The sequence below is a fragment of the Rattus norvegicus genome, chromosome 18, assembly GCF_021556685.1.
Source record: "Rattus norvegicus strain SHRSP/BbbUtx chromosome 18, alternate assembly SHRSP_T2T, whole genome shotgun sequence".
NCBI classification, from domain to species: domain Eukaryota; kingdom Metazoa; phylum Chordata; class Mammalia; order Rodentia; family Muridae; genus Rattus; species Rattus norvegicus.
This window is the reverse complement of record NC_141551.1, coordinates 34342749-34486927: the sequence shown is the minus strand read 5'-3', so window position 1 is coordinate 34486927 and position 144179 is coordinate 34342749. Positions and strand designations below refer to the sequence as shown.

At 42.2% G+C, this 144179-nt stretch overlaps 2 protein-coding genes and 1 non-coding gene across 6 annotated transcripts; all 3 read right to left on the bottom strand.

The window, feature by feature from the left end:
• Window positions 1–21645: 21645 nt before the first annotated feature.
• On the bottom strand, window positions 21646–24238 carry Pou4f3 (POU class 4 homeobox 3). Its single transcript, NM_001108889.1, has 2 exons — window positions 24119–24238; window positions 21646–23797 (listed from the first exon to the last, which is right to left on the bottom strand). The coding sequence occupies exons 1-2, from the start codon at window positions 24236–24238 to the stop codon at window positions 22901–22903; spliced, it is 1017 nt and encodes a 338-aa protein (NP_001102359.1). The 3' UTR covers window positions 21646–22900.
• Window positions 24239–60741: 36503 nt separating this feature from the next.
• On the bottom strand, window positions 60742–60845 carry LOC120098437 (U6 spliceosomal RNA). The gene has a single exon (XR_015643217.1). It is a non-coding gene; the product is annotated as a U6 spliceosomal RNA (small nuclear RNA).
• A 17464-nt stretch (window positions 60846–78309) lies between these two features.
• On the bottom strand, window positions 78310–140901 carry Rbm27 (RNA binding motif protein 27). 4 transcript variants are annotated; one of them, XM_087593091.1, is made up of 21 exons: window positions 140637–140852; window positions 128741–128859; window positions 124733–124857; window positions 118211–118302; window positions 117398–117591; window positions 116290–116550; window positions 114758–115051; window positions 110842–110976; window positions 103210–103374; window positions 99490–99639; window positions 97562–97706; window positions 96720–96873; window positions 95414–95710; window positions 93541–93684; window positions 91804–91923; window positions 90584–90658; window positions 90300–90464; window positions 86529–86633; window positions 86233–86421; window positions 82642–82770; window positions 78310–81426 (listed from the first exon to the last, which is right to left on the bottom strand). In XM_087593091.1, the coding sequence occupies exons 1-21, from the start codon at window positions 140693–140695 to the stop codon at window positions 81343–81345; spliced, it is 3201 nt and encodes a 1066-aa protein (XP_087449217.1). In that variant the 5' UTR covers window positions 140696–140852; the 3' UTR covers window positions 78310–81342. The 4 variants fall into 4 exon arrangements, with proteins under 4 accessions (XP_087449217.1, XP_087449218.1, NP_001359273.1 ...); NM_001372344.1 differs by having other exon boundaries at window positions 80305–81426; window positions 82660–82770; window positions 140637–140901; XM_087593092.1 differs by lacking the exon at window positions 103210–103374.
• Window positions 140902–144179: the final 3278 nt, after the last annotated feature.

Here is a 144179-nt window from a genome sequence, read left to right as displayed (position 1 = left end):
GGTGGAAACAAGACGACGCTGGTAAACTGTAGCGGCCTTCCATGCCCAATACTGGGGGGTGATCTATAGACAGACTCTACCAGGAGGGTGCTGGGAAGTGTCCCATGCATGGTGGTGTTTGAGGATATATGGAATTCTGCCAGGCAGAAGAGGAAAAGTGAATTACAACAACAGGCAAGGTGGAGAATGCAGATGTGATAACGCTCACCAGTGTTTGGAGCAGAGGGCTCCTGCCAGGAGAGGCTGGCAAAAGTGCCTTCCTAAGTGTGCTTCAGGAATGGAGAATAGCAGACCCTCTCCCTTCTGACAGATGGGCGGGTGCATTTTTCTTTTTGAAACACAAACCGTCACTTTCATTTTACTGGACATGTATCAAATGCATCCCCTTTAACCTGGCAATTACACATGTAGGCACTTACTGTGTTGACATGCTGAAAAGTTACTGATAGCATGAGGCTCCTTAACATAGCATCCCCTTCAAAAGCAAACAACTAGAGAAAAGTTAAATGCCATCAACGGGGATTAGTTAAAAATTATGACATATTTTTAGAATGAAATAAAATGGGCAGCTATTAAAAAAATAAAACCAAAACCTCCAGGCAGTGGTGGCACACATCTTTATAAAATCCCAGCAGAGACAGGTGGATCTCTGTGAATTCCAGGCCAGCCTGATCTACAGAGTGAGTTCCAAGCCACCTACAGCTACACAAAGAAACCCTGTCTCAAAAGGAAAACAAAAAAACAAAAAACAGCAAAGAAAATTCACATGCCCATGGAATAAATACCAAGACATACTATGTATGATAAGAAAAGTATAGAATAGTACACCGATTGCTACCATATAGAAGACACATGAAGACATACATGTATAAATGTATGTATGCACACATGTACGTAAACAAACATACATTATTAACAAAATGTCTTCACGGAGGATGTTTGGGGCTAACGGGAAGAATAGGAGGGGCTTTGGCTGCAATATCCCTCGGTGTATAGGACATAATAGGCATATTTTCCAGTAAAGTGGGGACTCCAGAAAACAGTAAGCACGAAGAGAGAAGAATCACGTGAAGAACAAGGAGGAAGCTTCTCCATGTGTCCTGTCTCCGAGTAGAATCACCTTCACTCAACACCGACGTCAGACAGAAGTGTGGATTCTGATATCTTTTGCGGCTGATTTTACTTGCTTTATTTGGACTTTTTGCTATATTAAATGTCAAGAATTTTATACACACCAAGTCATCTAACTCTTCTCGGCAGACTAAGCGTTTGTACTACCCATTTTGACAGAAGAGGAAAATAGAAGAACTGAGAACCAGGACTCAGACTCCTGTCTCAGTGCCACCCCTGAAGGCGCCGGTAGTGAGTGTACAGCCTGCTGAGTTTCCGTGGAAAGAACCACAGAAAAGCCTGGAAGTTATTTTGGCAGCCCTGAAAAGCCAGGAGTTGCTCAGGTCACAGAAAGCCCAGAGAGGAGCATGGGCTGGAAATGAGGGCATCCCAGAAGGGTATGGTTGACCTAAAGCCGACCAAGAATACTGAAGACACAGGGGGGTGGTGCGCGCGCGGGGCGTGGGGGGGGAGGAGGGGAAGGAGAGAGAGAGAGAGAGAGAGAGAGAGAGAGAGAGAGAGAGAGAGAGAGAGAGAGAGAGAGAGAGAGAGAGAGAGAGAGAGAAGACAGAGAAAGACGCCCCCTCTCCTTCTCTAGGACTCTGGGAAGCCAAATGTCTGTGGGATTCAACTCTCTAACTCCTCCCCTCCAGGGATTTCCCACTCTGACCCCAGAGGTCCCCAGGGCCAGCCGGCCTCTCTCTCTCCCCAGAAAGAGGTACTGAAAGGGGTTCCCTGAGGTGCCGTTTGGCTGGAACAGGCTCCTTATTTTCCTCCCCCATCTCCCTGCAGTATCAAGTGTGTGACTATTGATTTTTTTCCCTGCATTTGTTTTTGTTATCCATTATTTATGCGATCATTTTTCCATCGTTCGTGCATGAAGGCAAATTTTGTGTAAAAATCAATCGAGAGAGAGCCGCCGATGGCTTGTTGCGTGTTCTGGGCTTTCATCTCTAAGGAACCGGTTCCTGGGAGAAGCGGGGCAGGATCCTGGGGAGCACGCCAGGAGGAGGAGTAGCGAAGGGGCCTGAAGGGTCAAACACCTGCCAAGGATACCTCACCGCTGGGATAGCTTTTTGCTCCCTGGTGAGCTCTCCTAGAAGTCCTGGAAGGATCTTAATCAAAGCCTTACTCTGACTGACCCCTGGTTCCACACCCACTTGCTGGCTGGGTGGAGGAAGGGGTGGGGTCACCGCTGAAGAGCTTCTCCCGAGCACACCTTTATTCAGTGTCCTACCCTCCAGAACTCTGCGGGAACACGCAGAATGCTCTCTAGAGCATTACTCAGGGGGCTTTAGGGGAGTCACCGCGGAAGGGCCAGTTACCCGGGAGCAGAACTGAGTGCAAGGCTGGCTGTCCCCTTTCTCTTACTAAATTCCTGTCCTCTGTGGGCTCCGCCAGCACAGGGATATTTATTTAAGGTTAAATACAGCTTGTGAGGTAATAAGCTGAGTGAAGAGGAAACCAGAGCCTGCTGCAAAGATGGCCCAGCCAGAAAGGTGGCCGTAAAGCACTTGGCCCAGATTTGAGCCATAAACACACAGAAAGATGGAAGGGGACCATTGGCTCCACAGTGCTGTCCTCTGACACCCTACACAGGACATCACCGCCTCCACAGTGCTGTCCTCTGACAGACATCCTACACAGGACATCACCAACTCCACAGTGCTGTCCTCTGACACCCTACACAGGACATCACCGACTCCACAGTGCTGTCCTCTGACACCCTACACAGGACATCACCGACTCCACAGTGCTGTCCTCTGACACCCTACACAGGACATCACCGACTCCACAGTGCTGTCCTCTGACCCCTACACAGGACATCACCGACTCCACAGTGCTGTCCTCTGACAGACACCCTACACAGGACATCACCGACTCCACAGTGCTGTCCTCTGACAGACACCCTACACAGGACATCACCGACTCCACAGTGCTGTCCTCTGGCACCCCTACACAGGACATCGCCGACTCCACAGTGCTGTCCTCTGACACCCTACACAGGACATCGCCGACTCCACAGTGCTGTCCTCTGACACCCTACACAGGACATCGCCGACTCCACAGTGCTGTCCTCTGACACCCTACACAGGACATCACCGACTCCACAGTGCTGTCCTCTGGCACCCCTACACAGGACATCGCCGACTCCACAGTGCTGTCCTCTGACACCCTACACAGGACATCGCCGACTCCACAGTGCTGTCCTCTGACACCCTACACAGGACATCGCCGACTCCACAGTGCTGTCCTCTGACACCCTACACAGGACATCGCCGACTCCACAGTGCTGTCCTCTGACACCCTACGCAGGACATCACCGACTCCACAGTGCTGTCCTCTGACACCTACGCAGGACATCACCGACTCCACAGTGCTGTCCTCTGACCCCTACACAGGACATCACCGACTCCACAGTGCTGTCCTCTGACTCCCTACACAGGACATCACCGACTCCACAGTGCTGTCCTCTGACACCCTACACAGGACATCACCGACTCCACAGTGCTGTCCTCTGACTCCCTACACAGGACATCACCGGCTCCACAGTGCTGTCCTCTGACCTCTACACAGGACATCACCGGCTCCACAGTGCTGTCCTCTGACCCCTACACAGGACATCACCGACACCACAGTGCTGTCCTCTGACACCCTACACAGGACATCACCGACTCCACAGTGCTGTCCTCTGACACCCTACACAGGACATCACCGACTCCACAGTGCTGTCCTCTGACACCCTACACAGGACATCACCGATTCCACAGTGCTGTCCTCTGACTCCCTACACAGGACATCACCGACTCCACAGTGCTGTCCTCTGACACCCTACACAGGACATCACCGACTCCACAGTGCTGTCCTCTGACAGACACCCTACACAGGACATCACCGACTCCACAGTGCTGTCCTCTGACCCCTACACAGGACATCACCGACTCCACAGTGCTGTCCTCTGACACCCTACACAGGACATCACCGACTCCCCACTGCTGTCCTCTGACACCCTACACAGGACATCACCGACTCCACACTGCTGTCCTCTGACAGACACCCTACACAGGACATCACCGACTCCACAGTGCTGTCCTCTGGCACCCCTACACAGGACATCGCCGACTCCACAGTGCTGTCCTCTGACACCCTACACAGGACATCGCCGACTCCACAGTGCTGTCCTCTGACACCCTACACAGGACATCGCCGACTCCACAGTGCTGTCCTCTGACACCCTACACAGGACATCACCGACTCCACAGTGCTGTCCTCTGACACCCTACGCAGGACATCACCGACTCCACAGTGCTGTCCTCTGACACCTACGCAGGACATCACCGACTCCACAGTGCTGTCCTCTGACCCCTACACAGGACATCACCGACTCGACAGTGCTGTCCTCTGACTCCCTACACATGACATCACCGACTCCACAGTGCTGTCCTCTGACTCCCTACACAGGACATCACCGACTCCACAGTGCTGTCCTCTGACACCCTACACAGGACATCACCGACTCCACAGTGCTGTCCTCTGACACCCTACACAGGACATCACCGACTCCACAGTGCTGTCCTCTGACCCCTACACAGGACATCACCGGCTCCACAGTGCTGTCCTCTGACCTCTACACAGGACATCACCGGCTCCACAGTGCTGTCCTCTGACCCCTACACAGGACATCACCGACACCACAGTGCTGTCCTCTGACACCCTACACAGGACATCACCGACTCCACAGTGCTGTCCTCTGACACCCTACACAGGACATCACCGACTCCACAGTGCTGTCCTCTGACACCCTACACAGGACATCACCGACTCCACAGTGCTGTCCTCTGACAGACACCCTACACAGGACATCACCAACTCCACAGTGCTGTCCTCTGACACCCTACACAGGACATCACCGACTCCACAGTGCTGTCCTCTGACACCCTACACAGGAAATCACCGACTCCACAGTGCTGTCCTCTGACCCCTACACAGGACATCACCGACTCCACAGTGCTGTCCTCTGACCCCTACACAGGACATCACCGACTCCACAGTGCTGTCCTCTGACAGACACCCTACACAGGACATCACCGACTCCACAGTGCTGTCCTCTGACAGACACCCTACACAGGACATCACCGACTCCACAGTGCTGTCCTCTGACCCCTACACAGGACATCACCGACTCCACAGTGCTGTCCTCTGACCCCTACACAGGACATCACCGACTCCACAGTGCTGTCCTCTGACAGACACCCTACACAGGACATCACCGACTCCACAGTGCTGTCCTCTGACACCCTACACAGGACATCACCGACTCCACAGTGCTGTCCTCTGACCCCTACACAGGACATCACCGACTCCCCACTGCTGTCCTCTGACACCTACACAGGACATCACCGACTCCACAGTGCTGTCCTCTGACTCCTACACAGGACATCACCGACTCCACAGTGCTGTCCTCTGACAGACACCCTACACAGGACATCACCGACTCCACAGTGCTGTCCTCTGACCCCTACACAGGACATCACCGACTCCACAGTGCTGTCCTCTGACACCCTACACAGGACATCGCCGACTCCACAGTGCTGTCCTCTGACACCCTACACAGGACATCGCCGACTCCACAGTGCTGTCCTCTGACACCCTACACAGGACATCGCCGACTCCACAGTGCTGTCCTCTGAAACCCTACACAGGACATCGCCGACTCCACAGTGCTGTCCTCTGACACCCTACACAGGACATCGCCGACTCCACAGTGCTGTCCTCTGACACCCTACACAGGACACCGCGGACTCCACAGTGCTGTCCTCTGACACCCTACACAGGACACCGCCGACTCCACAGTGCTGTCCTCTGACACCCTACACAGGACACCGCCGACTCCACAGTGCTGTCCTCTGGCACCCTACACAGGACACCGCCGACTCCACAGTGCTGTCCTCTGACACCCTACACAGGACACCGCCGACTCCACAGTGCTGTCCTCTGACACCCTACACAGGACACCGCCGACTCCACAGTGCTGTCCTCTGACACCCTACACAGGACACCGCCGACTCCACAGTGCTGTCCTCTGGCACCCTACACAGGACATCGCCGACTCCACAGTGCTGTCCTCTGGCACCCTACACAGGACATCGCCGACTCCACAGTGCTGTCCTCTGGCACCCTACACAGGACATCGCCGACTCCACAGTGCTGTCCTCTGGCACCCTACACAGGACATCGCCGACTCCACAGTGCTGTCCTCTGACTCCCTACACAGGACATCACCGACTCCACAGTGCTGTCCTCTGACACCCTCACAGGACATCACCGACTCCACAGTGCTGTCCTCTGACACCCTACACAGGACATCACCGACTCCACAGTGCTGTCCTCTGACACCCTACACAGGACATCACCGACTCCACAGTGCTGTCCTCTGACACCCTATACAGGACACAGACCTAAAATAAAAATCACACGTCAACACACAGCAATAAACTATAAAAAAATTAAAAGGAATAGAAATAATAGCAAATATATGTGTATATATACTTATATATTTATTTCATATGATTAAATACATTCATATTTACATATAGCTGTATTTTATATATGTTTATATAAATATATAACACATACATACATACACATACAGATATATTTGATGTTTTCTCCTGGCTAAAGTTCCCACTTGAACCCTCCCAACCTGTGTTTCTTTCGAAAATATACTTAACCTCTCTGTCACAGCCCTATAATATCGGTGCTGGTCTTAAATGAGGTCCTGCATTTAATGGTAGTGCTTGTCTTGCTCATAAGGATTCAGTAAAGACTGCACCTGTTCCTTTCTAATCTCACCAAAGTGCTCACTCCCAACCCCTACAGTCATTTTTCCTGTCCTACTGGTCCACTGTCTTTGTATGTTACACAGCTGAACTTCCTTCCACCCAGTCTCTGCCAGCCCCAGTTCAAACCCCCAGTTCCTGGGGATAGGAACCTTGGGTGTCTAAGTCAGATTGTCACAGGTACCAGATAGGAATGCCTATAAATTATTATTCCCAACTCCACCCCTATTTCCCAGACAGCAGTGGTGAGGCCCAAGGTCACATCACTGGCAAATACCCAACGGACATTCTTACCCAAATCTCCACTTCCCTCAGCTCCACTTTCAGGTGGCCATGAGAACACACTAGGCATGCCCTGTGTCTCTGCTTCCTCCTGTCCTTGTCTACCCTCCGTGGTAGCTTCAAGGTGGCTGCTGAGAGAACTTCCCCAGTTGCTTCTCTTCAAGTCAGTTCTCCAGACAAGGGTCACCTACCTCTACTTTCCAGGCTTCTGCAGCTACCTAGAGTCTCCCCACACTGGCTTCAGGCCAGGCTCCACTGAGGCACTGAGCTATCAGAAGATAACTCCTCCCAAACAAGGTGTCACAGGGACAGCCCTGCCCTCCCATAACTCCCACAGATGCCTTTAGGCTGACTGGCAGTGGTCAAGGGTGGGGGGTGTAAGTTTTGACAGTGATAAAGGGAGTAAGATTTTTGTAAAATTTTGACACAGTTTTTCAACTTTTCACACACCGAGTTGGCTTGGCTGTGAAGCAGATTTCTCCATCACCCAGAACTTGGCTAGATTCTGCCCCAGTCTTCTCTGTAAAAAGGAAATGTTTGTGTGTTGGGAGGGTTTCTGCAGTCAGAAGCAAGCTACTGGCAGAGGCAGGCTCTGTGAGCTGGAGCGTGGTTTTGTGGTTTGGAGGTTTTTCTTTTTGTCTCCTTTAATATGTCCCACGTGAGGAATGGGTGGGGGTGATGCCATTGTTATTCTTTAAAGTGAACATTCAGAAAAACAAGGAAAAATAATTAACATCACCATTGGTTAGGGCCAAGGTCCTGCCCCAAATCACTCATGTGTGGTACTGCTTCTAGAGCAACAGGCAAAAAAGCTCTCAAGGAAGCTTCTGGAGAGCCTGAGAAAAGCCACCAGCCATCTAAGATAGAGAGATCTGGGGTCAAAAAGTCCCAGAAAAAGATGTGGGTGATTCGTGAAGACGCCAACACTATGGGGTCAAACCTCCAGGTGCCCACTTCCACACAATTAGGATTACGGGCACACTGGGCACGCTGTCTGCCTGTGTTCATGCTCTGCCTGCTGCTGCCATAGACAGGAACCTGTCTTGCCACAGACAGATACGCGCTGAACTATGTGCCACTGGGATCTGAGCAGCTGGGCCCTGAGAAACACTAGATTCCTCAAAACAAGATGGCCACTAAGAGAAAGAAGAGAAAGGGTCACGTGGGTCTAAGGATTGTAGCATTTTATACTTATTTCTAATTTGTAAAAGACTGAAAAGCCCCAGGTTCTGGAATCAGAACAAACAACCAGGCTAAATACTGAACCACCACTGGTGTGGTGACCATAATTTGGTAACTAACTGTATAGCTGGTAGTTCCAGTCACTCTGTGATCCTTTTATGTGCTATATGCATAAAACCACACACTATTTGTTGAATGTATTTACTAAAAATGTTTACCGAGCATGTTTCTTTAAACTCAGCCCACTTGAAAATTTGTTTTCAGCCAGCTATGGTGGAACACAGCTACAATCCCACCGCTAGGGAGCTGCAGGCAGAAGGACCAAAGGTTCAGAGTAGCCTCAAGTACATAGTAACTTCAAGTCCAGACTAGGCTGACGCAGATTCACTCTCAACAACCAAACACACTTACTCACTCTCAAGACAACCTGAGAGAAATCATGGAAGTCAGAGAAAACATGCACATATACATGTATGAGTATAGCTCTCAAGATACAGCTACAGGTTGGATAATTTCCTATGTCTCCACTTCACTATTACGTACCTCCCAAGAACTGGGGTGAGGAGACATTGCCCAATATGGGAGTTACCTGCCACTTGGCTTTTAAACTTAAATGAAATGAAATGAAACCAAAAATTAGTGTCTTGGTTGCTCCAGCCACATTAGAAGCACTCCTCAGCCACATGTGGACATGGGTACCATCTCGGAACAATAACAACAACAGTGAGAACAGGAACACACCTGCATCCTGTAATCCCTCCCAACACATGGGATGCTGAGACAGGAGGATTGGAAGTTCTGGGCCAGCCTAGACTACATGGTGAGACCTTGCTAGGGAAGCAAGAGAATATTTCTATAATTTCAGAAAAGTTTATGTGACAACACTAGGCCTTTCTGAAATCCTTTAAATCTGTTTAATGTTGTTGCCCCTTCCTTTCCACTCTCACATTTTTTCATAGCTCTCCCAGAAAATTCTGAGTGTAGAGCCAAGGGGACTGAAGTCGGAACTCTTTCTTTATTTCAGGTCATTAGAACCTACTGTATAATAAAAACTACTCTTTCTCTCCCCTGCCCTTCTCATCTTCTCTCTTAGACACATACACACACAAACACACAACACACAAACACACATACGACAAATACAAGAGGAATCCAGCGACCCAAAAGCTAGCCTGGGACTTTCTGTACTGGGCAAGAATAGCATTTGTAACATCCTCATTCTAGAATGTGGGCTTCCAACACGGCAAAAGAAAAGATGGCTTACATAAGATATCACCTACTCGTGATCTATGAGCTCATGAGCTCTAGGATGCTGGGAAGCCCCTCCTCTTTAAGCCAGGCATGCACTGCTCTCTGGTTTAAGGTACAGCCCTGTCTTTTCTGGTTGGCATGACCTTTGGCAGCTGAGCTGGCTACTGTGCACCTGTTACAAGCTCTACCTGCTAATTTCCACCTCAAATTTCAACACATGTGTGCACTGTCCTTTAGGAAAATAAGTTTCCTTTGAAGCCAAATAAGAGCTACGGTATCTGGTGCTCTTGCTACAACTGACCTTGATCTCAAGGTCTGTTTAACCCTGTGGTCAGCACCGTCATCTATTAGCAGGTTGAAAGCAAGGTAGCCATACATACATAGGGCCTCTTGAGAAATGTCACTCAGATGTGGAGGCGGCTCACGAGTCTTCAGAGAATTCGATACAAGATGTAGACTTAGTGAGGGTGAGAATGCAGCAGACATGACTATCCACGTTGTTTCAAGGGATACATATGCACAGTGTGCCTCTCTGACCCTCTCAGGACTCCTCAGCCTCTCCTCAAATCCTCTCTCTGGAGCCTTGCAGCTGCAGCATCAGGCTGAATGCTTCAACTCCCCTGTCTCCCAAACCCCATGTAAAGCATGTGATGTGTGAGCATCCTGAAACGCACAGTAAATCCCTTATGAAGAAGGAGAGGCCCGTGTGCCGGGAAAGGGGGTTAGACACAGAGTCAGTGGGAATGGCTCTCTGTTTTTAAGAAGCAGTTGCTCATGTCCACTGTCCCCTCAGTGGATTCTTTCCACCTGACCCAGTGGACCACTGGCTTTCTCCAAACACCCAGAATGCTGGACATTTATTCATTGGAAAATGCTTTCTTTTTTTTTTTTTATTAACTTGAGTATTTCTTATTTACATTTCGAGTGTTATTCCCTTTCCCCGTTTCTGGGCAAACATCCCCCTAATCCCTCCCCCTCCCCTCCTTTATGGGTGTTCCCCTCCCCATCCTCCCCCCATTGCCGCCCTCCCCCCAACAATCTAGTTCACTGGGGGTTCAGTCTTAGCAGGACCCAGGGCTTCCCCTTCCACTGGTGCTCTTACTAGGATATTCATTGCTACCTATGAGGTCAGAGTCCAGGGTCAGTCCATGTATAGTCTTTAGGTAGTGGCTTAGTCCCTGGAAGCTCTGGTTGCTTGGCATTGTTGTTCATATGGGGTCTCGAGCCCCTTCAAGCTCTTTCAGTTCCTTCTCTGATTCCTTCAATGGGGGTCCCGTTCTCAGTTCAGTGGTTTGCTGCTGGCATTCACCTCTGTATTTGCTGTATTCTGGCTGTGTCTCTCAGGAGAGATATACATCCGGCTCCTGTCGGCCTGCACTTCTTTGCTTCATCCATCTTATCTAATTGGGTGGCTGTATATGTATGGGCCACATGTGGGGCAGGCTCTGAATGGGTGTTCCTTCTGTGTCTGTTTTAATCTTTGCCTCTCTATTCCCTGCCAAGGGTATTCTTGTTCCCCTTTTAAAGAAGGAGTGAAGCATTCACATTTTGATCATGGAAAATGCTTTCTAAAGACACTTTTAAAAAAGATTTTATTTTATTTATGAGTATACTGTAGCTGTCTTCAGACACACCAGAAGAGGGCATCAGACCCCAATACAGATGGTCATGCACCACCATGTGGTTGCTGGGAATTGAACTCAGGACCTCTGGAAGAGCAGTCAGTGCTCTTAACCACTGAGCCATCTCCCCTGCCCTCTAAAGACATTTCTGATTCAGATAGCAACTGTAGTTAAGGATCTTGTGACAGCGTGTGTTGACTGCTAACTTCACAGGGTCTAGAATCACCTCAGAGACAAATGCCTGTAAAGGAAGTTGCAGGTATGATCGATGGAGGAAGGAACGCCCACCATTTGAGGGGTGGAGGTCCTAGGCTGAATAAGAAGGAGAAAGTAAACTGGAGGCCAGCGCTCGCTTCTTGTCTCTCTCTCTGCTTTCTGACAGCAGCTAGCTGCCTCAAGCTCCAATCACCCAGCTGTGATGGACAGACCGTACACTCCCTCTGTAAAGAGAATCAACCTTCTGTTTCTCCGTGTAGCCCTGGCTGTCCTGGAACTCACTGTGTGAATCAGGTTAGCTTCAACCTCAGAGACCCACCTGCCTCTGTGTCCGGAGTTCGAGGACTAAAACCTTGCACCACCGGAGCTGGGCATCGCCGAAGCTGGGCTAACTTTTTTTTTTTAAAGATTTATTATTTATTATATATGAGTACACTGTAGCTGTCTTCAGATACACCAGAAGAGGGCATCGGATCTCTTTACAGATGGTTGTGAGCCACCATGTGGTTGCTGGGAATTGAACTCATGACCTCTGGAAGAGCAGTCGGGTGCTCTTAACCGCTGAGCCATCTCTCCAGCCCAACTTTTTTTTTTTTAAGTCGCTTTCATCAAGCGTCATCAAGTCTTATGTCGCAGCAATAATGAAAGTAACTTACACGGGTAACAAATCAGCTAAAAAACAGAGAAATTAATAAAACCGTAAACTTCAAATGCTGATAATTCCACTTTTTTTTTTAAAATTCATGCAGTACCTTGAATGTGAACAGTCAAACATTAATCCCCAGACCAGAAACCGTGTGTCTTCTCCGCGAATCTAGCCTGTCCAAAAACAAAAACTCACTATTTTAGGGAAGCAAGGAGACAGTAAAGTCAGCACACCCTAAATCAGTTGTTTTTCCCCTGTGGGTTGAGTCCCCTGCAGCAAAACCTCTACCTCCAAAGATATTTACATCATGATTCATAACAGTAGCAGAAATTGCAGTTATGAAGTAGCAGCAAAAATAATTTTATGGCTGGGGGTCACCACAACATGAGGAACTGTGTTAAAGCACTAGGAAGGCTGAGAACCTCTGCTCATAAAAAAACAAACAACAAAAAAGCACAACGTAAGATCTATTCTTTTAGACAGGGCTTTCCTCCATAGCCTAAGCTAACCTCAAATTCCCAATCCTTATTCCTCTGCCTCCCTCATTCTGGGATTACGGATGTTTGCCACTACACCTAGTAACAGCAAATTTTCCCTCAGTTAAGTCAACAGTTTTCAATACGGAGGACAGAGCTGAAGAAAGACATGTTTGAAAGATATTGTTGGTGATAATCTTACACACACCATTGAAAGAATAGCATCCATATAAATTTTTTTTTAAAAAGAGGCATTTTTGTTGTTGAGACCATGTACACTCCCTGTGTAGTCCTGGTTGTCCTGGAACTTGCTGTGTGGCTCTGTAAACCAGGCTGACCTAGAACTCAGGTAGAGATCCACCTTTCTCTGCTTTCTAAGTGCTTTGATTTAAAGAACTATGACATCCTTTATTTCTATCTTTTAACATTTTTAAAACATATTTTTAAAGGTTTATTTTATTTTGTGTGTATGAGTAGTTGGCCCTCCAGGATGTCTGTGAATCAACCATGGGTATACCTCATTCCTGAAGAGGCTGTGAGTCTCCCTGTGGGTGCTGGGAATCAAACCCAGGTTCTTTGCAAGAACAAGTGCTCTAACCACTGAGCCAACTCTCTGACCCCCTAGTCTCTTTCTTTTCCTTTCTGTTATTTTACTGTAACTTTCCCCCGCCCCAGGAAAAAGGTTTAATTATTTTTAGATTTATTTTATTTATTTTATTCTGCGCATGACTGTTTTTGCCTGCATGAAAGTCTGTGCACTACACATGTACCTGTGCCCATGGGGTCAGAAGAGATTATCATATGCCTAGAAGTTGTGTTATAAATTATTGTGAGCCACTATATAGGTACCGGGTCCTCTGGAAGAACAGCATTGTGTTCACTGTGAATGATGTAGTAGAACTCAGCACACTGTGGGAGGCACCATCCCTACACAGATGGATTTGGGCCTTATAAGAAAGCTGGCTGAACATGAGCCATGGAGAACAAGGCAGTAAGCAACATCCCTCCACGGTCTTTGCTTCAGTTCCTGCATCCGGGTTCCAGCCTTCAGTTCCTGCCCTGTCTTTCCTCAATGTGCTACTTGGAAGTGAAGGCAGGAATAAACCCTTTCTTCTCTAAGTCCCTAATTTCAGGGTAGGGTGTTTATTACAGCCACAGAAGGCAAACTAGAACAGCAACACAATTACTATTTGCATAGTATTTACATTGTACTGTGGATTATATGTAATCTAGAGATAATATAAGGTACAAGGGGTGATGTGTATAGAGTCATGTACATGAGTAAGCCCAGAGGTGCTCAAGGTGTTGCAGCTCCTTCTTCTTCGGCAGATCTTCAATGGCACCTTTGTGAAGCTCAACAGCTGGACATGCTGAGGACTGTGGAACCGTACTTGGCATGGCGGTACCCCAACCTGAAGGTAGTAAATGAGCTCATCTACAAGCAAGGCTATGGCAAAATCAATGAAAAGCAGATTGCCTCGACAGATAATTCCTTGATTGCTTGATCTCTTGGTAAATTTGGCATGAAGGATCTAATTCATGACATCTGTACAGTTTGAAAACGCTTCAAGGAAGTGAATAACTTCCTGTGGTCCTTCAAATTATCTTCCCCATGAGGAGGAATGAAGAAAAGACAGCTCTCCACTCTGTAGAAGGTGGAGATTCTGGCACCAGGGAACAGCACATAAACAGGCTTGTTAGACGGGTGAGCTAAGGTGTCGCTCATGCCATTTTTATAATGTGGTCAGTTCATAAACAGTCACAGCTTAGCAAATTGAAAAAAAAAGTGTGGTTGGGGGAGCGGGGCCAAAGAGATGACTCAGTTCATAAGAATACTTGTTGCTGCTCTAGAGGACATAAGTTCAGTTCCTAGCACCTAGATCAGGCAGCTCACAACTGCCTGTAACTGTAGCTCCAAGGAGATTCACTACCTCTGCACTCACATTCACACACACACACACACACACACACACACACACACACACACAGAGAGAGAGAGAGAGAGAGAGAGAGAGAGAGAGAGTCACGCATGAACTCACACGCAACAGGCAAACAAATAAATCTTTTTAAAAACATGTTTTAAAAAAGTTTTTTTAAAAGATGGGAACCAATAACTCTTGGGCTGAAACAGTCCTCCTGCCTCACCCACTCAAGGAGCAAATTAAAGGCTACCAGCCTGATTATAATTGTACTGGAGCAAGGCTGGAGTCTCTGCTGACTGCACAGATCAGGGCCCTTCCCTGTGCCCTGAAGGCTCATTTTGCATTTGAAACCTTTGCTGTCATTTACTCTGTCCAGCCAGGACCTTGTATTTGCTTCTATGAGCTGCTCTCCTGTTTGCTGAACTGATTACAATGTCATATAGATAGTCACATACAAGAAAGAGATATAACTCACCTAGTCTAAGGTTCTAACCTGGTGAGTGAAAAAGAACAGAACTTGACTACTTCAAGGTATAGAGGAGGAAAGGGTTTTTGAAGATAAAAGGTAGAGCACAGATAACCAGAGGCAGTAAGGTCTAGAAGAGTCCAGAGTGAACAGGACCCTGGGCTGGGCCATGTGAGATGGGGACAGGGATGGAGGGAGGGAGGAACAGCCAGACCAAGAAACCAGGAAGGTAAATAAAGGATAGATGAAGAAAAGACCAGGTGATCAAAATGGCTGGGTCATATACAGGGAAGGGCAGGAGAGGGAAGGGCAGCCCAACTCTGGGCTGGAGAAGTTTAGGATAGGAAGTGAGAGCCAGCCTAGCCCTGTAACCTGAAGGGACTGAGAGATTAGGAGAACTTGGAGGCCAGGTCCACCTTGATGTGTTAAATAGGCGTCACAGTCATTTGTTCAGATTTGAGCCCTAACACTGGGCCTGGGACCATGAGTCCTGGAGATTCCTGTTGAACTTAAGAAACTGGCAAATTGTTTGAGTTTGCAAAAGTGTCTTTTAAAAATCTGGACGGGAGAACATTTTCTTCACTATCTTAAGGGATCCCACGAAGCTTTATGAAATTTAAGGATTGTCTGGCTCAACTGTTTCAAGTTAAAGCCCCTAGGGAAACTGAGGCATTGGGACCTGTCTGGGCCAAACTGAAGAGATTAAGTCTGGAACTCAGATCTTTGTGAAAACCTCAGGCTCTTTTTACTCTGCCAATACCCATGCAGCATAGTGGGCTTACTACTGATGATTCTGTTTCTGTCATTTAACTTTCTGCGTGGAAGATACTCAGGGTGCCATTTGGGATTTTGACCAACCAAGGATGGATGGAAACCTTTGCAACCAAATGTTTTCTCCTTTAAGTCGGTTTCCTATAGTATTTGTCATTGCAATGAAAAACAATCCCTAGGGCACTCTGAATATCTCCCAGCAGAAAATCCAGGCCACCACCTTAGAGTTCTCTCCAGTTACCCCATGCCTGTGTACTCAGCAGTGTCTTCTCCAGTATGGTGCCTGTGTCTTTCCCAGACCCATAGCTGTGTGCCTCAAGGAAAAAAAGCATGTTACTGAAGAAACCGGCTCACTTAGAGGGGGTAGAACAATAAAGATTTAATAAAATTTAATTCTGTCATGTGTGGTGATCCACAACCATAGTCCCAGCATTTAGGAGGTGGAGGAGGTAGGAATATCAGAAATCCAAGGACAATGTCAACTACTTTCCAAATTGTTGGCCTGGGTTACATAGGTGTGGGGTGGGAGTGAGCTTTAAGGATGGGAATGGAAGAAGGGAGAGAGAGGAGAGGAAGGGAGCAGAGGAGAAGGGAAGGGAGGGGGAGGGTCACTTCGACCTGCCCTGTCTCATTTGACCATTCCTCCACAACGGTACACCAGAACACTAGTTGCTAGGTATGTGTAAAAGACAGGGCTTTTCCTTCAGTAGATGGGAATTCTTGGAGTGACTTCTGTCTAAATGTCTGCTAATTGTTACTGTTGCTGTTGTTAGATCCAGACATTTTTAGAGTATTTGAATAAAACTGACCTCTCCTCACTCTGATCTTCTGTGATAATAATCGTACCCTTTTTTATTCATTCAATTACAAGCAAATTGACAGGAGACATTTATATGAGGCAGCTTAAACCCCAGCTAATGGAGTACCTAATGACTAATTGATCAGATCCCAGCCCAGAGAGCAGCCCTGAGTGGCCTAAAGGAATTTATGCAATTAGTTTAGGTTTGGTAGAAATTGAGTGCATGTGAAAGTAAGCTTTTTATGGTCCTGATTTATGAGAGCTGGACACCAACTCGATCTGCCGTGAGCAGGACCGAGCAAAGCCTGGAGCAAGGGGAGCTGTAGGGAGTGGAGCCTGACTGACTGAAGTATGTCTTAGAGTGAGGAGCAAGGGAGAGAGAAGGTGAGATTCCGGGTGGGATTCCACCAGACCCTACTAATTCAAAATGAAATGACACTAAGGCCCAAAGAAAACCAACAGAAAATTGGGTTACCTCCGGGGTGAACGGTTGGTATTCTTGTGCTTGAAATCCCAGAGATTAAAAAAAAATCTTTGCAATATTAAGTGATAGTGGGGAGAAAAGAGACAAAACGAGAGCCAGCGAGATGGTTGTCTAATTTCACCTACACAGACCAGAAGGCAGCTAGCTGAGCTGAAGCTAAGGATTGCTTCTAGGACCGAGCGGTTGCGGGGGGGGGGGGGGGGGTCTAAGACCACACCAGGTCTGCAGCCCAGGGGCTCCGTGCAGCCTAGGGGAAGCCCCTCCGGAGGCGCCCATGACCCCCGACCCCAGGGGGAGCCCCGGGTGCCGGGCTGCCGGGGAAGCAGCGTCCAGGGCGGAGGGAAACCTGACCTGATCGGAAAGTAGCGATCGAACCGGAGGCTAATTCGCCCGCGGGGCCCTTGCGGGTTCTGACTGCCGCCCAGGCGGGTGCTCCGCGGCGCCCCAGGGATCTGGCCCTGGGCCGTCTCTGGCTGGTGCCTGCGGGGTTGGGGGGAGGAACAGCGAGGAGGCAGACGGACTGCACAGGGACCACCGACCGTCTCTCGGAGGTTGCGGCAGTATGGGTCGGGTGCAGCTGAGCCAAGACAACCGACCACTACAGTCTCACTCCTCATCACCTCTCTGTGCTGCCTTCATCCCTAGCGGCTCCCCTTCCCTGCTCCAGCACGTATTGCCCCCACCCCCACCCCCATTCCTAGCCCCTGCACAGGAGACAGAAAGATCAAAGAAATTTACCTAGATGTCTCATCCTAACTACTGTATTCACTTTGTCGTGAGCACCTTCTGTGCCTCTGTGTTCTTATCTGTAAAGTGGAATTTAAATTATACTGGGAACAACACTTATCTTCTGGTCTTTGGGGGCTGAAAGAGGAGGAGAGTTCGAAGCCAGTCTGGTCTACCCAGCCAGTTTCAGGTTACCCGAAGCTACGAGAACCAGCCTTCAATGGGGAGAAGAGCTTGTCTTACAAGGCACCCTGAACTCCATCCCCAGCGTCCCTCAGTCCATCCACCCATCATATATCGTTCTCCTCACTATATGTAGGAACTGCAAAATGAATGCTGGTAAGCTGCATAAACCGGTCAAGAGGAAACCCTCTATACACTTTAGATAAAATTATTGTTCAGTGAACTAAGAAGTCTCTATGTGAGAGACTCGCAGTTTGAGAGCCCCAGAGAAGCATTCTGGGACGCAGAGTAAAGCCGGACATTGGTGGGTAGACTTGGTCTCCCGGAGCTCACCTCGTTTACTGCTGTGTAAATAAATAAACAAGATGCTATCTGCGGGTATGGGTATCGAGAACACGGGCGGTGAGGTGGAGGTGCAGGCTAGCAAACGGAGTTCAAGAGCAGAGAGAGAGAGAGAGAGAGAGAGAGAGAGAGAGAGAGAGAGAGAGAGAGAGAGAGAGAGAGAGAGAGAGCCAAGGAAGACCTTCAAAAGTAAAAATAAGGAGGGGGTTCCAAGACCTGTAATCCGAGGCTCCTGCACCCTGCACTCTGGTTCAGTGCAAAATATGGAAGCAGTGGGAGGAGTCAACGCCTCTGAAATTCCATTCCTCGTCGTCCTCAAACATTTGATGGAAATCAAGGGACTGTGACCGGGTTCCGACATTGGGAACAAAATATATTCTCAGGAGATTCCCAGAGGGTAAAGTCATCCTCTCTGTGTAGCTTTGACCCAGTGGGTGCAAAGCTATTAAATTTACACTTTCCACGTTGCAACAGAGAGCCACAACACCCTCACTTTTACACAGAGCCAGACTGTGACTCTCAAAGGGGCAATGTTAGCCAGATCAGTCTAGTTCACAGTTAAGCCTTGAACTTACCCTGAGACATCCCACTTTCCTGCTTTGAAGGCAGAGAAGGAGGGGGTCCTCCTTGTCTTCCAAGAGTCATGAGTCATGACCCTGCTTTGTGTAATGTTATCTCATTTAATCATCAGAGCCATCCTGGGAGATAGTTTTTCTTTTCTTATGTTCTGTCTTTCAGTTTATCAGACAAAGGTGTAGGGAGTCTGATGTGAGAGTGAGTTAGTAAAAAGAGGAAGAGTTTCTCTACCCTTCATCTGAGCAGAGCAAGATTCTTTTCTGCAGGAAATCAGGAACCTCAGCTCAACCACAGCAAAACGGATGTCACTCTTTGCTCCTCTTCTGTGACTCTTCACCATTCCAGGGCTCTATGTCACAGGCACACCAGGTTAAGGTCATGATCACCATTAGGTAAGGCACAGCCTCACTCATTTTAGGAGGAAGGAACCTGGCCACTTTACAGCACAAACCACCCTTCCCTTGACCTGAGTGCATGAGTATTCTGTCTTCCTGTCGACTCTGTTTTAACCTGAGATGTTTTTACTTTACAAAGCTGACATTTCATTCATTCAACAGATGCCCATAGTTTACTCCAGGTCATAATCAGAGCTGAACATTGAATAAGAAACATTGAGGAAGCAGACACTCTCAGGCACACCAAGAGAAAGTCACTGACCAAAGACCACACAATAAGGAACACAGGGCTCCTGCCTTCCTATTCAACAGTCAGTCACTGTTTGCCTGACTCATGACACTTACGGACCCCTTGTCAAGACAGGCTCCTTTTGCCTGATCCCGTAGGAAACCCAAAGCGCCCCACCCCCCATATGCAGAGGTTCACAGCAGCCTTCTATACACACAACACAGCACATTGGCCTCACTTTCTCAAAGAACCTTAGCTGGAACTTGAATGGTGCATGTTGCACGGTGGTGGGAATTAAAACAGAAAAACCTGCTTCTGAAGCTCTTGAAATACACACTCAGATTACTTTTCAAATTAGTTAGATGCTGGTATAGGAAAAAGCTGAAGTGATGTGACTTGCCTGGGGCCACAGTGATAGGAAATGGCCCAGTGATGCAAACTATGCCAGTGAGAACCCCAATCTGCTGTCACCCTCTCCCCACAAGTTCTGTGCCTCCACCGGACAGTGTCAGAGGCCAATGTACTATATCCTGAGGAAACCACATCTCCTCTGGCTTCCTGGGCAAGCCAAAGGGGAGAGACAGCGGCGCCTGCCGGGAGCACTCAACGGGAGGGAAAGGGTGGGGCGTTTTGCAAACTGGGCCTCTGCTCCCGCCCGAAAGTAGAAATTGGTCAAGATACTTCAACCAAGCGGGGAAACGCAACGCCAAGAGGAGTAGAAGCGCGGTTCGAACTCTCAAGCCAGTACGTTCCAAGACAGGCAGCTTCTCTCTGCCTCTCCAAAAAAACTCTCACAAACTTTTGCGGTGGTTAATCTTTTAAAAGTCAATTAAGTAACAGCAGGGAACGTTCGAGAAAAGTTGATTCAGATGAATATCGTATCTTTCATGGGGGACAAAAAGCCTAGGAGCTCTTACCTGCAGGAAACCCAGCAGCCGGCAAAGGCGCGCCCTTCTGGAGCGCTTCGCTTCGGGCGCGGGACGTTCTCGGCCGCCTCCTCTGCAGCCCGGCTGGGCTCCGGGCCTGTGTTTTATACCACTATAGGCAATTAATATTGCATCAGCCGTATTTTAAATTTTCAAAACCCACAATATAATGTAATGGCATAAGGGCATTTATTATTAAAGGACACCGATGGAGAGGGAGGTGGAGGAATTGCTGGGGTGGTTGCGCAAGTCGGGTGCAAGGGGCTGAGGCCCAAGGAACTGGGGGCTATCCACAAGTTTGCTTTTACAGAGGTTCGGGGGGAGGGATGTGGTTGCACGGGAACAGGACTGTGGAACAGAAGCCTGCTTTACTCTGAATTTCGGGCCAGAGGCAGAGGAGCCAGAGCTCTTTGAAGATGACTCCTGGTTCTGTAGCATTAATTTTTAAACCACAAACGTGTTTGTAAGACTCACACGCATTCGAAAAGTTTCCGCTCATATAGACTGAAAGGAGAGAACGGTACTGACTGCATTTGCTAGCCTCTGCTGGGTGTAGAGCACTGATGAGTAATTTGTAACAGACATCTCAATCCCTCTGCCAAGATAGATTATTCTAGGATGATCTTCAGATGACAATTTCAAATGAAGAAATTTGGAAGAGGTTCCGGATATTCTGTCCGAGCAATTTTTCCCCACCCTTTGCTTCTATTGCCTCATCTCTGCAGCTGTTTGAATCCTTATAAATAATTATAAATAGTATTTTCTTATAAAGGGCCACGCAGCACCTACCAGACACCTTTAATAAATAGTCTTGAGCATAACAGTGTGAGTTGGGTAAAAGGTATCCCTTCTGTAGACCAACAATATTGACCAGGAGACATAGAAAAGTTAGGAAACTTGTCCCAAGATGATTTAGCTTTCGAGTGGCAGGATTGGAGTTTGAACTCCCAATCAGCCAGGCTTCCAAATTTCCAAGTTAAGAGAATAGTGTGATGGTTTGGCATCAGGAAGTAGAGGGAATTGCCTTTGAAGACATTTGAGATACAGAGAGCCAGGGACAGCCTTGAGTTTGAAGTAAGTGTGTGAGAGTGCATGAGAAGAGAGACTAGTTTTCAAGTCAAGCTATGTTTAGCACCAGGAAAGGAAAACGACTGCAATTCAGGTTGAAAAATAAAGCATTTATTTTTTAGAAGTATTATAAGGGATCAAGGAAAGAAACACGATGTTTTATTTGTTTCTATTCCAGAAGTGAAACCAAAAGTCACACAGCAACACACAAACTACATAAAGCAACAGAAAAATAAATAAATAAAATACGAGGGAACTGTGGCTGCAGCCAGAAGGGTCCGGTTCTGTGGTCCTGCTCTCCTGCTGCTCGAAACTATACTGAACGTCCACAAGAGACACACAAAGTCGGGCAGGGAAAGCAGAGTTAAATAAGTAACAAGAACTAGCTATGCCAGCAGCCACGGTAATAAAAGTGCAACAGTTAGGTTAGATGTGTTTGTTGGAAGGATTTGCTATGATTCCTGAAGTTACAGTCACTTGGGAACACTGGACTGTGGACTGACATTCTGCTTAGAGCGGTGAGCTGAGATGAGGGAATCTTCTTCAGTTGGTCTGATCTGAAACCACAAATCACGCCCCCTCCAAAAGGCAAATACTCCTCAAACTCCAGGAGGTCGACGAAGATAGCCAGACCTCGCGCTGGCCTCTGTTCACCAACGGGCGAAGAAGACATTGCAAGTATTTTCAGTCTGGGGTGGACCCACCTTGCCTTGAAATCCTACTGACCCACCAACAGCCCAGAACTCCCAACACCTCGGACACTGTCCCTGAACTTAACCCATGCTACTTATGAGAATGTACAGTAAACCAACCGATACAATGGTAAGAATTTAGGCGCAGAAGGGAATTATTATAAGGCTATCCTTTGGAAACATACGTGTTTATATACTCTAATAAATTAATCTCCATGTTTGTGTCCCGCTTAAATATCCTAGACTTTATATTATTATCTATCTCTCTTTTCCTTACCTTCGCCCTTGCCTAATGACGCCTAGCCAAGAAGTGGTGCTTTCTCGTTGAGGTCGGATGGTGGGGTCAATTCCCAAGCCGGTGTGCCTCAGGACTACAGGCCTGAGGTCCTGCTGTCTCAAAGAGCAAGGTCTACTTTCAGCACCGCGGACAGCACAACGTCCAGACGTGCTTTCCCTTGAAATTTTTTTCCTCCTAGCGCCAGAACATTTTTGGTGGGAAAAGAGAGAATAGGGAGGAAAAGGTGGCCAGGAGGCAATTAAGCGGAACAAAGGGGGAAAGTCTGTGACTCGGGGATGGGGGGAAAGAACCTGATCTGCCAGGAAACACCCTGGAGTGTCCCGTAACGTCCCCTCCCATCGGAAGGGGGCGATGCCACTAGGTTCTCCAGGCTCCTCCGAACACTGCACCCGTCGCAATCAGTGGACAGCAGAGTACTTCATTCGTTTCTGTTTCTGTCTCTGGTTACAGAACCAGACCCTCACCACATTCTTTTTAAGGTCCAGTTTCTCAGCGATGGCCGCGATCTTTTCAGATGAAGGACGTGGCTGGATGGCGAAATAGGCTTCGAGTGAGCGCTTCTCTGGCGCGGCGATGGACGTGCGTTTGCGCTTACGCTCACTGCCGTTGAAGAGCTCCGGCTTGCTGTTCTTCTCTCGGTAGGCGGCCTCGGCCTCCTCCAGCCAGGCCTGGAGGACTGGCTTGAGCGCGATCATGTTGTTGTGCGACAGGGTAAGAGACTCGAACCTGCAGATGGTGCTCTGGCTGAGAGAGCCCACGCCGGGGATCTTAAGATTGGCTAAAGCCGCGCCCACGTCCGCCTGGGTTACCCCCAACTTGATGCGCCTCTGCTTGAAGCGCTCGGCGAACGCCTCCAGCTCTCGAGGGTCTGACTCCACATCGCTGAGACACGCAGGCATGGCACTGTGAGGTGCTACGGCATGCGGGTGACTCATGCCCATGGCCTGATGCAAGTGGCCCATGGCGCCTAGATGATGCGGGTGGATCTGCGCCGGCATCACGGAGTGCTCCGGGGCCCCTAGGCCGCTCACGCTCAGCGTGGGCGAGATGTGCTCCAGTAAGTCGCCCTCGAGGCCCTGATGTACCGGGTGATGCGGGTGCGAGGTGAGTGCAGCCGGGTGGGAGATGGGCACCGTGGGCGAGGTGGACGTGCAGGGCACGCTGCTCATGGTATGGTAGGTGGCGTCGGGCTTGAACGGATGGTTCTTGCCGTGGGAGACGATATCCACCGCCGCCAGAGCTTCGGCGCGTGCCAGCAGGCTCTCATCAAAGCTTCCAAATATATTACCCTGCAGCTGCAAGCGAGAAGGCGCACAGCACGGTCAGTGGGGAATACTGTCAACTCAGGATTAAAACACATTTTCAAGCAACCGAGTTGCCTCTCCTCAAAGCCCAGGTCATAAAAATTAATACGGAGGCAGCCTCTCTGTTGGAACAGACGTGAGGATCAGAGACATGAATGAGAGAGAGAGAGAGAGCGCGCCGCGAGAGAGCGCGGGGGAGACAAGGCGAGGGGTTCAGACAGCGGCGATTGTTCTGGGCGACATGAAAAAAACATGAAGCTAGTGCCTGTCAAAAAATGTGCCTTAGAGCGGTAATTATGCTCCGCTACGTACCTGCGGGGCTGGGAGACAAACTCGGCGCATGGCCTCAGAGCCGGAGTGCAGGCTGGAGAATTTGGGTTCTTGCAGTACGGGGTGCATGCCGAAAGGCTGCTTGGCGTTCATGGCCATCATCTTCGGGAGTCTGGCAGGGAGGCAGCGGGGGACATGGAATCAAGCTCGTCTTGCTTGCTCTCCGCGCTCCAAGTGAGCACCGCTCAGCGCCAGCGCTCCCCTCGCCCTCTCGCTTGCTGCCTCCCCTCTCCCCCACCTGCTTCTTCACTCATCTTACAAGCAGTCTGCCAGGAAGGGCCCGGGCACGCGCAGGCGTGCACACGCGCCCGGGACTCGCAGGGGCGGCCCGGGAGGCAAGGCGGGACCGCAGGTCTCGGAGCGCCACTCTGAGCCTGATGCGGCCGCCCCCTCCACAGCATTTATACCCCGGCCTGGCAGGGCCTCTTCCTGTCCGCCCCGCCCCACCTGGCTCCAGCCTGCCAGACTTTACAGATTCTTTCTTCTTCCTCCTGGACTTCTTTGCACGAAGTCCTAAACCTCTGTCCTGTCCCAGCTGCCTGGATGAAAGGGCACACTCGAGCTGCCAACACACACACACACACACACACACACACACACACACACACACACACACACACACACACACTAGCCATTTCCGAGGTGCTCTGTGTCTGAAGCTGAAAGCCTGCATCCTAATGCGTAGCGAAGAGGTGCCTCCAAACTCAGAAACCAGCCTGGGCAAGGACCAGAGGTTACCAGAAGGAGCATCAGGTGACATTCCCCTTCTCTGTGGGTGAAAGGAAGGACATTAGCTGGCTTCCTGATCCACAATCTTGTGGCTTCTTCCCAACCCTTGCCATTTCTGCTTTTATTTGAAAAACAGAACTTAGCCCACTCCCTTTCCCCATAGCCCTCTAGCCCAAGAAAGCTTGCTAAGGAACAGTTGAGGACAGCCGGCCTAGCCTGGGACAATCCTTCTGCACACTTCTGTAGAACCACCACTTAGCAGCCCCAATACCTGTAACAAACAGCTATCATTTAGAGCTACTAATTTGTAGGAGGCAATTCAGGCAATTATTATTATTATTATTATTATTATTATTATTATTATTAATTAAAGTAATAAGGAAAGCATTGAGCACCCAATATTGAGAAAAAATGAATTAGCTTATAGGACCAAAGTTCTGCCAACACTACAGAGTAGCCACTGCTATCCCATTACACAGGCAAAGGAAACAAGAGCCAAATAAGTTAGCCCAAGATCTCCTAGCTGTGAGCAGAGTCATTCACTCACTGGTTTGAAGCCAACACCACGTCTGACTTTGGGCTCTCCACCTCTTAGCCTCCTCACCTTCCTTTAGGAAGTTCCCACGTAAGGGTACTAAATTTGGCTCTACCCAACCCCCTGTGTCCCCTATTTCCCTAACCTCCTCCCCTTCTTTCCTCTCCCTTCCTGGGAGCTAATAAACATCATGAATAATGGATGAGGAATCCTGGGACTGTGGCCGCTGGAGAGCTGCCTTGGGGTGGAAGAGAAATTCTTCCTGCCCAGCTGTGTTCTGCAGCACTGCCTCCGTGTCCAAGAGTGCTGGACTTCCCAGAATCTTAACACTGAGGGGCAGAGTGTGGAAAGTCTAGGCCCTTGGGATGAATTTGGTCTAAGAGGACACCCTACACAGACCCGGCTCCTCTCTTTCCTCAGGACCACCGGCCAGTCCTTTCTCTATTTACCCAAAAGCACTTTCTAGGTCCTTCCTTGCTGTGACAAAACAAAACAAAACAAAACAAAGCCAATCAATCTGTGAGAGAGGCCAACCAAAATGGCAATCACATTTCTTGGATCTTGGTGGAGGATGATGATGATGATAATGGTGGTGGTAGTGGTAGTGGTGGTGATGATGATGATTTAAAGTCATAAAGCATTGAGTATTCAGGACATTTTTTCACAATCTAATGTATGCTGCCATCAGACTCAAAGCACATTTCTGCCTCTGCTTCTACTGACTAAGGGACTAGGAGACAGTCATCTTGAAGCCTCTGTACTACAGTGCCCATCTGTACCCAGGAGGCAATAGTTCCCCGCAATGTAGGATTACTTGGCATTGAGGATTACTTGGCAGTAAGCACTTGAAATGGTGTCTCATGGTGTCTGATGTGTGAAAGGATGGAGCAAATATTAGCACCTCTCCTTTGACCTAAAGAGCAGCCTGCAGTCTCTCCAGGAGTGTGGTCCTTCTGCAGATGTGAACTATTCCTCCCCTTCAGTACTGGCTTTATGCCATAAAGTCCCTCAAGTCCCCAGAAGTCAACCTGTATTATTTTATCTCCCATTAGTTTTGAAGTCTTCTCAGTCTTGTTTCCTGCCCAGTGTGGAGTCCAAAGGGAAGAGGGGATAAACATGGAGGTACTGGACCAGTATTTTGCCTGGCCCCATGGAGCCTCTTAAGGGTCACTTTCATGACCCAGTTGTCTGGAGAGATGAATTCTTGGAAAAGACACATTCACATCCATCCTCTTCCACTGCTCGGTCACTCATGAACTTGGAAAATACTGAGTAGGTGGGACTGGAGAGATGGCTCATTGGTTAAGAGTACTGACTAATCTTCCAAAGGACCTGGGTTCAATTCCCAACACCCACATGGCAACCTGTAACTGCAGTTTCAGGGGATCCAATACTGTCAAACAGATATATATATATATATATATATATATATATATATATATATACACATATATATATGTATATATATGCAAAACATCAATGCACATAAAATAAAATAAATAAGTCATTAAAAAAATACTGTCCAGGACAATACCACCACTTCCCTCAGGCCCCTAGAAAACACCTTTCAGGCTAATTGGTGGTTGAGTTCCAACCCTGTTGACTATAGCATTGTATAAAAGATTACTTTAAAAATGTGACACAAAAATAGATACTCAAAATGCGCGCGCGCGCACACACACACACACACACACACACACACACACACACATAAGGTCTACTAGCAATGTCAGTAGTAAGCAGTGGTCGGTAGTAAGCTGACCCTTAGCAGTAAAACCAGTCTCTCCTCTGTGTGTGTGTGTGTGTGTGTGTGTGTGTGTGTGTGCGCACGCGCGCGCATGCATGCATTTATCTTTCAACTAGCCTGAAAGATAAGAAATGAAAAACAAATTTCAAGGGAATCATTTTAGTCTTCTTTTACTGGCAGAAATACATTTTCTTAATTCCATAGCATCAGAAAAGGCCATGAAACCACTGAAAATCTGTAAGATACATGTGGTTGTCCGTACCTGTAACCTCAGCCCTTGGAATGTGGGTGGAGGAAACTGGGAGTTCTATACTCACACTGATGACAGACAGAGTTCAAGGCCAGCTTGGCTCATGTGATATCTCAAACAAAACAAATGATAACATAAAAAGCTAATAATTAATAATTATTAATCAATTGATTAAATATTAAATAATAACAATAAAGCCTGAATAATTATCGATGGAGAGAAAAACCTTACCTGAATGTAAACCTATTGATGGAGACAGTGAAACTACAAGCAAAGACACCGAGTTACAGAAAGGAGCTGAAATGTGTAAAAATGAATTACGTGTGGTCGTACACGTACTTGGCTTTTTAAAGGACCTTTCGAAAGGCAGTGTGGGCCTCCTTTATTTATTGCTTTCAGTCACAGCCTTATCAAGGTCTTTAGATAAGACTGGGGAAAATCGGTGGGGAGTGGGGGGGCAGGGGGACATGACACACGATGACAAGGGAACAACAAATCATTTTTAAAAAATGTAAGTACTGGGGTTGTAGCAGTGACCCTGAGGCTAGGAACACTGACTGCAGTTCTAGAAAACCCAAGTTCAGTTCCCAGCACCCACATGCTGGCTTAGAACTATTTGTTAATTCTAGTCCCAGGGAATCTGATGCCTTTTTCTGGCCTCCAGGGGCACTTCACATAGGTGGTACACAAACATATATACATACAAAACACCCATACACATAAAATAATAGATCATTTTTCTTAGAAAGGATGGAAAGTACAAGATAAGCCTTGGAACACACTTTTCAGAACTTACCAACTTGAATTCAATTAGATGAAAAATCTAATGAAACCCAGTCAACCAGTATCTATAGTGGGTGCATGCAAGAGAAATATATGCTTATACCGTGACATCATATTGTAATTAAAATACACATAGAGAGGCAGGTGGAAGGTTATTCTGGTCTACATCATGAGTTCAAGGTCAGCTAAAACTACATAATGGGGACCCCTCCTAGAACAGCAAAGAAAGAATGCCCTATACCCACAGAGTCCAAAATAATCTCAGGGTTCACCCAAGGGCACCAAAGGAGTCACATTTTCATTCTCTAAGGTCTTTGAAAAACCCACTACTAGCTGGATTTTGTGAAGGGTTCTGTAGATACAGAGAGTACTGTTTCAAGATCTTAGGGTCTAAGACGGGTGTAGTGGCACTTGAAGGGGAGGGAAAGGCAGGTGGATCTCTGTGAGTTCGAGGCCAGCCTGGTCTTGAATTCCAGGACAGCCAGGGCTACATAAGTGAGACCCTATCTCAAAACAAACAAACAAACAAACAAACAAAAACCAAGATCTTAAAGACAAGGACATGAGGTTGCCACATAAGTCAGGACTCAGAGCACTATGTTCTCCAGAGAGATACAAGGCAGTGACAAGGACATTTTCCTGTGGGCTAATGGCTTCAACATTAGTATGAGTAAGAAGCAACTCCAGTTTCGTAAAATAGAGCATGCAAACTCAGACTCAGAGATTTTTGACAAGGGCTGTGGTAGTTAATCCTCCTTGTCCACTTGACTATATTTAGAATTACCTGAAAGACTGGTGAGATCAACCTGTGAGTGTGAGGATTAAGTAAGGGAGAAAATGACTCCTCTTGATTGTAGGTGGTGCCATCCCCATGGCTTGTGGACTCTGCTGGAATAAATGGGTTAGAGAGGGAAAGTCAACAGAGGTTAGCATTCTCATATCTCCCCCTCTGGACCCAGCACAGCAGTAAGTGTGGTATTCTGAGTCTCCCTCACTGACAGAAATCTCTGATAGTGGATACAAAATAAATCTTTTCTCTTACATTGTTTCTATCAGGTATTTGATCAGTGACAAGAAAAGTATCTAATACAGAAAGTTAGCACCTAGAAATTACATTCTTGCTATGGTTAAATTTAACCAGATAGTTCTCAATCCTTTGGAAATTGTTTGCTTGAAGGGGTTTGATGAGTTTGGAGAGGTAGACTAGAGAAGCTCAGGTCATATGGTGAGCAGAGCTTAACAGGGAATTCTGTTGGGAATTCAGTAGACTAGATGCATAGAAGGAAAGATTGGTCTCCTGAGGTTTTTGATACAAACGAGGTCTCTATTGGAAACTTGACTAAAGATCATTTGAATTCTATTCTGGCAAAGTGTTTTGTCTGTGCCCATAAACTTTGTGTGTGTAGGGGTACACAAATGACAGACTCATTTGGTGGCGAACATCTCAAGACAGCATAGTATTTAGTTAGGCTGTGTCATGGTTATTGTGTTTTGTCAGATTTGTAATGACAGAAAAAGATTTTGAAAACCATATAGTACGGCCAGAAAAAGATTGAGTTTAATGCTGTGGTATTAGTGTTAATTAGTATTAATTAACTCAATTTAATTAATTAAAGAAGGTAGTTGTTATTAAAGTGATTAGCACCTTTAGAAAGAAACCAAGGTCAGTAAGATTGCTCAGCTAGTAAAGGTGCCTGGCACGAAGCCTGGGGACCTAGATTCCTGAGTTGGTTCCCTAGATCTAACACACAGGAGGCAAGTGATTTCTACAGTTGCCCTCTGACCTCCGCATTCATATCCTGCCTCATCCAGAAGATAAGTAAATTAATTCATTCAAAAAATTTTCAAGTAGACAATGTTCATTCAGGACTCACACAGCAGCTAACAACTGTGATGTTCACCTGGTGTCATTGTATATTGGATATAGAATATTTCTGGATTGTTACCAGAGCTCACAGCTAAGGATTTACTTTGAGACTCCCCCAGAGATTTTGCTTGACTTGGACTTTTCAACCATGTTGGGACTTTTAAGACCAAGGGAACCCTTGAAGTTGGATAAAATGTTTTGCATTGTGAGATATGATATATCAGCATGCTTGGGGGACAGAATGGAAAGTTGTGCCTTAAAGTGGTATATTTCAGTGTTTAAGCAAGGAGTAGATTGTGGTTGTCAATCCTAATTGATGATCACCTAAGGAAGCCAAGTGGTGGAGCACACCTTTAGTCCCAGCACTCAGAAGGCAGAAGGAGATGGATCTCTTTGAGTTACAGGCCAGTCAGGGCTACAGAGAAATCCTATCTTAAAAAAAAAGAACAAAAACTTCTAAGAAGCACATCTGTGATCCATCTTGAATCCAATTGTCGCCCTCTCAAGGGCTGGTATACACAAAGGAATAAAATGATGGAAAGGAGGGGTTGGAGAGATGGCTCAGTGGTTAAGAGCACTGACCTTCCAGAGGTCCTGAGTTCAATTCCAAGCAACCGCATGGTAGCTCACAAATGTTGATGATGGGATCTGTTGCCCTCTTCTGGTGTGTCTGAAGACACCTACAGTGTACTCATATACATAAAAATAAGTAATTTTTAACAATGGAGGAAAGGAGATAGTCAGCATCCCCCCTTTTCTCTGCTTCTTGTGTAACCCAATGTGAACAACTCCATACAATTTTCCCATACAATGAGCTGAACCTAGAGCCTTGTGCACTCAAGGCGAGTGGTCTGCCACTGAGTTATATCCCCCTCCAATCCTTCATTAATTTTTCAGGTTATTTTATCGTTTTTTAAAAGTATGTGTGCCTGCATGTATGTATGTCTACCATATGAATATCTGGTGCCCTCAGAGGTCAGAAAAGGATCTTGGATCCCTCCTTGTGAGCCTCCATGTGGATCCTGGGAACTGAACTCAGGTCCTCTGTAAGAACAACAGTGCTCTTACCATCTCTCCAGACCCTTCCCTCTTATCTTGAGACCGTTCACTCTATGTAACTATGCCTAGCCTTGGCCTTGAGACCTTCCTGCCTCAACCTCCCCTGCAGCCTGGGCAAAAACATTACTCTTTTTTAGAAAAATGTATATGAGGAGCAGAGAGCTCAAGGCTTAAGAGCACTTGTTGACCTTTCCAGAGGGCCCTGGTACAATTTCCAGCACCTATGTGGCAGCTCACAACTGTCTCTAAGAGATCCAGGGGCTCCAACATCGTCTTCTGGCCTTATCAGGCACCTAGTATACACATAGTGCGCGTACACACACACACACACACACTTTTTTAAAAGTATGTGTGTAGTCGTTTTGCTTACACTGTATGTCTGTGTACCACATTTGTGTCTGGTGTGAGTGCTGGCCAGAAAAAGACATCAGATCCCCTGGAACTGGAATTACAGGGGAGGGGGAATCAAACCAGGTCCTCCTGAAGTGTTCTTAACTGCTGAGCCATTTCTCCTGTCCTGCTCTGCTATCTCTTCAAAAGCACATGACGTGACAATGAATCTCTGCTCCTTGAAAGACTCTGAGACGTTTTAGAGAGTGAGTCTTATCTGTTCTTAATGTCCCCCAAACAGACTGTAAGAAGTTTATGTGACTTTAGTTCAAAGAATGAACGTATGAATAAACCCTCTTCCGGACTCTGGCCAGAGGGATGCACAAATGTGAAGGTGAGGACAATGATCCGTTACAGAGTGTTTGGTTTGCTAGGTTCTGAACGAAACTAGCTTCTGGCACAAGGGCAGTTAGTTAGAACCACAGCTAAGCCCAGCCTCTCCTAGGCATGCTGGAGAGGGGACAGGGAGGATGCCAGGCAAGATAGCTTCCATAGGAGCAGCCCGAATTCAAGATGCCATCGCAGGAGGGCAGCTGGTGAGGCCACCCGGGCCAGGTGTCTGCAGCCTGCCTTGCCTTCCTCTCTTTTTCTCTCAGTTTCTTTCACAAACTTCTCACATGTAACCGCCGCCTGCGCAGCTGCTACTGGACTCGCCTGTCGGCCGCTGCTTCTCATTGTCTCTCCAACCCTGGGAGGATCCGAGATGCCCAGAGGGACCCGGGAGCCAGAGGCCAAGCATCCTAACTGTGAGACACGCGCCCGCGAGGAGGTCCCTCCCCTGTGCTGAGAGCCGGCTTGGTGCAGATCCTAGCTGTGTATCAGCCTCAGTTTCTTCATTTGGAAAGTCAGTCGAGGCTCGATGGTAGAATTTACCTGACAGGTGGGAGGCCCCTATTTCCAGCCCTGCATCATATGAAAGTTCATGATCTCAGCTGCTTGTAATCCCCCTCCCCTCCCAAATCTCTCTCCTCTTTCTCCCTCCCTCCCCCCGCCCCCCACAAACACACACACCTCTTAAGAAGCAACAGAATTAAGAGTTTGAAGCTAGCTTGGGCTTTGCAGATATATGTCTCAAGAAAATAGAGGGAGAAAAGAGTGTAAGTGGACTTAGCCAAAGGGTCTTTAGGAGCCCTTCTCCGTTAAATTAACAACAACAAAAACCCCACTGTTGAATATGCACTGCTAGCGTCTTTACAAATGTAGGTAACACCTAAGACAGCCCTTCTCCTGCATAAACCTTCAAGCCCTGTAGAGCAGGAACTTCCACCAAAGGGTCTCTGTGTGTGTGTGTGTGTGTGTGTGTGTGTGTGAGAGAGAGAGAGAGAGAGAGAGAGAGAGAGAGAGAGAGAGAGAGAGAGAAAGGGTTTCTCTGTGTAGCCCTGGCTGTCCTGGATTACTTAGTAGACCAGACTGGCCTTGAACTCAGAGATCTGCCGATCTGCCTACCTCTGCCTCCCAAGTGCTGGGATTATATGATTGCACCACCACTGGCCAGTGCAGAACATAAGGTTTTAAAAAGGTAAATGACTGCAGCAGAGAAATAAACCAGAGTGATGGTGCAGAGCATACGCAGGCAGAAAAGAAAGGATTGGCCTAGGGAAAGTAAGTACTTCACAAAGGACCAGAAGGGACACCAAGCTTGGGGCTTGGGTGGCTGGAGGGTAAGTGAACTGAACATGGTGAGAGCTTAGGCTGGCTAGAAGCTAGGTTCTGGAAGGATAGGTATTTTGAAAAGAGTGGGAAGCCTGGGGAGTGTTTCAAGCAGGATAGGGAGGTCTGCTACCCTGCCCATGCAGCCCTGGATACAGGAGGACGAGAAGAGTCCCCGGATATTCTGCAGAGAATCAGAGTCAACAGTTGGATCTGCCTATATTGCCTAACAGGCTTTCTAGTCACTGCCTTCAGTGACAGTTTTGGGTTTTGTTTTTTGTTTTTTAATTCTGTTCTCTCTGGGCTTTGAGAACAACTGTGAGCAACATGGCCACCCCTGGCCTATTGGGTGTAGGTTTGTTTTCCTCCCCTCCAGTTCACATGCCTCTTAGGAATTCAATTTCTAGCTGGCAATTGGTGGTAAATGCCTTTAATCCCAGCACTCAGGAGGCAGAGGCGGGTGGATCTCTCAGTTACAGGCCAGCCTGGTCTACAAAGCAAGTTCCAGGACAGCCAAGGCTACACAGAGAAACCCTGTCTTGAAGGAAAACAAACAAAAACAAAAAACCAGGGCTGAAGGTACGGTTCAGCGGTTAAGAGCACGGACTGCTCTTGCAGTTCTGAGTTCAATTCCCAGCAACCACATGGTGGTTCACAACCATCTGTAATGGGATCTGATGCCCTCTTCTGATGTGTCCGAAGACAGCAACAGTGTACTCATATACAATGAATAGACATTAAAAAAAGAGAGAGAGAAGGAGGGAGAGAGAAAGAGAGAGAGAGAGAGAGAGAGAGAGAGAGAGAGAGAGAGAGGGAGAGGGAGAGGGAGAGGGAGAGGGAGAGGGAGAAAGCATCCTAAGGTTCTCCTTATAACCTACTTGGTCTTTTTTTCTATAGCCAAAGACTTTAGCCATTTCTTGTATCCAGAAAGCTAGGACATGCAGAGGAAGTCAGTGGTAGATGACAGGGCCCTGAAAATGTGGGTTCTAATATACACAACGACTAACCAACTACACGACCCTGAACTAGTAACATGTGGCAGCAGGACCTGTTTCCTAATCACTGTTAGGGGGCTGGGGAGACAGGCTGCACAGGGCCTTCCAGGAAGTCAAGGTTCAAAGTGTGAGCTCAGAAAGAAAGGGAACTGAGACCTACCTGTTCTTCAGATAGGTGGTTCTTCCTGGTCCTCTGCTATAGTCACAAATGCATACTGACACCATACCACCTCTGTGCCCAGCACATGTTGGGCTGATGATCCCCAGTCACCCACAGTTATAAAGCTTAGAGTCAGGCAGCTGTCCATTCAGCTTTCAGGGTGCACACCTCCCCCTTTCTGTATGGATGCCTTTATGGATGAACTCAGACAGATAAAGCAATGACCTGGGCAAAGGGTTCACTGGGAGCTCAGCTTTGCACGTCAGTTAAACTTCACTAGGAAATGGAGACTGAGGGTATCTCTTCTTTTACGGAGGCAGGATTGGGGATCAGAGAAGTTAAATGTGTTCCAAAAGGTCACACAGAAATAAGTGGCAGGGGTGGGATTTGAACTCAGATTAGGGTGAACCCAACACCTCAGCTACTTCCACCACACCTGTCCCCACCATGGCAGCTTGGTGGGGAGAGGAGGATGGGTAGAATTGAATCCTTTCTTCTTAAGTCCTGGATTCAGCAATGCGAGCTATTAAGCACTCTTCCTAAATTAAAAGAAAAAAATAAAGGAAAAAGAATTTAGAAACTGTAGAAAAGGGAGAGAAAGAGAAAACAAGAGAAGGCTTTGCTCCCATCAGGGGGGGAAAATCGGCGTCTCGTCGCCTAGCTCCATGCCCTGATTTATGATAAAAAATTTAGAGGAAATCATTTATATTTTAAAGGATCTAAATAGCTGCATGAAAGTTTTATCTAAAGTGCCACTGTATTTATAGGCAGTTCCTCCATGCTGGAGGTAATTAATAGATGTATAAACGCAGGGCTCCCGCCTCGCCTGCCCACCAGGCTGCCTGGTGCCTTGGTACTTGGGAACTGTGCACAAGAAGGGGCGTCAGGAGAGAGAGGGGGGGCACAGTGCAGCTCACAGTGCACTCCTGACACCCAGCCCCAACAAAGGGAAGCCTTGGTTAAGCCCCTATGCTCATTTGTGGTTAGATGTCAGAGGAGTAGATGCAGCCAGTCTGTAGCTCCCTCCGCCTAATTTCTAACCCTTTGAAGGATTCTCCAAGAGAGGGTCCAAGAAGCCGGACCTGGTCATGAACACACACCAGAGGACCCCAGGAGCTTTCCAACTCTCTGGGGCCCTGTTAAATAAAGTTCTAGGCCGTCACGCCTTACCTAACTTTCAAGGAAGGCCCATTACCTGCCCCACGCCCACTCCCCACCGTTACTCCAGTCCAAGGTGCCTGGTGTTTGTTTTGGAAATGTGAGCCAGTTGCAAGAGGCCCACAGCTCAGCCCTTTCTGCTTGCTTTAATTACGGCTGTGAAATATTGATGGTTTTGGCGCTGTTCTTGGCTGCCACACCTTAAGAGCTCGGAGAGAAGGCCAGGATGAACAGGTGAGGGGGGCCAGGTGGTTTCCCTTCAGACGGCCACACAGACGTACAGAGGTGTCACTGCCTGAGAGCAGCTCTCAGTCCTCAATAATTGATGGATCTCCTGAGTTTGAAAATGAAAAGAGGCACCAAATTTGAAACACCAATGGTGATTCTTTCGTGGTTACACCTCAAAGGCAGGAAGACAAGTTCACAAACAGGGTTGGGGACTTTGCCCTCTTTGGCCATTGTGTCCCTCGAGGTAGTCCGATTGAGCAGCCTGGCCTGCCAGGATATAAGGCCCAGAGAATTCCGTCCAGCCAATCACAATCCTTTCTCTTGTTGGGGTGCCATGCACAGGCAGGCTTCCCAGAAAAGAAACTCCAGAGTCTCTGCAACTTTTCCTTCTGTGAGAATGGCGGTTCACCTGTTCTCTATCTCTTGGATCTCACTTTCTGGACAGCATGGAAACCTCTGTATGTCTTTTAAAACTGTTTTTAACTGACCCACACTGGATAGATGGATTTATGAGAAGCAGGATTTTTTCAATACATATATATGATGACCTGTCCTGATTAGCTGATGGTAATTGGCATATTTGCTGTCATTTCTTTATACTGGGGATATTCAGAATCCTCTTCAACTTTGACATGAGAATGGAATGGTTCAAAATTCAAACCCAGATCCAGAGACAAAAAGAAGGGCCTGGAAAGGAATACCACATTCTAAAGGGCAGTAAGTTCCCCCCAATACATTACATTTCCCATTTATAACCTCCTTTTCTCCAAAGAGCACATTATACATAGCCAGCCAGTTTCATTGCAGAAGGAAATGACTGCATCATTTGTAAGTGGTAAGTGGTCCTAATCGGAGGGGCTTTCATGACAACTACGGGGGAGGGGGCAGTAGCTCTGTGGTGGAGAGTAGCCAAGGAGTTTCTCAGTGAGTCTGAGAAACCGGCTCTCAGTTGCCAGACCTTTATGGGAAGAAGGCGTTAGCATATGCTACTCTCTAGGCAGAGACTGGTGAGTGCTGAGCCCCAGACAGGAATGGCTTGACATCTCCAAGGATCAGTGAGAAAGCTACTACAGGCACAGCTGACGGAACAGGGGGTTTCAGAAAGACTTGTAGAGTGACAGAGCGATTAAATACGACTTGCAAGCCAGAGCAAGCAACGCATGCTTTTTTCTGAGCATTATGGAGATAAGCAGTTTATTAAAAGTCTGTCAAAGGGGCATAAAATGTAAAGCCAAGCAGGTGACAGGGGGAAATCTCTCTTGCTGCCCCCTCCATCCAAGATGTCCTCTCCAGCTAGCCACAGCACTCACATCCACATTTTCTTCCAATCCACTTAACTACCGCTCACTGATGGCTCCTGGTGACTACCCTGTTTTAATTGATTCTATCTTTCCTTTAGATCTCCTCTGAAACCCCTTTTCTGGTTGATTTCTCCACATTCTTACAATTTTATATGCCCTATAGCTCTATTTTGCTCTCATACTATTTTCTATCGTCCTAATATGATGTAAATGTGGTGAGGGCAGGAGCCAACTTTAGTGAGTTCTTCATGCCTTCTGCTACTAACACTAGAGCCCAATAAATACATACTGGGTAAGTGGATAAGGCTGTGTTACAGTGCTTTGTCTGAGACAGGATCTCATGTAGCCAAGGCTGGCCTCAAACTTTCTAGCTGAGGGTGATATTGAAATTTGGATTCTCCCGTCTCTACCTACATGCTGAAATTACCAGTATTTACCACCACACCACGTTACACGGTGCTGGAGATTAAACCAAAGGTTTGGGCATCCCGGGCAAGTGCTTTCGAAATGTGCTACATCCTCAGCCCCTCCTTGATTTTGACAACACCCAACCCTCATGTACTCAGAGGGTCCTGGACTGTACTGCTGAAACATGTTTTGAAAACTTTAGTCCCATCCATAGTTCATAATCCATAGCTCCCTATGACTGACAGATTCTCTTGTTGACAGAAGGTATCAAAGGTGGGTATCCAATGTGGACATTAAAATCAGCTCATCACGGGGTTGGGGATTTAGCTCAGTGGTAGAGCGCTTGCCTGGGAAGCGCAAGGCCCTGGGTTCGGTCCCCAGCTCCGAAAAAAAGAACCAAAAAAAAAAAAAAAAATCAGCTCATCACGAGTTCCTGGCTTCCTGCTCAGGTACCTGACCCTTCCATAGAAACCCTGTAGTAGGCATGGAGGAACACTCCTGCAATCTTGGTGCTTGGTAGGTACTAACAGGAGAATCACAAGTTCAAGACCAGCATGTAGCCGTAATGATCCTGTCTCCTCGTCATTCATGTCTATCCCACAACCCCATGAGTATTTTTCACTACCTGAAGAAAAAGTAATTTACTTTATTTAAGCTAACTTAATGCCCTTACTGGTTTACTTATATACCTTTATATAGCATATAAACTCCATAAAGCCAGACAGATTAGGCAATACTATTGGTTCTGGAATCTTCCGTGCCTGATGACTCAGCACATGGAGGCACTTACAGCACAAGTCTGAGGCCCCGAGTTCAACTCCTGGAACCTGTGTCTTTGTTTTTACTTAATGTTTTTACTTAAAACAATACAATGACAACGACAAAAAAGAACAGTGATAATGAGCCATGGTGGCCCACACCTGCAATCCCGGCATTCAAGGCAGGGACAGGGGCATCTCTGACTTTGAAGCCAACCTGCTGGTCTATAGAGCAAGTTTTAGGACAGCCTGGACTATACAGAGCAACTTTGTCTCAAAAACAAAAACACCCCCCCCCAAAAAAACCCCAAAACAGAAACAAAACAAACAAACAAAAAAGAACCCAACCAAACACCAATAAATAAATAAAGATAACAAATATCTATGGCGTCACACATCTGCAATCACAGCACTCTTACAATGAGATGAGGTGGGCAGGGATAGCCTGGGATAAGGACCACAACAGAAACAACAAGCGATAGCCAGCTCAGAAAGAGAAAGTGAGTTCATAAAGCTGTCCTCTGATTCCCGCTCGGACACGTAGTTTTGTAGCTCACGATATGCCCCGCACACAGCTAGTTACATCATTTACATAGGCATAGTATTAAAATTAGATTAAAACTGGCTTAAAGACAAATTAAGGGCTAAGTGAGTCAGATAAACTAGGATGGGTCTGGATCTGCGGAGTGCGTGACTGGCCTTGCCCAGGAAACCCAATCCCAGGCCCTCCTCCCCTGTAGACCACATTGCGTTCCCGATGTATACGGGAACGATAACACGGAAGGGCTGCAGGTTTTCTAAACCCAAATGAAAGGGGAAAGGCTGAGCTCTTGTGGAGGAAAGAGGAAACGTGTCTGGGCTCCGGGCTCCGGGACATCGCTGTTCTCATTGTTCGCCTGAGTCGCGGGGTCAAGAAAGCCTATTTCTGACATCATAAAACTGATTAAGATAAAAAGGGGGAAAAATTAAAAACTCGACACTGGCTATGACATGACTGTTCCATTGTCCAATCTGATGGAGGAAATGTATCTAGGATTACCCAGACAGTCAATTATTCATGAGCTAAACGTCCAGGCATCAATTACCTGGCTTGAAGCTCTTATTCATTAAGGGGATTGAACAGTCCAACTTAACAAAGCTGCAGGAAGTTGCTAAGTAACAGAAGTTACCTGACCAGCCTCAACACTGAGGCCTCCACAATGTGAGTCTTTTCATGGCAACAGAGGGCTTGGGGATCACCAGCACGGGGCGATCAAATGGTAAACAGCACGGGCTAATTTCAGCCCTAGCAAAGAAAAGGAAGCGGGTGTGAGTGGGTTGGGTTTGTGGAGAACAGACCCACCTTTGCAGTTTTTACAGTAACGTCAGGGATCGAGTGTGGAACCTTACAGATGCTAGGAACGTGCTTCACCCACCGACCTACATCCCTAGTCCCAACCAAGCCACTTCTCAAAAAACATGACTAATCACAAGATACTAATTTTTTTAAAGATTTATTTATTTATTATATATAAGTACACTGTAGCTGTCTTCAGATACACCAGAAGAGGGCATCGGATCTCTTTATAGATGGTTGTGAGCCACCATGCGGTTGCTGGGAATTGAACTCATGACCTCTAGAAGAGCAGTCGGGTGCTCTTAACCGCTGAGCCATCTCTCCAGCCCGATACTAATATTTTTAATAAATGCCAAGGACGCTTAGGCAGTGTATTTGAACAAAAGCCGAGCACAAGTATTATGCTTTCCCTGGGAAATACAGATTCGTGGATTTTCTTTTTGGGTATCTATCCGAGACTGAATCTTAAAAAATTACTCTAAAGGAAATTTGTAAATAGGATCCAGGAATTTATCTAGAAAACAAAGTATGTTATGTCCCAGCCTAGTTTTCTCCTCAAAAATAAATAAATAAATAAATAAATAAATAAACAAATAAACAAATAAATAAAAAACAAAACAAAAAACCAACCAAACAAAAAAAATCTTGCTCTGCTGTATCTAAACTGTGTTAGTCTGTATGTATAGTCCTATTGATACCATCTTTAATGTTCTCCTGTATTTGTGTTGTGTATTTGATTTGATTTTGTATTGTGTTGCGTTGCGGTGCGTTGTGTTGTGTTGTTTTGAGACAGGATCTCACTCTGTAGCCTTGACTGGCCTAGAGCTATGTCAACCAGGCTGGCTCACGCTCCCGGAGATCACCTGCCTCAGCCTCCCAAGTGTTTGGATTACAGACCTGGTACACCAACTCTGCCGTCCGTGCTCCTTTTAACATCATGGGAAAAAGAACTGTGTGTGAAGTCCTGAGAAAGGGAGTTCGTGTTTTGAGCATTGGTGAACATAGCAGGTAACACAATATTTTGCCCAAAATTCAGGATGCTCACCACCGAGTTGGCAAACAGACGGAGTGGAGTTGGAAGAAGTGGCTTTCAAAATGGGAATCATCTTGTCGAAATGTAGAAGACTCTCCAGACAGTGAAATCAGAACACTGACCCAGTCTGGAGCCCTCTAAGCCATGTGCGCATGTGCGGCCTCATGACCTCAGTTGGCCCTGGCCCTGGGTCTCGAGGAGCACAGGCTTTCAAAGGAGACAGACCTAGGTTTAAGCCCTAGCTCCACCCTTCCTTGCTATCTGGTCTCCAGGCGTCTTCCAGCTCCCATTTGTCATAGAGTGTTATAAAGTCCCAGTGAGACCATGGCCACTCATGCCACATGCTGTGTGTCAGTGACAAGCACATCAAACCAGTAGCTGAGCATCTGTAATGGCAATCTGTAGTGGAGGCATGCAAACTCTGGTGTGAGGCGAACTCCCTTCCCTCCACACCTCCATATCACAGTCTCAGTGGTCAGAGGGATTCCTTTCTTCCCATATCTATTGGCACCCAGGAATGCCTGATTTGGGGTGATGTGGCAATTTCATGTGAGGTGAGGCTGTTGCAAGTTTGATTCCTTGGGTCTGTTCTGAGGCCGACACAATTTGACTCATCTGTTTATTTACTCACGAAACAATTTTGGTAAGCACTTAAATCCTGGGCACACACTAGGGGCTATGCAGCATGTCAGGCACTGAGAATCAAATAAATTACATCCAGTTCCTGTCTTCAGGGTGAGAAAGTGGGCACGGGATGTACATTGTTAGAAATACTGCCACCATCCCTTCATGGAACTGACTTATTTGTATTATTCAGTTACCCATCTCAAACAGCCCTTTAGATCTTCCTCAATGACCTTCCTAAAGAACCCTGACCATTGACTGTCACGTAACCCACATTGCCTTCCTAGATCTTCTTGTCCTGTTTGCACATGATGTGACCATATCTTGCTCATCTCTGTAAACCTGGAATAAAGAACAAGGCCCAGTTTGCTGAAGCAGCACACTAAAGCTCCTTCAATAAATTATTGAATAAAATACCAGAGGTACTACATACTCCATATCTCACCTGACTTGGTTAGAGATGGCGGTGCATTCTTGGAGGAGATGACACTTCAAACAATCCTCAAGGGATGAGAGGGAGCTTGAGAGGCAACCAAGATGGGGATATTGCACACGGAGGGGACAGAGTGCACACGTGTGGGAGGAAGTACAAAGGTGGCAGAACCAGTGAGCAGGAGACAGCAAGAGTGGGAACTAGGAGAGGAACAGAAACAGGACTCACATCACAAATACCTTGTTTAATCCCACACTGCAGGCAAGAAAGTATACTCCATTACTAGCTTGCCACTAGCCAAGCTAAGAGTAAGATGTACACAGCCCTAGTCTCTGCCCTCAGGGAGCTTCTATTCTTTTTAACAGAGAGGGAAGACATGACACAAGCACATAATTATGTAGTATTTAACCATTAAACAGAAGTAACCAAAGGCATTAGGATTAAGCGTCACAGAACAAGATGTGATGAGAAGCCAGGGCAGGAAGACCTAACTAAATCCACTGTTACAGAGCACAGCATACATCGTGCTCACAAACCTGAGGCTGGATAAACCCATTCCCTAGTGTTGAAAGTTAACTTAAACCAAAAATACCAGCCCCCATCCCCTCCACCACCAAATCCTCACATATAGGTCAATGAGTTTATTGAGCCATTCTGAGAAAAATATATTTAGCTTAATACTTTTTATATAACATTTAAAAACCTACCAAATGCTATTGTTGCATGTGTCCAACATAAGGACAAGCAGAGGAACGATGTCTAGAAACAACAGCTCCCTTGGTTGAAGAGATTGAAGAAAAGTTTTTCACCAGAGGAGAACCTATTTTGGTTCTTTTGTTTTGGGTTTGTGTGTGTGTGTGTGTGTGTGTGTGTGTGTGTGTGTGTGTGTGTGTGCTCATGTACACACATGTTTTCATTTTTCAAGACATGGTTTCTTTGTGTAGCCCATGCTGTCCTTCAATTCACTATGTAGACCAAACTCATAGAAATCCATCCGCTTCTACCTCCTGAGTGCTGGGATTAAAGGCATGCCTGACACTTTTATTTCTAACTTGGGTATAGATAAGTGGGATTTAGTCTTGGGGTATTTTGTTTTGTTTTGTTTTGTTTTGTTTTTCGGTTTGGTTTGGTTTGGTTGGTTGGTTTTGGTCTTTTTGAGACAGGGTCTCTATGTGTAGCACTGGCTGTCCTGGAACTCGTACTATAGATAAGGCTAGCCTCGAACTCACAGAGATCCACCTACCTCTGCCTCCCAAGTGCTGGATTAAAGGCGTGCACCACCGCCGCCCATCTTAGTCTTTGTATTTTTAAATATTGAAAGTATTTTGGGGCTGGAGAAATGGCTCAGTGGTTAAGAGCACCGACTGCTCTTCCAGAGGTCCTGAATTCAATTCCCAGCAACCACATGGTGACTCACAACCATCTAATGGGATCTAGTGCCCTCTTCTGGTGTGTCTGAAGACAGGAACACTGTACTTATATATAATAAATAAATAAATCTTAAAAAAAAAAGAAAGTATTTTGCTTTCCAAAAATCTTTAGTGCCAAGCATGGTGGTGCACAGTTTAATCTCAGCACTCAGGTGGCAGAAGCAGGTGAGTTCGAGGACAGTCTGGTCTACATGGTGAGTGCTAGGACAGCAAGGTATATAGAGAGACCCTGTCTCAAACAACAATGAAATCTATAATGACTATTTTTATTAATTATTATTACCATAAAAGACAAGCTAAACTCTTCTCAAGGGGGTACAGGAAATGGGACTGTACAAGTCTACCTCATGGAAGATTTTTAAAAAAAAAAACCAAGGGCTTAAAAGATTAGGGATTAAAAGCATTCCTTAGTCCTGTAGACTCTTTTTATATTTACTTAGAAAAAAAGGCAACTCAAAGGATGATCTAGGCAAGGCAGAGGAGACTGGACCCTCACATTCGATGTCAAAGTCAAGGTGCTAGTAAGAGAGCCCTCTAATAGACAGTGAAGCTCAGGGAGGCTGATCTTTGCCCCTCATAAGTGACTTGTTAATCTCCCTCCAGGGGAACTCTGGATTTACCTGTATATCCAAGCTCACAACCAAAGCTAAAGCCATACCCTGTTTCAGAGGAGAATCAATGGACTCCATTGCTTCAAACTGCTTTCTCTTGAGTCCGTGGTAGGTCTCTGTGGAGGTCCTTAAAATAGCCAGTGAGGAGTGACCGGACTGGCAGGCAGATACTGATCACTCAGCAGAGTGCGATCGACTGTCGTCAGCCTGGAGAAATAGAGAGACCATGTAACTCCCTCCCCAGCAGAGCACATTTCCCTAAATCCTTATCACAGACCCAGAACTTAAAGCCCTAACTGATTTGCTACCTCAGCATCATGATGTCTAATAATATTCTCTGATAAATGGAGATAAATGGCATTTGGAAGGCAGACAATGAGCTCTAGATTGACAGCTCAGTCCTAGGAGACAGAAAGGCGTCAAGCTATCAGCTGAAGGGGAGGCTTTTTCTATGGATCAATTCAACTGCTAACTCCATCCATCCATCTGTCCATCTACCTACCCACCTATCCATCAATCAAGACATGGCTCAGTATCTGTCTGTGTCAGGGTCCACCCTAGGTTGTAGGAGATGAAAATGACCAGGATTTTCCCCTAGAGAAGCATACAATTAATGTTGGCCATGTAGCCAACTTGAAATGGCACCTGACATAATATTTCTAAGGAAAAGAGTCTTCCTCTAGTTTTAGGACGTCAAGTTAACTGACTGGCAAGTCGCATGGAAGGCTAGACAGCATTGTCTCAGAATGGCCAGTAAGTTCTGTAACTCCCGTGTAACTTGTGTCCAAGTGGTAAAGACCATCTGGAGCACTGTAAAAGGACATGACCCTGAACATGGATTTAAGTAGTACCAAAAAAAGAATGCCATTGATTACTGATTACTAGGATGCTGTAAGAATCAGTGAGCAGTTTCATGCATTTGCGTTCTCTGGGGTGGTTAAAAATCTTGTAGTCTAGAAACATATGGTCACAGTGACTGTGCTTCTCTTAAAAGTAATCATGGGGGCTGATGAGATTGCTCGGCAGGCAAAAGCCACCACGCCTGATGACCTGATGTTTTGGAACTTGTTGTTGTAAAATATAAAAAATAAAAAAAGTATGGTTGCCTTTTATCCCCCACTGGGTCCAGCACTTCAGTGTCCCAAGATATCTGCTGGATATCGTAATTCTCAGTCAGCAAAGCGTCTCACCTGATCTGCTCCACACACTGCCGACGGCCTCTCTCTGAGCCTGGCAGCAATCTCTCTACCTCTCTAGTTCCCAAGTCAGGTTTCCATGCCACAAACACATCCCAACTCTGTGGTGACCCAGACCAGCCGCCACACACTTTCTTACACTTAAATCGCTATATGAAAGAACACACAACACAATATTTTGGCTCAATTGATAAGATATAATTGCCCACCTAAACATACAAAGCCCAATACACATCCATCCCTTAAGAACATTTGTAATAACCTGTAAAGGTGCAGCGTGGAATCTTAACGTCACCCGCCATATTGTCCTGCCACAGCTTCTCTCTCTGTCCCTCCTGTATCTTCTTCCTTTTCGTTCTAGTCTCCTCCTCTTCCTTCCCATCCTTCCTTCTTGTCCAATGACAGGCTTCCTTCTATCTTGTACCTGCCTCACCTGTGACATCATCCCACAAGAACTCACATGGTAGAAGGTAAAAACTGATTTCTGAGAGCTGACCTCTGACCTCCACATGGGATGTGGTACTAGTACATCTTACCCTTCTAAATAAATGCTTTAACAATATATTTTTAAAAGATTTATATATTTTATGTCTATGAGTACACTGTAGCTGTCTTTAGACACAACACAAGAAGGCATCCAGACCCCATTACAGATGGTTGTGAGCCACCATGTGGTTGCTGGGAATTGAACTCAGGACCTCTGGAAGAGCAGTCAGTGCTCTTAACCGCTGAGCCATCTCTCCAGCCCCAATATTTTTTTAAAGTAACTGCTGTCAGGCAAGTTAGCCACTCTCTCTCTCCCTTGCCTCTTTCTTCACTAGAGAACAACAATGATATGTGTTCTGAACTGCTCTCTCCCCAGCCTGGCCAGGATTCAGTGTGGCAACAATAGGAAACAGTATTTGCAAGATGGAAATCAAACTGCTTAAAAGAGAATTTTTCCCCAGCAAAATATTTTTATTAATTATTTGGGAATTTCATACAATGCAGCTCAATCATACTTGTTTCCCCTTTCTCCCAGGTCCACCTCTCACCTTTGTGCTCCCCCACACCCCACAAACAATACCAAGTTCAATCTATGGGCATGGACAAACTCCCACTTAGTCCTTTCCCCACCCCACTGCCACCCTCATTGGAAGCCATCCCCTGTGAAGAGCTGCACTCCAGCATCTTTAGCACAACTTTTCAGGTCTCTCTTCAATAGCTTTCTTTCTCAGTTCTTCTTCCTTCCTTCCTTCCTTCCTTCCTTCCTTCCTTCCTTCTTTCTTTTCTTTTAAAAAGAATTTTATCATTATATTGTAGGTCAGTATTGGGCTGTCTAATCTGAAGAAGGTGAGGGGATCAGTCAGGTTTTTTGCCTTTATTGAGACTTTTTTCCGTGTTTTGTCCATATCCGTGAGGGTGCTTACATAAGATAGGCCTTAAAAATTGTTTTATTTGCTTTTATTCATTTTGTGTGTGGGGGAGAAAGTGGGCATCGAGGTCAGAGGTGTGGGCCCCAGATGTGATTGATCTCAAATCATCAGAACTGATGGTAAGTGCCTACTGAGTCACTTTGCTGACCTAATGTAGGCTTTAGAAAAAAATGCCAGTGGACATTCAGAATAGCTGCTATCGTAAGTTCCTCAAAGTAAGAGGAACAGAATTCTCCTAAGAATCCAGTTCCATATACAATGAGGTTGGGCGTGATGGAACATGCCAGTAACCACAGTTCTCGAGAGACTGACATGAAAATTGCTGAGAGTTCAGGACCAGCCTGGGGTACATAGTGAAACTATAAAATTCAAGACCAGCCTGGGCTATACAGTAAATACCAGGCCAGTCAGAACTACATAGAAAAAAAAAGTATAAAAGCAAAACCATGAAACAAAACAAATAAGCAAAGACCTAAGGGAGTCTTGGAGTGGATGAATCTTGTCTCGTCTTTGGCATCAGGACCCCTTTTGTCCCTTACTCGGTGACATTTCTCCCATGGCTATGCTTGTCTGTGATGCTAATGAAGGAACTGTAGATGTCACCAATAGGACTGTGTCCTTCTCTCACACAGTCCTGTGGGGGTAGCAACTACTGCTGCCTTCATAGAATGAATTGAACCACATCTTAAGAGGCCACGGTTGCGGTGCTGGTGAGGACTGTCCAAGAGCTAGGCCTGTTGAGGTCTCCACAAGCTCCCCAGTGAGGTGAACCATCCGCCTGAGAAAGATTGCTTCACACCCCTTCTGGAAAGGAATTGACAGCTTCCTGTATCTCTGTGGTTGGAATTCGATGACTAATTCCTCGATTCCAACAGGAAGGGCCAATGCATTAGTAGACCCTGGGAAGATTGAGCAAAATTTACCTTGAAATGTTATATGCCTGTTATTCATGGTTTAAACAAAACAAAACAAAACAAAACAAAAAAACCAAAACAAAACAAAAAAATAACAAACAAGGGGCTGGAGAGATGGCTCACCAGTTAAGAGTACTGACTGCTCTTCCAGAGGTTCTGAGTTCAATTCCCAGCAACCACATGGGATACGATGTCCTCTTCTGGTATGTCTGAAAGCTACAGTGTACTCAGATAAAAATAAATAAATCTTTTTTTTAAAAAAAACTAATCTGATTAGAATTCTAATTAGAATTACTAAATTCTAACAAAGCAGGGAAAATAAAAATTTTTCCCATTTCACTCTCATCACCTATTTCTCTTCCCAGAACTCGTAAAATTTCCATTTTCTAATATCGCATTTTACAGAGCCCTCGTCCATAATGCAGACCACATCCTTTAAGCATTTATATCCTAGCAGGTAAATAACATTAATTTAAAGAAGTTCCCATCATATGCTTCTTAAGAACCAGCTGAAGTCTATAAATAGAGCCAATGCTTGGCTTGTCTAGACCACCGAAAGGAACTGATCTGCCACAGAGCACTGGGGCAGGGGCAGAAGGGATTGTTGAATCGACATCACATCCATGGTTTCAAAGTATCCTATTGTAACTTGACCTTCTGGGGGAAGTGCGAGGACTCTGGTAGCCTAGACTGGTTTTGAATTTGCTGAGTAGCTGAAAGTGACCTTGAACTCCTGATGCCCTGCTCTGCTTCCTGGGTGGAAGTGTTCGCCTGCACACCTGGTTTGGCAACTTCCTATCTTCAACTGTGCACCTTGCCCACCAAGTGATCACGGAGGCTTACCGAAGGACAGTAGAGCCTGGCAGAGCACAGGTGTCCACTGTCCAATCCAGACCAAGCTAAGTGGGGAAGTTAGAGACTGGTTTGCCTGCATTCACAGGAAAACAACTAGTGGCAAATCATAAGGTTGCTTAGGAGGGGAAATGGATGGATATCTGCAAAGTGTTGGTGACAGAGGCAACCATGGGCATGCCACCTCTGTCCACAGGGCCCCTCCTTACTCTTTTAGTAGCCTCCCGCATTCCACTGTAAAACTATGTCTCTTTGTTTAGGTTTATTTTATTTTATTTCTGTGCATGTAATCTGTATGGGTGCCTGGAGAGGAAAAAAAAAAAAAGGTGTGTGGGGGGGGTGACTAGGGTAGGTTACTCTAGGACAAGTGTCAGTCAATGACATCAAACATAAGAATAAGGAAAAATGGATATTGCTTCTAGACATAGCAAGCTGTCCAGACCAGAAATCATCCTCTAGATACCCAAGGGCAGTAAAGCACCGTGTGTCAGAGCCTGCTGGGTTACAGCACCTACCCTGCCCCTTTCTTGCTGCCTTGTTTGAGAGATTTCTTAGGGTACCAGAGAGAGGATGGCTGCTTGTACTTGTTCTCCCAAATTATGAGTGTGCAGTATGCCAGGGCTGGGAGAAAAGGAGAGGGAAGTCTGACTTTGCCAAATCCCACTTTGTGCTTTTAAATTAAACAGAATTATAAACACATTCAGAAATCTACAGAATGCAACACATCCTCTTTGCCCAGTACCAGGGAACCCCATTACGTGCAGACAACAGTAGCAGTTCTGGCCACTGAGACCCAAAAGGTCTTTCGTGTTGTTTTGTTTGTTTGCTTCTTTGTTATTTTATGTGCATGGGTGTTTTGCCTGTGCACCATGTGCTTGCAGTGCCTGGACAGGCCACAAGGGGGCAGAAGATCCCGTGGAGCTGGAGTTGAAGACAGTGGTTAGCATCCGTGTAGATAAAGCAAGCACACTGAGTGCTCTCCACTGCTGGGCCTCTTCTCCATCCCTCCTGTGCTATGTCAAAGCAAATATCCATTAGACCACTTCCGTAATTATATCAGAATGCATATCTCCAGAAATAAAAGCTCTTCAAGACAGTCACAAAACATACCATGTGCAAATGCTTGTCAATAATTTCAGAGTTATCTAACTTCTATTAATTTTTAACCAAAAGGGTGTTTATAAAACTTGAAAACAGAGCCAACAGTTTACCAGGGTGACAGTTTACTACATGATCGTGCCCATCATGCTTGGGACTTTGATAACAGTTTATAAAAATTCTCAGAACAGAGAAAGGATCTAAACCTTATTGAACAGGCAAGGAAAGCACTGCAGAGGAGGAATGTGAGGGCTGATATCTGAAGGTTGTGTAAGGAAGATAGTTGAGGTAAACAGAACTTCCATGACTTGACAGAGCAGCCATGGGGGGGGCGGGGTTCAGAACAACAGAGATTAAGACACCAGGGAAGACTAGGATTCTGTGTGTACACTATTTTCACAGTGCAGGCATCAAAACCAAAGTGTTGAGTGGCTTTTAAAAACTTAACATTACATCATAGATATCTTCGGGTCACATGCTCTAGCAAACAGTTTTAGTGGACCTGTGTGTCACCATTATGTCGTGCAGTGTATCTCATGCAGGCCACCTCCTGTCTTCTCCCTGTGCTTGTCTTTGTCATAGTGAGACTACAGAAGAGAAAATGTTTGTCATTCAGCCCCTGAGCTCCTCAGAGTCATTTGGTTTTCATAAACTACTCAGTCATAACTTCTTGGCCAATGCATACGGACATTTTAAAAGCTTTCTTATTCTTTCTTATGAATTGAAAAATCATTATTGAAAAGCTATTGATGGACCCAATATAGAGGTGGCCATCTGTAATCACAGCAGTTGGGAGGCAGGGCAAGAGGACTGATGAAAATGGGAGGCCAGCCTGGCTACATAGAGAATCCCAGACTGCACAGTGAATGAGATTTCATCTCAGGAAACAGAGGAGAGGTGAGAGGAGCGGAGATCCTAGACTCTCAGTGTGTGTGTGTGTGTGTGTGTGTGTGTGTGTGTGTGTGTGCACGTGCGCGCGTGTGTATGTGTGTGTGTGCGTGTGTTCATATATTATTTTATGTGCAGTGGTATGAGGGTGTCAGATCCCTTGAAACTAAAGTTACAGACAGTTGTGAGTGACCATGTGGTTGCTGGGAATGGAACCCAGGTTCTTTGGAAGAGCAGACAGTGCTCTTAACTGAGCCATCTCTCCAGCCCCAGGAGAGTATTTTCAAGAGTAGGGCATAAGAAAGTCATTTGATTTCACTATTTTCTGGTGGTTGGGAGAAGACAGTCTCCAAATGCACAGGGATAGTTCACTGAGACCAAATGGCAGAAGTCATTTATCAAGGAAGGTTCCAGGAAGTACTCAGCCGTGCGTCCACGGTATAGATCTCTCTCGCAGCAAACATTTAGGGGCCAAATAACTCAGCAGTCAGTGCTGAAGCCGATCAATGGGCTGAGCAAAAGAAGCTTCACCCACAATTGAGAGCTGGGGAGTCAGCTCTCCTGACTGAGCAACCAGGATTGTGAATGGCAAATCACCATTCAGGCCGCAGTCAGAGACAGTGCTTCCCTCCTAAGCCCAGCCCCAAGGCGGCGGAAAGGGAAGCCTTGTGGTTTTGTGGTTTCATCAGAGGACTGGTCCATTAGAACTTCCATTTCTCTTTTGGGCTCCACCACTGACTTCTCTGATGGCCTCGGTACTGTCTCCTTTCCTTAGCAGTAAGATGCAGACCAGCGTTAGCTCTTCCTTGTGAAGAATACTCCCAAGTATTTGGGGACCTTTGGAAAGCCTAGGTATTTATAAATGGAAGCTCGTTGCCCCCAAGCAGTTCGGACTTTTGAAAAACACTACTGGTGGGTTTGGAGAAGCAGTCCTTTGTGAACACAGTGGGTTTTGGGTCACTGCTTTGGTTAGGTCCCTTACTATCAAAATGCAAACAAACTGGGCTGGGGATTTAGCTCAGTGGTAGAGCGCTTACCTAGGAAGCACAAGGCCCTGGGTTCGGTCCCCAGCTCCGAAAAAAAAGAACCAAAAAAAAAAAAATGCAAACAAACAAACAAACAAACAAACAAAAAACTACACTTACCGAATCTGTAAAGAGAGAAATCAAAGGAAGTTTCCAAAGGAGAAAAGAGAGAAGCAGCACATGGCATTTGCCTTGTCCCCAGAATGAACAACTAAGCAGACACTAGATATTAAGATCTGAAGCCCAGTCAGGTGCGGTGGTTCATAACTGAAATTCTAGCATGTGGGAAGCCAGCTTGGAGTAAGTTCCAGGGTAGCCTGATCTACAGAGTGAGACTGCCCAAAACAAAACAAAATCCTGACGCTCACTGGATGAGAGTAAACAATACAGGAGAGATGTTTTTGAAACTGTAAGCATGTATATTTAATCCCCTATACACGGAAAAGAAGCAAGCGGTATACAAAATGTTGGCATAGTCTGTGGACTTTTTCTTCTCTCTTTCATCCGTTCTGGTTTTCTAAGTTGTCTTTTAGATTTATTTATATTATTTATGTGTATGGGTGTTTTGCCTGCATGTCCTTCTGTGCACCACATGCTCTCTTGGTCCGCATTGAGGTGGTGAGCCTCTGTGTGGGTGCTGGGACTTGAACTCAGATCTTTCTAAACAAGTGCACTTAACCACTGAGCCAACTTTCCAGCCTTCACTTCTTGTTTCTTTTTTCCTTTCCTTCTAGTCTATCTCTGTTTTCTGACTTTTCTACAATAAACATAAATTACTTGAGTGCTAAAAATTATTTTAAAGTAAGTGATGAATATTTCAGAAGACAATGATCTTCGCGAATCTAAATAGTCAACCGGGAAGCTATTATATCTCTATGGACAGCATCCAAAATTGAGTAATATGAAATATTTGTTTTCACTGGAAAGACGTTGGTAAATCAAAAGGAGCTGACATTTCCTGACAAGCAGGAGATGTATTTGGGGACTTGACAGGGACTGGTTATTGACTTTGAAAGTTAGAAGCTTTGTCTGTAACTGTGTCAAAGGTCAGAGTCTCTCTTTTGAAAGATGGTGCAAATCCAAGTTCCAATCAAAGAGCTGATTACAAAAAGGGGTGGTGTCTGTACACCTTCATTCCTTCCTTCCTTTCTTTCTTTCTTTCTTTCTTTCTTTCTTTCTCTCTTTCTTTTGTTTTTTGTTTTGTGAAATAGGGTTTCTCTGTATAATCCTGGCTGTCCTTGAACTCTCTCTGTAGACCAGGCTGACCTCAATGTCAAGGAGATCCACCGCCTCCACCTTCTGAAATCTGGGATTAAATGTGTGCACACTATCACCGACTGTTTGTTTCTTTATTTTTCAAACCATCTAACAACTGAACGTTTAGTACCAGGGAATCCTATAGAAGCCAGGAGACTCAGGCCACAACACACGTGCCTGGACATGTGTAAGGACAAGCCTGTTGTAACCAATGAGCATGTACCTGATGGATTTCTTTAGATGGGACCTCACTTGTGTTGGCCACAACCTCTCAGTCCTCCTGACTGCCTCTGCTGACTGAGAGCTGGGGTTACCCATGTTGCCATCACCCCTGGTTTGTCTCTTAGAGCTTTCTTGTGCAGTCAAATGCAGTTCTAAGAGAACAGAATGAACGCTTGGTTTTCTGGTGATCATCATCCAATTCCTCTTCTACTGACTCATGTCCCAACTGTGCTTCGGAGAAGCAGCTCTCTGTGAGTACAGATGATGTTGGTGGGTGTGGTCGTTTCAATAAGAAATGTTCCTCATAGACTTAGGTATTTGAACACATGGCTCCTTCCTGTAGATCATTGGTTCTCAACCTTCCTAATGCTACAACCCTTTAATACAGTTTCTCCTGCATTGGTGACCCCCCAACCATAAAGTCATTGTTGTTGCTACTTCATAACTTTTTGCTAAAATTTTGCTACTGTTGTGAATCGTAATAAATAATCTGTGTTTTCTGATGATCTCAGGTGACCCTTGTGAAAGGTCACTCACTGCCCCGAAGTTGAGAACCATTGCTGTAGGCTCTGTTTGGGAAGCTGATGGAAGGAGGTGAGGCCTTGTTGGAAGAAGTTGATCCCTGCGGGTAAGCTTTGAGGACTTGTAGTCTTACCTCACTTCCTGTTCTTTCTCTTACTCTCACTCTGCTTCCTGTGTGTGAATAAAAATGTTATCACCTTGCTTGCTTCCTGATCCTACTCCCTGTTGCCATGCCCTCCCCATCCCCCAGGAACCATAAGCTAACATAAATTTCTTTTTCCTTAAGTTACTTTTAGCCACAGTATTTTATCACAGCAACAGAGAAGGAACTAATACAGCGGGATCCTCACACAGAAGTCTTGTTTCTCTCGGGGATAGATTGATAAAGGCCGACCTGTGTTCTCTACCTGGCATCAAATCCTGAAGAGCCTACCAGAGCTGAGGACTTCATTCTCCACAAATGAAGGCAGTGACACACTTTGTTTCTAGGTCCTCTGATCTCCCTGCTGCCATTGCATGAGCTTCTCAGCCTGTCTACTCTGTGAGCGACTCCTCCTTGCCCCTAAGTTCTTGCTGTTAGGTTTGGTCTCTGTCGCTCACAACCAACGCAGCAAAGGTCCCAACACCAAATGAACCACTCCATATTGTGAGAAGAAAATAAATGCAAATCAACAAATATATTGTGTGCTGTTCAGTGAAGGGAGCACTAACCTCCTCCTGAAAAGAGAAAGGCCGTCTGAAGCATCCAATCAAATAATTGATTCTTTCAGCATCAAGAGGTTGAGGCAGGAAGATCTGGAGTTCAAGGTCACTGTCATCTGCAGAGAGAGTTCTAGGCCAATCTGTACTACAGAAGCTTCTATCTCAAAGCAAAACCAACCTCAAACAAACACACAAACAAACGCTGACCACCTAGAAGACACGACATGTCTGGATGATCCTGCTCACACAGAACTGCTTTTTCTCAAGGGCAGACGTCCCCATGGGTCAGTCACCTGAGGCTGCAGATGAATGGATGAGTGTTATAAAAAGGCCCTGCTCTGAGAAAGTAGGGGACAGTTATAAGAGAAAGTTCAAAGAGATGTATGCTGCAGCAAGGTAAGTTAAGAAGGGAAGGTGTTAGGGCAGAGGCCCTAGTTTCAGGCTAAGGCTCCAATATTAGACTGTCTTATCACTTAGAATATAATCTTTGTGACAGAGAGGGACAGAACAGTAATCCCCAAGGCCTTGCTGGCAATAGAACATGGTTTAAAGTTTAAACCTGGGAATAACATGGCTAGTAGATATAGCATTTATTCACAGCATGCCACGCAGGGTCATGTTACAGAGGACAGGATCTAGCATAGATTCTGGTGTCAGGGCTCCTGAGTTCAATCTTGGCTAAGAGTGTACCTCTCTCATAGGCCTACCTTATATAAATTCACTAACACAAAGCACTCGAGAGAAATACTGGGCTATCACTGAAATACAACATCCTTCTCCTCCATGGTATCTGCAGGGAGAAAAAAATATTAACACATCAATTTCTCTCTCTGCCTGATCTGTTTTTAATCTTCTATTTTGTTTTTCAACTGTTTAAATAAAGGTTGTTTATTTATTTATTTAATGTATAGGAGTACACTGTAACTGCCTTTAGACACACCAGAAGAGGACATACAGATGGTTGTGAACCACCATGTGGTTGCGGGGAATTGAACTCAGGACCTCTGGAAGAGCAGTCAGTGCTCTTAGCCTCTGAGCCATCTCTCCAGTCCCAACTTTTTTTTTTTAACTAGAGTTTCACTATGTAGACTTGACTGTCTGGAGCTCAGAGATCCACCTACCTCCCACCTTCAAAGTATTGAGATTAAGTGTATGCTACCATGCCTAGTCCCAGTTTTTAATCTTAGCATAATGCACAATCTTATTTTTTTTAAAGATTCATTCTTGCTTTTATTTTTATATTTATTGCCTTTGTGTGTATGTGCCTCGTGTGTGTGAGTACCTGCAGAAGCCAGAGGAGGGTGATGGATCTCTTGGAGCTGGAGTTACAAGCCATTGCTAATTGCCTGCTGTGGGCCCTAAGAATCAAACTTGAGTTCTCCAGAGGAGTAGCAAGTGTTCTTAACCACTAAGCCATCTCTCCAGCCCTAGAACATGATCTTATATCAACCTTTATGGCAAAAGTTCATCTACTCTCAGGAAAAATTCTTTATTACAATGACCTCTTAGGACAAAGTGTAACGACAAAACAGAGTCCCCATTCCATCATGCAAGCATTGATAATTGGTTTTCTTTCTTTTTTTTTAAGATTTATTTATTTATTATATAGAAGTACACTGTCGCTGTCTTCAGACACACCAGAAGAGGGCACCAGATCTCATTACAGATGGTTGTGAGCCACCATGTGGTTGCTGGGACTTGAACTCAGGACCTCTGGAAGAGCAGCCAGTGCTCTTAGCTGCTGAACCGTCTCTCCAGCCCCTGATTTTCTTTCTTTAAGTGAGTGAGAGAGGCCATTTCTCATTAAACCCTGGCTCACACGGTGGTTGCTATCTAACACTGCCCTCCCACGATCCCTGCTTGCCCACTCCTGCTCACGCCTCCTTCTCCCCTCCCTGTTCTTCTTGTTCCTATCCCCGTAGCATTGCCCCAGCTCCTGTGATGCCCCTCCCAGGACTACCTTCAAGAGAGGGAAACGCACTTGCTGTTGATGTCATCTCATGGACATTTATGCTGTTGCTGGTGCTTTTACGCTACATCCAGCCTTCAGAATCCAGGCTGAATGTGTCATGTCATCAGGTGTAGGAGACATCACTGAATCAGAGAGAGTGAAGCCTGCAGAGAGCGCCCCTGGACTAACAGGAGATGAATATATTCCAAGGAAGAATTTTGCTTTCAGTGTATTTAATGTCGCTTGCCTGGAGTTCTGTCTCTGGAGGGGCTAACATCTGTGTAAAGACAACCATGAGGGGAACTCTTAGCCTGGGCCCTGCTGAGAACAAAGCCAGGACACTGAGAACGAAAGGGGCCCTAGTCCTTTGAAGCATTCTTGAACTCTCCTGGACATCTTTGACACTTTACTACCTATGCCTATGTCCCTTAGACAGTCACATGTGGCATCCTCCTGAAAGTTGATGAATTTGATATGAATGGCCTTATATTGTTCCCGTCCTAGCACCACTTACCTGTTTTGAATACTCTGTTTTTGAGGTTTATCCAAACAGGACTCTACCTGACTCTTTCTAATGGCTATATAGAACTTCATTGTGTGTGGTATTGTGTTTCTTAACTTGAATGGCGAGTATTCTGGTGACTGTCATATTCTTTTCTAAATGCTCCAGGAAGTATAAATATCTTACAGTTTTCAAAACCAAGGCAGTCACTGTGTTTCTCTGGATGACATGATGCTTCTTGCAACCACACTCGCTGTCCTGGGAGACAGTGGAGTGAAGCATTCTACATTTGCACCTTCCTGGTCTCCTGGCTCTGAAGCTTAGCAGGCAATAGTTTTATAATAATAGCTAGTTGTATTTATTGAACATTATACTATGCCAGGCACTGTGCCCAATGCCTGAGAGGGCTCATTTAATCCCAATAACAGCCCTCCAGTAGGAGAGTGCCATTATTATCCTGCACTCATACTTAGCAAACAGCCTCAAAATTGGAAGAGGCATCCCAAGACCAGATGATAAAGAAGCAGGATTGGCAAGCATGTCTCCAGGATGTGTGTCCTTGACACCTGCCGTTGCCTCATCCTAGGGAGCAGGAATGATGCCTCCAGCTTGCTGTGGGTACCCAGTTTGCCTCTCTCAGCCAACAACAGTAGGATCACTAGCTAGGGTCATAGTCTCCAGTATAGTTCGAGTGAAGAAAACAGTTTAAGATGATTTTGTCTGAAATAATTCAGATGATCAGGCATATCCTGTATCCACCCTCACCTCACTGGAGGAAGTATTCACAAATTGTGTGTCCCTTTAGCTAAGGCTGACCAGGGTTCACGACCTATGTCAGAGTTTGGCCCAAGTGGTTTGGAACAGGACGTGGAGGTCTTCAAGACTTTCTCTCTCCAGATGCGATTACACTGAAAATCCTTGCCACCCTCTCCTTTTCCCTCGCACCTCCTTTCTTCCTCTTTGTCTTGTTAAAAAGATTCATTTTAATTTTATGTGCATGGCTGCCAGCACATGTGTGCACCATGACTGAGCAGTGCCCGCAGAAGCCGGGAGCCAACATAAGATCCCTGAAGCAAGTTGTGGGGGGCTTGTTACCAGGGTTAAGAATTGAACCCCAGGCCTCTGGATGAGCAGCCAGTGCTCTTAATTGCTGAGCCACCTCTCCAGACTTCTTTCTGTCTTTAAATACTGAGAAGCATTTGTGTGAGTCAATGTAAGGATTAAAATACAACAATGTCCTAATTACATTTTAATGTTTTATTTTACAATATTTTGGGAGTCGCCTGAACTTGTAAAAAGCCTTGTGTGAACTCGAGTGTGTGTTTGTGTGTGAGTGTGTCTCCAAGTGTCTGTGTCTGTATATGTTTCTGTGTGTGTGTGTGTGTGTTATGTGTGTCTGTGTATGTTTCTCTCTCTCTCTCTCTCTCTCTCTTTCTCTCTCTGTGTGTATATGTTTCTCTCTCTCTCTGTGCGTGTGTGTGTCTGTCTGTCTGTGTATGTCTCTTTCTGTGTGTCTGTGTCTGTTTCTCTGTGTGTGTGTTATGTGTGTCTGTGTATGTTTCTCTCTCTTTCTCTCTCTTTCTCTCTGTGTATGTATATGTTTCTCTCTGTGTGTGCGTGTGCGTGTCTGTCTGTCTGTGTATGTCTCTTTCTGTGTGTCTGTGTCTGTTTCTCTGTGTGTGTGTTATGTGTGTCTGTGTATGTTTCTCTCTCTTTCTCTCTCTCTTTCTCTCTCTGTGTATGTATATGTTTCTCTCTCTGTGCGTGTGTCTGTCTGTCTGTGTATGTCTCTTTCTGTGTGTCTGTGTCTGTTTCTCTGTGTGTGTGCTATGTGTGTCTGTGTATGTTTCTCTCTCTCTCTCTGTGTCTGTCTGTCTGTGTATGTCTCTTTCTGTGTGTCTGTGTCTGTTTCTCTGTGTGTGTTATGTGTGTCTGTTTCTCTCTCTCTTTCTCTCTCTCTCTCTCTGTGTCTGTCTGTCTGTCTGTGTATGTCTCTTTCTCTGTGTGTGTGTGTGTGTGTGTGTGTGTGTGCGTGCACGCGTACGCACCCCTCCTAGGTTCTTGAAGTCTTCCCTAGATACTAGGAATCCCTATAATACCATGTAGAATGTAACAGCCAAACAAAATGAAGACTCCTGGGTGCCCCAAAATACACTACCTGCAGAAGACCTAATAAATGTCACATAAAAGGTATGTTTTTATCGTCCTACTGTGTGTCCAAATTGAATTAACAATGACTGAAAACTGTTCTTCTAGAACCGAGTTCATGGGGGTCACCTTTATCCCCCCACTAAGCCCACACCAACGCCATACATTTATTAATCCTCTTCCGTGGCTATGCTGCCAAAATCTAAGCCTGGGGTGAGAACAGAAATGCAACTTTATACCGCTGAGGAGTGAGCCTAACCATCAGTCAGAGATGACTGCTTCCCAGCCGGGACTCTGATGTGCCATTTAATAATTCCTAGTCGCTCCTCTGACTTCAGGCCCTTGTGACAAAACCTGGGTGAATTATGAGACAATTTCATGCTGTTTTGCAGAGTGATTAAAACAAGTGGCCATGAATGATAGGGTATGTTATAAAGAGATGGAGCCTTTCAGTTATAAAAGATGTATCAATCGGGGGAAAGCAAATACAAATTAAAGTTTGATGAGCAATTGGGTATTAATTGTTACTAGTTCTGCTCTTTATGTCCCTTTGATATGGAGCTGATCATAAACATGGTAAGGATACTAATAATGTATGCTCACTTCAATACAGCTTTATGGCTTCATTTATTAAAGAGGCCAATATTGAGATCGAGTTGTGAGTGTTCTAGCGAATTCCAGTCTGCTGTACACTTCATCTAGCTCTCGGGTGCAGAGCTCAGCCACGGCCCAGCAGGGCAGGTTGCAGTCGCTTAGATGTGTAAGTTATCCCCTAGCTTCAGTCATATATCAATTCTAAATTATGGTGAAAACAAACTTAACAGAAAACTTATACTTTTATAAAACAGTTTCTCCGCAAGCTGCTGCTGTTAGGCAGTGATGTCAGAGGGACTGCAGCAGGACGACATTGAATTAGACAAGGAAAAGACACTGTAGAGGCAAAGGTTCTATAAATAACTAATAGATCTTATTTTAAATGTAACAAACTCATTTTATCTCAAATATAAAAGTGGGCTTTTTTCCCTAGTCACGAAAATACAAACATGCTATTGATACAGGTACAAGAAGGAAAAACATTTTTTTTTTCTTTAAAAGCCAGGCACTTGAGAGTCAGAGGCTGAATGATCAGAAATTTAAGGTCATCCTCAGCTACATAAAATCAAGGACACAAGCAAAACCATAAATAAATAATAAATAAAATTTACGTTAAAGAGAGAGTTTTCTGGAAATAAACTTTATAAAGTCATCTTTCTTTAAAAGTCCACTGGTGCAGTGAGGTGACTGAATGGAGAGTGGATAGCACTGCTTCCTTTCAGACCTGAGAACCCGACTTTGTTCTCTGAGACTCAGACAGTAGAAGGTGTCCGACTTCCCTGCACCTGCTGTGACACACACAACGGCACCTGAACTTGTGTGTGTGCGCAGGTGTACACATTCCTAAATAAATACAATGTGATAAAATTGTAAATCAATCTGTATAACTTTCAAATACTTCTATTTATCTGCATTCCCTGGTTCCCTGAGTCAATCTCTGTGCTCTTCATCAGAATGTGTTTTCTATAAAATGGACATAATCATATGTAGCTTAAGGATTATTATAAACTAAATGGAGCATCTTTCTTTTTTTTTTTTTTTTTTTTTTTTTTGGTTCTTTTTTTCGGAGCTGGGGACCGAACCCAGGGCCTTGCGCTTCCTAGGTAAGCACTCTACCACTGAGCTAAATCCCCAGCCCCATGGAGCATCTTTCTAAAAAGCATTCTTGGCAGCCATCATTTAACGTGTTCTAGACCGCTGTTTGGTGGTGACAGTAACAGTCTTGACAAGTGGGGTCTGTTCGGTTGTGTCATCCTGTAGGGGTTGAATGTGCTCCGACACTGAGGTACACCCAGCCTGTTCTAGAATCTGTTAAACTGACCTGCTATTGCTGGCCTGGTCTTTCTGACACTAATATTTCACAGTAATACTTGGCATTGTTAACTGGGAAGAAAACTCCAGAAGCCAGCATAATAGCATGCCCCACCCATAACCCCAGGTAGCCTCTCTCTGCTGCAAAGTTTCCATTACCCAGAATTTCAGCACAGGCTGCTGGGGCTCATTCTTAAGCTAAATCAAAGGACCAACTTCTGCAGAACAAACCCACTAGTTTTGGGGGTTGTTTTTCAACACCCCACAGTTTACTTTCAGTGGGCAAAGCATAGCCCAGCTTAGAAGTGAGGTTGAAGTTCTTGAAAGACCAAAAATACCATGTTGTTCCTACCAGGGGATGGGGTAGAAGGGTGAAGTCTGTCAGTTGAGAGCACCAGAAGCAAACAAACACCGATGTGCACTTCGTTTTCCTTTTCTTTCTTTCTTTCTCTCTCTCTTTCTTTCTTTCTTCCTTTCTTTCTTTCTTTCTTTCTTTCTTTCTTTCCTTTCTTCTTCTTTTTTTTTTAATATGGAACGCTTCAGGAATTTGTGTGTCATCCTTGCGCAGGGGCCATGCTAATCTCTGTGTCGTTCCAATTTTAGTTTATGTGCTGCCGAAGCGAGCACCTATGTGTACTTCTTATCCCTGGAGGACGCTTTTCACTGGGCTAGTGCCTCCGGAAGCACGCTGTTCACTGGGCTGTGTGCCTCGGGAAGAACCTGTGCTTTTATTAGCTGGAACAGCTCAGTTACATGAGACATCCTTAAACTAATGGAAGGACTCACAACTGGCAAGGACAGAGGCCTGCAGTAGGAGGACCACCTCAGAGGAGGTCCTTTGCAGGCAAGGAGGAGGGTGGGACTTAGTGAGTCAGGAGGACGTCCGGGGCTGGGAGTGAGTCTTGGGTTTGGGATCTGTTTGATTAATAGGAAGGCTCACAAGATGAGTGTGGTGACTGTGACCCCATCTCTCAGAAAACTGGGGCAGGAAGATCACTGGCCTATGTAGCAAAACCCTGTCTCAAAATTCAAATAAAAAAAAAAAAATAGCCAGGCAGTGGTGGCCCATGCCTTTAGTCCCAGCACTCAGTGGGCAGAGGGAGGAGGATCTCAGAGTTGGAGTACAGCCTGGTCTACAGAGTGTGGTCCAGGATAGTCTAGGCTATACAGAGAAAGCTTGTCTCAAAGAAAGAAAAAAGAAAAAAAGAAAATAAAAAATAAATTAAACTTAAAAAAAAAAGGGAAACATATTGCAAAGAGATGCCGTGTGATAAAAGGACCTTAGAAAACCAAAGTCATAAGGCCCTGGGTTCGGTCCCCAGCTCCGAAAAAAAGAACCAAAAAAAAAAAAAAAAAAAAAAGACCAAAAACAAAACAAAAAAAAAACAACCAAAGTCATGTGTTGCCAGGCAGTGACATGGGTTTGTTCTTCCCGTCACTAATGGACTCAGACACCACAAATTTTCCTCAAAAGTAAATGGCCTATTTTCAAAATAGGCGGAGTCCCCATCTTTATATCTCCCTTTAATTCAAGAAATATATCTAATTCTATTCTAACAAGAGTCAGCCTCAGAAGAAATTAATCAAGAGCAGGCATTAATTATTTACACTCTAAAACAGAAGGTCTGCTAATGTTTCCACTAATCACCCAAGCTAAGCAGATGTGTCTTCATAAAGAATACAATGTGGATAAAAGAGGCCCAAACAGGAAAAATGCACGCATGTGGCAATGACAGGAAACACAGCGAAGGTGTCGCTGTACCCAGGACACTGTTTAAACTATAAGGCACAATCAAATAGTTCTTATGTTTTTCACTATAATATTATTATATTAAGGCAATATTGATAAGATACTCCTACAATATCACTTAGGAGGCTGAAGTAGGAGGATTTCAGGTTCAAGGCTAACCTGAGCTATATATGGAAACACCACGTCAAAGGCTCATCAGCTAAAGGGGCTGAGCCTGAGGGCCTGAGTTTGATCCCTCAGACTCTTGAGTTATCCGCTTGTCTCTGATGCACTCAAACACACACAAAGTTGATTAAACAAACAAACAAATAGCCTGCTTCAATAATTTGTACATGTATAAATATCAAAACTAGGGGGAGAATTTATGAAGGCTAAAACTAACGGTAAGAGATGAAAACAATTAGATTCCTCTTTTTGACGGCATTTAGAAAGCATCCAGTTTGAGAACCATCAGAAAGCGGCCTTCTATTTTCCACAGGTGTTAAATGTACGGTGACGTTGAAGATTTTAAAATTATTTCATGCAAATCCAAAATGATCTAAACCTTCATTTTTGCCCTCCCAAATTTTGACTTTTTATTTATTTATTTATTTATTTATTTATTTATTTATTTTAGTTATAGAAATGACATGAGCCAGTTCATGTAATAGGCAGGAGTAGAGGCTGTCACTTTTTAGAACTCAGCTCTCTGGGTCTGTCCCCAACTCTGCTGCTTGCTAACTATGGGATGTCACCACTCCTCAATTTCATTGGCAATATGGGCTTATAGGAGTAGCTACCTCGAAGCATCACAAAATGAGTTCTTAGGGTATCCCAATTGGGGGGACTTGTTGTAGGGAGTGAGTAAAGTCCTCAGTGAATGTGTGTTGGTGGCCACATCAAAGACACCAGTGCTGCAACCCCATGAGAGTGGCAAAGCCTTCTCCAGGTAAAGATCACAGGCCTGTGTGCAGAAAACATCCACAGTAACTTTCCTCATGTTTATAGCCTGAAGATTGCTCTCCTTCCTACAAGACTGCCCTCCCAACGTAGCCAAACGTGATCCTCCATCAGCTGTCTATAATAGTCCCGCCTCCTTGTTTACCTGTATGTAATAGCCCCACCTTCTTATTCTACTGTATGTAATAAACACGCTGAACTTTCAGAGTGCTGCACCTTCTCTGTAAGACAGCCCAGGCCACTCGATGCCAGCTTTTCTGTATGAGTGTCTCTGTGTTAGCCATTTCTTTATTACCTCATTACTCTTGAGTCTGAGTTCTGGGACCCAAGCAGTGCAGAGTCAGTGTACTACGAAGCCAGTACTTCTGTGGTTAGCTAGTAGAATAGCACTGAGCATTTGACACAGGCTCACTGTGTAGCTTTCTTGGTGGATGACAGTGACAGCCCCCCCCCCTCTTCCTCTTCACTCTTGGTCCCAGTCATGATGCTTGTCCCAGTCCTGGGTGGAGCACAGTGTCCTTCCGTGTCCCAGGAAGGTTTGTAGGTTGGTTGTCGTCAGCATGGAGACCAGACCGGGGCTCTGCAGGGTCTAACTTTTCCCTTTTTTTTTTTTTTTGCTCTCGCCCCTCATTAGAGACTAGGATTAGATCCCTCTCACTGGCTGACACTTAGGTCTTAAGATGCCCCATCAAAGTCCTAATCAGGTCTGCCCCTGCTTAGCTGCCTAGATCAGGCATGTTCAGGGGATATGACTTTATTTGGGGTCATTGATTTTACATCTGCACATAGAACAGTGATCCAAAACTATCTAGTAGCTGATTGCGTGTACAGAGAAACATGGGCAGTCCTGTCTGTCATCTTCCTCACTCCCCTTGGTTGACTGGTATCTGGGGTGCATTGGTGTTATGTGGAACTATTGGAACAAATGAGAGGAGGTTTATCCCTATGCAAACAATGCACCATTTTTTTTTCCAGAGCTGGGGACCGAACCCAGGGCCTTGTGCTTCCTAGGCAAGCGCTCTACCACTGAGCTAAATCACCAACCCCCACAATGCACCATTTTTAACAGGCGCCTCAGAGCATCCAGAAGTTTGGTGGCTCCAGAAATTAGTTTCCATGGATTCTATAGGTTGGCTAAACATTTGCTCTCCAACCTAAGCTCTTACCATCTTTGCAACTGTGTTTATGATATCAATATTTTTATTTCCTTACAGAAATCAAGTGTCACATTTAACCCTGGCCTGTTCTTCTACACACAGTTATGTCAAGACTTACAGGCATGAGCACCTGCCTGCAGTACATGAGTGGTTACTCACAAATTTTTTTCCCATATAACTTCTCTCCATTTTATATCCCCATCAAGAAATACAGAAAGAAGCCCTGTGCTGTAGGATCAGAGGAGAAATGTTTCTCTTCCATCACAGTTACGCTGACTGAGAAACTGGTCTTCAAACTGACTTGGTTGGAGACCTCACACTGATACGTTCCAGCATCCTCCCTCCCCACTGAGTTGGCACTTAGTTGGGGACAGTGTCATCCTCTGTGAGCTGCAGGATCTGCTTATTGAAGGGGGAACAGATTCCAGTGTTGCCTGAGAAGCAGGTAAGGACTCTGGAGCTCTGTGCTCCGATTGAAGTGTCACTGATTTGCATGAAGGGCCTTATCACAGGCTTGTACACGTAGAGGTACATGGCTGTTGATACAATTTCTGCATGCCTATTTAAGGTCCGTAGGTTATAGAATCCTCTGTCCTCCTGGGTAATATTGTGTATCTACAAGGACCCGTTGATGTGCAATATCTCTCTCCTCTGTGTATAGCCCCCTGTACAGGCCCTGTCACATTTACACTAGCGTTCAGCACATACAGTGCAAGTCTGGGACTCCTATTCCTCACTCCTCTGAACCAGGCAAAGGCTACAAGAGTCTCTGGCCGATTGTGGACAAAGAGGACATTCTCTCCTTCAGCCACTTGGGGTGGACCTGGCTCAGTGCAGATCTCATCTCGGCAGTGATGGGCAGGAGCCAGCAGATTAAAACAGGCTGGGGCTTCCTTTGAGAATCCAAGACTAAGTGCAGTTAGGTGAGAGGCTGCATGGCAGGAGAAGCTGAGGTTTGACCTTGGATAAGAATGACTGTCTGAGCGGACTATCTGCAAGACAGCTGAGCCATGGTCTGTTGTCCAACTCCCCGACAATGGTCAGCAGCAGCTGTGAATGGAAGTCCGAGGATCTAGCAGTTGCTCAGTCCCACAAGGCAAGCGTGATATGATTCATATACAAAATGTCACAATAATGTGTGCTTTCCCTTGATGGGAACGCTACCTGTATCCTGCCTGCTAAATGACACATCATTGGTATGTCCTAGTGTCTTTCATAATATGGACACTTAGGGGAGGTCCAATGTGTATGTATGTATAGATGCATAGAGAGGGGCGGGAAAGAGGGAGAAGGAGGAGAGGAGAGGAGTAGGGGAGGTGGAAGAGGGAGGAAGGGATTGAGAAATGGGTATGGGAGGGGGCTTATCCAGGACAACTGCTTGAGAATCCTCAGTGCTGGGCTCCAGGAGCTCAAAGGTAGTAAGTTTGCATCCTGTGTCACGGAATATTCGATCTAAAGAATGCCATTAATGAACAACCCACTGCCATACATGAGGGTAGCTCTGAGGTCCCCTCCAGAGAACTCACTCTCTGCTTGGACTTTCTAATGCTTTCTTGCAGGGGGTGACAGGAAGCCGTGACTCTGGTGCATAAACCTGTGTGCTGGCTCAGGACTCTTGTGGTGGGTGCCATCCATGGGCTGTTTTAAAGAGTTGTTAAACTATTCCTGGCTTACCTGAGGGAAAAGAGGTGGGGGAGTGGTAGGCTCAGGAGCTGGTCATGGTGATGTGTTCTTCCCATGATTATGCCAGCCACACCGAGTGGGGCAGGCACAGACTTCCAGCATGTTCTTCCATGGACAGTAATGACTGTCTTCTTTCCATTGAGGACGGCTCCCAGCAGGAGCCCACCCTCTCTCTGCAATCAGCTTCAGTCAAGGGCCCAAAGCACTCTTAAAGCTGGTAAACGAAACGGAGCACACACCACACAATAGATTCCTTCAGGATCCAGCTGCCCTCTGCTTTCTGTCTACCCCGTGTACAAACCCTTCCACATCAATGGACCCCGGAGCAGCTGCCAGGCTGCAAAATTAAAATAGGGATGCCCTGAAGAAAAGAGAGTCTGTTACCTAAAACCAGGTAGCCTATGAGCTCAGGTGTCCAAAATCTGGAGAAATCACCCGAGGTCTGAGGAAAGCCTTACCTGTGCTGACAGCAGCCAGCTGGGGCAGCAGAGCTTTGGGTCGCTATGGTGTCGCATTAGACCCCTTAGCCAGGAAAGCCATGCAACGGTACCATTTTCTGTGCACAGAGCGACTAAGTTCAGAGATGCTCCGCTATATAGAAGGCGAAACTGTGTCCAGTTCCCTCCACCCGTGAGGGTTTCGCTCCTATTTCCAGGAAATGCTTAGTACCCCCACACACTACCTGTAAAAGCATGCACTTTCACTCTTTATAAGTCATTAAAACAAATGACACCAATAAAGAGTTGTTTTGATTGCCACCCAAGATGGTGACATCATCTATGGATGGGGTGGCACAGCAGTAGTTCTGGAGTTTGCCTGAGCAACATATTCGGAATCATGACCTCCAGACTACTTCTCTCGTCCTTGATCCTCATACACTTCTGCTCTGGTATTTTGACTCTGAGGCAGACTTCATCACCTCTAAAAGCACTATCTAGAATGGCATCTGTTACTGAAACATTGACAGGCAGTCTTAAGGTATTCCACCAGAGAGTGGAAGAAGGGAGAAAATTAAACAACTATCCCAGAATTCCTCTGTGTTTTTCAGCCTTGCCAAACTTCTGGTTGCTTGGAAGGAGATAATTCTCATTTAAAAGAAATGTGAGCTGCAGATTATTTAAAATCAACACGTATGGGGTGGGGGTGGGGGTGACAAGGATATGTCTGTCCTCTCTGCTCATCATGGGATTTACTGCAGTTCTGAAACATGTGGCGGGGACACTTGTTCCTGATGCAGGGCAGTGGTGGTAAGAGCTTATAACTGTCCAGTGAACTCTCACCCAGTCTGTGACCCCACAGCAGAAAATGCTGTAGCAACTTGAAAGTCATGAGGTTTGCAGCCTGCAGAAGTACTACATCTGTCACAAAGTGGTTCACCTTTTTCTTCAGGGGTGAACACTTTGGGCTGCACACAGTGAGTGCCCTGTGGAGGCCACAGGTTACTGCTCATTACTAGTGGGATAAGGCCTTTCCTGTACTCCAGACCTAGTCCCGATGTTCATCTTCCAAAATGTCACACCTGCTATTTATTCTGTTTTGATTTTACATCCGAGGCACGGCCTCTGCCCCAGCTGCATGCTGGGTAGTTTATTCAGTTAATCACTCCAACAGACAGAAAGATAACATGGAAAACAGGATTTCCCAGTGAATGAAGCACGCACCTGAGGGAGTTATGCTGTCACAACCTCCTTATCTTCCTAAAGGAAATCCTTTGCTACAGGAAATGAATTTAAAAAAAAAAAAGACTTAGAGTCGCATATAGAAGTAACGTCTTAAGGACACGCAGGGATAGAAGCCAGATCATGGAAGCAAACGTCTCTTTAGTCACTGCAGCTGTGTGGTATATCGATAGTGACGAGAAAGGGAAGCAGGCAGGGTGAAGCTTCAATTCAGGACACAATATGTAGTTTATTTTCCACCGGTGGGCATCAGAGGACATCTGGTGTGGTTCCTTAGGCCCGATTTTGTTTTTTTGTGATACCTGCGTCTCACCGATTAGGCTAAGCTAGCTGATCACAGAGGCCCGGGGATCCACCTTTCTGTGTTCCCAGAGAGATTATATGCACGCACCACCACTCCCAGCTCACTTTTACCTAGGTTTTGGGGATCAAAATCAGGTCCCCATGCTCATAAGGCAAGCACCTTCTCAACTGAACTGAATCATCCATACTTTTCTTAGCTTGATTACTTTCCACAGATTCATGAATAATTTTACTAAAGTTGTGAAATAACCAAAGCACCGATTTGCTTTGTAAATTCTACTCATTTATTTTATGTGTGTTTTGCCTGCATATGTATCTGCATTGTGTGTGTCCGTACACAAGGAGTGCGGCATGAAAGAGGACATTAGATACCCTCAGAGGAGTCATAGACAGTTGTGAACCTAGGAAGTGAACTCAAAGAGAAGCCAGTGTTAGCTACTGATCTTCCCAATATATCTGAGTGTGTGGTGTATATGTCGTGCATGTGAATTCGCCTGTACATGCACATGCAGAGGCCATAGGTTAAGACTCGGTGTCTTCCTCTATGTTTTCTCTACCTTATTTGAGATAGGTTTCTCACTGAACCTGGAGCCCTCTGTTTAGGTTAGACTGGCCGCTAAGCCTCTGGCATCCAAGATCTGCCTCTCTCTTGACTCCTCTCTCCCTGGAATGTTGGGGATACAGGCTGATACCTCCCTTAGCCAGTTTTTTATGTGGGTGCTGAGGATCTGAGCTCCAGGTCCTCCTGCTTCCACTGCAAGTGCTTTACCCACTGAGACATCTCCCCAGTAGTTCCTCCCGGCTAGCTTGCTCTTGTACGCTTTCCTGCATTGTATTCAGAAACAGTCCATGGGTGACTTGTGTGTCTATTTCGTAAACTTTGTACTACCTGTTCAGCAGCTATTCTAGTATTCCCCCAAACAGATCTACTTCCTATGAAAACAGGCTAATGAACTTTTTCATTTCAGTTGTCTTCCTCTGGTCACACCCCAAAACACAATTCACTGGCTTTTTGCACACAAATATATACACCTTTAAGAATAGCTTAGGCAAGAACCTGGGAATAGAGCTATGAGGTAGAGCCCTAGCCTAGATTCAGTCTCCCCACAGCAAAACAAAGAACTGCTTTTAAGACCAGGGAAAAACATAACCTACATGACTGAGAGGTTGACAGATGGATTTATCAGGAGCAGGTCCTGGGGACACAAAGTGGAGCAGAGTAGGGGTCTCTGATCAGGGCTCTGGGGTGGGAAATATCAGGCTGATAGAAAGGATGAGGAAAACTAGCAAAAGGGGACCCTGGTAAGGGGAGGAAAGACCCTACAGCTCGGAAGACTGCCCAAACATGCTGGATTTGCCTTACTTTGTGGCTACAGGTAATGTGTACTTCTAGTGGATGAGATCTAAGTGGAAATTCAACAACCGATAAGGAGCTCATCCCTGGATGTCTATTAATTCCCATGACACCTTGAGAAAGAGTCATATGGGGGTTGGGGATTTGGCTCAGTGGTAGAGCGCTTGCCTAGGAAGCGCAAGGTCCTGGGTTCAATTCCCCAGCCCCGGAAAAAAAAAAAAAAAAAAGAAAGAGTCATATGTAGTGACAGTTTTGGCACTTTGATATCTTTCAAAAACACAGAAATATTCTAAGAATATGGTTTTATTTTATTCCTACATGTGGTATGGGGCTGCTTTGAACTGTCGGTAGCCGACTATGGTTTGCCTTGTGATCCAGCAGGGGAGGCAGGTAGTTTCTACACTTGTGTGACATTCGCGTTCTGGGGACTTTTCAGGGGGTGTATAGATGCGAGGGGCCCTAGGAGGCAGGACAGGTTGTTGGTTGGTTGTGTTGGTCAAGGTTTGTTAAGTAGTTGTGAGAAAAGAAGAAATTAGATCTCCTGATGGTGAAGATCAAACTAGCTCCGAGGAGCTTGACTGAGCAGGAAGTAGTCTAATGATCATGTCACCACCTCTCTCCTCCACCCCTTTTTCTCTCCTGTCTAGTGCTAGGGGGTTGAAAGGGAAGGAAAAGGGCAAAGAAGGGTGGAAGAAAGAACACACAAAGTAGCAAAAGATAGCTACAGTCACAAGTTTAGGCACAAAGTCTTGTCTTTCTCCAAGGTCACTAACACTCTCTAGCTGGTTTAACGACGGTGGTAGGAAATTCGATTACAGTTGAAAATAACTTCATTTGGATAATATGATGAAGCTTGGATCTGCTCACAGCAATGCCGTTTCCCCGAGTATTTTCAGTGATATCAGTTTACTCAATGCTCACTACAATCTGGTGAATGATTAACAGCTACTAATATTAAAATGCTCATCATAACACATTAGAGTACAGGGATCAGATCAGATTTGAGCTGGATCTGACCTCAAAGCGTCTTTCCTTCTGTCTAATTTCCGTGGTCCCAGGAAATACTGTCGAGAGGGGAGCAATGAAGCAGTCCTGCCCAGCTGCAACACCTATGAACATTAGCAATTACAGCATGCAAGAGATGCATAAAGTGGCACTAGTGTGTCGGGGGCAACCGACAGCTGTTTGACTGGATTTAAGGTCCGTCCATTCAACAGGAGGGGAATCATGCTTTGAACTGGAAACCTCGGCCAGCTTCCTGGGGGCTGCTACAGTCATGGACCCTAGAAAAGAATCTACTGCCTCTTTGCTGTCCCAGCAGAAATCCTTACTACATACTAAATCTTAGCCATAGGCAATAAGTGTAACCACCCCTTCCCCCACATGCCCCATCAAAGAAGCCTCTCTTTATAGAAAACAGAGACAATCACAGGAACTCATAACTAGATAAAATGCAGAGATCCACAATAGGGAACCCAGTCTCAATGGCTATATCTACATCTATGACCCAGGACATCATGGCAGAGAGGGCAGAACAATTCAGTCAGAATACCAGGATGTCCCCAGTGAGACGGCTTCTCCTAGGAATGGTTGCATAAACAAGACTGGAATAATGGTGGTATCAAGTAGACACGATAACATGGAAGGGGGAATTTTATGACTCCCACCCCTACACAGAGAACTATAGGCAATTAATGATTTTTGGGCAAATCACCCTCTCCCAGGGATGAGCCCCCTTATTAGCATCTTGAAAGCAAAAACAAACTCAGCAGGCTGTATTCATATATATTTGTGTATATACATACATACGAATGGACATATGTATGCTACATACATACGAACAGACATATGTATGTGTATATGTAACAAATAATAAAACGGAAGCTAGCACCTTGAGAGAGGAGGGACATCAGAATAGATTTGATGGAGGGTAGCTGGAAGGGACCAGAGGAAGGGAAGGGGAATGGTAAAATTCCATTTTAATTTTTAAAAAGTAAAAAACGTAAATATTCTAATAAAAATTAACTTAAAAACTACCCATCTTGCCCGAGTAAACAGAGGCACTAGCCACAGCCCTCATTTGACAGTAGGCAGAAAGTGGTTTCCACTGTTTGTTCCGCTGTGAGGCTCTGAGCTATACAACCTCTCTATTCTGTTGTTTTCCCTTATAGCAAAAAAAGAAAAAAAAGAAAAGAAAAAAAGAAAAAAGAAAAAATACACTAGTGTGTCTCATAGAGTTGCTGAAAGCATTACAGGTGTTTGAGAAGTGTCTGGCCGAGTGAGTCACGTAAGTTATGTAATAATAAAATAACTTTGACCACCAGGCTGGGGAGCTATTGACAATTCAACAGCCAGGAAGTGCCTTAAGTTGTGGGTGACAAGCTGCCTGGCCTTGGTCTGTGGACTCTCAGAGTGCTGCTTACCACTACTCTGAGAGAGAGAATACTGACATTAAAAATACTATGACTACGACTACTACTACTACTACTACTACTACTACTACTACTACTACTACACACACACACACACACACACACACACACACACACACACACACAAATGGTGCATACTTCAAGAAGCAAAAATCACAATAACTGCAGCAAAGTCTCCTGATAAAATAATATAGCTTTTACAACAATCTACTCTTAGAGTCATTAACATTGACTGTTGGAATGAGCTTGCGCTGAGTAAATGGGAGAGATGGATGGGTTGCTCTTTATTAGCTCCTGGGTCTTCATTGAGTTACTCAACAATTACCAAAGGGATTGTTCAAAAATGCTCCAAGTTGGGGCTGGGGATTTAGCTCAGTGGTAGAGCGCTTACCTAGGAAGCGCAAGGCCCTGGGTTCAGTCCCCAGCTCCGAAAAAAAAAAAAAAATGCTCCAAGTTCTCATCTGTTTCCTTAATGTTACTTTTGCCACATGTTTGCCCGGCCCTGCCCCACCCCATCCCTCCCAGTCCCAACCCCTCCTCTCTATGCTGCTGGGCATCAATGGTATTAGGTAATAATGAACACATGCCAAGCTCATTATGCTTTCTTCTTATTTCAAATACGCAGATTTCCTCTGGATTCTCAGGAGTGTGTGTAAGTGAGGAGAAGAACCACCAGAACTTACCATAACCATTTCTGCCACTTCTGATGCTAGAGAGGACGGTGAGACCTCAAAGGTGAAGACATTCCTCTGGTCATAAAACACAAGACTATGCAATGGTTTCTACACTGCTGTTTTCCATGCACGCATGCCCAAATATTCCAGGTAGATCCCCCCCTTATTGATGCAGTCACTTCTGAGTTTGACTCCTAAAAAGCCTTCCAAAAACATCAACACAAAAGTTTTTCATAAAAAATGTCCCTATATTAACCTTCTTAAGTAAACTTTAATAACTTACTTCGATGTTTAAGATGTTTCCTTCATTTTGCCTGATTTAGCAGTAGTATTTACTTCAAAGCATAAAGCAGAGTGAATTAAACTTCTTTGACACGCATGGGGCTTTAAGAGACCACACACTATTCTGAGTGATTCCAAATAATTTTCACATGAATGGCTAAACTGGGGGAATGTGTAATTTATGAGGACTTGAGTAAATCAAAGAGACAAAGTGTTTTAAAGTCATTGGTAGAAAAAAATTAAATAGAAATATTACAATTAAGAAATTAAAATTTAAATCAAAATATTACAACTAAGAAATTAAGTCTTATGTGTGAAGTCCTCCCCAAATTTCACGTCTGAGCAAAGCTGCTGACAGCTCTGTAGTAAGACTTGTGCTTTTAGCACTTACTTAACCACAGAAATATTTTCTAAAACACGACATAATTGATTTTACTTTTAGGAAAAATTCCTCTTGTGAATTGTGTACTGTTAGAAGTGCCATGTTAGTCTCCTTTGTCTCAGCGACTTCTCCAGCAGTGTCCCTGTGCCCACAAAATTTACCAAGCTTAGGGCCTGGGAGATGGCTCAAATGATGACGTGCTTGAGCATGGGGACCCAAGTCTAGGTCCCTGACACACTCCTTAAAGGCACTACCTGTAATTCCAGCACAAGGGAATTAAAGGAAGGGCAGTCCCTGGGGCTTACAGGTAGCTGGTCTTGCCCAGTGAGTGACCTCCAGTTTCAATGGAAGATCCTGTCTTGAAAAATGATGGGACAGAATACAGGAAGACACCTGTCATCCAAAATGGGCTGGGATGGGTACAGGGCAATGTCTGCCATCTACTTCTGGCAGCCACATGCACATACACGTGTGTGTACTCACAAACAATAATATACACAAACATGACACACACACAAACAACACACATACACAAACACACACACACACACACACACACACACACACACACACACACACACACACACACACCCCTGAAGAAAAATACTTCCACTGGACTGATTAGGTCATGCCTAGTTTCCTTAAGCACTGTCAAAAACTAAAAGTCTTCTCTCCCTCAAGGTTGACTCCACCTTTTCTTCTTTCTTTCAGTAGATAATTATACCATGAAATTACAACTCAGTAAACATTTTTTTTAGGGGACAGACTAGGGAAAAGTAGAACTCCTCAAGAATTTAAAACAGTACCACTAAAATAAAGAAGCCAAGCATGTAAAAGGTGAGTAATTATAAATTAGAAACAGAACCATGGTGTGACTATTGGTTTCATTCAATAAGATTGTTCTTTTAAAAAATATTGGTATAAGCATAATTATAAATGAACACTGCTATTCTCAGCACTTTCTGTCCAGAAAACTCAGTATAACATATGAAGGCGACATTAAATCATGACAACTAGTTTATGTACAACCTGATTTTCTAAATGCCAAGGTTAAAAGAAGGCACCAGGAATATTGAAAAACACCAAGAAGCAATGCAGAAACACTGTGAGATTATCATAACTCAGTTTGCTACAGGAAAAATATTAAGATAAGAATGAAAATAAAATAAGCAGGTTATGATATAGCCAAATTATTGCAAAATGTATCACATTGCCTGGCTGTACACTGCGGAGGTCACAGAAAGCGATTACTTTAAACTGTTTCTCCACGAATTAGCATGAATAACACTGCTTTCCCTGGTTTCAAATATGCTATCTAAAAGTGTGGTGGCGTTCCCTGGGGAAACTCGGCTCCAGTCTGAGGCAGATGAGACAGGAGCCGGGATGACAGTATTTGACAGACACTAATAATAAAGACCAGCGACATCCCGCAGACTTGCAGCTTCCCACTCTGTTGGAAGCAACAGAGAACAAAGGTGAAGGCCATGGGCTCTGGAGACAAACCTGTGTTCAAATCCCCGTCCCAGCACTACAGGCCATGTGACCTGGGGGAAGTCTCTTGTTCCTTTCCCAAGTGGAATTTCCAAAGCTAAACAAGGATTTAAGTGCTCTGCACCTCCCTCAACAGTTGTGAGCACAGAAAGTAGACGACTACAATGCCCTGAGTCAATCTGCATCCAAAACTTGTCATCCGTAAAGTTTTAAAATAACTGAAAATATTGGCATGGTATCATGACAACATAAGGAAGTGAGGTCTGATTGCCTGTGGAAGTTGACTGGCTCATGGATAAGAAGTTTAAAAACAAGAGTTAAAAAACCATTAGTGCCACACAGACCAACGAGCCTGTCTTAGTCAGGGTTTTACTGCTGTGAACAGACACCATGACCAAGGCAACTCTTATAAAGAACAACATTTAATTGGGCTGGCTTGCAGATTCAGAGGTTCAGTCTATTATCATCAAGGTCGGGAACAGGACAGCATCCAGGGAGGCATGGTGCAGGAGGAGCTGAGAGTTCTACATCTTAATCTGAAGACAGCTAGTAGAAGACAGACTTCCAGGTAATTAGGATAGGGTGTTATAACCCACATCTACAGTGACACACCTACTCCAACAAGGCCACACCTCTAAATAGTGTCACTCCCTTGGCCTGGCATACTTTAACCATGACAGAGCCCAATTAAACCTGAGCATAATCTGTGCATGAACTGAAATGTCACCTCCTCTCAATAATCCTGAACCATTAGTACCTAATAATCAAAGGGAAAATTTTTAAGTTTTAACGGGCAAAAAGAACTTAAGTGAGAAACAAAGGGAAGACTTAAGATGTTAAAAATGAGAAAAAAAGTAGTTGTTTTTAATATATCAGTTTATAACTCTCAGGCATAAAAGCATCTGTTTGAAGAAAAATCCCAGGTGACAGCAGTGGGAAGCTTATGTAACTCCTTTCACCTTTTAGGCTAAAGGTCAGCTTTGGACCCCAGAATTTTTTCCAAGCAAAATAAGAATGTCATTTAGTATTCAAAATAGCATCAATGATGTCACAGAGAGAAAACTACAGTTCTGGTGTAACTTCTCAAACTACAACTGGAGAGCTGAACTGCCCACACACACATTCGTGTAAACATGTGTGCAGCACAGTAAGTACCCTCTTGTGAACTCATCAGACGTGTGGTGTGGCTTACATGGGAGAACAGGCCGGGCCGCTGTGAAGGCTGCCACTGTTTCAAGCTTAAATTTTACTCTTTGGAGCCCCCTGCAGGCTCTAACTTAGCCACCGAATCCCATGGCAAGTAACTCTAGTTGGGAAGATAGGTAGAGCAGGGACTGCAACTTTCTTTATTCAGGACAGCAAGTAGTCTACAAACTCAAACAGCCTATGAGCATTCTCATTCTTCCCCTTCAAGGAACAAAACCAACATAGCAAAGTTATTTTAATGAAAACCTGAATGTATCAACATCTCCTAGCATTCTGGGCGCAAATGAAGAAGTGACAGTATGCTTTATGAGACTTAAGCAAAGTTAAAATGGATTTTTAAAAAACTGACTGAAAAGCGGGAACAGACAAAAACATAGAAGCAATGTTTTACATGCTTATCTTAGACTACCAAAGCAGTTCCATGACCAAAATTTTAAAAATAACCATCAGACACTATTCTGACCTTAACTGCATCTATATCAGGTCACCTGTCTCAGGATGCTGGAATGTTCTGGTTAGTTCAAGGCTGTTTAACAGGTAAGAGGTCACAAGGTAGATCATTCTCTGAAACACCATCTTTTGGCCATAACTTCAACTTAGCAGAGGGAAGAGTGATTTGTAGCATATAATAGCACTGTTAGTCTGAGCCAATGATGGTCAGCTCCTAAAGTTACAAAGAGTGTAGGTCTGTCCTCGCAGTCAATGTGGTACAAATGTGCCCTATTCTGAACCATCTTGGACACACACACGGCCATGTCTACTATTGCTAGTTCTGACAGGTCATATCTGGGGCTCAAAACCTAAAAGAAAAAATTTTTGGCCTTAGTATAATTTACATAAGAATCAGGAAAAACAAAACAAACCAAGAATCTCTGCTACCCAGACTCCATCTTAGCAAGTGTTACTCTTGACACATACAGCAATGTTCAGAATGTCTGCCGCAAGTCCCATATCATGGAATCATCTATGACCTCCTCCAAACACAAGTCTACATCCAACTCCTTTGCCAGTCACACCAGACACTTCTCTAACTTTCTGAAAAGAATGAAAATACGATTGACATTTTTCAGTATTTTTTTTGAAGTAAAAAATATAAAATGACCATTCTTAAAGAAGGCGTAGCCACTTGGACTTATAATAGTGACTTAAAGATTAACAGGGGTCCGAGTAACCGACTTCCTGTCCTATCTCACCATGGAATCCTGTTACTGCCTTTTCCTGCAAACCTGAATTCAGATTTAGCACTAGCATGTCTATAAGCCATCTCTTTTGAAGGGTCCTTTTCTTTTTCTCCTATTCTAACTATCCTTCTTACTGCTGGTAGGCATATTATCTTTAGCACTAAAACAAATATAAAATATCATCCTGAGTGACGTAACCCAATCACAAAGCAAAAACAAAACAAAACAAACAAACAAACAAAAAACCACATGGTGTGCACTCACTGATAAGTGGATATTAGTCCAAAAGCTTGAATTACCCAAGATATAATCCACAGACCACATGAAGCTCAAGAAGGACAACCAAAGTGCAGATGCTTCAGTCCTTAAAAGGGCGAACAAAAATATTCATAGGAAGAGATACGGAATCAAAGTTTGGAGCAGAGACTGAAGGAACAGCCATTCAGAGCCTGCCCCACCTGGGGATCCAGCCCATAGACATACAGCCACCAAACCCAGACAATACTGCTGATGCTGAGAAGTGCATGCTGACAGGAGCCTGATATAGTGGTCTCCTGAGAGGCTCTACCAAAGTATGACAGATACAGAGGCCAATGCTCGCAGCAAACCATTGAACCAAGAACGGGGTCCCCATTGGAGGAGTTAAAGGACTGAAGGAGCTGAAGGGGCTTGCAACCCCATAAGAACAACAATACCAACCAACCAGAGCTCCCAGGGACAAAACCACTACCCAAAGAGTACACATGGACAGACCCATGGCTCCAGCTGCATATGTAGCAGAGGATGGCCTTGCTGGGCACCAATAGGAGGAGAAATCCTTGATCCTGCCAAGGTTGGACCCCTAGTGTAGGGGAATGTCAGGGTGGGGAGGGGAACACTGTCACAGAAGAAGGGAGAGAGGGGATTGGATAGGGCGGTTATGAATGGGAAAGGGAACAACATTTGAAATGTAAATGAAAAAATATCCAATAAAAAATAACATTGTCAAATTGCTTGTGATTTCTGAGATACAAACATATTCATGACCTTTCAAAAACATGGCTATGAAATAATGTTCACTGGGGGGCTCTTACAAAGGACCCCTGGCACCCACATGGCAGCTAACCTCCAGTTGCTCCAAGGGCTCCGATGCCCTCTCTGACCTCTGTTGGCAATAAACACATGTGGTGCACAGACATACACACAGGAAGAACACCCATACATACAAAATGAAAACAATCAACTTTTTAAAGGTTTGCTTACCAGATGCACTTTCATTCTTTTCTCAAGTCCCCCTCCTCCCTCCCTCTCTCCCTCTTTCCCTGAGCTGGGATCTCGGATCTCTTGCAAGTTACAGTTTCAGCCTCTCAGCAGCAGGGGTTACAGGCATGTGCTGCCCATGTTCCTCCAGACTACCCTGCTCACGGAGGGAAGGGATTCCACTCAATACTTACAGCAGTGGCTCTGACGGACGCAGCTTCACACCGAGCAAGTTCTCGTGTACACAAAGCACTCACACACATGCACTACTCACTCGGGCTCACATGCAAGCTCACACTCATGTTTCTTTCTTTCCAGAACAAGCCAGAATTACAGCTCTTTTAGTGATTGTTATAATTTTTGGAATGGTTCATAACTTTTCCAGATTCTTTTAAATTTGTAATATTTTCATCTTTTTTTTTCTCTTTCCCCCCAATTGTGAACCATTCCATATTGCATCTTTATTGCAAAAGTCAACATGCTTCTTAGAAATTCAGATTGTAATCGATAAAACAAACATTACATATATGAATTTAAATGTATAAACAGTTAGAAATCCAACAATATCTCCTATATACTATTACACAAGTTCACAATCTTGTAAAAACTATAATACAGGCATACTATACATCAAGAGGAAACATCCTTCCTTTTCACATGATTTTTTTTTCTTTGTGAAGTAATGAGCCATCACCACGGATCTTTTTCACCGTAAAAGGACTGTTTTCCACTATCTCAGCTGGTGATGACATTTTCCCAATGCTCCAAGAAGAAATTGAGAAAAACTCCGCATTCCTTGGGGTAACCTTTTTAGGCTTGGGCAGAAATCTAGAAACTCTTACTGACTGGTCACACTGGCAGCTCTTACTGCTGATCTGCTACACAGAGTTTACACACTAGGATAGCAGAATTTGTCTCAAATGCTAAATGTTATCTCTATAAATAAAAATGCCAAGAAAACAAGTCATGGTGTGGAATTTACTTTTAAGAAAAATTCTAACAGTTGGGGATTGGTGGATGGGGAGAAAGGGAGAGAGATATATACACACATACACATGTTCAGCTATTTTATGCTAACCTTAAGCTTTATAACAGTACAATTAATCCCTATTTTCAAATCATGTTTTGAGTTAAACACATTGGAAAAGAATTTTAGTTATTTTTAAGGAATACGGAGGGACCCAAAACCTTAATAAAAAAAAAATGATCTATTTCTTGTATTAGCACCGTTCTCGTTCATCCTCTGCCCCAATAACTAAAAAGCCAAATAAATCCTCAACTCTCTCTATAGTGAGTGCATAAAGATGTCATTCTTAAGGTTAAAAAAAAAATCATATGAAAAGGAATCTCATTCTGCTCAACTGTCAGTCTACTGAGACTTTTCTTACGGCTTCACTAATTTACTGTCATTTTCAGTCTCCAAATACAAAAATACAACAATTCTTATTGAAATCTATACGCTGGTAGTTTTAGTACACAAAAGAAAAAAACCCAAACAAATTATTTACAAAATTATACAGTTTAAGAAAAAACTTTGTACAAAAAATATATAAATCCTTTGTTCCCTCTATCACGTTTAAATGGTCAGGACTCAAAATATTCACCACAATGAATCTTTCCAAATATATACTGACTGAGCCACAAACATCAAGAAAATTTCATTAGAGACGATGGAGAAGTGAGGAGCAAGATGCTTATTGAAGGTCCCGTTCTGACGTGTTCCTTCTGTGTGGGCTTAGCAGCCTCGGTGTCATGAGGAGCACACGATAACCTGGAGAGGAAGGCCCACCACAGGGCAACGCTACACGAATTCTAAAGTGCCTGGTGTTTGACACGTCAGGACAGTGTGAAGAGGGAAGAGATGATCAGAAGGCGGGATCTAGCTCTTTGTCACTGCGTGACTCTAGAGTCCTGACGGTTTTAGGTTCTAAGTGAACTGTTTCTATTTTAAGAAACAGTATTTACCTCAGGGAACAAACCCTGACACAGTTAGTGATCACCCAGAACCTTCTGAAGCCAACAGGAAATTTCAAATTTTCACACCACACATATTATAAAACATAGCTGTGTATCCCTTGAACAAGTGACGTCCTCTGTACAGTAATCATTTCATTTCCCCAGAGGTCAGTACAGTGTAGTGTTGCTCCTGTGCTTTTCCATCTAACATTCAGAACACAAGGACATAAATTTACACACATATTTTACTTAACAGACACTCTGTACAGTGTACAGTAAAAATGCACACGGTAAATGAAACTGCCTACTAAAGTGTGTGTATGTTCACGGACAGCAAAATCTATAAAATTATGAAAATATAAGGTCATCTAATCAATGTCAAGTTAGAATCTCATTTATTACTAGCATATCCAGACTCCTAATCCCCACCTCAGCACCTCACCATCATCATTACAATGCAGAAGAGACCGTCAGCCTTTGGGGTAACTGTAACTACGCTGAAGCTTTAAAGGGGAGGGAAGCCAGTATCTCTGTGCCCTAAAATTCCGCCTTTATTTTCATCAAAGCATCACTTCTTTACAAAGGTGCTGGTTTAAACCTTTTACTGATGACTGATTCTTGATTGCCCAACTGAATCACTCATTTCAAAAAGTCAGGCTTATTAATCAAAAGGAGTGAAAAAGATACAAGGGAATAAGTAAAAGGGCAAAAGGCAAAATGAGGTTTATTTAAAAGGGGTAGGAGGACAACTGAGGCAATGCCCAGCACATTTCAAAACAGAAGCCCCAGGGCAGGTGTGAGCGAGGAGAGGACGCAGCAGAGCCAGCTTTGTGCTCTGCAGCTTCTGGGAACAGAGACGGTGGTTTTGCTGCAGCTTTGCCACACATAAACTCTGAAAAAGACTGACTTATAAAGTGGGTTCTTCCATTGTTTAAAAAAAAAAAATTAAATTTACTTTTCTTCCAAGATCATTCTTGAAAGGAAAAGGTATTTAAATTACAAGCATCTCCAACTGTCTGACGACCCATCCATAATAGCTAAGAGTTAAGAGATTCCAGGCGATTTTGACATTTAATGAAATTTTTATCAGCAGATTTATAATCCAAAATAAAATTTCTGAACACCCTGTCTTTACACTGAATCCAGCACCAAGAGCAGAAGCAGATGGTGTGGAGGGTAAGGTTCTAGAGAATCCGGTCACTCCTGTGGGTCTTCACAACTGTGTAAAGTCACGGCCTCTGGTGATTTGATATCACAGACAATTATGAGATGTGTTTGAATAGCAACTTGCTGTCCTTAAACCTACTGTGTTGAAGAGAAAAAAAATTTTTTTTGGCTCATTGACTTCTTTAAATAATTCTAAAAAGTTGTTCTTCTAAACAATATTTCTAAAAATTACACAACTCGCATCAAATTTCATCTTCGCCACGAACGAGACTCATATTCATCTTCATCTTCATCATCATCATCATGCAAAAACAAATCTGAGGTTTCTGTTTCCTAAAGAGAGGAGAATACGCATCTGCTTAGCTGTGCACGAATGCAGAGTAAAACAGTCACATGATAAACAGACTAGCAAAAAACCTAGGTCAGATTTACCTGTAGTTTATTTTCAGGGCAAAACAAACAACAAAGGAACAAAACTACCAACCAACCAACAACCCTAATTTTCACATTTAAACACTTAACTGTGCACTGATCAACCCAGAAACAAAATGTTTGTTTCTTTGTAATGGGAACACTCAGCACTCTCAATAGTGATCCTGAATCATACAACTCAACACTGCAAACTGTCAGTACAGTGTGGCTAACTCTCACAGAGACTAGAAAATATGCTTCCTGTCTGGCTGTGATTCTGCACTTTTTAACACATTTCTCCTACCCACATCCCAGAATACATCTTACAGACGGCTATTACTATTTATCCTGTTTAAAGTAAAAGTCATTATTGGAGGTTTCCATTCCAATATCACCAAGAAAATAAAATGCTAAGTGGAAGTCAGCCATCGTAGTACACGCCTATAATCTTAGCAGTTGGGAAGCAGAGGCAGGAATTTTGTGAATTTGAAAGCTGCCTGGGCCACAGAGTTAAACCCCATCTCAAAAAGCAAAGGAACAAAACAAAATATTAAGTGAATGTTTAAAAGGAATTAGTCAGTGTGTATGTAAACATGTACACATATATATGTACACTGTAAATTATAAAAAAATAATTAAAACTGACTTTATTCCATTATCAAAAGTGAGGAAAATCAGTAATTTCCCCAACTTTTCCTGGGATATCTATCATTGATTGTGAGGAGTGAATATGCTTGAACATGCTAACTTCTCCCATGATACCAACATTCCACATCTTATACAAAAATCTAAAATTTGACACAAAAAAGAAATATCTACAAATATCGTCAACTTACTTATTGTGACTTACTTTCTTCCTAATTTGGGGACATTTCTGCTTTTGTTATTTAAACTCATCCATATAGTCAGAACATATGCATTAACTAGAAAAACTTGATTCTTTTAAAAGCAAGATTATAGAGTGAGAACTAATTTACATCGTGGGGCTGAATCTTATCTTATTTCTCCTATTTTAAGAGACTAATTATTGCTTCTAGGCTGGTTTTAGCTAAGTGACTAAAAGAAAAGTGAGACTATTCTACACGCATAGTACTTGACACACAGAAACAGAAGGCAGCGCTGTGCCTCGGATCTTACTCTAATAGCTGACTTTACCTCTTCTTTGACTTCTTCTTCCTCAGTCTCAGTAGATATAGACGGTACCTTGGGCTTGTGCCACGATATCTGTAGCCGACGGTCTTTGAATTTAGACGATTGGTTTGTAGCCTAAAGTGCATTTTAGAAGAACACGTAAGTATGCACTCATCTTTACTAAGGGTTTCCTCAAACAGTGCTACTCAAAAAGTGAAATGGGCTGGAGGAAAAACAATCAGCTGAGGCACACCTATGTTTGGTCCATATGTTTTATGGATAGGACTGTTGTGTTACCAGTCACTCTACTGAGCCAAGCGACACGAGGATAGCAAATACTCTCCTCATTCAATGACTGATCCCTGACGTGGTATTTACTTATTAAACCTTAAAACCATATAACTTCAGAGATGAACCATCTCAGTCATTGCATTGCACTTCTCAGTTTATCTGATAACTCTTCCTATTTCCTCCCCATAACTTTCTTTTCTAGACAAAGGGTCTTGATAGATCGATCCTAGGTTGACTTGGAACTCTCAACCCTCCTGCCTCAGCCCCCATGTTTACTTTTTTTTTCTCAAATGCTAACAATTCCCTAGCTCATCAACACACACAACAAATGCTAATGAGAGCTGGGCCTGACATCTCACACCTATAATCCCAGCATCCAAGACTGAGACAGAGGATTATTCCAAGTTCACCCTGGCTACACTGTGAGTCCCCAAATACATCTGGACTATGGAATGAAACCTAGTCTTTAAAAGAAAAAGCCACTGTCCCAATCATGGTAAAACCTGTTTCTTTCCCTAACCCCAAACACCCAGTAGTACTATGGGTTGAATCCAGAGCCTTGTACATACTATCCAAGTGTTTACCACAGAGTTACATCCCTAACCACTAAGTGTTTTCCTCAGTACCATTTTCTAAATACTTTTCAGCAAATGTCAATGAGAAGACATCTCATTTACTTATTTATTTTGAAAAAGGAATGAACCTAGAGTCTAATGTGTGTTAGGCAAGCAGTGTATAATACACTACATTTCTAGATCTTAAATGATGCATATGCAGAAACTTTTTGGAAAACAAGTTACATTTAGAACAAAAGGTCTAAGCTGAGCCATCGAGATGGCTCAGAGAGTTAAAGCTCTCACCACCCAAAACTTCATGGCCTGTTGATCACTGAAACTTACAACATCATAAAAGAACCAACTCCCACAGGTTGTCTGCTGACATCCAAACACATGGGTGTCATGGCGTAAGCAGTCCCCCCTCCCACCAAAGGCCAGTCTTGGTGATGTAGTGGGTCTGAAGTCAGCTTGACTTATAAAGGACTCCATCTCAAAAGAAAAACAAAGAACAGGAGAAACGCACTCAGAGGTTAAAAGCACTTGCTGCTTTTCCAAATGACTCATGTTCAGTCCCCAGGCCATTCACAACCACTTGTAACTAATTTGTTACAATTAAAATTTGTACTTTATTAAAATGATTATTAAAAGGAATAAAAAATAAAGAACAGGCAGAGGCTTATAGGTCAGTAATTAGGATGCTGAGGAAGGGATTTTGCGAATCTGAAATACATATACTGTGAGTTATAGGGTACCTGAGGTATAGAGTGAAACCAATCTCAAAAACCAAAGGCTGTGTGGTAGCGAAGCACACCCATAGCTTAGTGCTAGGAGGCAGATGATTAAGAGATCTAAGTAATTCTGTGACCTGCACTCGGGTCCTCTTCAAGAACATGCCTTTAAGCTGGGTGAAGTGGTATATACTTTTAATAGCAGCACTCAGGAGACTCAAGAAGACAGACCTCTGTGAGTACAAAACCAGTTTGGTCTACAAAGTGAGTTCCAGGACAGCCAACACTTTTATAAAGAAAGACTTTATATCAAAAGAACACACATAAAAAAGAATCCCAGCACTGAGGAAGCAAAGGCTCTCTGTTAGTTTGAGGCCACCCTGGTCTACATACTGAGTTCTAGAAGAACCAGTGCTATGTAGAGAGACCCCATCTCAAACCTCATCCCATCCACACACCCTAAAAAACAGGAAATGCTGTTAATTGCTGAGACATTTCTCTAAGCCCAAAATTTGCCAATTTTTGCTATATACTATTAAGATATATGCAGCTATATTATAACAGACTGTATATTATTTATATTACATATTATATGTCTAGTTTTTATACTGTGCATGTATTCAGATGTGTATTTGCTTGTGGAGGACTCAGGCTGACACTGGTGTCTTTCTAGATGTATTTTCTTATTGTCTTGAGACAAGAGTTCTCAACTGAACCCTGAGTTCAACAACTGCCTAGCTCAGTTGCCAGACGCCTCAGGTCTGTCTCTGTGGCCTGAGCACTGACATTAGAGATGCATGCTGCCGACCTAGCTTTTATATGGCTACTGGGGATCTAAATTCAACTCTTTATGTTTTCACCAACAGAGCCATCTCCCCAGCCCCATCTATATAATTGTGAAGCCTGTGTTCATCATGATTTGCCTCACCACCTTAAACATAAAACAGAGTTAAAATATTTTTCTCAAGATGTCAGGGGTGGGGTGAGGGTAGCATTGGGATGGCTCAATAGATAAAAGTATCTGATACCAGGTCGGATGGCCTGAGTTTGGTCCCTGGAACACACAGATACAAGAGAGATCCACCTACCCAAAAGTTGTTCTTTGATCTGTACGTGCATATTGTGGAACATGCACATCTCCTGCCCCCACATAAATAATACAATTTGTAAAAAGTTGCCTAGGTCTGGGTAAGCCTGGTTATCATTGCTGCGGTACTTGTTAGCTGTGTAATTATCATCATCAGTTTGGTTTTGAATTTGAAGAAAAGACTTTCACTGGAAGACTAGGGAGCCTCAACCTATACAGTGCTTGCCTAGGACAAACAAGCCCCTTAGTTAAATCCCTACCATAATCTAAAATCAGGTACAGATACATGCCTATGATACAAGCGTTTGAAAGATAAAAGCAGGAGGATTAGAAATGCAAGGTTGTCCTTGTTGACCTGGGAATCTGGAGCCAACCTTGGATACTTGAAATTCTGCCTAAAATTTTAAAGAGTTCACTGTATACAATTTGACATGTTTTTCATACTTATAGTCATTTACTATTACACAAACCCACTTATGAAACTCTCATTGAAGACGATTACCAATGAGTTAGTGAACAGTTAGTGAATGTACTGCATACGCTGGTCTGTCTGCAGCTGACCTCTATTACACCTGTTAACTCTATATACAGAACACACATGCTTACTACCTAAGGATTTGAGTTTTGCCTCTTCCAGATTACTTTTAATTAATTTTTTTCCTAGAAACACCTGATAAACTGTGAAATAATCCTAAGATCCTATGGCTTTGGAACACTGTGCCACTACAAACATGTTTATGTAAATTATTATGAAATGTCATAGCAAAACCTACTTCCTGACCTTGAAAAGTATATTAATAAGAAGTTGATAAGGCCTGTGTTTTAACCACTAACGTTTCTAACCTAGAAATAATTTGATATTTATAGACTGTAGTGAACAAAGTGCTGAGTGCATTGTTTTTAAGAGCTCGTATGAGTTACATTAAAAGCTTACTGAGAAATGCTGGAGCAACTCCTCCTTTTCCTCCTCAATGAACCCTCCAGCTGGGAGTGCTTTGGGGCGGTGGTCCACCACCATGTGATTCAGTGAGCCCCTCCCTCTTCCTCGACCCCGGCCTCTTCCTCGGCCTTGAGAGGACATGGTCTTTCCTCGCCCCACAGGTAAAATACCCAATCTGGCAGCCTAAATAACAACAAAAATAAAAGGTAATGCACATTGTTGGATTAAACCTTCACAGGTACATAGAGAGAAAATCTATTTTCTGAGATGTTAAGCGAGTTAAATCTCACCTCGACTTGTAACTGACTGAGCTTTTTGCGTAACTCTGTTGTATCTTCTCCTGAGGAGAGCCTCTTGTGGAGGTCCAGTTCTGTGTCCAACAATTCCTTCTGGGCCTGGAAAAAGCAAAAAGGAAAAGGAAGAGATTAGGTAACTCCTAAGATCTTATTCAGATCATTATAGCTACAGAGTGACACACTTCTCCTTCCAATAAAGGAAATTAACCCTCACAGGGATACTGTAAACACAGCCAGCATTAACGATTCTGCTGGAAAGGTAAGATACCTTTCATGTAATAAAGCATCATAAATGAAATGTAACTAATCAAATCAAAATTACATAGAAAATACTTATTAACTTTACAAAAGACCAGTGATGTGGCTTACACCTATAATCCCAGTAATCATGGGTTAAAGCAGGCCTGCCTCAAAACAGAGCCACTCCAGGTTATAAAGTGAAATCTTGTCTTTAAAACAATTAAATGAACTAGTTAAATAAGTGCATCAGTATAAATAAAGAACAGTAGAGAATTAATTTCAGATTGGTACTCTATTATTGCCATTTTTTTTGTATGAGACAGATTATTGATTTTAAGTAGTTTTTTTTTTTTTTTTTTTTTTTTTGGTTCTTTTTTTCGGAGCTGGGGACCGAACCCAGGGCCTTGCGCTTCCTAGGCAAGCGCTCTACCACTGAGCTAAATCCCCAACCCCTGATTTTAAGTAGTTTTAAGTAGCTGTGGAAGACTTTTTCCCTCACATGCTTTGTTTTTCATAGTATACATGTGCACATCTGTGTTGGGGTTTGCATAGTCTTTAAGGAGGTCAGAGATGGTGTTGGATCCCGTTGAAAAGGCAGTTGGGAGCCACCTGATGTGGGTGCAGGGAAGAGAACTTTGGTCCTCTAGAACAGTATTCATTTTAAACCACTAAGGTGTTTCCTAGCCCCCTGTAATTTGCAAAAGGCACACGTGGCTGGGTATGGCAACACATGCCTATAGTCCAATTTAAAATAAAGAGAAGGCGGAGTTGCAAGGATCTCTAAAGCCTACAAATTTGTGGCCAACCTGAGTAATATCCAAAAACCTTCTTTTATTAAGAAAGAAAGAAAGAAAGAAAGAAAGAAAGAAAGAAAGAAAGAAAGAAAGAAAGAAAGAAAGAAAGAGGAGAAGGAGGAGGAGGAAGGAAGGAAGGAAGGAAGGAAGGAAGGAAGGAAGGAAGGAAGGGGAAGGAAGAGAGAAAGAAAAAAAAGAAAGAAAAAAGGAAAGGACGGACGGAAAGAAGGAAGGAAGGATGGATGGATGGATGGATTGATTCAAAAACCCTTCCACATGTTCCTGCTAGAACCTTAAAAAAAAAAAAAATCAATAATATATCTGAATTGCATTTTTAAAGATTTTTTTAAGCTTTATTTGTGTGTTTTGTATGCCCATATATGTGTGCCTGATGCTCAGAGAGGTAAGAAGGGTGCGCAGGATTCCTTATAACTGGAATTACAGATGGCTGTGAGCCATCATGTAGGTGCTGAGAACAAAACCTGGGTCTTCCTCAATAGTAGCAACTGCTCTTTTTTTTTAAACAAATGTTTTTTTTTTTTTAAAGATTTTTTTTATTTATTTATTATATGTGAGTACACTGTAGCTGTCTTCAGACACACCAGAAGAGGACATCAGATCTCTTTACAGATGGTTGTGAGCCACCATGTGGTTGCTGGGATTTGAACTCAGGACCTCTGGAAGAGCAGTCGGTGCTCTTAACCTTTAGCAACTGCTCTTAACCATTGTGCCATCTTTCCAGCTCGTGGACCTGTATTTTTCAAAGCCTTCTTCTTTCTTTTTCCTGTTACAGAAATGTGTGTTACCCTCCCTGGCTTTACACACTGGCCTCAAGCTCATTGCATAGCTGAGACTGGCTGTGAGCTTCTCCTTTTCCTGTTTCTTCTCCCAGTACTAAAAGTACAAGTGCTTCTCTGCATCCGACGTTCAAGAGAAGCCCACGGAAAGATTTAATCTTTCAAGCAAACACACCCAGGTCTGTTACTTAGCATGTGCATGTGTTGCTGCTGTACATCTGTGGCAGTCAGAGGACAACCCATGGGAATCAGTCTGCTCCTAACACCCTGTGGGGCCTGTGAGAAGAACTTAGATTCTTAGGCTGTACAGCATACCCAGAGTCATCTCAGCTGTCCAATAATTTATTCTTAAATTAACAATAGAAGTATAATTTCAAATATACTGTATATGTTTATATATATATATATATAGATAGATAGATAGATAGATAGATAGATAGACAGACAGACAGATAGATAGATATAATAAGCTTAGTCCCATTTCTTCAAGGGCTGAAAGTAACCTAAAAATAAAATCCCGCTGGAGAGATGGCTCAGTGGTTAAGAGCACTGACTGCTCTTTCAGAGGTCCTGAGTTCAAATCCCAGCAACCACATGGTGGCTCACAACCATCTGTAATGAGATCTGATGCCCCCTCACGGTGTGTCTGAAGACAGCAACAGTGTACTCATATATAATAAAGAAATAAATCTTAAAAAATAATCCCAATTCAGATCTATGATACAATGAAATCTTATACAAAGCAAGTGCTCTCCTAGGGTAAAAAAAATGGGCAAACCAATAAAATTAGGTATAACTGGATCCAGAACTTCTAATTATTCATTTACTTAGCATGTTACATATATACTCTTGTCAAAAATCAATGAGTGTGTTCAATTAGAGATCACAACTTAGTTGAAATAGGAAATATTTCTTTCCTTTTTACATTTTACCAATTTCTCTTTTAACACAGACAAGTAAAAATTCAATTTAAATAAAGTTATGTGTGCCAGGTGTGTAGCTCAGAGTGAGCTTGCCAGGCATACATAAGGCCCTAGTTCAGTTCCCAGCACTGAAGAAACTGGGTGTGATGACAAGTGTTAATGACATCAGCATTCTGGAGGTGCAAGCAGAAGGAGGAAAAGTCCAAGTTTATACTTGGACATTTGAGTTTGAGCAGCCTAGGATACATAAGACTCTATCTAAAAAAAAAAAAAAAAAAAAAAAAAAAAAAAATTTTAAATTATCCCATATTATAGTAGCATGTCTGTAATGACCATACTCAACACTTAGCCTGAGGCAGGAGAATGACAAGTTCAACACTAGTCTAGGCTTTAGAGTGAGACTGTTTCAAGCAAACCACACATCTAAACAAAGACAAGACCAAAAAAACAACCACATCTTCCCTGAAAACTAAATAAAGTTTTAGGCATTTAAAAACGTAAAAGGCGGGGGCTAGAGAGATGGCTCAGTGGTTAAGAGCACCGACTGCTCTTCCAGAGGTCCTGAGTTCAATTCCCAGCAACCACATGGTGGCTCACAACCATCTGTAATGAGATCTGATGCTTTCTTCTGGTGTGTCTGAAGACAACTACAGTGTACTTATATATAATAAATCTTTTAAAAAAAAATGTAAAAGGCAAAACCAACAGATCATTAGGACTTATGTATACTCACTGGTTTAGCAACTGTTTAAAAATGGATGTAACCCTGGCTTCTACCGCAGCACATCTGCTATACAGGATTTTTAAACTTTTCTCAAAGAGCCTACTTATATCACATCAGTAAAAACACACTGTCTAATAATGTCTGCTGATCTCCCTCCACTGGGTCTAGCAGTAACTTTACTAGCTACAGTAATGGCTGCCTATGGACTGCAGAGTATTCTCAAAGTACTAAGCACATTACAGATGTTCTTCCTGTAAGGCAGCTAGGGGAAAAGTGCAGTCAGATACCTCTGTTTTTGTCTTTACTTTAGATGGTGTGGAGACTGCAGAAGATGTTTTTAATTCATCCTTCAATTGTGAGATCTTCTCTCCCAGTTCTTTCAAGGTCTTCATTATGTTTGCTCTTTCTTCTGGTTTCATGTTTTTGTTTTTTTCTAGTTTAGAGATCAGCATCTACAAAATAATCAGGAAAAACTAAGTCTATGTTTAGCAAATGTAGGCCTTACTATGACGACTTTGTAAATCAATTCTATACACCATTCCAGCATGTGAACAAGGGATTCCTTGAGTACCTTCTGGCATTCTATCTGCTTTTCCAACATTTCTTGTCTCTTTTTCCTCATGTCTTGCTGTAACTTCATAGCTTCCTGAATAATGTAAACAAAGAAGCCGTAATGGATTAGAAAAGAAAATTTAATGATACATTCCCAACTCATTTCTTCTTCTCTAAATTGGACTTTCCTCCCTGAATCAAACAGTGGAAGGGGCAGCTAGGGTATGAGATGAGGCTAGAACATCTCTATGAGCTCAGAACTCAAACAACTGAAGCAAAAAGAGGTGAACTGGAAGTCAGCCAGGGCTATACAAGGAGAATCTGTGTAAAAGGAAACAAAAAAAAACCCTTAAAATCAGAAATTAAACCTTTCAATATATTTTCCCAACAATTCCAGTAAACTGTGTGATTTATAGCTAGCTATTCTTTGCACCTTTACAGAAAAGCAGCCTGCTCTGACTTTCCAGTATGACAGGCCGAACCCTTATTCCTGAAGCTTCAAGTTTTAAAATATGAGTACAGCTCATATTTGGAATAATCAGGATTCAAAAATTTGCCTTGGACATTTTGTTCCTACCTTGCTGGAATTAAACCTCTCTATGGAGACAGCACATATAAATATGTGTTTTTACTTAAAATCCCTATATAAACAGCTTAAATCTAAAATGATTTATAATGTTTATAATGACTCATAAACATGTTATAGGTATGTGAAACATTATCTGACTATAAAAAAGGAATTAGAAAATACTCTGCTGGGGGTGTGGCTCGGTGGTAAAATACTTATCCAGCATGCGCCAGGCCCTGGGGCTCCATTCCCAGCAACATCCCACCCACCCCAAGAAGAAAAGAAAATTGTCTGCTTTTCTTCCTTGAACGAAAAAAAAAAAAATGTGGTGGTGTATGCCTTTAATCCCAGAGGCCAGTCTGATCTACACAGACAAATACTGTCTCAAACCTAACCTAACCTAAAAGAAATATATAAAAATATTAGTGGTTATAGTTCAGTGATATGTGTTTAGTGTACTTAAGGCCCTCTCGGCTTAAACCTCAGAACCAAAACCTATTTATTAATGTACTTAATGTAACTATTCGCGGTAACTGGAGTGTGTTTTTGGAGTTGTTCACCATTTTTCAGGTGTATTGAATGGAGAAAGCATAGCTGTTGTACAGCTCTGCAGCAACAGGGGTGTAAAGGTTAGCATAGGTGCTGAAGAACTTATCAGGGGAAACTGTTACCTGTTTCTTCTTAAGCACTTCTTGAACATCATGAGATTTAGACCCTGAACAAAGTTTTGAAGGTGCCTTTAAGTTCGAGGAACTGTAAATTGTTTTTGGATGGCCTGGAGTAGAAAAAACCTAAAGAAAAATTACAAAAACAAAAACAAAGAACATGTAAGTATGATTAAATTAAATCTTAAAAATGTTTAAAATCATTTTTAGAATAACTACTTCTACTAGAGACGGAAGATTGTTTGGGGGCAGGAGTGGAGTGTGGGGGGTTGAGACCGTTTCTGTGTAATCCTGGCTGTCCTGATTTGTAGGATCAACTGGCCTTGAACTCAGAGAGGTCCACCTGCCTTTGCTGGTACTAAAGGCATGTACTACACCAAAACCATCTAATTTTTTTTCTTTCATTCAAGGAAGAAAAGCAGTTTTCTTTCTCTTCTTCAGGTGGGTGGGATGAGGCTAGGGAAGGAACCCCAGGGCCTGGAGCATGCTGGATAAGTTTTGCAGTTTACTATGATCTAAAACCCACTTTATGGTACACAGAAAAAGTACCTTCCTTTGTAAAGTTAAACACACTTTACTGTGTAGATGGAGATACTACATTTTAGGAAATCAGTTTCTGACAGGCGTTTGGGGATTTTTATAATTACAAAGAACTTACAATTACTTGTAACTTATACATATGTATTTTACACTTTAAACAGTTTATCTTTGTTGCAGATTCTTAGAAAAACTGTTATATGTGCATATAATTTTGTTATATTACCGAACCCTGCCAAATTTAATTTCGTGAGAGTTGAATCACTTAGCATTTCCATCAGCATTTAAGTCTCAAGTCCACTTGGAATTTATCCTGGTTTATGATGTAATTTTTTTTTTTAAAAATTGTAATTTTATCATATGACTACTCACTTATACTGATATCAAGAAAATTACTTTGGATCTGATACTAGTTAGTTGATATAATAAATCCCTTTTGCAATGAAGTCTACTTTTTGTTCTGTTTCAATGGTCTGCTAAATCATGTGCTGCCATTAAACTGTCTTAGTCACAGAGACCTTATAGATTTTTGAACTATCCTTTCTCCAAGTCCCTCTTTGTCATGATAACTACACATGCTGTATAGATATATTCCTAAAGCAAGCAACATGTCGGCACTTGGTTTTAAACAGACTTTCACTGCTTTAGTCTCAAGATTTTATTTTTAATTTTAATTACTTATTTTTAATTAGATGTGAATATACTTATGTCATAAGCATGTGTGCTCACTGCCCATAGAGATCCTTGAGACTTGAAGTTATATTACAGGCAACTGTCAGCTGCTAGGTGTGGGTGCTGGGAACCAAACTCAGGTCACCTTTAAGATCCAACTCCCTAGACTTACTAGGTTCTTAACTATACCTAAAAGGGAAAATGAAAGCCAGATGTGGTGGTACATGTCTTTAATAACAGCACGAAAGAGGCTGAAGCAGCAGAATCATGAAAAAAAATCAGGGCGGGAGGTATGGACTAATAAGGACATCTACCTATTAATATACAGTTAAAAGCTAAAATTCTCTGATTCTTAGACAGCTCTAAGTAAAAGAAAATTAAACAGCAAAATTCTGAGTTATAGAAATTAGGGACATACACTTAGATTAATTGTCATGCTTGCCCTGTTGAGAAAAAGACTACAAATCCTAATAGTAATGAATTTCTGTGCATATTTAATGGCTTAAATAAACATGGCAGTCACGGACTGCATACCGGGCAATCGTCCCCAGAAGAACCACCAGTCTGATTTAGCAAGTGAGATGTGTCACTCTGGTTAGTAGTTGCATGTCCAAGACGGTGTTTAACAGGTACTTTGTTAAGAACATAGGCACCAGAGGTCTGTGGTTTGCCCATCATCTACAAATACAAAATAAATATCTATGTGATATAAGTTTAAAAATACACACGAGAATGATACAAATTTAACATAAAGGTTATAACTGAAATGAGAAAATGCTTCAATTACCTGTAAAACTGTATTCTTTAAGGCACTATGAATATATAGATGGTTGTATTACCCATATTGTTTTAGATGTCTAATACATGTCATAACAGCTAGGAGGAGCTCAGTAATATAGCCAGTGCTAAATGTGAACAAGTCCCTGGTTCAGTCCTGAGCCCCCAAAATACATGTTTTACAGTAAAGCACACACTCTCTCTCTTCACAATAGCTTTTACAAATCTCTCTAGTATACCATGTTTTGAAGATAGGTTTTAAGCTTAGTATAAAGAGCAGTGAAATGAGAGTCGAGCTTGCTGCATTCTTTCATCAATCATCCAACATCTGACAAGTATTCACACTTAAATCCAAAGATAGAACAGAGTACAAACAAAAATGTCTGACTTAGATACTAATGAGCAGGAGTGATGAACAGAACTCAGATGACATGCATGCACACACTCTTCAGTGTTTTGAGATAGGAATGTGCTATGCAGCACAGGCTGGCCTCAAACAGATTACTGCCTCAGTGCTCTGCTTGCTTGTTTTTCACTTTTTCATCAGAACATATTTACCCTAAAGATGGTAACATCGAGGTGGAAATTACTGTTATTGTCAATATCTGGGTATCTCTAATGCACAGTGGCTAGATCTTTCCTTCTTTTACTTTTTCATTGAAATGTTTTAAGAAATATGTGATTGTTTTAAGAGTCAAGGACAAAAAATATACAAGAATCAAAACCCTTGTCCAAACACAATAATGCAACTGTATGTCCAGTACTTATGAGGCAAGGAGAGATGATCCTATGATGGTCAATCTTAAGCTTCAAACTGAAAATTCCTCTCAAAAACACAAAACAGAATCTTAGTTCCTTGGAGGTTCCACTTCAGTTTTTAAAGGAGTAAAATTGTCTGCATGGGAAATGGCAGGACAAATGGATAGATATAAAGGTGACTAATTCTAATATAGAGCAAAGTAGTTCAGGATTCAGAATTTAGGGGTAGAAGATGCGTAACACTAGGATTTTGAAAGCTCATCATCTAGAGACTGTCGTATGGGTGAAGCTAAACAGGTTAGAACTAGGTTAATCACCCTGCTGTAGACTAGCTCTCTCAGCTTTAGGGCACTGCAAAGCTTTTTGAAGCAGATCCCTGGGCCTTTTCCACAAAAATTGATTCAGAAGATGGGAGGAGGGGGAGTAAAAAGCTAAGTTTGAGAGCCAGGGTTTCAGTCCCCACAGCTATATAAAAGCCATACATTCAGGGAAGCCACCTGTAATCCAAGTACCTAAGAGGAAGAATCAGAGGCTAAGGTAAACTGGCTAGCTAGATTGGGAGAATTGGCAAGCTCAGGATTCAGTGAGTCCCCGCCTTAGTAAATACAGTGGAGAATCAACAAAGACACACAATGTCAATTTTAGCTTATATCCACCCATCCATGCCCATACCAAATAATTAAATTAAATTAAATTAAAAATGGGTAAGGTCTAAGAATCTGTACTTCTTTAATAATCAGGTCTCAGGAGACCAGATGATACTGGTTCATACATCAAACTATAAACAACCCTAATGTGGAAGGTGTCAAGGCTGTGAGCTGGAAAATAACAGCTGAGAAATGACACTAGGGTTTTAGTTAGCAAATATTACCTTTTGGATGCCTCCGTGGACTGAAGAGGGGGAAGACTGGGTTACCATCACCTGCTGCGGATGAAGATGCTGTGGTAGGTTGTGGTGCTGCTGTGAAAGGTGACTCAGGGTATGTTGCTGCTGCAGGAGAATCTGTGCTGAGGACTGGAGTGCTGGTTGCTCATTGTTCTCTCTGTGCCATAGGACTCGAATGAACCGATTGTTCAAAACAGCTTCTGTGCTAGAAATGGCTTTCCTGGCCTCCTCATTGGTAAGGTACTGGATGAGTGCTGCTTCTGGATCACCTTTAAAAGCAACCTTTAAAGAAAATAAAGGCAGTAACTTAAACTATGAATTAAATTATGTGCCTCCAAATTTGTATGTTAAAATGCTAGCCCTCAATGGAGAACAGGATTAGGGAAAAATTCAGTTTACATGGGATATTCCAAATTGTGGCCTTAATGTTTTTAGTTAAGGTGGCCTTATGAGAAGATGAAGAGGTCTCCATACCACCCTTTCACCCTCTTTGCCATATGAAGACAGTGAGAAACCAGGTGAGAAACCAAGCTAAGAAGGCATCCCTAGTTCAAGTAGCAGTAGATGCCTTTGGAGTTGGAGTTACAGGCAGCTGTGACCTACGCAATCAATGTGGACGCTGCGATCCTAGCTCAAGTCCTCTGGAAAAGCAGTTCACTCTTACTTGCCAAACTGTCTCTTCTACAATAATTCCTACTGTTTGTTTATTCAGCCTATGGTATTCAACATAAATGCCTGAGAAACTGTTCTACCTATGTATAATAATAAACCATCCAGTTCTTTTTTTCTAAATGCCATAAAGAATAATGACAGAAAACATTTAAGAGAAAAGGACATGAATTTAAACTAACGTACAGTCAGTTAAATCCTCACTTGTAACTACAAATTCATAAATTCAAACTTCTATACAAGTAGACATCAAAAAAATTATGTTATCACTACAATTGATTTGATGCTGGATAATTTACCATAAATCTCAGTTTCTTAGATAACATTAATAAAGACTGGAAAGTCATTTGTTTAGACAAAGACCTATGAACAACAACAAAAATAACAAGAACCTACCTGGTATTTTCAAGAAAAGATTACAGAAAAAGAATCAAATGAATTCTCAAGAACAAATTCAACTAAAAAATTTCATGATACACACATGCACACTTGGATATCTAATCGAGTTTACAACTCTTTGCAAAGTTGGAATCACCATTGCCTCTAATCAAGGTGAACTGCTAGGAATACTTTCCAAAACTCACAGCACACATGCATTCTGTCACAGATTGAATTAAATTACCTGGATATTAACTATGGTTCCAAATTTGCTGAAGTGTTCATTGAGCTTGGTAATGTTGTTCAATTCCTGGGGAATTTTTTTCACTTCTAATTTGGTGTTTGTGTACTGATTCTTCCTTAAGAAGCCTGGTTTACTCTGATTGTTGTTCCCTTGTCTGAAACAAGCATTGAGGAATCTTGGTTAATTCTCCCATCCTATAGCTAGCTAAGAGATGCTACCATCAGCAAGGAAAGTAACGTTTAGGCACTCTTCAAAAATTACAGAACTTTATTATATCCCTCATTACAATATAGAGAGGGAGGGGAAAACAGAATGAAGTATTTTGAAGAGAACTTGTCCAACTGATACTAAAGCATGTTAGAGCCACACAGGTGCCAGGCTACCTTTAAAACAAATAGAGCAATGTTTTTTAACCACATATTTGTCATTTTTAAGCATGCATTTTTCAACTTCTGCAAAGGTACCAATGTTTTCTTCCTAGTCACTCCTGGTATGTCAATGATGTTTAATATTGGGTGAGGAGTAGGTACAATTTACAAATATTATGAATATCCTGTTACTTTTTAATTTCTAGGATATTCTAAAGATGCCTCTTGGAACCCTAACTCTAAAAAGCATACTTTAAAAAAATCACTAATTAATGATTTGTTTGTTTGCTTGTTTTTCTGGACAGGTTTTCTCTGTAAGAGCCCTGAATGTCCTTGCTTTGGAGACCAGGCTGGCTTCAAACTCAGAGCCATGGAATTAAAGGCACGCATCACCACACTTTGCAAAAACGTTATTAACCAAATGAAACAACACAAGCATTGATTATATATTTCTAATAAACAAAACCATCTTACTTTCCCAGCCAAGGCTTCTTTGTAAGGGGCCCTTCCAAACCACTAATAGCTCTCTTTCGGCTCTCTGGTTCCAGAACTACTCTGGTGATGTTGCTATTAATTGAAACAGGAACTGGTGGTTCAGTCTGGATGACAATATTAGCAGCTGTTGGAAACAAAAATTCCCATTAATGAATTTTGAGGAAAGATCAAATAATTGGAATATTTAATCTAAAGCTAAAAGGTCCTATGAACAACACTCACCTACTACCATTTCCTATGTTTGTTTTGTTTAAAGGCAGATCACTGACTTTCTGCCTCAGTTTGCCAAGGGCTGGGATTAGAGGCCTGCACAACCATGTCTCGCTTACCATTTCCTTCTTAGAAATGCTTATCAGCAAGGAAAGCCACAAATGACTATTCTTTACACTCAAAAAATTAAGTAAAATTAAAACTTAAAACCTCAAAGACAATTCAATGTGACAGTTAACTCAAGCAGACCATCATCGAATGCAAGAAAGTTATTGGAGAGAGTAGTCTGAGGAGCAAGGCCATATATATACACACACACACACACACACACACACACACACACACACACACACACACCATAAATTTACTTATTTTTACAATATAAATATATAACAATTACTGTTTTCAACAAGGGATTAAGCAATACAACTACAATTATTATCTGCCTCCATTCATAGTCCAACAAAATATTCACCACATAAAGGTTTTCTTTTGTTTGTTTGTTTTTCAAGACATAGTTTCTCTGTAGAGCCCCTGCTGTCTTCTAATTATGTAGACCAGGCTGGCCTTGAACTAAAAGATCTATCTTCTGATGCCTGAGTGCTGAAGTTAAATGTATGTGGCACCACCAGCAGCTAGTGATTTTCTTATATGCAATATTACATTATTTTGTTTTCCTTTTTTTTTTTTTTTTAAATCAGATCTCATTCTATAGCCCAGCCTGGCCTGGATCTCAATCAGTCCTCTGCCTCAGTCTCCTGAACATTGACTCGAATTATAGTGAGGCACCATGCCTAGCTATGTGTTTGTATAGGATCATATTTTACTCTAATGTATTTGCAAGGAAACTGAACTCACATTAGAGATATATGCTTGTGTTTTATCTTGGCTTGATTTTTGGGGGGATTGGGGAACAACTTGAGACAAGACCTGACTATGTATCCCTGGTTGGCCTGTAACTTACTATGTAAACTAGGCTAGCGTCAGAGATCTGTCTCTGTCTCCCAAGTGCTGGAATTAAAGGCATGGTTAATGGATCCATCCCCACCCCCTTTTTATTAAGGTTTGTCTTAGAAACTTTGAAATAGATCCTGATGTAATTTTTACTGATTTTTGTTTGTTTGTTTGTTTTCTGTTTTTAGACAGGGTATCATGTGGCCCAGGCTGGCTTTGAACCTGCTATATAAAGATAATCTTCAACCCCTGATCCTCCTGCTGCCACACAGATTTAAAAAAGAAATTGCCACTGGGCCTGAGTATATAGCTGTAATCTTAAAGAGTAAATTGATAAAATGCTAATTTACTTGTAGTGCTTAGGCTTGAACCATTATTGGTTTGAGACTACAGCCCTCAAAATGCACAATATTCCTTTGATCAATTCTTTGAGGGAAAGGAACCAATCATTTCACCTTGTATCTGAACTCTATTACTGTGCTCAGCACACAACTAAAATGGTCTGAAGTCCTACCAAAACAAAAAACTGAAAATATTATTTTCTGTATCTATAATAAATATATTCTTTAACTATACCATTAAAATTTAGAAGCAAAGTCATTAAAAGACTTTGAGATGATTACCCAGTATGTTTTAAAAGTATAAGTAGTCTGATTTCCTCAAGAGAGCTCGGAAACACAAAAATATTAACTATAACATTAAATTACTATGTCACATTTATCATCAGAAAAGAGCATTCTCACCTCTTGGATTTGCATCCATATCTCCAGATGTGAGGCCAATCAGGTTGGGACGCTGTGTCTGTGCTCTTGAAAAGAACTGTCTGTACTGAGATCTACCAGAACTGGTGATACTAGGTGCTTCAGGATTATAACCATCTGGTTCATATGTATCTGAAAAACAAAACAAACAAACAAAAAAAACCCAACACTTAGAAAATCAGTGAGTGCTCAAACTATTCCCTATAAATAAAGAGCAGTTCAAATCATGTGTTCTTCAAAAAACTTAATTCCATCAATGCATATACACCTCTTTGTGAGTTATGTCAAACATTCCTTTAGGAGTGAGGAAGCAAACAGTGCTACTGTCATGAACATAGAGCCATCCAATTCAACCCACTCAGTCTTGTTTACCCTGTATATTAACCACATACTTCAATCTTCAATAACCATACATATTTTTATCACCGATTTTTGTTTACACGAACAAGTTTACTCAAAGATTGTTGAGTTGTGTCTTAGTAATCTAGGTATTTCTATAATCAATAAATTAATTTTTTAAGCCAAAGAAAGATAGCTGGCTTCCTATCCAAAGCGTATTTCAAATAAGAGCCAGGTAAGTTAAAATTTCACATTTATAATTATTTTAAAACCACCCTTTTACTTTTATCACATTTCTTATACTTTTTTCTAAAACAAAAAGTCATTTTTAAAATTCTAACCCTATGTAATTATTTTACTAGTGTAAAAACCGATTCTGAAATTACAGACTCAAATGGCACATATCTTCTCTCTAAATCAAATCATAGCAAGGTAGACTGAAGACATTGGCTTTCATAGTTACAATTCATGTGTTTCTTTTTATTCTTAATGAAAAATGTGTTTAATGATTCATAAAACGTTCAAACTACCAGATTAGGTTCAAGTACATCTTTATTAAAGGCTATCACTTCTATGATTCAGAGTATAAGCTCACAAATGATCCACTTGCTGGAGAGAGAGTTCAGTGGTTAAGAGGACACACTGTTCTTGTAAAAGATCCAAGTTGTTTCTCAGCACTCTTGTCAATTGGTTCACAACCACTTGTAACTCCAGCTCCAAAGGATTCATTACCCTCCTCTGAATGGGATGGGCACGTGTACTCAGATGCATAAAACCATATACAGACATACGCACACACACACAATTAAAAATCAATAAAATAAGCCAGGTGTGGGGGTACATGCCTTTAATATCAGCACTTGGGAGGTAGAGGCAAGTGAATCTTTATGGGTTTGAAGCCAGTCTGATCTACAAGGTTAGTCCCAGGCTAGCTAAAGCAATATACTGAGACTCTGTCTCAAATAAAATAAAGTAAATCTTCAAAACAAACAACCCCCCTCAGAAACTTCCTAAATTCTCAAAGCATTTTTTTCTCTGCCTCACCTTCTAAATAAGCTAAATAAGGAAGTCTTTGGTGCAGCTTATCATTCCCAACCCTCTTAGATTAAATCTTGCCCTGAACACTGTTATTTCCCAACTTCAGGTTCCGTGAGCATATTCTCTCCCTGCAAACACACCAACTCTTAAGTTTAGAACAATTAAACGCCACTGAGGGGCAACCAATTGAGACATCTAGTATCAGTACTAACACTGCTGGTCAGGGTTCCTTCTTGTCCACATTTCTTTCCTTTCACTTTTGAAAATAGCTTGTGGTGTAGTACAGACAAGCATCAATAGATTGAAAATGATTTCCTACAATAAAATAATAAATTATTTTGAAAAATTAGTCACTAGGGTGATCTGTGCTCTCTCCTTAGAATGGCTAAGGAAAGTTAATAAATTACTATCACAATGATATTCCTATTACAAGACCTACGTTCACTCTCAAGGCTTATTATATTCAGCCTCAAAGCTTCCTGGTGGTAACCTAATAAAACCAAAATCTATTTCAGTATGCTATCTAAGCAGTTAGTTACTCTGCCAGAGTATTCTTTGGCTTATACTCAATCTCTTCAGTTCTTGCTCTACATCCTTCCTTATAACTTTTTGTCTTCCACATGCAGAAGACAGAGTCAATGCTCAGTGTTTTCCTCAATCTGTCAGTATCTTATTTCCTGAGATAAAGTCTCTCATTGGATGTTCAGCTATAATGGCTGGTCAGTGAACCCCAGAAGTTCTCTCAACTAAATCTCACACCAGAATGATAGGTGTGTACCCCTATGCCCAGCTTTTTATAAAGGTGCTGGGGTTTCAAATTTAGTTCCTCACAATTTGAAGCAAGCATTATATTCAATGACCTATATACCCTTAATTTTTGTTTGTTTAAGTCAACTCTTATTACTGAGAGAAACATGCTTTAATGAAGTATAACTTAAAAGGAAATCCTATTTATTAGATTGAAGTATGTTAAATGTCTGAGCAATACATTTTGAAGATGATAGGTAAAATAACAAATTCCATAGATTCCACAGTTATGCTGTCCTGGCTAGTTTTATATCAACTTGATTCAAGCTAAAGTTATCTGAAAAGAAACCTCAATTGAGAAAAATACCTCTATAAGAAGCAGCTATAAGAAATTTTCTTAATTAGTGATTGATGGGGGTTGGGGAGCCCATTATGGGTGGTGCCATCCATGGGCAGATGATTCTATAAGGAAGAAGGCTGAGCAAGCCATCATGAGCAGCCAATAAGCAGTCCCCCTCCACGACCTCGTCATCAGCTCCTGCTCCAGATCCTTGTCCTATTTGAGTTCCTGTCCTGACTTCCTTTAATGATAAACTGTAGTGTGGAAGCATAAGCCAAATTAAACCCTCTCCTCCCTAAGAGTCTTTGGTCATAGTGTTTCCTCACAGCAATAGTAACCCTGACTAAGATAGAGGCCCACTCAAAGAACTAACAAAATAAACCCTACCTCAACCTTTAAGCACATCAACAAAGTACGGTCACAGTTTTCAATTACTGCTTAGTGGTAGCAGAAACTTCCCACAGCTGAGGCTACAGAAAGGTTCGAAATCCACACAACCAAATGACCTTGTTCTATGACCTCTGGGAACACAGAACCCAAATAAATGTAGATTCTACAATAAGGTCAGGCATAGTAGCAAACACCTGAAAACCTAGCACTCAGATTCCAAGTTCAAGACTAACCTGGACAATGTTGTGACCCTTGTTTGTTTTTAAAGGGCCCTTTAGTTAGTTATGAACTGAAATCCAAAAGACAAGCGAGACAAACATCTTTTAAAAAGAGACTATCAAAACACCAACAAAACATATCACAGATCTTCAAAATATATGTCAATAGGGTGAAATAATTTTCAACAACCCTACATTCATTATGAGCAATCTCTCCGTACAACAGGGAGTAGAAAAACTATGTTTATCCACCACCAACAAGAAACCAGATGTTTGGCTTTATTTCAAAGAAAAATTACCCTAGTTTTTCTTGAAATATACAAGTAATTAACTAGAAAATGCTCAAATAAGTACCATCTTCTATCTACCTGATTAGAAACTACATCAAGGAAGATGTGACTGTTACCAAGGCACTGAATGTAAACATACAGGACAACAGAGATGACAGACACACACAGAGGACCTAATCATCAACAACCACAAGGGACAAACCAAGAAACAGAGAAACAGAAAATAACTCTACCTAAGATCTTTATAGGAACTTTGAGTGCCAGGTCATCTGTCAGGTTGACCAGTTTAAGGTATAAAAGATCAGTGAGGAGGAGGATGGCCATCTGAAGCAAAGCTTACCTGGGACCAGAGGGGTGGGGCTGGAGACTGAGGTATGATACCCAATGGAGGATCCCATGAGGTTTCGAGGTGGCACCAAACGAGCTGCCAACAGAGGAGGCGGTGTCCCCAACTGAAGTCGCTCAGATGCAGCAGCACCATGTTCACGAGAATACATGGGCTGTCCTATAGAGGAAAGAATAGGAGGGCAGCTGGGATTGAGAGTCAATGCTTCTCTGAGGCAATGGTGTACTTCCTGAGGATGTGAGCCAAGAACAGAAAAATTACAACAAAAGGAACAGTAGTAGAGAAAGCCATTATTGAAGATTCTAACTCAAGAAAGCGCAGACATGCAACAAGTTAGGATGCATCAAGGCACAAAGAAACTAACACTGCATTATCTGCCCTGCAGATCCTTTCTCCTGTCTCTTCTATCTGTGTCTCTGCTTGAGAGGGTTTTGTCCAAGCTTGCTTGCCTCAATGTCACTGTAGAGGTGAGGCTAACATTGAAATCCTGATTCTATTACCTCCATGGCTCAAGTTCTGAGATTGTAGGTATGCAATACCACACTTGGCTTTCTGCTTTTTTGAATCTTAAGTGGAGTAAATATATGCTAATTTTATCTAAAGCTGAGCAATGAACCAACTGAGTTAGAGAAAGGTACCCTGAGCTACTGTTCATATAGAATCTAGTAGTCAATGAGCTATACAGATTGTTATGCATGTATCCCTCTAATCACAAGTGAAATGTCAAGTCTGCACAAAATATACTCCTGTATCTAAAAGCAGGAAAAAAATGCAAAACAAATTATCATACCCACAGCCTCACAAAGAATAAGAAATGTTCACTAGAAGAAAATTAAAAGGTGGTGGGAATTTGTTATCACCATAGAGAGGGCAATAACAAAGGAAAAAATTGAAGAAAATGCAAACAGACCAATACTGAATACAGGAAATGACTGTGGATATTAGAAGCCATGTTCTAAAATAGATTACATTTATAGACACAAACAACATGCACATGCACACACACACCACACACTTGAAAAGAGACAAAGTATCACAGACCAAAACCTTCCTTTGGTTTTTATTTATTACCATTTCCTAACAATGACATACAAAACATAAATTTATTATAAGGTTTAGTCAATATTTTATATAACAAGGCCAAACATTCACTACAACATAAGATCTAGTAAAGCTAGAAGATTTTAGTATGTGACTAAATGCCTTTTAATTTCAAAATCCCTTTAGATTTTCAACATGAACTGATAAGGCAGGCCACAAAGTAATCACTTGGTTTCACAGTAGTAAGAAGAAATAAGACTAAAATCTCTCATCTTCTTTGTCCACATGCATGAAGAAAAGGAGATGAAAAAGTTCACTGCAAAGCAGATGACACAACAACATCAATCCTTTCAAAATGTGTTTTAAAAGATTTAGTCAATCACTATATTGCAACGACAATTTAAAATAACCTCAAACATTAGAAAATAATAGTTCAATCATGACCTACTACAGAGAATTTTCACTGAAGAAAAAACAAACAAACCAAGAAGCTTAATGCTCAAGAGAAAAACCAAAAGAAACATGCCATCTGTGTGATGGCTTTAAATATATGATCCAGCACAAATCTGACTGGTTATGTAATCAGTAAGTAGTCTATAGACTTAAGGACAAGCTTGTGCAATATCAGTTTTTAAAACCACAGACAGCATGTGATTCATTGATTCAAACATTAAAAAGAGTGGCTAAAGCTGATGCATGCCTGGTGCCTGTAGACCAAAAGAGATCACTGCACACTCCAGACCTGGACAGTTGTGAGCTGTTCTGTAGGTGCTCAAAGTGTATCATTGCTCTTAACCTCTGAGCCATCTCTCCAGCCCCCCAAATTTCCCAACACACTAAAAATATACATAAAGATCTTTACTTTATTTGAACAAACCAAGTTACGCTATTTGGAAATTACCAATTATATTATTTATAAAAGAAAACTTGAACAATCTTAAGGGTCCAATTTATCTGTCTCAAAGACAGTATTTAAAGTGGAAACTAAGGAAACTACATTAAAATCAACTAAATAAAAAGATATTAAAAAAACTATGACTAAAATACTCTATTATACTTTCCAATGTTTTTTTATGTGTATGTTTTATGTTTATGTATTCCTGTGACGGTACATATGTTCCTTCAAGGAAGGATTCATATGTACAAATGTGGGCATGCGTGCCACTGTATGTGTTGAGGTACGGTCAGAGGACAATCTTGGGTGTCTTCGCTTTTTACCTTGTTTCACAAGTTTCATGCTATATTTACCAGTTGGTCCTCAAGATCCCAGAGAATCTGCTTCTCTTCTCACTGTAGAAGCACTCAGATTCCCAACATGAGCTACCATGTCTGATTTTACCTGTTCTGGAAACCTGAATTCCAGTTTTCACACTTGTACAGCAAGTCTGTTATCCATTCGAGACACCTCCCCACAAGTCTCCAATTTTCAAATATTTTTTACACATATGATTCCCACTCTAGGCTACTGTAATGATGATTCAATACCAGAACTTATTACATTTATTTCTGTGTGAGTGTGTGTGTGTGTGTGTGTGTGTGTGTTTGTGTGCGCGCGCGCCCGTGCGCACGTGCAAGCACGTGTGTGTACACATGCAAATGTAGGGAATCCAGAGGACAACTTATATTGGCTTTCTCTTTCCCCCTTATGGGTCTTGAGAATCATACTTAGGTCACCAGGTTTAGAGGCAAGCACCTTACCTTTACCCACTAAGCCATCGGACCAGGCCCCGAAATTGTGTTTTAAATGCTAAAATGGCTAGCAGATCCTATACTCTAGGACTTTAATTTTTTTCTATAAACTGTGAAATGTGCTATATGTACATGCTCATGTGGGCATATGCATATGAAGACAAAAAGCTGACATCAACATCCTCCTATATTGCTTTTCTTTCTACTTTTTAATTCTTCATTGTAAAAATTGAGACAGGACCTCATGTATGTCTGGCTGGCCTCAAATGTACTATGTAAATGAGGATGGCCCTGAATTACTAATTCTCCTGCCTTCCCTTCAGAGTACAGAAAAGACAGGTATATGCTACCACCTCTGGATTTAAGTGACACTGAGCACTGAACCCAGGGCTTCATGCATAGTAGACAAGCATTCTACCAACTGAGCTACATTATTTTTGAGGCAGGGACTTTCACTGAACCTATAAGGAGCTCCAGGAATACAAATGTCTGCTTCCCTGCAGCACTAGAGCTACAGCACTCGCTACTACACCTGACCTTTACTTGTTACTGTGGATCTAAACCCAGATCCTCATGCTTGCAATGTAAGCACTTTACTAAGCCATCTTCCCTGCTCCTCTCTGTATATTTTAGAACCAAATTGTATGCTTTTAACTATGGAAGAAAATCCACAAAGCTGTCTGAATGACATAATTGTGACTTGTCCAGTATTAATATTCTATTTGCCAACAAATAAATTCTCTTTGTAAACACTGACACAGCATCTAAGATTATAAAATAGTAAAACATAAGTACCAATGAGAAATTAACACTTTGTATTGATCTGAAAGTAAAAATGGTAATTATTAAAAGCGCTGTTTTTATTCTAAGACTCTATCTATCTATCTATCTATCTATCTATCTATCTATCTATCTATCTGGCTTAATTTTAAAGATTTATTTATTTTATGTATATGAGTACACTGTAGCTGTCTTCAGACACACCAGAAGAGGGCATCAGATCCCATTACAGATGGTTGTGAGCCACCATGTAGTTGCTGGGAATTGAACTCAGGACCTCTGCAAGAGCAGTCCGTGCTCTTAACCACTGAGCCATCTCTCCAGCCCTTAAAAATGTATCTTTAAAATTAAAAAAGATACTAGATATTTTCCTATGTAGTCTTTTGTTCTGAAAAAGTAAGAAGCTGAGAATTATATTTGTTCCCTAATATTCTTAGGTCTGTTACAAATCTCTCTGGAAAACATTACACTCTTTCTTTTAAAGATATGAGAGAAAGGCCACCAGAGATCAGTTAACTTACACATCTTAGCTCCATAGCATCTAACCGCAATGCCTGGCACATGATTAACACCTGAACAAGTATTTTCTGAATTAATGAATATTGAGCTAAGTCACTGAGATTACTGGCAACTGTCAAATTTTTTAAAATCAACACCAGCCGGGTATGGTAGTACAGACCTTTAATTCCAGCAGGCAAGAGGCAGGGGCAGATGGGATCTCTGTTAGTTCGAGGCTAGTGTAGTTTACAACAGTGAATGCCAGAATAGCCAGGCATATGCAGAAAAACTCTGTCTCAAAACTTAATAATAATAATAATAATAATAATAATAATAATAATAATAATAATAAATAATTAGCACTAAGCAGAGTATTTATAGAGTATGTCACAATATTTAATTTGGTATTAAAAAAAGTGGATAACTGCCAGTTTCTTTAAAAAAGGAGAATTTTTACTATGACAACACTAAATGTAACAATATAAAAATATGCCATTTGCTTTATACTGCAATAAATCCCAGTTTATATATTTATAAGTACAAAAGACATTTTAAACTGTTGACGCACAGAAATAGTGAGTTAACTGCCCTGTGGTCACTACTAAAAAGGGTAACAGGAACCTTCATATACTGAGTTTATTATAGTATCTTCATTTTTTTTATATATTTGATATTTCTCATAAGTAAAAACAATGACAGCAACAATAAAACAAACTGCTCTATGAAAAGATACTAATCAGAAGACCATGAGACAGCAGAAAATGTCAAATTTCTGATTTATATTCATAAAAGGCAAAAAAAAAAAATCAAACAGACCTATATTTAAATATATATATCATTATGTAACAAATGCTTATAGGACATGAATGTTTCTCAAGTTCTTAGATTTGAACCTTGACCCAGTAAAGAAAGTATTCATGTAGCTGTAAAGAAGAAAATGCTTTTTCTTGAGTCACACATCAAGAGCATGTTAGACACTGTGCATGTTAGAAACAATGAAAAAGAGATTAGCAAAGAAGACCTAAATCATAAGAGCAAGAGTCAGAAACCTAAGAGAAGAGTCTCTGATGATTCAGAAGGAAACAGTACCTCACCACTGAAGAGTTTGCATGACAAAAGTCTGAAGAATATTGACTTAACACTAAGTGCTATACCTTGGCAGAGGTGCTTAAACAAACATAGTGGTGTCAAATGATCCAAATGAGCTGTGAGTCAAACATGAGTAAGAGGAGAGGTTCTGGTGGAAAAATAGTGAAGGAGAAATGTCAAAGGAAATGGGTTTTGATGAACTGGATTTTTTAAAAAGCAAAAGCAAGGTTGGAGCTTGCCTTGTGTGCTAGGTAGGGCCTGGTGTTCAAGTACACATAGATCATTAAGGGGGGAGGGAGGTGTGTGTCAGTCACATGATGATGTCCACATGAGTAATTGGCTCTTGTACCCATCAACAAAGACAAGGGTAGAAGGCATTAATTTAAGAATTTTAAGAATAGACTTTATTAGGCTAGAGAGATGGCTCAATGGTTAAGAACACAAACTGCTCTTCTGAAGGTCCTGGTTCAATTCCCAGCAACCACATGGTGGCTCACAACCATCTGTAATGTGATCTGATGCCCTCTTCTGGTGTATCTGAGGACACAGTGTATACTCATATACTAAATAAATAAATCTTTAAAAAAACAAAAGAAGAAAAAATAGAATAGGCTTTATTTTCGGAGGTTGAAATCTGACAAGAAAATAGTAACTACATAGAATATAACGAATCCTTTCAGGTTAGCAGATGACAAAGACATATTAGATGCCTTACACAAATATATAAATTCATTTTCTCTTCAGAAGGATCATAATGAAGTAACATTACTCTCACTCAGAAAAAGAAACCAAGGTACATACAGAAGTTAAGTCACTTGGCCTGGATATGAGAGAGAGAGAGAGAGAGAGAGAGAGAGAGAGAGAGAGAGAGAGAGAGAGAGATGAAGAATCAGGATCTTAAACACTTCACTTGGCTGCCACTTTGTGACATGAACGAGATAAGGAAATGTTTCAGAGGTAAAGCAAATTTATAAGCACAGATACATAAGAAATGAACATACCATCATTTCTGTAGACAAAGAATTCACTATCTAACACTGTAAAACAATCACTCTTTTGATTGTTTTGGTTTTTTGAGACAGTAGCTTAAGTTGCCCAAGGCAGCCTCATATTTGCTATGTGGCTGAGACTGTCCCAAGTACTGGGATTTACAGGAGTATGCCATCATTACTGGCTTAATTGACCTGTGAAAAATATTTCTGAAAAATAATTTATATGTGTGTGTGTGTGTGTGTGTGTGTGTGTGTGTGTGTGTATACATATATCAATAAATATCCCAAGTTAGATAATGGTTACATATGCCTTTAATCCCAGCACTCGGGTACCACAGGAAAAAAGATCTCTGAGTTTGAGGACAGCCTGGTCTACAGAGCAAGTTCCAGGACAGAGAGAAACCCTATGTCAAAAAAAAAAAAAAAAAAAAAGTAAAACCACTAGACACTTGATATATAAATCAAAAAAGTTACAAATCAAAAGAACCACTTTAAAATTAAACATGTTAAAAATGTGTTAAAACTTACTATAATTTATGTTTCCTATCTTCACTTGAACACACAGTTAACCACTCGACATATTTTACCTGACTCTTGTACACTTGTTAGAAATCAGACCATCTGTGTTAGGAGGTCCCTTTAGCAGCAGCTCTCAATGCTGTGACTGCAGCAGTCACTAAGAATGACCATGTGCTATCATTCTACAGTAACAGAGGACTCATGGCTTCTCTCCACTCCAGCACACAAAATTGAAATACAGCCATATAACATGGTTCCTTTGTAAGTCTGAATACAATTGTACAGTTATACATTCCATAAGAACAACTCACATACAGTGCCACATTGCATGTCTGAAGATCAGATGACAACTAGCAAAGAGTCATTTCTCTCCTTCCACCATGTGAGACTCAGAGATCAAACTCAAGTTCTGAGCTTTGGTGGCAATTGTCATCTTGACAACCCATCAAAACCACCTTTGGGGGCTAGAGAGATGGCTCAGCGGTTAAGAGCACTGACTGCTCTTCCAGCGGTCCTGAGTTCAATTCCCAGCAACCACATGGTGGCTCACAACCATCTGTAATGAGATCTGATGCCCTCTTTGGGTGTGTCTGAGGATAGCTACATAAATTTTAAAAAACAAAACAAAACAAAACCACCTTTTGGAATGGTCTGTCTATTAATTCCTAGATTGCCCTGGACATCACATTGAGACCAGGCAGAAATGACACTATAGATCCTGCAGCCCAAAATGCAAAACTCTAGCCTTAGACCAGAATTACACAACTGGACTGGAAGCTACTCTCACACATCCTGGAATTGTACACCAACCAGGCTGAACTGCCATCCTTTGCAGACTACATCCCTGGGAGCTAAAAGACTCTTCATCAGAACATAGGAAAACACACCCTGTGTCCCGTCTCACAATCGCAGGTGACACTCCACTTACTGTGTAGCCCATCTGCCCTGTGTATGAAAAACTGATTTTTTTAATTAAAATAAAAAAAGCTAAGAATTTGTTGAAGTGACGTTTACTTACTTTCTGATACTGTATAAAGGAGGTTCTGGGGTAAAGGAGGAGGTAGTCTTGCTCCCACTGGTGCAAGATTGGGCACTGCACTTGTTCCAGGCTGGTCACGGCTGTTTATTAAGCTTGACTGTGAAATGGGAGGTCCTACAGAATTAAAAAAAAAAAAATCATCAAGTACAGGATTAATTCCTGGTAAGAACATGATACTAATACTAATGTATTCAGACTTAGCAATCTTGATGACACTCCTAATTCTCCAACAGGCAAAGTTCACCACAAGGAAAAAAGTAAGACTGAGTGCCTTTGCAGACATGAGAACAGAGGAAGGGACTTGAAGATCAGTAGCTGACATAAGCATTAAGTAAGTAATGAACAACCTGCAACTGTGAATCATGGCAAGTATCAAAGACAGTGAGGTCAAGCCATGGTGGTTCTGTCATTAGCCCCAGCACTCCAGTAGTAGGGACAGGAAGGTCTCTGTGAGTGCAAGGCCAGTGTGATCTACATAGAAGTTCTAGGCCAGGCAGGGTTAAAGAGAGAGATTCTGTCACCAAAAAATAAAAAACAAACAATAACAGCAAAATGGTGGAGGGCTGTGCTGTAGATGTAGTAATTCAGTTGGTGAAGCGCCTGCCTAGCAGCCACAAAAACTTGATTTGGATCCCATCTCCAGCACATGTCTGTAAGTGCAGTCCTTGGAAAGCAGAGAGAAAACCAGAAGTTCAAGACCCCTTGTCTCTAAATAAATAAATAGGGGACTAAGGGCAGTAAGGATGTTATTCAGGAGTAGTGTTTGCCTGACATTTGCAAGACCCTGAGTTCAACTGCCAGTACTCCACTAACAAATTAAACTTAAAATAGATAAATCAAAGAGAAAAGCTGAAGTAGCATATATTGAAGAAGTGATATGTTAAGAAGAAAATCTCTTAAGCTTCCATTATGTTATTGTTTCCTATCACATTTTAAGGCTTATAAAATCAACTTACATGCAAGCATAGAAGCTTACATGTAAGCAAAAATTGTGCCTGGTGGTGTAGAGGCAGAAGAGGGTATCAGATTCACTGAACTACCATGTGGGTGCTGGGAACTGAACCCAGGTCCTAAGGAAGAGCAACAATTGCTCTTAACTGCTAAACTATCCCTTAACCCCCATCTATCAATATTTAATATTCACAGTTGCTAAGTTAGGAGGGGCTGGAGGTATTGCTCAATGATAAAGTGTTTATCCAGAATACTAGTTAATTTTTGTCAACATTATACTAACTAATCACTTGGGAAGAGGGCACCTTAATTGAGGAATTACCTGTCAAGATCGGTCTGTAGGCAGAAATTTTCTTGATTGTTAACTGAATAGAAGGCCCTAACCCACTTTGGGTAGGTTGTCCTGGGCTATATAAGCAATGTTGCTGAATAAGTCAGTAAGGAGCATTCATTTTTCTCTGCTTCCATTCCTGCCTTGTCTTCCCTCAGCTATGAACTGACTGTAAGCTCTAACCTGAAACAAACTCTTCTTCTGTTCTCCCAAAATTTCAGTTTCAGTCATTGTTTTATCACAGCAACAGAAAGAAAACTAGGACACAAAGTGATACAGAGCCCTGTAAGGTACAACCAACCACCACCACTCCTAAAAGCAAAGCTGAAAAAAAACCTGTTTTCATTAACACCTGTTTATTAAACCCTTATCTGTTATTACCCACCTTTTAAATTTTTAGTGTGTGTGTGTGTGTGTGTGTGTGTGTGTGTGTGTGTGTGTGTGTGTGTGAGCTCACATGCTACACAGAATGCATGTGGAGGTTAGAGGACAAGCTGTGGGAGCTGCTTCTCTTCTTCTGCCATGTGGCTCAAAAGGACCTCACTTAGGTCATCAGGCTGGATGGCAAGCTTTTTGGTCTGCTGAGCCATTATTTCATGTCTCATTTTATGATTGGTGTTTTTATTATTATAACTTGCAGGGAAGTTAGCCATAGTGTGCATATGATGGTCAGAAGATAAACATAGGAAGTCAGTTCTTTCCTACTTCTATGTATTTTTAAGGACAGAACTCAGCTCTCCAGGCTTATACAGTAAGCACCTTGACCTGCTACATCTTGCCAGCCCTTTTGTTACCAACTTTAATGGGATGTATTATAACAGGGAAGCTTAGTAGGGTACACAGATAGGAATGTGCTTAATTATATTCACTTAGAACTGCTTTATATAGTTTAGTTTTGGCAATGGGGAGGGAAATCAGGCCCTCACACATGGTCAAAAACACTACAATACTAAGCTATACCACAGCCCCAAAAGAAATTGCTTTAAGAAAAATAGTACTGAGGATATAGTTCATTGGTTGACAATTTGCCCAGAATGACCTGGGTTCAATCCCCAAAACTGGGAGAAGAAAAAGAACCAGATGATGCAGGCCTATAATCACAGCTACATAGAAGGTTACAGACAGCAAGAGAATCTCAAATTCAAAGCCTGCCTAGACTACAAAGCTAGTTCAAAGCCAGTCTAGACGGCTTAGTGAGATCCTTAGGCAAAACCAATCATAAGGGGCTGAGGGGAAACCTGAGTGAAGAGTGCTGGCCTAGGCATGAATGAAGCCTAAGCTCTATCACTAGAACCAGGAACAAAGAAACGCTACTTCAGTTAAATGGCAATCACTTTTAAAATAATCATTTGTTATTCTTTAATAATGCAATGTCTAGTCCCCAGCTCCAGAAAAAAAGAAAAAAAAATAATGCAATGTCTGTATGTAGGTATTTTCTTACACCTTTGCATACATGTACATGTGAATATTCTGTAAGTTTTTTCAATTGAATTTTAAAAATTTTGTCTTATTCTTGTTCTTGCTATACTCATCACCTTACCTCAACCGTCTGCTCAGCCTCCAGAGTGTTGAATAACAAGAGTGTGTCACCACACCCAGCTAGCAACCATTATACTTCTTAAATAGACTTTTTACTGTGTGTGTGTATGTGTGTGTGTGTGTGTGTGTGTGTGTGTGTGTGTGTGTGTGTGTATGTGTGTGAGGTATAAAGGTACGTACACCCGTGCATATGTGCAGAGGTCGGGGAAGAATGTCAACTGTCCCACTCTATTCCTTGCCACCTTATTCCCTCTAGACTCTCACTGAACCTACATCTAGACTGGCAGGCAACAACCCCAGCAATCCTCCTGTCTCTACCCTATCCCTCAGTGGTGGGATTACAGGTACAGAGTCACGTCTAACTTTTAATTTCCACACTTGGAACCTGAACTTAAGCGTCTCATGCTTACACAGAAAGCACTCTTACTGACTACGCCATCTTCCCAGGCCCTTAAACAGCCATTTTAAAATATTTGTTGCTCTTGATTTGGCTAGATACAATAATGAAATACTTTTTTAAAAAACACAAATAAAAAGTCTTTTTCAGTAAAGAAATCCACAAAGAAATCCACACTGTTAAAATAGCATGGCATTTAGAATTTACTCCCACAAAAACAAATCAACCCAAAAAACTATGAAGAGAAAGTAAAATCAAGTTGGCTTACTAGAATCACTAAGGCCAATTAAAACAAATACTACCCAAGATATTCATCCTTATGTATGTCTGAAAGATTCTATAACAAAAATTTCAAGTGTTATTTCAATATTCTTGATGATATTTTCTTGAAATACTAAGAAAATCCATAAAACTCCCAGCATGTTTCTTCTCTATCATCTTAAAATACTAACAGCTAACAAGGTTTTATCTCCAGGTCAACACAAGTCAGGCTACTACAAGCAAAGGGCACAATGCAGGTACTATAAAGAATGGTAAACAGTAAGAACATCTTAATTATGGGAGTATATTTTAAATTCCATTACTGTTTTTCAAGCATTTTAACAGTTAGCAAAAGGGATGAGGTTCTTCTAAATACAACTCATCAGCAAAACAAGATTCAACCAACACATACTTACTTGGTATGGGAAGCACAACAGAAGGTGGAGGCTGACCATGTCCTTGAGGAACAGGAAGTCTCATACTATGGCCAGGGCCTGGGCCTGGGCCGGGACCAGGGCCAGGGCCAGGACCAGGGCCTGGGCCTGGGCCTGGCATTGGAGGCATTAACATTCCGGGAGGTGGTGGAGGAGGAAGCCCAGGAGGAGGGGGTGGGAAAGGAATCATACTTGGCAGAGCAACTTCATCAACAACTAGAGGATCATTTCCATGATCAAACTGACAAAGGTCACCAAGTACACAAAATCCTCTTTCTGTAAGAATTAAAATTAAAAAAACAAAAACAAAAACCTTATTACGATCTACTTAGAGTTCAAAGAATAAAACAAATTCCAGAAAACTCAACATCCTAATTTACATTGTAGGTTTTTTTGTAAGAAATCAAAATCTCCTTAGTATTCTCCTATTAATGACCATATAACCTTGAAGTAGAGGCAAGCATTTTCTAAACTCTCTCTGAGAATAGGATATATTGAAATTTTAAAACAGTAGGGTCAAATAGGATAGATACTAAGTAGCTACTATAAGACTAACCAAGTTGCTAAATTTTTATAATAAGAATCAGGTGTGGTGGTGACTCCTGTAATCCTAGCACTCTAGAGGCTGAGGCAGGAGGATTGCAAGTTTGAGGTCAGCCTGAGTTACATGCACTTTTGAGCCAAGTCTGGGCTGTACAGTAAGACTATCATAAAAAAAGGAAAGTGGTTTTTTTATATAATAATAATAAAAATTAGATATTTTATCAAATAACCATTTACTAAAGGTTTGAAAGGAAGGAACAAAAACCTTCAGGTAGATAATTTCATTTCAGTGATCCATTTCATAATATTATTTTAAAGCAACCATTCTTGCTATATATAGTTTTAATTTAAGAAACCTCAAGTAGATAGGAAAAATGACTTATAGTGTTCCACAATAAAATAATTGAAGTTGACAATTGTTCTAAAATATGATAGATATTTTATACCTAGATATAAGATCTATGATATAAGTTATCTAGATAAGAGTTCATGAACATTCCCAACTCTAAAAAATAAGTTTAAGGTTATAAACATGCAAGTTACCCTGATGTGATTACCACACATGATATACATGTACTGAAATGTTACTGTATGCTATAAGCATGTAAAGTGTCCATCAATTTAAACAATATTTTAACATTAAATTTCCACTAGGCACCGTATACAAGGCTATTTGTTGTAGCACTGCTTATAACTGAAAATGCTGGGAAGGACCTATTTATGATAAATAGCTTATTTTCATACTTATAGAATACTAGGTAAAAGCCTTAAAAAACAATTGAAGTTCTTTATGCGTCAGTATGTAGTTATTTTCAGGAAACTCTAATTGAAAAGACACTACACAGTATATGAAAAAACACTAGTATTCATATAAAAAGCAAGTTGAGCTGCTGGGATACGCCCAGGCAGTGTCTGCAACACTTGCTTTCCTAGCTGGGAAGAGCATTTACAAAAGAGAAGGCAATCTTTACCATCATAATCTCTGCAGCGTCTCTTTGGTGGTGGGTTTCGACCAAAAGAATTGGAAGAGCTATGATTGTTATAGTAATTGGACCAGCTCTCGGTTGTGTTCTCAGAATGGTGCGCAGGTGCAATCACAGTGACAGTGCTGGGAATAGACTGTGCCCCAGAGGAATACTGCTCAGAAGAGTTGGGAGGTGGAGCAGACACAGGCACATAAGAGCTCTCCAGGTCATTTCTTTCACTCTTAAACTTTGATCTTTCCCTGTGCTCTGTTTTAGAGACAAAAAGAAACAAGAGATGAAAAGGTCACGTTTATGTACTTAAGCCACATTTACCTAAGAACAGCAAGGCTAAGAACATTAGCCTAAGTTTTCTGAGAGATCCACAGCTTAAACACACTCACTAGTAATATATTCTAAAAGCAGAAACGTCACCACTGCACATTTATCTCAATCAACTTGTGAAAAGCAATGTTTTACAGCAGCAACATCAAGTACATCCACAGGAGAAGGGTCAGCTTCTCCACTGGGATTTTAGGATTTTTTTTTTTTTTTGTCTTTTACATTTTATAAACATTGGGCACCCTTATTATAGCAAGTCAATTACCATCAGAGAAAACAAAACAAAAAGCAAAAGAAAGCAAACTTTTTACTTAAGTGATGTTGTGACTGATTAGAAGACATTTGTATCAATTTTAAAAATTATTTATTTAAGGCTGGAGAGATATGGCTTGGAGCATTGGCTGATCTTCCAGAGCACCCATATGGCAGCTTACGACTGCCTGTAACTCCTGTTCCAGGGGATCTGACATCCTCACACAGACAGGCATGCAGGCAAATCAACAATGTACATAAAATAATGTTATAATTTAGGAATAACCTTGAAGCCCTTGACTCCAGGGGTGCACAAGATTAGCACTGTCGGGGCTGGGGATTTAGCTCAGTGGTAGAGCGCTTACCTAGGAAGCGCAAGGCCCTGGGTTCGGTCCCCAGCTCCGAAAAAAAGAACCAAAAAAAAAAAAAAAAAAAAAGATTAGCACTGTCTCCATAAGAAGATCAATATCCAGCCATCTCTCCAACTTGTCAAACAAGCCTTCTGGGGCTGATGCCTACTCACCAACGTTCCTATTTGGATCCCGGTCTTTGCTGCGGCCCCTGCTCCGGCTTCTACTCCGACTCAAGCCTCGGCTCTTACTCCTGCTCTTGCTCCTGCCCCTTCTCCAGTCATACTTCTCCCGGTACAGCTCGTTCCGCTCATAGTACCGCTCATAGTCTCTCCACTTGCCATCTTCTCTTTTCTTCTCACGTGTCCTATAATACACAGATATAAAAGCCATATGTAGACTCTAGAAATGAGATCTGTGCACAAGTCCAGAGGATAAAATACTCTCTTTACGTCACCACAATTCATACTGTCTATTTTCGAATGTCTCAAGACTACCACTAATTCTTCTAACCATCATTAAAAGAGGGAAGGGTTTTCCCACTTCAAGTACACAGGGTAGGGAGAAATGAAAAAGAAGAGGTGAACCCAAAGTATGAGAGAAAGAAGATTAGAAGGAGAAAGTGGGGGAAAGCTCACAACAAGTCTTCCTAAATAAAGTCCACTTGCTGAACACACACCAAACTGTATCCTTTGGCAAGTGCTAATGTGGACAATTGTAATATCGCACACCCCTAAACAAATGGAACACTGCATTACAATTCTCTGAGGAGACTGCTCCCACCCCTGTGCTCTTGGGGAAAGCAAATAATGACTGTTTATAAAAGACACAGGAGCTAAGACAATAGCAAGACAGAATAGGAAGAAGGTAACAATCTCACCTCAGTGCTTTAGAGAGGGTTTAAGGACATAGATCATGAATACTAACTAACTCTGCATACTTAAAAGTAGCTTTCAGTAATTTACTACTCAGAGACAAATACAAACCTTCGCTCACTAGATTCTGAACGACTCTTCTGGGGACTAGGATATTTCTTCTTTCTAACATCTCGTTCTTCTTCTGCTGGCTCTTGAAATACCTGTAAGATTTGTTAAAAATAAGAGCAGTTCCTCTCTAAGTTACAAACTTAGCCATCTGCTAAATCTTTCTAAGATCCTGCAAGAGAGGATGTAAATAAGTATATGAATACTGTGGTCTAAGCCAAGTGTGACCCCAAACACTTGTAATTCCGACACCTAGCATACCTGAGACCCTGTCTTAAAACTAAAAAACCCCAACAGTTTCTCAAAAAAAAAAAAAAAAAAAAAAAAAAAAAAAAGGATAAACACTCAAGTTAAATTGTTTATTCACAGACTGTTATAAGCATAGTCAACATGCTGTTTCCAAAAGTCAGAACAGGAAAAGTAAAAAGCAGGCTCACATTATTCAAAGCAAGGCATGTTACTGGCTGTGGTTGTCCAGTCCTATGATTAACACAGAAGGATTGTAATGTTTGAGGTCAGCAGGCCTATACCAAGGCCCTGTCTTTAAAAACAAAGTTAGGTATAGCAGTGAGCACCTGCCATATCCACATCTGACAGGATGAGGTAGGAGACTGCAGTAAGGTTAAGGCTGGCCTCGGAACTTAGTGAGTTTTGGACCCCCAGAGCTATACAGCAACACTATGTCTAAAATCAAAATATTATAATATGTATTTTTTAAAAACAAGCATGCCAAGTTTGATGTTACTTAAAGCAGATAATTCTAGTATAAGAAGAGAGTAAGGACATCAATCTCAAAACTGTGACAGGAAAACTAACAAGCATTGGATACCATACAGTAAAGCAGTTTATAGCTTCATTTCAAAAATATAGGCAAGCTGGAAATGATGGTACACACCATTAATCTCAGCACTGGAGAGACAGAGGCAAGTATGAATTCCAGGCTAGCCTGATCTACATATCAACCTCTAGAACAGCCAGGGGTACACAGAGACACTGTCTCAAAGTAAAAAAGAATACATAAAAATTAAAAATTTAAAAATAAAAATAAATTAATCAAGTTTGGGCTGAGTATGGTGGTGCAAGCATTTAATCCAGATTTGAGAGGAAGAGCCAGACAAACAAAGCTCTGTGAATTTGACCCAAGATCCTGTCTCAAAGAAACAAAAAATAAATTAGTTTTGGCCAGGTGTGTTAATATGCAAAAGCAATTATAGCAAGTATTTGGAAACGAAGGATCATAAATTCAAGGCAACCTTGAATATTCTGAGACGACTCCTAAAAAAAAAAGTTGGAGAGTTCAGAGCCTAGAACATACAAATGAATCAAATCTGTAAGAACTAAACAAATTTCCAAATAATGGAGAAGCTCGTTCATTATCAAAATCAGGAAATGAATGAATGGACCAGAAGGTAATAATTTAATAAAATGCACACAGCATAATAATGGCTGCCACAATATGGCAACCACAAGGCATCACCAAGACTACAGACTCATCCAACTAGATTCAAAAGTCTGTTTCTTCTAGCAATTTACAAGGAACACAACTGATTTGTTACTCCACTGGGAAACAATAAGCTGAATCTCGATAATAAAAACACCACAGAACAAATAGGGTTTCTTTACAAAATAGTCTTAGAAAAGTTTTGGTAAGAAGAAACAAATGCCATGTGCATCATAGATCATAGCACGCATCTTCTGTTGTTTTTCAGCACCACGATGAGCTGATCAATGGTCCAAATTCTCTTGCCTGTTTCCCTTGTGGCCAATAATCTAATTATAAAAACAACTGACAGTACAATGCAGCTGAGGATCAAAAAGCCAAGAGGGCTAAGTCCTGAGATTTGCTTCAGACCCACTCACTGTAAAAGCCCAACTGTGACTGTGCCGAGCAGGAGCTAAACCATTGAATTTATGTGTATTTATGTGGGGCTATGTGTAAACCACCATTTATACCAACAGCCACAACTAACTCAAACATAAAATGGGGACCAAGAAACGCCAGACACACGTCAGTCAGGAGAGCTCTAGGGCTAGGCTCATATTATCCAGTTTTTGGTTTTCAAATTAGGACTTATTAAAAACATACTACAAATGAAACCTTGCAGTGATGATGGAGTTGCAGGTGTTTGCATGCCCTGACCTGGGTGTTGGGAAGTTCATGAAAAACAGCAAGTGCTCGATCCACTGTGCCTCCATCCCCAGAATTACTTTTGTTAATATTCAAATCAATTATCATTTAAACATTCTTTTTTTTTTAAAGATTTATTCATTTATTATATATAAGTACATGTAGCTGTCCTCAGATACACCAGAAGAGGGCATCGGATCTCCTTACAGATGGTTGTGAGCCACCATGTGGTTGCTGGGAATTGAACTCAGGACCTCTGGAAGAGCAGTCGGTGCTCTTAACCACTGAGCCATCTCTCCAGCCCCCTTAAACAGATTCTTATACATTAGTGGATAACATATAATGACTACAGAAAAAAGTTATTTGCTATGACCTATTCCAAAGATCATAAATTACACACTATATAAAGCACCAGAGAAAATTTTCTGTACACATGCAAGGAAATTTTCCATTTCTGCTACTTAAAAAGACATACCAAGAAGCTCACTAGCCTACTTTTAAAAACTTTTTGAGCCAGGCTCAAAACCCTTGAATCCTACCTAGCTTTTGGGAAATGGAAACAGGAGGATCAGATGTTCAAGGCCACTTTTGGCTGCATGAGACCCTGCCTCAAAAAGTATAAGTTGGGGGCTAGAGCGATGGCACAGGTTAAAAGCACCAGTTGCTCTTTCAAAGGACTTGGGTTTAGCTTCCAGTACACACATGGCAAGTCAAACTGCCTGTAACTCCAGTCCCAGGAAATCCAACGCCCTCCTCTGGCCTCTGAGGGCATTACATCTATATGGTGTAAAGACATAGGTAGGAAAAACACCCATACACATAAAATAAAAACAAAGTTAAAAAAAATAACTGCATATATAAAAAGAAATTATATAGCACTATAGAAGAACAAAGTAAGTGATTATAGTCTCAGCTGATCTTTATTTAAAACAGCCACGGTTTGTTAGATCAGTTTAATTATAAAGCATTTAAGTCAATAAGAGTGCTACAGAGATGGCTCCATGGTTAAAAGTACTGGTTGCTCTTCCAAAGGACCTGAGTTTGATTCCCAGCACCCACATAATGGCTAATAACTACAGTTAAACCTAATTTCTTGGGATCCAATGCTCTCTTGTGGAACTACAGACACACAGTACACAGACATAAATACAGACAAAATACCCATATGCAAAATAAAAGTAAATCTCAAAGAATTTTTAAAGTGAAACAGGTAGGATAAATAAACAACACACAAATCTCAGAAAGAATTCCATACAAAAAGGAACTGAATAGACTATAAGGGGCCCAGCTGGGTAAACTAATAAATAGACAGTATATGGTATGAAAGTAAAATATATTGAAACTAATAATGATGCTATAATTATCTTAACGTGTGAGTGTGTGTGTGCGCGCACGTGTATATGTGTGCAGGTGGGTGTGAGTACAAATGTAGAGGCCAGAGGTCCATGTCTGGTATCTTCCTCTATGGATTGTAGCCTTATTCTTTGAAACAGGTTCTTTTTCTAAACCTGAAGCTCACTGGTAATACCAGACTGGTACCCAGCAAGCCCCAGGCACCTTCCCAGTACAAAGCATGAGGTCTGGGCTAGGGTTTTGTATGAGGGGTCTGTGGGAGCAAGAAGGGGGTGTGAAGGGGGGGGTTAAACTCTAGTCTCTCCAGCTTTTTCCTGAGACAGGGTTTTGTGTATCCCACGTTTCACAAATCCCATGTTATCACCCCTAGATTCACTACATATCCAAGGACAACTGTGAATTTGATTCCTCTGCCTCTGACATGTAAATGATTGGATTACAGGTGTGTGTACCACCACATCTGATTTTATACAGTACAGTGATCAAACCCAAGGCTTTGTACATGTTTGGCCAGTATTCTACAAACTGAACCAAATCTCCAGCTCCCCAAAGAATATTCTTATTCTTAGAAAATGCAAAGAGATGAGGGCCATTATATATGTGACCAATGACTCAAAAAACATTATGATATGGGCATATAATTAAAGTAAATGGAGCAAATCCTCAATAACACAGCTAAGCAGGCATCATGTGAGTGCTGTGGATGCTACCTGGATTAACTCTGATGTAAATTACAATTATTTCTAGGTAAAAGATTTAAAAGTCACTTTGCTATAGAATAAATTCCAGATTTATTTATTTTATCTGAGTACAGTGTTGCTCTCCTAAGACCCATCAGCAAGAGGGCATCAGATCCCATTACAGATGGTTGTGAGCCACCATGTTGGTTGCTGGGAATTGAACGCAGGACCTCTGAAAGAACAGTCATTGCGCTCTTAACCCTAAGCCATCTCTCCAGTCCTGATCTTAAAGATCTTAAAAATATATATAAAGTAAATTTTAAAAGTTAGAAAATGAGGGGTTAGAGAGATAGTTCAGTAGTTAAAAGCACTTGCTGCTCTTTCCAAAGGACCCAGTTCTCAGAACTCATTATGGCAATCACAAATGTCTGTAACTCTAGTTCCAGGGGACCTGTCTAGTTAAGGGTATTATTGCTATAATAAAACACCATGACCAAAAGTAACTTGGGGAGAAAAACATTTATTTGGCTTATGTTTCACCATCACAGCATATAACCCAAGGAAGTGAGAGCAGGAATTCAAAGAGGGCAGGACTGGAGGCAGGAACTGATTGATGCAGAGACTATGGAGAGGTGCTGCTTACTGGCTTGTAAATTGTAGCTTGCTCAGCCTGCTTTCTTATAGAACCCAGGACTACCATCTCAGGGGTAGCAGTACCCACAATAGGCTGGTCCTCCCCTGAATTAATCACTAATTAAGAAAATACCCTATAGGGTTGCCTACAGCAGCATCTAATGGAGGAGGCATTTTTCAATTAAAGTTCCCATCTTTCCAGTGATCCTAGCCTGTGTCAGGTTGACCAGATAGAACAGGATCCAACATCCTCTTCTAGCTTTCTAGTCACCATGCGTGTACTTGGCACAGACATACATTCAGCTAGATACTCATATACAAAAAAATAAACATGCTCTTCTTAGATTTATTTATTTCATATGCATAAATATTTTACTTTCATGTATGAACTGGATTTACAGATGGTTGTAAACTGTCATGTTAGTGTTGAGAATCAAACCAAGTACAAGAACAAGTGCTCTTAACCACTAAAATAACTCTACGGCTAACAAAATAAAAATGATTCTTTTTTTTAAAAAATTGGAAAATATTTGTTCCTGGTACTGAACTAAATAAAGACTATATATATATTTGTACATTTAAAAATGTCTTTTCTAGGGCTGGAGAGATGGCTCAGCGGTTAAGAGCACCCGACTGCTCTTCCAGAGGTCATGAGTTCAATTCCCAGCAACCACATGGTGGCTCACAACCATCTGTAAAGAGATCTGATGCCCTCTTCTGGTGTATCTGAGGACAGCTACAGTGTACTTGTATATAATAAATAAATAAATCTTTAAAAAAAAAAAAAATGTCTTTTCTACATTATTAAATATTACCTGATTTGTATATATAATAAATTATAAATGAAGGCTGTAATATTTTTATATTGGTTCAAACAAGCAATTAGGTTGGTATCTTTTTCTTAGGATTTTTTTTTTTAATTATTTTGTGGGTGTGGGTATGTGTACATGAGTGCAGATGCCCTCAGAGGCCAAAGGCATTGCATCCTCTGGGGCTGGAGTTAAACATGGTTATGGCCACTAGAAGTAGGTACTGGTTACCAAATTCAAGTTCTCTGTAAGAGTACCCTAAAACCTCTTAACTATTGAGCCATCTTTCCAGCCCCTTAGCTTGGTATCTCTAATCATCTTTTTAATACCTTAACAATATTTCTGTTTATATTTCCAATGTTGACAGTGTGGTTAAAAGGCATTTCCCCATCTATGTGACATTATGTTTTCATCCAATTCTCTGTATGTACCCAAACTTTGGAAAAACTCAGAAATCACTGTATTTCTGAGGGCTGAAAAATGGCTCCACAGTTAATAGTGCTTGTATTTAATCAAAGGACTAGAGTTCAGATGCTGGCACCCATGTAAGTGGGGTGTTCTACTCACAACTCTGACCCAGGTCTGAAAACAAAGAAATAGGATTACTAGGGCTTCCTGGCTTCCAGCCTACCTAAGAAAATGCACCTCCAGGTGGAGAGACCCTGTCTAAAAAGGAAAAAAAATGTCTTCCAGGGGTGGACATGATGGCACACCCTACCTTTATCCCTAGCATGGGAAGCAGAGGCAGATGGATCTCTATAAATTCAAGAGAACATGACCTACATAGCAAGTTCACTACATAGCAAGTTCACTACATAGGACTACATAGAAAGACCCTGTCTCAACAAGACAAACAACCCCACAAAAATAATTTCAACTTGCAATTAAGAATCTTGGTGGCAGAATCTAAGAAGTATATTACCTCTTCTTTAATTTCTTCTTTTTCTTGGACTAGTGGTTTTGGCTCAGGTTTAACTGGTTCCAATGGTGGAAGGTAGTTTTTAGTATAAAGACTTTCAAATAGTTTGTCCACAAAACCTGAAGTCTCTGAAGAGAAAAAAAATTTAAATGTTATACAAACAAAACTAGAAAGTTTAAATATTGTTGCCATCACTTTAAAATACAGGAAATCTTTAACACTGCAGTCAGGCTTTAAAACCAAGACTTACCTTAAAGGAAGAAAAATCCACTTCGAGGGGTTTTGTTTCTTTTTAAATTCTTCAGACATAATTGTATGTGTACAAATGATATAAATATAACATTTTGTTGCTTAAGAATAAAAGATTAGAAACAAAGTCCTATAAGAAAGAGACTAACAAAATAAATTATCAAATAGATTATAAAACTTCTCATGACCTACTAAGAATATCAGATGTGAAAGATAAAAACTAATATTTTGTGTTTATCTGTTCAAAGAAACTGAGATGACAAACTGTGTACTATAGGTGAGAAAGAGGCATGTGTAGAAGAGGAAGAGGTAATCTCATGGTATAATCCTACAGTTGGAAAGAATGCACTGCCCACTCAAAGACTGAATTAGAGATGTTTAAATGGGTTGATATCAGTATCTGTGTTTTACTCAACTCCGTGTTTTGGCCCTATTTGAAACTTCCTCAGACAAACAGAAAAAGAGAAACAGGTAATCTTGCTGAAAACATAAATATGAAATCTTCCTAGATTTCCTCTATTTAAGTAACCTTCACTGGTCCTGCCCTACAGAGCACCCACAGGGTACGGCTCAGCGGCAGATGGTTCAAGTCCCACCATAGGGAGGCTGGGTACTGCAAAGGCATCACAAGGGCACTGCTCGTGGTGCAGTTGTTAACACATTTCTAAAATGCCAACTACTTTTACCACAGAAAAAAAAGCATCTTCATACGCATTCTTTTATGCTACTATTTTATAAGCAAACTTTTTTTCAAAATGGTAAAACTGTTAGCTGAAGTGGAACATGGTGGTTTACACCTGTAATACTGTATTCAGGAGGCTTGGCTGGAGGGTCACCCGCCTAGACTACTTAGTAGTTCCAATAGCCTGTGCTAGAATGATGCCCATCCCCATAAGGATAGACGGATTGATAGATGGATAGGTAGATAAATAAATGAATGAATGGATAACACAACCCAGTAGCTAGAGAGACAGCCCATCAGTTAAGAGAGCTTGACTGTTGTTCTTACAGAGGATCCAAGTTCAGTTCCAGATCCTATAGCAGATCACACCATCTATAACTTAATTCCAAAGAATCTGGCACCCTCTGTGGCCCTCACAGGCACCAAGCATGTAAACAGTACATTGACATACATGTAGGAAGAACACTTATACACATAAAGTAAAAATAATGTATAAAAAATTAAAATTGGGGATGTAAGTGAGTGTTTGTCTAGTTCGCAGAAAACCCTGTGTTTAGTCAACAGTAAACCAAGTTTAGTGGTTTGTGCCTGTAACTCCAGTACTTCAGAGGTAGAGGCAAGAAGGTCAGGAGTATCTAGGCAGTGGCTACACAGAGAAATACTGCCTCAAAAACAAAACCAACCAAACAAAAACGATGATCAGAAGTTCAAGGGTCATCCTCCAATACATGACACATTCAAGGATACCCTGTGCTATATGATCCCTACCATCCCTACCAATAAAGAAACAAACATGTAAGAATAAAACTGTTACCTCTTGTAACTGTTCATGTAACTTTATGTAATAAGACTCTTCAAAACCTTTTAAAAGCAACTTCATATTCTTTTGTATTTTCACATGTACTATTTTTTAAATTTGAAAGATAGTTCAATTAAAAAAATTAGGAAGAAAGGAAGGAGGGAAAAAAGGAAGAAAGAAAGGCTAGTGAGATGGCTCAGTGAGTAAAAAGCCCTTACTAACTACCACACCTGCTGACCTGACTCCAATCTCCATGTCCCACATAGTAAGAGAGATCCCACTCCTCAAAGTTCTCCTTTGACCTCCAAATGCATGCTTTGTACACACACACACACACACACGCACGCACACACACAAGCACACACACGCACACACACACGCGCGCACACACACAAATAAATAGATGCAATTAAAAAAAATCTATAAACCAAATACTATAGGTTACAAGTCTCTACTTGCAAGAAAAGGAAAAGCAAGCAAGGAAAAGGCAGATACATTGGCAAATAAGTAAATGGCAGGGATGGCAGGGTGCTACAAATGTCATGCAGAGCTTGCCCTTAACCCCAGTACTCAAGCGGCACAAGGTAGGCAGATGTTTATGAGTTCTAGATCAGCCTGTTTAACACAGTGAGTTCCTGTCCAGCTAGGGATATGTTGTAGTGAGGCCCTTTCTCAAAATATAAGAGAAGGTTTGGGGGTTGGGGGGTGGGGGACAGAGAGAGAGAGCAGAGCTGGGAGGAATAAAGGGTAAATGAGCACATAGGAAAACTGTACACAATGACATCTGAAGAGACCAAAGACAGGAGAAAGAATCTTCCAGGCAAACATAAAACATCTGCGCAGGCTCTAAGTAGGGTCATACTCATTGACATTTGAAGACAGAGAGGTGGGCAGTGTGGTTCAGAAGAGGACTGGACAGGGACAGGGGTGGGAGTGGAGTGGAGTGGAGCAGAAAATACCAAGAAAACAGCAAGGGAAACTTGCAAGCTGTTTCATGAGAGGACTTTGGTTAAAAAGATAAGAAATCTGTTTATTTTGTCAGTCTCATATAGCCCAGGCTATGTAGCAAAGAACAACCCTGATCTTCTGATCCTCCTGCCTCCAACTCCCAAGTGTTGACTACAGGCAAGCGCCACAGGTCCAGTTGAAGAGAAGTTAAAGGTGCAAAAATAAGAGAATCCTAGCCATTTCTTTTTGGATCTCAAGGTGCTCCAGCTTAGGGAGGAAAAAGAACACTAGGTTTACTGTATTAAGAGCAAGAATATGCAGCGTCAGGGCTAGGGAGATGGCTCTGTCAGTGAAACACTGAATCTGAACCTGGAATCCATGGCACTTATTTGCAGTGGAGAAGGAAATCTCTAGGGCCTGCTAGCCAGCCAGGCTTAACCTACTTTGCAAGTTCCAGACCAATGACATAAAATCAGAAAAAAAGACAGAAGGCTCCTGAGAAATGACATGCTTTGGATGGTCTGTTTCCTACAAGAACATATTTATACCACCAGGCATGTGGAAACACAGACACGGACATGGACACAGACACCTGCGCGCGCGCGCGCACACACACACACACACACACGCACACACACACACACACACACACTAGGAAGCAGCTTTAGTAGCCTTAAACAGTTATCTCTTGAGCATCAGTTAGCTAAGAACTGCCCCAAAGCGCACACACACACACACACACACACACACACACACACACACACACACACACACACTAGGAAGCAGCTTTAGTAGCCTTAAACAGTTATCTCTTGAGCATCAGTTAGCTAAGAACTGCCCAAAGCTGCCAAGAATCTACCAAATATTAGAACCACTGTCTCAATACAGAGAAGAAGCAAAGGACAGGAAAAACCTGTCCTTCCTAAACACACAACAAATATGAATGGGCACACTGACGAATTCAAAGGAGCCTGCCTAATTTACTGTAATGTTTATACCTGTCTCACTTCAGAAGCACATACAATCAGAATGATACAGAGATTAGCTTGGCACTGTGCAAGGGAGGTTTGCACACAAATTCCTGAAGTGTTTTCCCCTTATGCTATACCTTCATCAAATTTGGTTGCGTTGCTCTGTTGTCTAAGGCAGGGTCTTGCCCAGTAGCTCCGTGACTTAGAATTTCCTACACAGCCCCAGGTTGACCTCCAACTCCTGCCCCAGCCTCCCAAATTTTGGGATTACAGGTATGTACCAGTCCCACTGGCTCTTTTCAGGAAGTTTTAAATTAAAAATATTTACCTAAAATACTTGGTTGAAGGCCCACAACAATTACCTTTTTGTAAAAAGACATCAAGTTGGTCAGCACAAAAGGCTTTCAATTCCTTCTCAGGTTTGTCCTTCTTGACCAGTGCTACAACATAGTTGGCTAGGGCTGAAGGGTCAGCATCACATCTAGTCAAACAAAGAGAAAATTAAAATCATGAAACATTGTGAACAGTGATGTAAAGACATTACCCATATTTTCGAAAATCAAAGACCAAAGGTTTAAACTGACTGCAAACACAGGCAGTTATCATAACAAACAGTACACAAAAAGTGAGATTTTCCCTTTTCTGCTTGGTTTTTTTTTTTCCTTAAATATTTAGTTTACCTATTTCCAAGGTTCTGGCAATACAAGAACATTGAATCAGTACATTTATTTACTTTCTCAGAAGTAACAGAGAAAGGGTCACCCCCAAACTGATGCCACAAACAACATCCCCGGGAACTGTGTGTTTCCTGTGAGCAGTGAGGAAAGGCAGGGAAGGGAAAATGATGAGACAGACTATTCCTCTTCTCAGAGTAGCTTTTCCAAGAGCCTCAAGGACCAGCACCCAAAACTGGCTACTCAGTCTACCACTAACCTCTCCTCCCTGTCCTTAGCCATGGCTAGCTTGCTTCATGGCCATAAGCAAAGAAAAACCTCAAAGAACTAGAAACAAGTATACAAGTACTCGAAAGGCAGCTGAAGAACCTTCATTTGCTTACTCAAAACCCACCTCCTATGCCAGATCACATGATTCTGACTTGCTGACTCCTGACAAATCTGCCAGAACTAACGTCTGATCTTAAAAGTTTACATTTATATATATATGTATATACATACACACACACATATATATGTGGGGTCATATGTATATATTTTCAAATAGACTAGATTTCCTAATACATGCATATGTAAGTAACATATTTAAGTATCCCATGTAGCTTCAAAGAGTTATTTGGGTTGTTTTATTTCTGAATCAGGGTTTCACTGGTCTAGAATTTATATGTGGCCTCCAATCTGTTATGCTCCTCCTGCCTCTGCCTGCTGGAATTAGAGGTGTGTGCTACCATGCCTATTTCCTATCAAGGTAAAAATGAACATTCTGGATAACAGTAAATTAATCATCATGCAAGCAAAGTGATCAAATCCTTATAAAATGCTATTCAGTATAGTCTTGTTCTATAATTCTTAGTCCTCCTTTGTCAAACAGAAAGTTTAAGACATTTCAACCTATGACTGTCAATCATATTTTCTAACAAAAGAAAAACTAGCACCTCTACTTCAGAAGTGGTAACTCATACTTATAATTCCCAGGATTGAGTTCAATAACATACTGGGCCAAAGAAACCCTATCTTAAAACAAATAAGCAACTAAACAAAAGCCTACGCTTTAGTAGAAGAGCAAAGCTTGTTTTCATTGCTCACTGCCAACAGCACTATGTTAGGAAAGGCTGGTCCTGTAAAGCCTGTACACCTAAAGGACTGGGACACCAGCTTATTGGTAAAGTGCTTAAAGCATAAGCATGAGGACCTAACTTTGGATCACTGGTCAAGCAGAGACAGATCCCCAGAACTTGATTGTCACACAATAGAGCCAATCAGTGAGTTTCAATGAGAGATGAGGTAGAGGCAGGCAGAGGAAAAAACACTCGATGTTGACCTCTGGCTTCCACATACACACACTTACACAGAGAGATGCCATGCACCTAATTCTAAAGAGAGACAGACTATGAACCTAATTCTAAAAAAGAGAAAAATGTAATCATTCTCAATTTATAAAACTCAGAGGTAATTTATACAATCAGAAGCAAGGGTCAAAGTGTGCTAAGAATATGTATTATTTGCATATTACAAAAATACACAATTTCTGTTTTTAAAGATTATATAAATTATATATAATTGATATATTAAAATTTATTATATAACTGTACCTGTCTTCAGACACACCAGAAGAGAGCATCAGATCTCATTACAGATGGTTGTGAGTCACCATGTGGTTGCTGGGAATTGAACTCAAGACCTCTGGAAGAGCAGTCAGTGTTCTTTACCGCTGGGCCATCTCTCCAGCCCCACAATTTTCTTTTTAATTAAAAACTATATTATGGCTGGAAAGACTGCTCAGCAGTTAAGAGCCCTTCCTGCTCATATAGAGGATTCAAGTTCTGTTCCCAGCACTCATATCATGCAGCTCACAATCATCTGTAACTCCAACACTAGGGGATCCAAGGCTCTCTTCTGGCCTCTGTGGGCACTGCATGCATGTGCACAAACCTATGCACAGACACTCACCATACACACAATTTTTTAAAGAAATAAATCTCTTAAAACATATTGCCTTTTGGGGAAGTATAGACAGATTATTTAGCACAAGCGCAATTTTAACTTATATATATATATATTTTTTTTAAATTTAAAATGATTTTAATTTTTTTTCTTTTCTTTTTTTTCAGAGCTGGGGACCGAACCCAGGGCCTTGCGCTCGCTAGGCAAGCGCTCTACCACTGAGCTAAATCCCCAACCCCATGATTTTAATTTTTTATTTTTTATTTTATTTTTAAATTTTAAAATAAAAATATGAAGATATATAGAGATAAGATAAAATAGTTGAATTTGCTAAATAAAGACATCTTAAGGAATCTCATCATATACATACAAAAAGCAACATGTGAGATGATAATAATCAACTTGTCTGTGGTAATAATTTGAAAATAAATAGATATCAAACATCATGCTTTAAATATAACAAAAAACAAAACTAAAGGGGCTGGAGAGATGGCTCAGAAGAGCATTGGATGCTCTTCCAGAAGATACAGGTTCAATTACCAGCACCCACATGACAGCTCACAACTGTGTGTAATTCAGTTCCAAGGAATCTGACATACTAATATAGACACACGTGTACAAAACACCAATACATATAAAACAAAAATAAACATGTTTAAAACAGTATCAACAAAACCCTAAACAGTGGTTATATGCAGTTTTATCTTCAAAAAATATTACACAGGACATGCTATTGCATAACTGCCTTAAGAGACGTGTAGGCAATTCAACTTCATCTAGTAAAACAGGGCATCTACTGCTTTTCACATAAAGGAAAGAAGGGAAACAATCCTACTTCTTCACTGCCACAGAAAACTTGGCTCTTAGATAAGGGTGCTCTCCTTGTTTAAACATTTACGTGTGTACTTGTGTGCATGTTTACATGGAGATTAGAGGACAGCCTGTGACAATCTCTTCTCCCCTTCCAACACATGGGTCTGGGAACTGAACTCGGGTCATAAGCCTCGACCTTTACCTGCTAAGCCATTCTACCAGATAAGGATATCTGCTAAGCCAGATAAGGATATTCTCTAATACTCATTTAAAAAAAAATAATACAAAAGGACCAAAGAAATGATTCAATGGCTAAGACCGTGTATTTCTTTTACAGAGAACCCATAGAAAGACTATAGCCATCTGCACCTCTAGTTCCAGGGTATTTAACTCCTATTCTGGTCTCTGCAGGTACCAGGTGTACAAGGACACAGACACACACACACTGTACACATACACACACACACATACACACATATGTACAGGCAAAATATTCATACTCATAAAATATTTAAATAAATAAATATGGCAGAAAATGGTAATGTTATTTTTCTGTGCTGTTATTAAAACCTTCAGAGTTTTATGACCTGACAAGCATAATTATGAGTAAGAATATAAAGCCAGATGTGATGGTTTATACCTTTAATATAGAGGTAGATGGATATCTGTGAATTCAAGGCCAACCTGGTATATATAGTAAGCTCCAGTATAGCCAGTGCTGTATAGAAAGACCCTATCTCAAAAAAAAAAAACAAAAACAAAAACAAAAACAAAAAAATGAAGTTTCTAGTCAGAAACAGACAAAATATCTAGTTACTGGGTTTAATAATCCCAAGTGCCTTTTACATAATTTACTATACCTAAGGACAAATAAATGCAGAATTGGGCTGATTCTGATGAAACACATTTTAGGGTGATTGAAACAGTTGCCAATATGTAGCTCACACTGTCTGGATCTCACAGTGTAGCCTAGGCTGGCTTCAAACTTGGAACTGTCTTTTGCTTCAGCCTTGTTAGTGCTAGGCTTATGGCTCCCAGCACTCACACGACAGCTCACAACTGGCCATAACTATAGTTCCAAGGGATCTGACACCCTCACACAGAGACATACATGCAGGCAAAACACCAATGCACATGAAATAAAATAAAAAAAATTTAAAATAACGGACAAAACCCCCTAACATTAAAATTACAAATCTGCAAGGAAAAACTAAGTACTCCACTCAAAAGGCCTAGTAAGATGCCTCACTGAGTAAAGGCCTTTGCTGGACTGAGTTCCAGCCTCAGTATCCACACGGTGGAGAGAACTGTGACTCCCTCTGACCTCCATATGTACACAATGGCACTGGCATACCCATATAAACAACACACAGGAAATGCATGCACACATGATACACAAATATAAACACAAAAAAATGTTTAATTTTTAGGCAGAGTCTACCTTTGAAATAAAATTAGGCTATAACTCTATGCACGTAAAATGTTTTTTATGTCACATATACTTTTCTAGTGTATGTCTACAAGACAAATAAATATTCTATAAGCCTCAATCAGTTTTAACTGAACTAAAAATCAACAAAAGAAAATTTCAAAAACAGTGTGTTACTAATACAAGGACTCATTACAACTCACATATAATGTCAGATGTTTTAATGATCTTTAAGTTATCTTTTAAAACAAAACCAGTTACACAACAGACCTGTTGGCATAGACCTGATGTCCCATCTACCTGAGAGGCTGAGGCAGAGAGATAATTTTGAGGCATTCCTGGGCTATAGGATGAACTAACAGCCTAGGCAATGTAGTAAAACTCTACCTCAAAACTAAAAAGCTGTGGAAATAACTCAGTGGTAGAGTGCTTGCCTAAATATTGACCTACAAATATCTAGAAGGTCCTCAATTTGAATTGTTTTCTCTTTTGATGAATTCTCCATTTGCAGACATTACTACCTGTAGAGCTAACATACCAACTTCATATTTATTACTAATAAAATAATTCCCAAATGAAAAAGTAAAGGTCCTACCTGGACACTGAGCCAAGACACACTAAAAAGCCATTGCTGGCATTTGCTTCAGGAGTAAGACAGAGACTACTAAACCTTCAAGCAAAACTCTCATTTTTCATAACATGGGTTTGATTTTAATTTCTTAATTCACATTAAGATAAGGCCACTAATAAATGTGCTAACAAATCATGAGGGAAAAGACCTCATAATCCTAAAATTCACATTTACTAAAAACTAGACAGAGAAAACAATGGTAAACCCTGAAAATATTTACATATTAAAAAAATCTGTTTATTATTTAAAAAAAAAACAGTATTACTTCCAACCAATGAAAGAGAAGAGGAGAAGGAAGAGGAGGAAGTGGTGGTGATGGTACTGGTCATAGTAATCAGGGAAACCACTCCTACTGCCAGAGATATATGAAGTATTTAGGCATGCACAGTGATGGCCATAAAAGTAATACACAAATATGAAAATGCTTTCCTGATGTAATGTCAATTAGAAATCAAGCTAGAAAATTTCAGTGAGTAGTTACAGCCACAAAGCTCTTACATAGAGGGAAAATTGAAAATAAACACTAATCATTTTTTATAATGCAATAATAAAGGCTTCACCTCTTAATACTCTCACATTGGGGATTAAGTTTCAACACATGAATTTTGGGTGACATCAATATCAAGACCATAGATAGCATTTTCCTCTTACTTCCACTCTTTCTTGAGAGAGGGTTTCACTACATAGCCATGGCCAATATGTAGAACAAGCTAGCCTCCAACTACCAAGTGCTGGGATTAAAGAAGTGCACAGCTTTCTTGAGACAGGGTCTCACTAGGCAGCTCTATCATGGAATGCACTATATAGACCAGGCTGGCCTAGAACTCATATTTTCCCTGCCTCTGCTTCTTAAATGTCAGGACTAAAGGCATGCTTTACTACACACCTGGCTTTATCTTACTCTTAATTAGGGGTTTCCATGAAAGTAAATAGAGAAGAGATAGGGGTTGGGATTTAGCTCAGTGGTAGAGCACTTGCCTAGCAAGCGCAAGGCCCTGGGTTCGGTCCCCAGCTCTGAAAAAAAAAAATTAAAAAAAAAAAAAATCAAACCAATTAAATAGAGAAGAGATAATTCCCACAATTGTTTTTGGTTTTGGTTTAGATAATATTCATAACGTGCATATCCATCTGTCAGTTCCAAATGCCATTTTGATACTTGAACTGTGCATTCTTGAACACTAATCATCCATTAAATACATGCTCAAAGTAAAATTAGCAAAAAATAAATCTCTTTTTATGCTGGAACTCAAACCCAAGGCCCTCTGCCTTACTAAGCTACAACCCCTCGCCCCCCAGCCCAAACTTATTTTTCTTATAAAAGCAGCTTCTGACTTCTACCCTATAGCTATTGGGCCAGGAAGAATGAAGTCAGACATATTTAGGAAGCAGATCAAGGACATAAGAACAAATGTGCTCTCAGTATACCAAAATGTGTCAAGTCTTTGGCAAAATAACTCCTGTCCAATTAGCCCATGAAAGCTGCCTTAAACAAGATTCACGTCATTTTATTTGCACACAAATTTTGTTAAGCCACCAGTATACTTTTTTTTTTTTTTTTTTTTGGTTCTTTTTTCGGAGCTGGGGACCGAACCCAGGGCCTTGCGCTTCCTAGGTAAGCGCTCTACCACTGAGCTAAATCCCCAGCCCCGCCACCAGTATACTTTTAAAAAATTATGAATATTTCTCCTTCCTAAGAATGTAGTCTCAATTTACCAGAAGATCAGGCCTAGTGGCCGCTAGCTAAGGTTTGCTCTCAACTGAGCAACTGCAGTAATAACTAGCTGGAGTGTAATGTCCTAAAAATCACCAGCCTACTCCAGTGTGTAAACCATACTTACCATGACTATTAGACCAAAAAATATAAACCAATAAGATAATCCTATTCAGGCAGATGGTAGCAGTACACGCCAGCACTCAAGAGGTCAATATATGAATGAGTTCAAGGCCGACCTGGTCTACAGAGCAAGGATAGTCAGGAGTACACAGAGAAACCCTGTTTCAAACCCCCCACTATCACCGCCAAAAAAGAAAAGAAAAAAAATGAATCCTACTCTTGAAGTTTTTGTTGCCCTTTCCATAATATTTTAAGGTATCAATCTATCTCCTATTATAGTTTGATAGACTCTGAAATGGTAAGAACGCACTGAAATTACATGCAAAGTCCATGACTTTTGCCAGCAACTCCTGTTCTTACTTATAGAATAGCAATGTGTTGCTATAACTCACAGAAACTACAAGTCCAGGACTTTGACTAGCAGCTCCTATTCTTATAGGATGGCAATGAGTCACTGGCTGTGACAAATGAACATTTGTTAGATAGCAGTGCTACCCAACATTAATAAGCAAAATATCTGCCAAGCTTAGTGTACCTTCACAAAGCACTTCTGACAGTCTGCATCAGGACCACACTATATTTGTGAGGTGGGTAAAAGGCTAATATTTAGGAAAACAGATTATTTCTCCATGATCAAAATGAATCAGATAGTAAAACTAACTGCACTGATTCACACAATATTCTATCATAATACACAGACTGAAGCAACTGTCCAAGGAGTTTACAGTATTAAAAACATACACCTACAGGATATAACCTGCAATCAAAACAAAAATATGGCAGGACTGTAAGTTAGTTCAAGGCCATTCTGGGCAACAGAATCTAGGCCAATATGTGCTATATAATAGACTTGTTAAAGACAAAAAGGCACATGTTTTTAATCCCAGCACTTGGAAGGCAAAGGCAAGAGGGTTTCTGTATGTTTCAGGCCAGCCAGTCTATACAAAAAAACCCTGTCTTGAAAAATCAAAAGAAAGAAGAAAGCAAAGAAAGGAAGAAGGAAAGAAAGACCGTCTGACCAAGACAAATTTTTACAATAAGTCAAACAAGAAGCAACAAATATTTACAATTTCCCTTCACAATGCTGGGGATAAAGCTTGGTAGTTAAACACACACACACACACACACACACACACACACACACACACACACACACGAGTAATAATTTTTTTCATGAGTAGTGATTTTTGATAGACTGATGCCACAACACCCCAATTTATGCATAATCCCTACATGGTTTCTCTGACAACAATATCTACAATGTACTTTTTTTTTTCTTTTTTTCAGAGCTGGGGACCGAACCCAGGGCCTTGCACTTGCTAGGCAAGCGCTCTACCACTGAGCTAAATCCCCAACCCCTACAATGTACTTTTTTTAGTTGGGCCTTTTTTTTTTTTTTTTGTCTATTCTTATTCACTTTCCATCCCAATATCAATGCCCCTCTCCTCCCAGTACCCCCTTATGTAGACCCTTCCATGTCTACAATTCTTTATAGGTAAAGAAAAAAATAAGGATTTTACATAAGATCTGTTATTCTTGGCTGTCTTTAACTTTTGACCTGGTTTTTCCTCCTCTTTTAGCGCACTGCCATCAGAAATGGCAGTAGTGGTCTTTCCCCAGCAAGCAGTTATTCCTTCCAGGGCTAGACATAGCTCAGCTCACTGGCTGCTCTTCTACAGGACCCTAGATGGCTCATAACCACCCGAATTCCAATTTCAGAAAACCCAATACCTTATCTAGCCTCCATGGGCACAAGGCACATATATAGTGCAGACACGCAGGCAGGCAAAAACACCCATGCAATAAAAATTAAGCCTAAAAAAAGTGTAAGAGGAACAAACTCATGTGCTCAGACACAGTGCGTTCCAACCTAGTCACTGCAACTCCATTATCTCGAAGCCTGGCAACTGCTCTGAAATGCTATGTTGTAGTAACATGTCAGTCTGCCATGACAGTAAATTTACAAACACAACCCACATTAGCATATCATTTATTATGTTTTCAGGATATCTAAACAAAAAGTAATCTGCCACAACAGTGTACCAAGAGTGAAATGGCATTTGCATATATTATTTTTGGTTAACATCTTGCTTTAAAACCAATACTATAAGTTAAAAAATAAAACTTTATCTCAAAGTCTAGACACTTACATTGTTAAAGTCTAAGTAGTAATGTTAATTTTCTTAAAGTTTTTTTGAGACAGAGTTTCTCTGTGTAGCCTTGATGTTATATAGACCAGGCTGGCCTCAAACTCAAAAGATTCACCAACTTGTGCCTCCAGAGTGCTAGGATTAAAGGCATGGGCCACCACCACCCAGCTCATAATTTAAGTGTTAACACTAAGTTCAAGTAAGCTTTTATTTGGTTGGTTGGTTTTCTTATTTTGAGACAAGGTCTTCATAACATAGTCCTACCTAGCCTGGAACAATGTAGGCCCGGCTGGCCTGGAAATCATGGCAATCCTCCTGCCTCAGCCTCCAGAGGGTTGCACTAGCTTTCAAATATTCATTTCATTTTTTTTGAAGATTTATTCTTATTATATTTTTTAGTTCTGTGTTGCTTCATATATCTTATGTGGTATACACATGTGAGTGCTGGGGCCCTCAGCAGCCAGAGATATTAGATCTCCTGGAACCAGAGTCACTTTACTAAAGACTGAAGTCACTTTACTCGGGTTCTGGAAACCAAACTCAAGTCCTTTAGAAGAGCAGCAAATACTCTTAATCTCTCAAGCTACCAAGTATTTATTTTAAAATGTATTTTTCATTCAAGATTATAGAATAATTAAAATTTTCAGACCAACAAAAAAAAATTTACCCTAATGAACACATCATAAGTAAGACAGCATTCCTACATGACATTTACCTTAAGGAGAAAAAGTACTAGCTAGCACCTTTATTATCTAGTAAAACATTCTAAAGAAAAAAAACTAAATAAAAGAGTTATGATGTTAAAGTTGTTACTGCCTATCCTAAGACATAAAACATACACTTAATATTTTTAAAAGAATCTCTACCAACCAACAGAAATGGGAACTTATCAGGGGACTTGAGAAGATGGGCTGGGGATACAGTTCAGTTAGTCAAACACTGACTGGGGTGGCCCTGGGTTCCATATTCTACAATGTAAGAAAAGGCAAGAGGACAGCGGGTGTTCAAAACAGACATGCATACAGACTTTTCTCCTTTTTCTTCAGCTCTTTCCACGTATGGTAAATAGACCTAGTTCTTATTTCCAAACTGCACATCACACTTCATTTCCATATTTATGTCCTAAAATTTTTCACTGTAGAAAAAAAAATGACGAAAATATCCTTCTTCCAAACTTTTCAAGTATGTACAGAGGTCATTTCCACTGTAACTGGACTAGCTACCACTCACCTAAGAGGCTTTTCTGCACACTTACTCATTCATTCATTCATTCATTCATTCATTCATACCCATGCTGCACTCATGCAAACAGCCCTTCAGACATCCAACTTCCCACTGCAGTCTTCTTTACAAACATGTCTGCACAAGAGTAACATATTGGCCTATAACTAGATGATCCTCCTCCTGAGGGGCCTTTCCATCCCCCAAAACACAAAGTAGCAAAACTAAGACAAAAAGTTAAGCCAATTTCTAAGGGGACTGAGAAACTAATAGATGACTGGAGAAGCAAACTCGACAATGTCTCCCAACAGCCTCAACTTTATACCTCCACAACTCCGGGGCTATTTCCATTGAAAAACACTCATTTAAAACTAAAAAAAAAAAAAAAAGACTAATATGATGTTATGAATCAAGGCCCGACTAGAACCCTCCTTGGTGGTGGGGCAATGAGAAAGTAACTAAGAAACAGAAATTAAAAGGGGGCAAGACATGCTTCTTTCCCTCCCATTAGGCTTCCCGTGCTCTCTCTTCAAAGAACCAACTAAAGACTAGTCTCTCCTGCCTTCTACCCTTTCTTCCCCACAAGACTATGCTGGAGGCTAGGTATACCCAAGAATCCCCAAATGCTCCACACAGCCTTTACTTTCTTAAAAGTTATAAAACAAAAAGTTTATCCCTCTGCTGTCCCTGTCAAGTCTCTCGACATCTGTACAACTGACCCAAAATACCTTAAGAGGACAGGTCTCTCATTTTCCTTGCCCCCCAACAGTCACCCTACACCCCAATTATAGTAGCCCTGTCATCGCTCAACAATGTTTACAAAGATCCTTATTTATTCTTGTGCCCATTTTGCTCTAATACCTGTATCTTAAAAAATAGATATTACAAGTATACCTGCTTCTACCTCAGCATCCATACTACACACTAGTTAGTCCTGTCAACCCTCAATTAACATAAAAATCTCGAGTCTCTCCCCCAACATCCCATGGTATTTAAAATCATCAATTCTACCGCCAACTCCTCAAGAACACCTTTAAATCCTTTAATTTCCTTGCTCTCGTACCCAGGAGCTCTCCAATGATTTATCAAAACCCTTCCATGCCCCCATACCCACTTCAGCACTCGGTCTTTCAAATCCTTTAATATTCTCTCACCCATTGGAGCTCACGGCTAAGCTTCAGGACCCCCGCTCTCCCTCTCTGCCCCGGTATTCCGAGCAGGCCCTCGACACCGGGCTCCTAGACACTGTTTGCAAAGTCCTCCTGCCCGCTCTGCCGTCCCACACCTCAGCTTTCACATTTAAAAATCCCTCGACAGTCGCGCCACTCGCCTCAGTTCCCGGGTCGCCGTCCTTCAGTCTCCCGCCGGCCTGCAGCCCGGGCCGGCTCCCGGTGTGTGTACTCGGGAAGCCCCGACGCCCGTGCCCAGCCCCTTCCCCCAACACCTCACACCACTGTGGACTTGTACCAGGCGGGCGGCCCGGACTCCCGCCTCCCCTCCCCCACGCCCCCGCGGGTCCCCAACGCCCATGCCGCCGGCCCGGCGCGGCCCGGCGCACTCACATCGGCTCCAGTAACTTGGCCAGCCAGGACTTGAGGGCATCCACATCTTCTATGAGCATGGTGCAGGGAAGGCGGGCTCGGCCGCCGCTCCTCCTAAGGCCCGCCGCGGGTCTCCGCTCTACGCCGCCTCACGTTCCCTCACAGCTCCGAGTGCCCTGACCCACCGGGCATCTTATAGACTTCACCTACTCCCTGGGCCGGGGCCTAACAGGAACTAACCCAAGAGCCCCACTCAACCTAGCCCGGAGGCCCAGGTGGGCGGGAGGTAGGATGAGTGACGGGAGGATTAACCAATAGGCGATAGAGGGCTGCGCGCGGAAAGCCAATCGTAAGGCTCGTTCGCCCCGCCCGCAAGCCGTACCCAGTGAGGGCGGAGGGACCCAGCAAGGTAGGTGGAGAGTTCAGTGAACTCCCGGTGCAAGATGGTATCTTGGAGAAGGTGCTGTGTCTCTTAAAGGGTCCACGACTCCTCTTTTGACCATGCCGCCACCGGCGCCCGCAGTACCGGTGTCTGCTGCTGGGAGTGCCTGGGGGAACCCGGAGAGCCCCTCTTCCTGGTCTCTTCCGCTCGTTATTTCCTGGAAACTCACTCCGGTGTCCCGAAATGACTCAGCTGTAGTAAATCTGCAACACAACGTGCAGTGCGTTTACGTTGGACACATTGCCAAGAAGCAAGATCTTGCTATTTTTTTTACTTCCTTACACACTCATTTTGATGATCGGCGCTCATGCTTCTGATTTTTTGCTGCTAAACTTCAGTTACAAAAATCAATCTCTCTCTCTCTCTCTCTCTCTCTCTCTCTCTCTCTCTCTCTCTCTGTTTTTGTTTGTTTGCGTGCTTGTTTTGTTTTTCTCCGTATAATCCTGGCCATCCTGGAACTGTGGCCTCGAATTCAGATACCTCCCGAGTGCTGGGTTTAAAGGCTAACATCTCTTAATTGAATCTCTAAATTGCAATATTTTTGTTCGGGAGGAATTTTGATCAGGAAGCATCATTTAAAAACAATAATGGGGAAAGTGGGGCATTGGGAAACCTTGTTGGGGTGGGGGAAATATAATGACAGAAAACATGGAATTTGCCAAAAATAAGTAACTGAGTTTTTATTAGATGAGAAATTCTGGCTGGTGTTCTGAAATTAGAGGTTTGGCACTGGTATTAAAATACTTTATTTGGGGTTGGGGATTTAGCTCAGTGGTAGAGTGCTTGCCTAGCAAGCGCAAGGCCCTGGGTTCGGTCCCCAGCTCCGAAAAAGAAAAAATAAATAAATAAATAAAATGCTTTATTTAGGGTAGACTTGGTGACCCCTGCCTTCAACCCTAGCTTGGAGACAGATGCAGGCAGATCTCTGTGCGTTTGAGGCGAGTTCCTGGACAATGCAGAAAAACCCTGTCCTTGAAAAATCCAAAAAAGGCGTATTCAGTAACAAATACAGAAACCGTGTTATGTACTAGAAGTCCTATAGATGGGAAATCCTAGACAACTGAACAGTTTGTGGAGTTATGTAATAATATTTGGAAAATACCCAGTGAGCACACAACTCACAAAAAAGAGGCAGATCATCACAAAATAAGCAGTTGTACTAACTATACTATTCATAGAGCAAGTAGTATCCAACTTGATCTCTATAAAGGGCCAGATGATGGTAAACATTTTGGTTGTGTGAACTTGGAGGCCATTGTTGCAACTGCTCAACATGAAATGAATGGCATGAACCTGGCCACAGATGATCCGTAAACAAGTGATTGTAGCTGTGTTCCAATAGCATGAAATTCTTGTTAAATACAAATGTCAGTTCCATGAAGACTTTCGCATCACAAAATATTATTTTTCATGACTTTTGAGACAGGTCTTGTTATGTAGTAGAACACAGAACTAGCCTGAAATTCGTCACAATTTTCCTGCCTCTGCCAAAAAAAAAAAAAAAAAAAAGAACAACAGAACTAGCTTGGAATTCATCACAATTCTCCTGCCTCTGCCTTAAAAAAAAACAAAACCAATATATGTCAAATCATTTTCAAACATGATTTGTTTTTGTTACTCTTCTACCCTTATTAAGCTTCTTTCTCCCCTCCTATGACCCACCTTTCTGGTGTCAAGACCTCACTCACCCTCAGACAGATCCATGCATATAAATATTAAAAGCTAGGATCCTAATACAAGAGAGAACATGCAATACTTATTTTTCAGATTCTTTGATACCTCACTTAATCAAATAATGTACAGACCCATCCGTTTTCCAGCAAATTTCATTTTATTTGTCTTTCTAGCTGAATTAATTCCATTGTGAGTATGCAGCACGTTTTCATTAGGGACAGCTAGGCTGATTCCATTTCAGAAAGTATTCTTCTTTTCAATCTTTCAACCACTTAAAAATATAAATAGCGCTGGAACCTCACAGGGGCAGCAAGACAGGTGTCAGCAGAGTTTGGCTTTCTGGTGTCTGCTTGACCACCCCTTAGATAATCAAAATGGGAGGTTTATTTACAAATGAGAGGAAAAGCCCAGAGAGATGAACTGCTTTATCCAGACTCACACTACTGTAGGTGGAGCAGAAGTAACCCACAGATGGGTTGGTCTCCCACATGCTGCTGCTTCCTTTTCCCTCCCTCTTCCTCCCCTCCCCCTTTTTATGTTAATCCATGTTTTTCTTTCACTTCAGTGGATGAAGTGTTACCCTAAAAAAAGAGAAAGAAATCATACAAACTTTTAAAAAGAAACCCTGAGGCTGGAGAGATGGCTCAGCAGTTTATAAGAGCACTGACTGCTCTTCCAGAGGTCCTGAGTTCAATTCCCAGCAACCACATGGTGGCTCACAATCATCTGTAATGGGATCCGATGCCCTCTTCTGGTATGTCTGAAAACAGTGACAGTATTCTCACGTAAAATAAATAAATAAGTCTTAAAAAAAAAAAAAAAAAAAGGCAGCCTCTAAGGTCTATCTCTTTATTTAAAAGAAACCCTGATGTAGTCATTGATGCTTACAGTCTCACTTGTGGTAAAGGAGGAAGGATTGGGAGTTCAAGGCCACTGTCATCCATAGTGAATTGATGGTGGTCAGCATGAGCTAGCTACCTGAAACCTTGTCTCAAAAGAGATTCCCAAGAAAATAAATAAGCAAATAAATAATAACCAAAGAGTGACTTGATTAGGCCTAGATGTAATGGTGTAAGTCCACAGCCTGAGCAGGGTGTGACCATCCACGCCTTTAATCCCACCATGGGGCAGCAGAATGAGCCTCAGGCCAGTTTCTTGTCAGGCTACATAACAAGCCCCTGTCCCAAAGCCAAACAACAAGCTGTGTGTACTGCCTCATCCCTTTAACCCCAGCATCGGAAAGCAGAGGCAGGTGGGTCTCTGCTAGTTTGAGGCCAGCCTGGTCTTCATAGGGAGTTCCAGGACACCCAGAACTTCATAGAGAGATTCTGTCTCAAAAAAGAAAATAAAAAATAAATAAATAAATAAAAGCAACAAAAAAGGGGGCTGGAGAGATGGCTCAGTGGTTAAGAGCACTGACTGCTCTTTCAAGAGGTCCTGAGTTCAAT

Excerpts from the sequence above, each read along its gene's own strand:
- Rbm27 (XM_087593091.1), bottom strand. The coding sequence starts at position 140,695 with ATGCTCATAGAAGATGTGGATGCCCTCAAGTCCTGGCTGGCCAAGTTA. Across the intron at positions 95,711-96,719 it reads GAACCATAGTTAATATCCAG|GTTGCTTTTAAAGGTGATCC; the intron begins GTAATTTAATTC and ends TTTTCTTTAAAG. Across the intron at positions 90,465-90,583 it reads AGCAGATAGAATGCCAGAAG|ATGCTGATCTCTAAACTAGA; the intron begins GTACTCAAGGAA and ends ATTATTTTGTAG.
- Pou4f3 (NM_001108889.1), bottom strand. The coding sequence starts at position 24,238 with ATGATGGCCATGAACGCCAAGCAGCCTTTCGGCATGCACCCCGTACTG. Across the intron at positions 23,798-24,118 it reads TTTGTCTCCCAGCCCCGCAG|CTGCAGGGTAATATATTTGG; the intron begins GTACGTAGCGGA and ends TCTCGCTTGCAG.